The sequence below is a fragment of the Poecile atricapillus genome, chromosome 27, assembly GCF_030490865.1.
Source record: "Poecile atricapillus isolate bPoeAtr1 chromosome 27, bPoeAtr1.hap1, whole genome shotgun sequence".
NCBI lineage: Eukaryota > Metazoa > Chordata > Aves > Passeriformes > Paridae > Poecile > Poecile atricapillus.
Genome location: NC_081275.1, coordinates 2,488,711 through 2,589,882, shown reverse-complemented (window position 1 = coordinate 2,589,882; position 101,172 = coordinate 2,488,711). Strand labels below are relative to the sequence as shown.

At 60.6% G+C, this 101,172-nt stretch overlaps 9 protein-coding genes across 15 annotated transcripts; 3 read left to right on the top strand and 6 right to left on the bottom strand.

The window, feature by feature from the left end:
* The first annotated feature begins 1,634 nt into the window (after positions 1-1,634).
* Positions 1,635-6,007, top strand: LOC131588698 (collagen alpha-1(XVIII) chain-like). The gene is made up of 16 exons (XM_058857621.1): positions 1,635-1,865; positions 2,071-2,190; positions 2,267-2,320; positions 2,505-2,531; positions 2,802-2,903; positions 3,087-3,131; positions 3,301-3,381; positions 3,485-3,641; positions 3,803-3,921; positions 4,006-4,140; positions 4,269-4,331; positions 4,458-4,526; positions 4,711-4,782; positions 4,941-5,135; positions 5,335-5,447; positions 5,580-6,007. Exons 2-16 carry the CDS (start codon positions 2,101-2,103, stop codon positions 5,791-5,793), a joined length of 1,536 nt encoding a protein of 511 aa, XP_058713604.1. The 5' UTR covers positions 1,635-1,865; positions 2,071-2,100; the 3' UTR covers positions 5,794-6,007.
* Positions 6,008-6,761: 754 nt separating this feature from the next.
* Positions 6,762-24,861, top strand: TOP2A (DNA topoisomerase II alpha). The gene is made up of 35 exons (XM_058857686.1): positions 6,762-6,907; positions 7,258-7,401; positions 7,577-7,667; positions 8,087-8,150; positions 8,609-8,754; positions 9,371-9,468; positions 9,771-9,983; positions 10,190-10,363; positions 10,547-10,648; positions 11,097-11,234; positions 11,346-11,484; positions 11,766-11,923; positions 12,311-12,436; positions 12,879-12,989; positions 13,081-13,186; positions 13,569-13,678; positions 14,406-14,498; positions 14,966-15,080; positions 15,385-15,506; positions 16,066-16,214; positions 16,522-16,753; positions 16,881-17,015; positions 17,111-17,311; positions 17,867-18,062; positions 19,315-19,406; positions 19,588-19,731; positions 19,853-19,936; positions 20,039-20,236; positions 21,161-21,266; positions 21,546-21,686; positions 22,119-22,263; positions 22,396-22,457; positions 22,569-22,688; positions 23,669-23,862; positions 24,317-24,861. The coding sequence occupies exons 1-35, from the start codon at positions 6,875-6,877 to the stop codon at positions 24,443-24,445; spliced, it is 4,611 nt and encodes a 1,536-aa protein (XP_058713669.1). The 5' UTR covers positions 6,762-6,874; the 3' UTR covers positions 24,446-24,861.
* Positions 24,862-26,339: 1,478 nt separating this feature from the next.
* On the top strand, positions 26,340-28,154 carry GJD3 (gap junction protein delta 3). Its single transcript, XM_058857685.1, has 2 exons — positions 26,340-26,455; positions 26,761-28,154. Exon 2 carries the CDS (start codon positions 26,768-26,770, stop codon positions 27,485-27,487), a length of 720 nt encoding a protein of 239 aa, XP_058713668.1. The 5' UTR covers positions 26,340-26,455; positions 26,761-26,767; the 3' UTR covers positions 27,488-28,154.
* A 329-nt stretch (positions 28,155-28,483) lies between these two features.
* RARA (retinoic acid receptor alpha) lies at positions 28,484-49,115 on the bottom strand. 2 transcript variants are annotated; one of them, XM_058857680.1, is made up of 9 exons: positions 48,969-49,115; positions 41,941-42,236; positions 31,592-31,740; positions 31,346-31,487; positions 30,305-30,465; positions 30,042-30,218; positions 29,760-29,964; positions 29,434-29,592; positions 28,484-29,012 (listed from the first exon to the last, which is right to left on the bottom strand). In XM_058857680.1, exons 2-9 carry the CDS (start codon positions 42,116-42,118, stop codon positions 28,801-28,803), a joined length of 1,383 nt encoding a protein of 460 aa, XP_058713663.1. In that variant the 5' UTR covers positions 42,119-42,236; positions 48,969-49,115; the 3' UTR covers positions 28,484-28,800. The 2 variants fall into 2 exon arrangements, with proteins under 2 accessions (XP_058713663.1, XP_058713664.1); XM_058857681.1 differs by lacking the exons at positions 41,941-42,236; positions 48,969-49,115 and adding an exon at positions 36,519-36,770.
* A 3,231-nt stretch (positions 49,116-52,346) lies between these two features.
* On the bottom strand, positions 52,347-56,749 carry CDC6 (cell division cycle 6). 2 transcript variants are annotated; one of them, XM_058857677.1, is made up of 12 exons: positions 56,242-56,749; positions 55,811-56,047; positions 55,375-55,593; positions 54,896-55,095; positions 54,656-54,822; positions 54,414-54,520; positions 54,135-54,274; positions 53,956-54,056; positions 53,743-53,807; positions 53,420-53,619; positions 53,180-53,320; positions 52,347-53,072 (listed from the first exon to the last, which is right to left on the bottom strand). In XM_058857677.1, exons 1-12 carry the CDS (start codon positions 56,723-56,725, stop codon positions 52,983-52,985), a joined length of 2,151 nt encoding a protein of 716 aa, XP_058713660.1. In that variant the 5' UTR covers positions 56,726-56,749; the 3' UTR covers positions 52,347-52,982. The 2 variants fall into 2 exon arrangements, with proteins under 2 accessions (XP_058713660.1, XP_058713662.1); XM_058857679.1 differs by having other exon boundaries at positions 52,349-53,072; positions 54,656-54,819.
* A 121-nt stretch (positions 56,750-56,870) lies between these two features.
* On the bottom strand, positions 56,871-68,242 carry WIPF2 (WAS/WASL interacting protein family member 2). Of its 3 annotated transcripts, XM_058857684.1 has the most exons (9): positions 68,163-68,203; positions 62,625-62,672; positions 61,848-61,960; positions 61,551-61,683; positions 61,293-61,412; positions 60,242-60,892; positions 58,985-59,194; positions 58,780-58,881; positions 56,871-58,073 (listed from the first exon to the last, which is right to left on the bottom strand). In XM_058857684.1, exons 3-9 carry the CDS (start codon positions 61,908-61,910, stop codon positions 58,033-58,035), a joined length of 1,320 nt encoding a protein of 439 aa, XP_058713667.1. In that variant the 5' UTR covers positions 61,911-61,960; positions 62,625-62,672; positions 68,163-68,203; the 3' UTR covers positions 56,871-58,032. The 3 variants fall into 3 exon arrangements, with proteins under 3 accessions (XP_058713667.1, XP_058713666.1, XP_058713665.1); XM_058857683.1 differs by lacking the exon at positions 62,625-62,672 and having other exon boundaries at positions 68,163-68,242; XM_058857682.1 differs by having other exon boundaries at positions 61,848-66,448; positions 68,163-68,240.
* An 817-nt stretch (positions 68,243-69,059) lies between these two features.
* Positions 69,060-76,682, bottom strand: RAPGEFL1 (Rap guanine nucleotide exchange factor like 1). Its single transcript, XM_058858040.1, has 15 exons — positions 76,198-76,682; positions 74,248-74,326; positions 73,616-73,766; positions 73,447-73,544; positions 72,902-73,014; positions 72,554-72,721; positions 72,372-72,469; positions 72,122-72,244; positions 71,840-72,018; positions 71,668-71,758; positions 70,790-70,840; positions 70,465-70,552; positions 70,306-70,370; positions 69,974-70,028; positions 69,060-69,241 (listed from the first exon to the last, which is right to left on the bottom strand). Exons 1-15 carry the CDS (start codon positions 76,625-76,627, stop codon positions 69,117-69,119), a joined length of 1,914 nt encoding a protein of 637 aa, XP_058714023.1. The 5' UTR covers positions 76,628-76,682; the 3' UTR covers positions 69,060-69,116.
* Positions 76,683-80,747: 4,065 nt separating this feature from the next.
* Positions 80,748-92,334, bottom strand: CASC3 (CASC3 exon junction complex subunit). Of its 3 annotated transcripts, XM_058858010.1 has the most exons (14): positions 92,031-92,334; positions 90,070-90,097; positions 89,754-89,791; positions 88,239-88,397; positions 88,011-88,162; positions 87,444-87,620; positions 86,570-87,255; positions 85,009-85,073; positions 84,688-84,802; positions 84,032-84,130; positions 83,232-83,446; positions 82,003-82,125; positions 81,768-81,844; positions 80,748-81,172 (listed from the first exon to the last, which is right to left on the bottom strand). In XM_058858010.1, exons 1-13 carry the CDS (start codon positions 92,295-92,297, stop codon positions 81,809-81,811), a joined length of 2,160 nt encoding a protein of 719 aa, XP_058713993.1. In that variant the 5' UTR covers positions 92,298-92,334; the 3' UTR covers positions 80,748-81,172; positions 81,768-81,808. The 3 variants fall into 3 exon arrangements, with proteins under 3 accessions (XP_058713993.1, XP_058713992.1, XP_058713994.1); XM_058858009.1 differs by lacking the exon at positions 81,768-81,844; XM_058858011.1 differs by lacking the exon at positions 81,768-81,844 and having other exon boundaries at positions 83,232-83,386.
* A 139-nt stretch (positions 92,335-92,473) lies between these two features.
* MSL1 (MSL complex subunit 1) lies at positions 92,474-99,168 on the bottom strand. Its single transcript, XM_058858149.1, has 8 exons — positions 98,903-99,168; positions 96,110-96,333; positions 95,413-95,789; positions 94,689-94,753; positions 94,439-94,506; positions 94,085-94,209; positions 93,932-94,004; positions 92,474-93,815 (listed from the first exon to the last, which is right to left on the bottom strand). The coding sequence occupies exons 1-8, from the start codon at positions 99,044-99,046 to the stop codon at positions 93,725-93,727; spliced, it is 1,167 nt and encodes a 388-aa protein (XP_058714132.1). The 5' UTR covers positions 99,047-99,168; the 3' UTR covers positions 92,474-93,724.
* Between the last annotated feature and the right edge of the window lie 2,004 nt (positions 99,169-101,172).

Here is a 101,172-nt window from a genome sequence, read left to right as displayed (position 1 = left end):
CAGCGAAGGGGTCAGGCCATGCCCCGCCGCGCACACGAGGCCAGGTGCTTTTTCCCTGGGCAGTGGCCCCCCTCCGGCTCCTCCAGCCCTCCCGAAACTCGCCAGCTGCTTCCAGGCTCCTTGCTGTGTCCTTCCCCTTATCCGTGCCCTGCTTGCACACAGCAGCCCGGGCACCGCGCCCTGCTCCAATCTCGAGCGCGACTCTCAGCTCCCTCTTGCCCCTTGGAAAGAAGTCACGGCAGCTCCCAGGGTCCCTCACATGGGGCAGTCCCTCAGCAGCGCTGGGGTTGGACCCCCAGGCCGGGCTGAGGGCAGCCCCGACTGGGGAAGGGTCCCACCCGCCCCCCAGGATCCCCCCGAGCCCTGCACTGAGTATTCCCTGTCTGTCCCAGCAGCACCGACCCACGGCCGCCCCGGAGACCCTTGAGGGGAGCGCAGTGGAAGAGGAGTTCCTGCAGATCCAGGTGGTGGAGGGGTCCCGGTCCCCGGGGAGGTGTCGGGGACAGCCTGGGATGGACACCCGGGCAAGGGGTTCTGGAAGACACGGGCTGGCAGGCCGGGATGGGGATGGTGGAAGTGGAGAATGGGGATGATGATCAGGGATTTCGCACTCAGCCCGTCCTCTCCTCCACACAGACGACGGCGAAGGGGCTGCCCCGGCGGGTCCCGTCGGCTCCCGAGACGGACCCAGCCCTCCAGGTGAGAGATGGGCGCGGGGCTCTCGTGTAGAACCCGTCAGTCGGGGCTCCGGTCCCGCGACTCATCGCTCTCTCCCTCTCCAGGTGCACAACACCTCCGGCTGTGTCTGCCCCGTGCGCCCCGGCCCTCCCGGCCCTCCCGGCCCTCCCGGCCCAAAGGTGCGGTGGTCCTCCCCGGGGAGGGGCAGGGATGTGCGGGGACTCACAGGGACACACTGCGCCAAATCCTGCTCGTCCTTTGTCCGTGCAAAACCCTTTTTGCTCAGGATCTGGAATCTAACTTTGGGGTCTGGGTTGAGAATTGGCTCAGGTGGCCCCAGGGAGGGGGTCAGCAGGTGCCCGTGGTGGGCCCCAGTGGAGAAAAGTGCCGGAAGGTGGAGCCAGGCTTTGAATTTCCCCGACAGGGAGAGAAAGGTGACCGAGGATTCCCTGGAGAGAGAGGCAAGCCCGGATTCTTAGGGGAGAGAGGGAAGTCCGGCAGCCCAGGACAGCCAGGTCACCAGGGTCCCCGGGGCCCTCCGGGTCCTCCGGGACCTCCGGGACCACCGGGACCCCCGGGCACCTGGGGAGCCCGGGGCCCACCCGCGCCTGCTGCACTCCTGGAGAGATCAGAGAACGAGGTGAGCACCGGAGCAGGGAAAAGGGCAGGTGATGGCGGTGCTGGCCGCAGGGTCCGTCCCCGGCGGGACTGGCGGGGATGGGGAGGACTGGGACATGTGGCTGTGTGGGAGGGCAGGGGGAGCAGGGGATGGTACACGGCAGCTCATTGCTCCTTCTCCTCTCTCCCTGTAACCTGACAAGCAGCTGGGAGTCTCCAGCCCTGCGGGAAACCCAGGACCCCCAGGTCCCCCCGGGCTGCCCGGCATGCCCGGACCCCCCGGCTACCCAGGCCATGATGGCCCCCAGGGGGCCCCTGGGCGGGAGGGAAAGCCAGGACCCCCAGGCCCTCCAGGAGCCTTGGGGCCACCTGGTTTCCCTGGGGCTGAAGGACTTCCAGGGTCTCCAGGCTCAGCTGGACCAGAAGGACCCCCAGGGGCACCCGGACTCCCAGGGCCTCAGGGTCCCCCTGGGGTTCCTGGGCACGAAGGACCCCCTGGTCCCCCAGGATCTGCATCACTCCCTGGAAAACCAGGGCTCCGGGGGGAGCCAGGATTCCCAGGACCAAAGGTAAGGGGGTCCCAGCCCACCCTGTCCATGCCCTGGGGTGGGGTGGGCTACCTGAGCTCACCAGCCCCTTGCCCTGCCCTGGGGGAGCAGCCCCATTACCAAACCCTCAGAGGGCTCCAGAACTGCCCCAATCCTGCCACTGTGGGGGCTGGGGGAACACAGGGGCTCAACTCCACACTCACCACCCTGTGCCATCTGCCCTCAGGGTGACAAGGGCGAGTACGGGCTGCCAGGCATGCCAGGGAGCCCTGGCCGGACCGGAGAGCCGGGATCCCCAGGCATGCCCGGTCCCATGGGCCCACCAGGACCACCAGGGGACTACAGGGTGAGTAGGGGGTCCTGGGCTATGGGTCCTAGGGAGGGGGCACCCCAGTGTCACCCGACACATCCTCTCTTTGCAGTGCGACTCACGCCACGCTGGACACCGAGGATTGGCCGGGCTGCCGGGCCCCAAGGTGAGCCAGGCAGTGGCACCATGGGCAGGGGTCCTGGAGCAGGGGCACTGGCCATGGCACCCTGCCCAAACAGCTCCATGGCGGGTGGTACCCTGGTTGTGAGGCACAGCACTGCCTGGGGGGGTTGGGAGGCCTGGGGACCCCCAGAGCTGGGCACTGACAGGATCTCTCACTTCCCTTCCAGGGAGAAAAGGGTGACCCTGGAGAGCCGGTTTGTAGCCATGAGCAGCAGCGTGGGGGAAGCTGGCTGGGGGGGTCCCATCCCCACACCTGAGTGTGCACCCCTGAGCCCTCCATGCTGCCTTTGCTCCCCCTTCACCTCCCCCCAGGGCATGGGGCACAGGGTGGGGAATGAGGGACACCACGGCACGTGGAGAGGCACATGTGTACACATCTGTGCCACCCATAAACATCCCCAGCACACCCCAGCACCCAGACACAGCACAGGCTCTAATCCTACCTCTCTCTGTGGCTCACCCAGGGGTGCTGCTATGGGGATCACAGGTGCAAACCAGGCCACCTCCCCTTCCCCAGCACTGGCAGCCAGCCCGGCTCCTGGGGGTCCATCAACAGGTACCAGACGGTGAGTAGCCAGGGGAAGGGGTGCCTGGGGACCTCAGCCCTGCCTTGGGGACATGGTTCACCCCATCAGCAACACCACAGGACCCATAGTCCCCGATGGGATGGATGAAGGGGAAGGAGAGAATGGAGAATGGAGAGAGGGAGGATGGAGATCAGTCTCAGTCTTCTTCCTCTCCCTTTGCAGGATAGCAAAGAGGAACCAGAGATCTATGGAGCGATCATCCCCCATGTGAGAGTCCCTCCCTGGCCGGTGTCTGTGGTGCCCCAGCCAGGGACATTCAGCCCTGGGAGGGGATAGGAGTGGGAAGCATGGGAGACATCAGCTGGGTGTCATAGCTGCCCCCCTAAAAGGCAGCACCAAAATAGCCCAGTCCAATCTCCACACTGCTCTACTGCAGGGTCTTCAAGGTCCCCCCGGGAACCCCGGCCCTCCTGGGCCCCCCGGCCCCCCTGGCCCACCAGGTCTCCTCTACTTCAACGTAAGGCCCAGCACTGGTGTGCACACGCCAGTGCCAGAGCACACACACGTGTGAGCGTGCACAGCACCAGGGCCCCCCCAAACCTGCCTGTCTTTGGTTCCAGAGGGTGCACCCTGTGCATGCCCAGCCACCCTGCAAGCAGCCGGTAAGCCACGGCCTCACTGTCCCCAAGAGTGTCCCCGTCCCCCTCCCTGTGCCCAGCAGCAGACACAGGCTCCGCTTCCCCTCACAGGCATCTGCAGACCGCAGCTGGCCATCAGGTGAGGGCATTTCCCAGGTGTTTTGGGGGCTCCAGCCACCTTGGGGACACCTTTCCTGAAGTCTTGCCTCCCCTCCTTGGGCGCTGGGACCGTGGCAGCACGGGTCCCTGGCACCACTGCTGGCTCTCCCACCCACTCCCACTGCATCCCTGTGGGACCAGTTCCCATGGGAGCACCCAGGACCGATGCTGGGACACCTTGTGACCCCCCACCATCTCTGGGCTCTCCAGATGCTGGTGTCCCTCAGACAGAGCCATCGGACTCCCGTGCTGATCTCCGGGTGAGTCCAGGCTGTGGCCCCGGGCAAACCCCCCCAGCTGCCCCATACCACAGAGCAGGACCCTCACCCTCTGCACTCCCCCAGCGCCAGACGTGGGTTTTCAAGTCCAAGGAGCTGATGGTGAAGGCGAGCAGTGCTGTGCCCGAGGGGAGCCTGGTCTATGTGCGGGAAGGGAGCAACGCCTTCCTCCGGACCCCCACTGGCTGGAGCCGCCTCCTGGTACCGTGTGGGGTCCCTCACAGGGCTGGGGGGCCAGGATCCAGAGCTGGATTTGGCACTAGGACAGCAGATCCCCAGGAAGGAGAGGATTCTCCCTAACCTTTCCCTCTACTCATGTCATTGAGCAGCTGGAGGATCCAAAGTCCTTCTTGGCTGGTGATGACCCTTCTGCCTCCACCCCACAGTACCAGGTGAGGGGTGTAGGAACTGCAGGGTCCACTCATGTCCCTGTAAGAGGACAGAACCCTCCTCTGCATGATGGATGGGACAGACCACACAGGACTGTTCTCTCCCTCTTCTTCCACCTCTCCATCCAGGAGGCAAAGAGGGTGCAGCCAAGAGGCCCCAACACACTGTCACCAATGCAGTCTCCAACAGACTCACTGGTGAGCCCTGCTGAGGGTCTGGCCATGCTGGGAGGGATGTGCCATAGGAATGGGCTGGATGTCAGCAGGGCAGTGCCAGCTTGGCATGAGCAGAGCCTGGGGTCATGTTGGTCAGGGGTGGGTGCCCCCCACACATGGCACATGGATGGGTGTCCCCAGACTGACCTGAGCTGTGTTTTTGCAGATCCAGAAGGAGGAGGAGGAACAAGGGCTGCCCCAGATTCTGCCAACCACCATTGCCCCACGGATCCCATCTGTAAGGAATGCCTGGCCCCAGGGTGGGGATGAGTGGCCTGTCATGGCAAAGGGGGGAGAGGTGCCCAGGGGACCCCCAATCCTGGCCAGCACTGCCAGGGACTTGCACCCTCCTGGAAAGGGGGAGCAGAGAGCTCAATTCCTCCCTGCCATCCCCAGCTCCGCCTGGCTGCCCTCAACGTGCCCCTGCCCGGTGACATGAGCGGGATCCGGGGCGCTGACCTGCAGTGCTACCGGCAGTCACAGGAGGCCGGGCTCTACGGCACCTTCCGGGCCTTCCTGTCAGCCCCCAGCCAGCAGCTGGTGTCCATCGTCAAGCGGACAGACAGGACCCTCCCCATCATTAACTTGAAGGCAGGTACCCCGCCCCTGTCCCCAGGGTGGCACAGCCTCAGTGGGTGAGGGACCCCCACCCACACCTGCTCTGGGGCTGCTGCACCTGGGCCATGCTCAGGGCTTTTGGGGAGCTGACAGAACCCAGAGGATGTTATTGCCCTCACATGGTGGGGACAAGGGCATTCCCCTGGCTCAGCACCATGGCTCGTGCCCACAGGGGCAGCTGCTGGCCAAGTCCTGGGGCTCCCTCTTTGGGGGTCAGGCTGGTGCCACCCTGCAGGGTCCCATCTACTCCTTCAACGGGCGCGACATCCTGACAGATCCGCTCTGGTGAGTCTGGACACGGTCCTGAACGGCTGCTCCTGTGTGGGAGCTGGAGAGGGGGGTCTGTGCTGGGTCCCTCCCAGGAGCAAAGAGCAGCGGTGCCCCAGGGTGCCCCTCTCACCCTGTCCCCACCCACAGGCCCCGCCGGCTGGCCTGGCACGGCTCCACTCCACGGGGTGGCCATGCCCGCCGCTGGGATTGCCAGGGCTGGCGCAGCAGCTCTGGCACAGCCGAGGGCATGGCCACTGCTCTGGGCGAGGGCCGGCTGCTGGCTGGGCACCGGCACAACTGCTCCACACCGCTGGCCGTGCTCTGCGTCGAGGTGGCTTTTCCTTACCGGCACATGTGGTGACAACGGTGACACCCAACCATGTGCTCCAGGCATTCCTCCAGCCCTGTGTGGCTGCAGAATGTCCTTGGGAGCACCATGGGTGGTGTCTGAGCTGTGCTGGAGCACTGAGGGGACATCGGATCCACAGCCAGGCTGTGCCATCCCACGGATCCCTGTGCCATGGGGCAAAGCTAGGCTGTGCCTGCAGCCTCCCACCCCCACTGGAGCCAACAGTGTCACCACGCAGAAATAAAGATAAAAAAATGTTGTTTTTTATTACGCCATGCTTTGTTTTTGGGGGGACATGGCCAGATGCAGCAAAAGGCTGAGGGGATACACCTGGGAATGGGAAAAGGGAACAGGAACAGGGAATGGGCTCCTGTCCCCTTGGCATTTGCAATAACTGGGAGGGGAGACCCTGGCATCAGTCCCCATGTCTGTGTTTTGATCCCAGAAGTGTTCCAATATATCCCAGCGGGTTGCCAGGTCTTGCTGAGTGTATTCTTGTGGGCTCCCGAGGCCTTCCCAGTGTACCCCAGTGGGTGTCCAAGGTCTGGCCAGAGTATCCCAATGATTCCCAGTGTATCCCAGTGTGTGTCCAAGGTCTGTCCAGTGTCCCTGTGGGTCCCTGGGGGCTGCCCAGTGTGTAGCCGTACCCCAGTGGATCCACAGGGTCCGTGCAGTGTATTTCAGTGTGTGCCATGGGCTTTCCAGTATTTCCCAGTACATCCCAGTGCATCCCAGTGCATCCCAGTACATCCCAGTGCATCCCAGTACATCCCAGTGCATCCCAGTGCATCCCAGTGCATCCCGCCACCAAAGACAAACGGCGAGTCTCGGCGCCCTCCCTCCGCTCCTCTATTGGTCAATCCTGCTGCCCATCTCGCCGCTCTCCCTCTCGATTGGCCGGTTTGAACGCACGGTGCGGCCTCTGATTGGTCGGAGGGCAGGCCGAACGCTGGCCGTGTGCCCGCCCCAGCACTGCGATTGGCTGCGCGTTTCGGCGGGACGAGCGGAGGTTTGAAGGGGACGTTGCACCGCCATCACCGCCTCAGCCGCTATCGCCTCTATCACCGCCTCAGCCGCTATCGCCACCATCACCATGGAGCTCTCGCAGGCCCCGTCTCCTCTCCGGGTGCGTCCTGCGACCGCTGCCCCCGGCCCTGCGTGGCTTCGTGATCCCCCGCCACACCGTCCCCTCGGGGTCTCGGGCCCGCCTCAGCCTCCTCCGGACACCCGCAAGTTCTCCCCGGGCCCCCTCAGGGTCTCCCCGGGTCCTTCGCAGCCCTTCTTGGGCTTCCTTCAGGGTCTCCCCGCGCCCCTCTCTCGAGTCTTTCCCCAGCCCTTCCCTGTCCTCAGATTCCCCGCTTCTCTGCGATTCCGCTTCTCTTTGTCCTCCCAGCCCCGCTCCTATTCCGCTCCCCGGCCTGGCCCCCTCGTGTTCCCCTTGTTCACCCCCTCACCGCCGCTGCCTTCCCCCAACAGCCCGCGAACGAGAACATCCGTGTGAACAAGCCCGATGGCCCCAAGAAGCTGACGGTGGAGCACATCTACCAGAAGAAGACGCAGCTGGAGCACATCCTGCTCCGGCCAGACACCTACATCGGCTCTGTGGAGCTCGTCACCCAGGTAGGAGCAGGGGGGAGTGGAGCTGAGCCCCTCAGGGCAGGCTAGAAGTCATTAGCAGCTGTTTACAAAACATGAAACATCTGCTTATCAGTCACAAAACACTTGCTTTACAAACGAATGGCACAGAAGAGGAGCTGTACCTGGGCACTTACAAATTCTTTCTTTTTTATTCCAGCAAATGTGGGTTTATGATGAAGGTGTTGGCCTCAACTGCAGAGATGTGACCTTTGTGCCTGGCTTGTACAAAATCTTTGATGAGATTCTGGGTAAGCTGACAGATCCGTTGAGTCAGTGAGTGATAGGTTATTAACGGGGGTTGAATGGAAGAACTAAACATAAATGATCTAGAATTTATTAGCACTACTTAACAGCAAGCTATTCATGGGAAACAAACAAAAAGAAAAAATTCAAAAATCCAATTACAAACCTGATTTCATTCTGCCCAAAATTCTCCCTTTTACGTTAATGGTTGCACTGGAGGAATTCACAGGTCATTTCCAACCTTCGTAATTCCATGATAACTTGTTGTGCTCCTCTTTGAATTTGCAAAATATTTTCATGCTGAGATGATTATTAGTAACACTGTTGTGAGTTTTTGCTCTCATTCTACTGGAACACTTCACAGTTCATAGTTTTCCCTTGATTTGGAGCATAATAAAAAAACAATATTCTCTTTTCTTTCTAGTCAATGCTGCAGACAACAAGCAGAGGGATAAAAACATGTCGTGCATTAAAGTCACAATTGATGTGTAAGTTTGGTTTCACTGTGGTTTGTTGGCTTCAGCTGTTCTGCAAAGCTGAGGTGGCACTGCAGGGCTCTGCCGTGGGGCTGATCCAGGATAGCCCAAATTTAAGTCACCAGTTGTGAAAGCCTTTCTCTCTGCTTAGTCCCCTGATCTCTTACTGAGGGCTGACTGGGGAAGCGGCTGCTCTTTTGTTGATGTTGTTTTCCACCTCTTCCTCTCCCTTTTCATCCTGCTTGAGCAGAGGGTTGGAGGGTTTTGTCTGTGGGTCCATTTCAGAGCCGGCATGTGCAGATCTGGGCATTTCAGTGTTGCCTGTCCCCCCTCTGCTGGCAGCAGCTGCACTTGCTGAGCACAGATCTGTTCCTGGTTGAAATGGTGCCTTTCCCCAGAGCCTTTCAGTGACTCCTTTCACAGCTCAGCCATTTGCAGCTTTAAAAACAGACTTTTCTTTCCCTTCCCAGAGAGAATAACACAATCAGCGTGTGGAACAACGGGAAAGGTATCCCAGTTGTTGAACACAAAGTGGAGAAGGTCTATGTGCCTGCTCTGATCTTTGGACAGCTGCTGACATCCAGCAACTACGATGACAATGAGAAGAAAGTCACAGGTGGGGAAGGCTCAGATATGCACTAATATCTCTGAGCAGCTCTGAGTGTGTGATCTGAACTAGAAAGGGCAGGAAGGGGGTCCTTGATGCAGCGTGAAAACTGAAAGAGGGGAAATTTAGGTGAGATATAAGGAAGAAATTCCTCTCTTTGAGGGTGGTGAGGCCCTGGCACAGGTTATCCAGAAAAGCTGTGGCTGCCCCATCCCTGGGAGCGTCCAAGGCCAGGCTGGACAGGGCTTGAAGCAACCTGGGCGAATGAAAGGTGCCCTGCCTACAGCAGATAGTGGGATTGGATGGGCTTTAAGGTCCCTTCCAGCCCAAACCATTCTGTGATTCTATGAAAATTACATTCTGAATCTATCAGAGAAGTCTCTGTGCTCTGTTTAATTGCAGTAACAGTGCAAACGTGGAAACAGGGAAAATTGTCTTTGAGTATTCTCTTAAACCCTAATTAAATCAAAGTTTGTAGTTGCTTACTGAGCTTGTAGAATATTGTTGCTTGTTGGCAGTTGGCCTTGGATTGGGCTGACACTGACAAACTCCAGTTAGTCTTGGATTCTTTTAGATGGTTTTGGACAAAGATAATAACACAAGTCTGTGTTCCTTCTAATTCCAGGGGGGAGAAATGGTTATGGAGCCAAACTGTGCAACATATTCAGCACAAAATTTACTGTGGAAACTGGATGTCGTGAATACAAAAAGTTATTCAAGCAGGTAGGAGTGCTTTTCTTCCCAGGGAGTTTATACCTGAGGTTTTCAAATGAGACCCTCAGGTTTTGTTTCAAAACTCTATGCTTACCTTGCAGTCAGTTCATTGTGATTAGAGTAAATTTAACCCACAAAATGTAATTCAAAGGAATAATGAAATTAGCAGACAGCATCAGAATCTGTTTTTTAACCAGAATTTTTGTTTAATTTTTAGGCATCTAAAACATAAACCATCTTACTGCATTTAAAAACTAAAGTAGTTATTTGTGTGTGTTTGACTTGCAACTCACCAAAGCTCCTTTCCTCAGACCTGGACAGACAATATGGGAAAGGCTGGAGAAATGAAGCTGAAATACTTTGATGGAGATGATTACACCTGTGTTACTTTCCAACCTGATCTGTCCAAGTTCAAAATGACCATTCTGGATAAGGACATTGTAGCACTGATGTCTCGAAGAGCATATGATATTGCTGGGTCCACAAAGGATGTCAAGGTTTTCCTGAATGGACAGAGGCTTCCTGTAAGTGAGCATTGAAAAGAAACACAAATATCTACTTTTTTTTGTGCCGTTTAACCAGTGAGATCTGTTGAGGCCATTCCTGTCATCACAAACAGAACAAAGGAACATGTGCAGGAGGGATTTCTGCACCTGCTTTGCAGGAGGATGTGAATTAAGTATTTATAGGAGCTGTTATCAACCAGTTGTTTGCTCTCATCTGCGTGCAGGTGAAAGGATTCCGCAGCTATGTGGACCTCTATCTGAAGGATAAGGTCGATGAAACTGGGAATGCACTTAAAGTTATCCATGAAGAAGTCAATTCCCGATGGGAAGTGTGCTTAACTTTGAGTGAAAAAGGCTTCCAGCAAGTCAGCTTTGTTAACAGCATTGCCACCACAAAGGTAACTCCTTAGTGTGTTTAGTTGAGCTAGTGCCATATTCTTCAACATTAATACTCTTGGCTCTTTGTAAATGTACATATGTTAGTGAAAAATAATGTTGCAAAGAATGTGCTTAAAGTTTTACATGGATGTTTATAGTTTTGTGGGTTTTAGTGGCTTCAGTCCTTGTCCCATTCTCCTCAGGGTGGCAGACACGTCGATTATGTGGCTGACCAGCTCGTGACCAAACTCATTGATGTTGTGAAAAAGAAGAACAAAAATGGAGTTGGAGTGAAGCCTTTCCAGGTACAATGCCAGAATTTTCTGTGTGGGAAACACAACTTGAGCATTACTGCAAATTGTGACTTCAGCTTAATGCGTACTTGCATTAATTAATAACACATTTCCATTGTACAGATAATATATATAAGATTGCTAATTATAGAAGTCTCATATTCTCCAGTTTAAGCTAATTTACTTTTCTTTGCTTGAACAATGCGTTTTGTAGTCACTTTAAGTCAGTGTAGATACACTGAACCTCAGTATCTGTTAGATAACACCTACTGAGGTGGAGAGCTGCCAATTCCTTGACATCCCAAATCATCTAACACTGTTCATGAGTGTTCATTAGCTGTTCAAAATTAACTAAATAAATAACTATAGGAAAATTCCAAACACTACAGTGTTCCCTCACTGTGATTGACAAGTGAGCTGAGCCTGTGCAGTGTGTGATCCTTGTTTTATTTAACTACAGGTGAAGAATCACATGTGGATTTTTGTGAATGCCTTAATTGAAAACCCAACCTTTGACTCTCAGACTAAGGAGAACATGACTCTGCAGGCAAAGAACTTCGGCTCTACCTGTAAACTGAGTGAAAAATTCATTAAGGGTGTAAGTCCTGATGTACACAGACGGTCAAGATGTCTGTAAAAAATACATAACAAAAGTTTCTGTCATTGTTGAGACTTTTCCCAACGTTTTGGATTGGGTTTTGTGTTGCAGGCAGTTGGCTGTGGCATTGTTGAAAGTATCCTAAATTGGGTAAAATTTAAAGCCCAGAACCAACTGAATAAGAAATGTTCAGCTGTGAAACACTCCAAGATTAAGGGTGTTCCTAAACTGGATGATGCCAACGATGCTGGTAAGTCTTTGACATCCTTTTTAACCAATTCATTCAAAAACAGTTAAAACTTGTTTGTTAAACAAAAGATTTGTCTTCTAATGAAGAGTGAGAAGAGAAAACCTGTCATTATAGTTTTACTGCCATTTTACAGTCCCATTTACTATGATTATTCCCATTTACTGTGTGCAGTGCCAAAAAAACTGTGTTAAAAGATTATTTATACTTGCTCAGTTGTGAATGTGCAGCCTTGGATTTCATTTCTTGAGTTGAAAACCGACTCGATTTTCTTCTTTTTTTAGGCAGCAAGAATTCTCTAGATTGTACACTGATCCTGACTGAGGGAGACTCAGCCAAAACTCTAGCTGTCTCTGGTCTGGGAGTGGTTGGTAGAGACAAATATGGAGTATTTCCTCTTCGTGGGAAAATACTCAATGTCAGGGAAGCTTCTCATAAGCAGGTTGGTTGGAAAATGGTTACAGTTACGTGTTGGAAGGTGTGGTGTGATTTGTGCAATGAGTCAGTGCAGCTGCACCTGGAGCACTGGAACTCCAAGGAGCAGTGTCTTAAACACCTGAGTCTTCCCTCACCTTGAGCCTGCCTCACTGGTTAAGTAGGAATATTGATTAAGTCCTGCTCAGCGATTTGCCTGAGGGGATAATGTTTGTGTTGTGGATTGGAAAATGTTTGGAATTATCTAGAGTAGTTTAACCATTAGAAATTACAAGTTTCTAAACAGCAGCAGGACAGAGCTCAGCCAGTGATTCACTTATGGATAACTTTGTAATTTTTTGAGCTACATTTCGAATCTGAAAGACAAAGTTTTATTCTGTGTGATCTCTTTCAGATTATGGAAAATGCCGAAATCAACAATATCATCAAGATTGTGGGTTTGCAATATAAAAAGAACTATGAAGATCAAGAATCTTTAAAAAGTCTTCGCTATGGAAAGATTATGATCATGACAGATCAGGTTAGGTTCATTAAAATTGAAAGTTGGGAGAGGATAACAATTAGCACTTACATAAAGAGATAGGAAGAAAATATTTCTCTAACTGCTGCTATTGTTGTACCCAGTTCTCTGTGTTTCTTTTCCCCATTTTACATTTTTGTGGGTCATAATGTCTTTTCAGCCATAAAAAAAGTAAAATGGTGAGTTACCTCAAACACTAAAAACTGTCTTTCCAGTCTGCTGATTCAAAGTCTTGACCAGTCCTTGACACCTTTTTTCATCAAGAATCTACCTTTTCTATTTCTCTTAATTTTCAGCAATTAAGACATGGCCACCTTTTTAGAGGTGAAAGTTAATAGGGTCAGGTAGCTGGAATTACAGAGTCATTTACTATTAAGCCAACAGTTGTCATTCCCATCATTCCATGATAAAATATGGTTTGTTTTTTGCTTTTATAATTCAGGATCAGGATGGATCACACATCAAAGGTTTGCTGATTAACTTCATCCATCACAACTGGCCATCACTTCTAAGACACAATTTTTTGGAGGAATTCATTACTCCCATCATAAAGGTGAGGGCTGGGGGAGGATGAGGTGAATGACTGAGGATCCATTGTCAAAAAACGCCTTTCATTTCACAGTTAAAATGTTTGTCCATTGTAGGCCTCTAAAAACAAAGAAGAAATTGCATTCTACAGCATTCCTGAGTTTGAAGAATGGAAAACCAATACACAGAACTACAACTCATGGAAAATCAAGTACTACAAAGGTTTGTAAAAACTTAATATGGTGAAACTGATCCAAGTCAGAGCATTGATGATTTCAATGCAGTCAATCCTGCTTTGCAGAAAGGATTTGGACTGGGTGTCCTCTGAGTCTTTTCCCTCTCATGATATTGCAGTTAGATTTTAGATACCTAGAGGAATTACAGACAAAATCCAAAACTACTACATGCCACCACTCACTTAATTGTAATTATTATGACTTTTGTGATGCATCTCATTTTGAAGTAACTTAAGTTTTCAGGAAGTCATCTTCAGACTATATGTTCATATGACGCATCACAAAAACTAGGCATGGCAAAATATTTCTTTGAATTGGAACTTAATTTAGGCAAAAAGTCATTAGGATTAACTCTCCTGTCTCTGCAGGTTTGGGTACCAGCACGTCAAAGGAGGCCAAAGAATACTTTGCAGATATGGCAAGACACCGAATTGGCTTCAAATATTCTGGGCCTGAAGATGATGCTGCGATCACCCTGGTAACTAACACTTGATTTAATTGCTGACTTACTACCTTTGGTATTTCACCTTGTAGAGTGCTCTGTATTTTCTCTTAAAATGCTCTTTGAGGCCTTTTGGCTGGAGACAGTCTCTGTGTTACCAAGGCTACAGCTTTAGTTGAACCAGGAGCAGCGAATCTGCCCCTCAACCTCAGGGCAAGAGTACCCTTTTAATGATGGGCTTTAAATATAGCTCAGAACAAACTAATCACTGCAAACCAATTGACATTTTCAGACACAATAGTAAATATTCCTTGAATATTTTTCTGCGTATTCTGCTGCGGTTTTCTCCGAGTCGGATCTCCCCTTCCTCCCCCAGAGCAAATTGGATTAAAACAGTCCTCGTTTCTGTGAACTTCACCTTAGATGGTCTTTGATTCTTAAATATTCAGAGTTGTTAGGCAATGCCAAAAAAAAATTTTTTTTCCCAAAATATTAATTTTCCTTCAAATCTGCTTTACGCTTCTGCTATTATATTAAAATTCTATAAATTTAAACCTAACTACTCTGTCTTCTACAGAGTGGTGGAAATTATGCTCTTAATATGTTTAGCTACAGAAACCTTTTATTGCATTTCTTGGGCTCTTAAATCAGCCTGTTTAGCATGTTCTCTTGGGTAAGCTCTTCCTTTTTCTCAAGTGATCCAATAGTGCACAACCACAGAATGTTCTGGAACTGAGTTTACTTTTCATTTTGTAACATCCAGGCCTTTAGCAAGAAGAAGATAGAAGAGCGAAAGGAGTGGCTGACTAATTTCATGGAGCATAGAAGACAACGGAAGCTGCACGGTCTGCCAGAGGTAAAAGGTTTATGTTTATAAAGAAACTGGTTTCCAGTCTCTGCCTGGGGCTGTTCTCAGCTTCATCCCAGCACGCCAGAGCTGCACACAGCTCAGTCAGTGAGTCAGGTCCGGATTATGGGACGTTGAAAATGTGTCAGGATTTTGCAGAGCAGCTTCTCTCATCTTATCAGTGTAGCCTCATTGTCAATTATCCAACTGTCAATTTCATTTTTAACTCTCATCTTTCAAGTTACTGTTATCAATAGGAAAATGATAACTCAAGCAGAGGCAAATGAAGTCTTTATTTCCCCCAAAATGAGGGAAATTATACATCCTGGGAAGTGTTTCCCTTTGCCACGCAAAGAGTGTCAGCACTCGAGCTGTGTTTAGCTGGTCTTACAAGGAGTTCCTATTTCAGTGAAGCTAGCCAAGAAACTGATTAAGCCCAGTTAAAATTAAGGCAATCTTCTCTCTGTTTTTCTTAGGAATACCTGTATGGGAAAGACACCGATTACCTGACATACAATGACTTCATCAACAAGGAGTTAGTGCTGTTCTCAAACTCAGATAATGAGAGATCAATCCCATCATTGGTTGATGGTAAGTGATTTCTAAGTTGTGATTCTGCATGGTGTATCCTCAGAACTGAGGAAATGGGTGTTTGATGTCACATCAGAGCCAAGGAACCTGCTGAGGTTTCAGGGTCAGTATCCTGAAGTCTTCTTTTCTGCTGTCTAAGGTTTTTTCATCTTTGGATGAAATGTCTTGTCCATTTTGTAGTGTATTATTGCCAGTACCTACAGAATCCTTAGGTGTATAAGTAGTTCCTGTATCTCTAGAGAGCAGAAGCCAAGTCCATCACATCCCATGTTCTTACCACGAGGTCTTTTCTTTTTTCATACAGGTTTGAAGCCAGGTCAGAGGAAAGTTTTGTTCACCTGTTTCAAACGAAACGATAAGCGGGAGGTGAAGGTTGCTCAGCTGGCTGGTTCTGTCGCTGAGATGTCCTCATACCATCACGGTGAGGTAAGAACCTGCCTGGGTGTGCAAAATGCTTTAAAGGAAAGGCAAAAAGCCCTTCTGTTGGTGTGAGTTATGATGCCTCTAAAGCAGAATTACATTTGAGTGTGTACACCAAAGGGAAGTGGCTGTTTAGCTGTTTCCACAATTCTACAGTATTAATTTAATCTGACATTGGTCACTCTGCCTGTCTGGACTTCATGGGAGCATAGTTCATTCAAAAAGTGTAACGAGGAAACCCTACATAATTTGTGATGGAGTTAGGCAGGTGTTAATAACCTTTCTGCCTGGGTCAGGACAAGTTAACACCACCATAAGGTTCTCTGTGGAGACTGACAGAATCTTTCACTGGAGGTTTCACAGCAGGTAAAGAGCAATAGACAGAGACATGGGTCACTAGAACATTTCAGATAGTCTTGTGACACATTTACCTTGAGTTTCCTCCAGTGTTTCATCATTTGAGTTTATACTCTGTATCAATTAAGTTCTTGGTGTGAATGTTGCCTTACTTTGTCCATCCCCTGAACCATTCTGCCTGTTCAGCTTTGCACCTCCTTCATTGCAGGCTGCACTGATGATGACCATCATTAACTTGGCTCAGAACTTTGTGGGCAGCAACAACCTCAACTTGCTCCAGCCCATCGGTCAGTTTGGCACAAGGCTGCACGGAGGGAAAGACTCTGCCAGCCCTCGATACATCTTCACCATGCTCAGGTCAGCATTCCAGAGTTCTTACTGTCTTAAAGGCATCCATTTTACAGCAACTAGAAAGAAAAACAAATTGGATTTTTCTCTTTAAAATTTCAGGCTATACTTGCATGCTCAGAGTAGCAACAATTGAAGTGAGATTCAGGTGTTAGATTCCATTATGGAAACGTGACTTTCAGCACAGAGAATATGGAAATGGAAGCAGAACCAATGGAAGAAATTTGGGTGGGATAATAAAAATTGAGGTTTCTTTTTGCATGGCAGTCATGTTCTGTCACAAGAATTTGAGCTTAAATTTCCTTCTCCATTCCAGTCCCCTGGCACGCTTGGTGTTCCCACCGATGGATGACAACGTCCTGAGGTTCCTCTATGATGACAACCAGCGTGTGGAGCCAGAGTGGTACATGCCCATCATCCCAATGGTGCTGGTCAATGGGGCTGAAGGGATTGGTACTGGCTGGGCCTGTAAGATCCCCAACTTTGATATCAGGGAAGTTGTGAACAATATCCGCCGGCTGATGGATGGAGAAGAGCCACTGCCAATGGTAAATAATATAATTCAAAAACAAATGTCTTGGTTGTTAGTTTATTGAGCTCATATTGAGCATTTTATGGGTGTGCTTAAAAAAGAGGCATCCACACAAAGCTGAATTCAGTGTTTTTTCTCCTCAGCTTCCCAGTTACAAGAATTTCAAAGGCACCATAGATGAGCTGGGGCCTAATCAGTATGTGATAAGTGGTGAAGTGTCCATCCTTGATTCCACAACCATTGAGATCACAGAGCTGCCTGTCAGAACATGGACACAGGTAATAAACAGGGAATCTGCTCTGGGAATGTAGTTTGCTCTTTAAAGCAAAAAGCGTGTAGTGGGTTTTGGGTCTGACTTTGTTTCTTCCCTCAGACATATAAAGAGCAGGTGTTGGAGCCGATGTTGAATGGGACTGAGAAGACCCCCCCTCTAATCACAGACTACAAAGAATATCACACAGACACCACGGTGAGGTTCGTGGTGAAGATGACTGAAGATAAACTAGCAGAAGCCAAAGCTATGGGGCTGCATAAGGTCTTCAAACTCCAAACAAGTTTAACATGCAACTCCATGGTACGTGACAGATTTTGCTGAAGGAATTTCTTGGTTTAACTCAGACTCTGTGGACAGCTGCAGTCGTTGCGTGAAACAAAAATCCTCTTTGGCAGTAACCTATTCACTTTGATTTTTCTGCTGTTACTGGTTTTAAATCAGCTTTCAAAGGTCAAGAGCCTGGCTTAGGAGTGGGCCCGGAGTGGATGGTTTGCCTGAAGGAGGCAAAATGATCTGAAATCACAGTTTGCAGAGCTCTTTGAGCCAGCAGCAGGGGCACTGAACGTCTGGCTCCTGACAATGTGTGAAGCTTTGATGCAAGATGTTTGTCCTGCACAGAGCTCTAAGATTCAAGTAACCTTAACTTTACTGTGCCTATTCAGGAACACCGAAATTATAAAATCGTCTCTGCTGTTGTGCTCACAAACTGAAGTAGTTTCTAGAACAACACTGAGATTTGATAATTTGTTGGTTAATAGTTTGGTGGTACAATCACACCTGTGTTACAGGTAACTTTCAGTGGGTTTGGAATCAGTTTTATCATCATAACACCGGTGTTCTTTTATTTTCCTCCAGGTTCTTTTTGACCATGTTGGCTTTCTCAAGAAATACGACTCTCCCCAGGATATTCTTAAGGAGTTCTTTGAACTCCGGCTCCGATATTACAGTTTGAGGAAGGAATGGCTTATTGGGATGCTGGGTGCTGAGTCTGCAAAGCTGAGCAACCAGGCTCGCTTCATCCTGGAGAAAATAGATGGCAAAATTGTGATTGGTATGTTGTTCTTGGTGACTGGGATTGTAACTGGGAGAACTGGGTGATCTCTTGAGCTCTGTCAGCACCCCCTCAGCCCCAGGCTGGCTTTTACAAACCACACCAGGGCTTATCTCTGTTCCAGTGACATCTAAGAGGAAAATGCTTTGCAGAGTATCCTTGGTCTGTGTATTATACACATAATCATGACAGTGGGATACTTATGCAGCTTTCCTGCTCTGTGTTTGAGAATTTTTGAGAGAATCTTTTAATAGTTTAGCAATAATTCTCATTTATTTCTGACTTGGTAGGACTAAGACTTAATTAATTGTGGGTTTAGAAAGGGGCAGTGTTTGCTGTTAATGCATTCTTAAGAATCTGTATCTCTCTCCATTATCATTGTGAACCTCTGCAAAAATATTCCAAATCACGTTCTCAGTGGACTGGGGGTTCAAACTTCGATGATACTCAAGCAGCAGCATCTGAGAATCATGAGCTAGAAAAAGAAGCAGATCTTTGTTCCCAACATACACATTTTTCAATCAACTTTTCCCCCTCGGTGTAAAAGCTGGGCTGTGTTCCGCTGCCTTCACGGAGGATGCGGCCAGACAACGTGTCATAAGATGCTTTGTGGTTTGTGTCTGAAGGCAGCCCAGTAATCCCAGAAGCCCGAGTCTGTCTGCCTGAACTCAGGAAGAGAAATAATTCCCCTGAAATGCATTTTCTTGGGTTTTTGTAATAAGTAGTTCCAAGGCTGCCAGAGCTGGTTTCACTTGTATTTGTGTCTCATGGTTGATGGCTTCTGATACCTTAAAAAGGAGCAAATTCCAGCTGAAGCATTTCCGGTGGTTGAGCACTTAGAGCATAAATTTCCCAGATGATGTCTAATGAGGTGCAAGCTATACCAAGCTATGAAGGGTTTCTTTCTCCACCTGCCTGTCATGATGAAACCTGTTTTATACCATCATACCTTTTTTCCCCCAAGTTCAAAGACTACTTAAAGCAGGGGAAATGCATGTATGAAAACAAAGAAAAATATTAACATTGTTTTGGCTGGTACAGGAGCAATGCTTTCCCAACAAATCACTTGCTAAAATAGGAGCTTTTTAGGCTCTTCCCCGTGTCCCAGCTGTGATGTGGAAAGGCTGGTTTGGAGCTCTGTAGGATGCTGAGCAGCCACAACCACAGGATCCAAACTGTAACGCTCATCTGCTGCTCCTAACAGTGATTGGTAGTGGGCACTAAGTGACAATCCTGAACTGTCTTTTTGCAGAAAACAAACCCAAGAAAGAGCTGATTCAAGTTCTTATCCAGAGAGGGTACGAGTCTGATCCAGTGAAGGCTTGGAAGGAGGCTCAAAACAAGGTAATGCTTCAGTCATCCTCTGAATATGCCCAAACTGGCCCCAAGCTCTGAGGCTTCATAATCCTTAGAGAGGCCCAACTTGCTTTTCAATTAACAGGATTCAAAAGCTTCTGTGTTTGATCAGTAGCCCTACCCATGTGTGTCAGGGTTTTTGTTGACTATGTTTCAAATCCACATTTAGGATGAGGAGGAGGAAAACGAGGAAGAGAGTGACAAAGAATCAGCTGCAGCCTCTGGCCCAGACTTCAACTACCTGCTGAACATGCCCCTGTGGTATCTGACCAAGGAGAAGAAAGATGAGCTCTGCAAGCAGAGGGATAACAAAGTTTGTGCCTTCCTTTCCTTATAAAAGCATTAAATTTATATATATTATGTCTTATGTAGCTTATTTTTGGCTGGTGGGTTGAAATGTGTTACTAATGATTATCATCTGTGATTCCCTTTAGGAAAAGGAGCTGGAAAACCTTAAGCGCAAGAGTCCCTCTGACCTGTGGAAGGAAGACCTTGCTGCCTTCATTGAAGAACTCGATGTATGTCGATGCTCAGTGCAGACAATCAACTGCCCCTTCTTATCCACCAGCCCTTTATTGACTTTTATACCTTTTTGTGTTATTTTATGCTCCCCTCTGCAGGTAGTGGAGGCCAAGCAAGCACAGGATGAGAGTGAAGGGATTGTTGGCAAACCTTTGAAGGTGAAAGGAGGGAAAGCAAAGGTGAAGAAAGCCCAGCTGGCAGAAGTAATGCCATCCCCTCATGGCATCAGGGTTGTTCCTCAGATCACTGCTGAGATGAAGGCAGAGGCAGAGAAGAAAACTAAAAAGAAAGTAAAGGTAAAAAGGAATATTCCAAATACTCAATCTTCCTTTACATCCTCTTCAATACAGGCCTAAAGAAATGTGAGTCCTTGTTAGCTGGACTTGTCCTGTTGAAGCAATTGTTCAGGGAGAGGGACAGGACCTCAGGATTTGGGAAACACTGGGAATAGGGGGTGTCTCAGTCTGAAGGAGAACAGACTCACATATCAGGAGATGGCTTAGAGGGAAATTTTTGGCACATTGCAGTGCCAGGGGTGGGCTGGTAGCTCAGAAAAGGGGGCGGATGCAAGTAAGGTTGTTCCAGGTGTCTTGGGAATTTGATAAACCCTCTAGCAGGCAGGAAGCACAGCCAGCACATTCCCTTCTCCAGAACAGCCTTTACATTCCCAGCAAAGCTTTCACCCACTTAATGCCATCATTGTTCTCCATATCAAGGAGATAAAAAAGATTGAACTCTTTTTATAGAACTAGTTGAAATTGTGCCATTCAGCCATTTCCAACAGAGAGATATAACCCATCCCCTCACCTGTTTGACCCTGGAAGCCATACAGGTCACTTTTTTCCTCCACATGATTCCACCCAACAGTTTTTCCAAATAACTCTTGCTTTTGTTTTTATCCCACCCTGTCCAGCCCTGCATCCCCATCCCCCCCAGAGCCAACACACAGCAGCAGGACCAGAGTGCCCAGGAGTGGGGCCAGAGTTCCTGTTTTTGTTCATGTTGGATTTACCTTTTAAGTCACCTGATTTGTGGGGCAGATCCTGTCTAATTTACAGATCCTGTCTGTAATCAATTCTACACACAGTTTATTTCACAGACTCAGATTTCTTGTATCACTAATTTTTACACGGCTAAAATAAGCAGCTCGCTCCTCCATTACCCCGTGTGCCTCTTCTCTGTGAGCTGACTCACTGTTTGGTATCTGCTTGCATCTGCAGAGTGAAAAAACTGAATTTGATGAGAATCAGGATGAAAACACATCCGGAGAGAAGGAGTCTGCAGGCCTGAAGCAGAGATTATTGCAGAGGCTGAAGACTGAGCAAGGTAAATGCTATTCCCTCCAAGGAGAAGAGGGAAAGGGTTGTCAGTTTGGTTATCTGTTCTCTTCCTGAAGGTGGTGAGAAACACCTAGGATCAGTAGTTTTGGAAAAAAATAGGTGGGAAAGTGCTCCTGGATAACAGTCAAGCAGGATAAATTTCTAATTCTCTTTATTTAAGCCAGAATCCTCTGAATTCAGTGCATTTCTAAGCTGAGCTTGAACTGCTGAGCCTGAACTACACATGGAAGTTTGCTGGTTCATCCTGCCTACCAATATTTTTCAGGAGCTAAGAGACAGGCCACTCTGCCTTTCAAGCCATTAAAGAAAACCAAGAAACGAAACCCTTGGTCTGACTCAGGGTCTGATTCAGAGTCTGATTTTGAAGCACTACCTCAAAGAGAGCGAGTGGTTCGCCAGGCAGCAGGTGAGTGAGGACATGGATGCAGGAGAGGGGTGGTCCTCCTCGTGGAGGAGAAAATGGAACAGACTATTTAGGGACCTCCCAGAGCCTCAGATCACATTTAGAAATCTTCTTTATTTTACTGTCTGAAACTATTAAATATTTTCTACCATTTGTGCACATTTTCAAGGAAAAGCAGAAATGGGCAAGTAGAGAAATATGGCTATTGGGTTTAATTACACAACTGTCTTGGCAAATTAAATGTGTTGTGGGTGAGGTTGGAAGACTCCTAATGACAGAACACACTTTGTCATTTGGAGTCTTCTCCCTGGCAGTCTCAGCATCTGCTTGTTTTTATTCAGATATTTTTTAATAACTGTAGCTAAAATATTGAAAAAGATATGGAGCTACATATTGCCAAATGTGTAAAATAACACATCTGTGTCCTTCCATCAGCCAAAGTCAAGCCCATAGTCCTTTCGGATTCGAATCACTCCAGCTCAGATGAGGCGTTTGAATTCCAGGGTGACAGTGAAAGCAACTCTGAATCGGACACAAACTCTAAGAAAAAGGCTCCTCCCAAGCCCAGACCTGCTCCCAAGTGAGTATTTTTCCATAATCACTGGAAATTAGTAGTGCTTAATGCTACACAAAAATTAAAAGGAATTTTTTTCTAATGCCCTTCTTTAGTGCGTCATAAAACAAATTAAGAACTTGGAGTTTTGTTTTCCAGGGAAACCACTGAGAAAGCAGCAAAAGCTCCCAAGCAAAAGGCAGTGCCAAGCGCTGACCCTGGTGAGTGTGAGACCTCTAAACCATGTGGGTTGCTCTATAATCCTTCAGCAGTGCAGAGGGGATAGCTTGGCTGTTTCAGGCTGACCTTCTGCTCTCCTTATCCCATTCCAGTCCAAGATGTCCCTGAGGACAAGGTGAGCCAGGCTCCCGCAGCTCCGTCCGTGCCAGTGCCGAGCACCAAGGCCGTGCCTAAAAAACCTGCAGCAGCCAAGAAGGCTGGAGCCATCAAGGGTAAGGGCAGCTCAGCAACATCAGTTCTAGAGAACAATTATAATTCCTGTGGGAAACAATCCCAGTGATTTCGCGTGGCGTTCCAGGGCCTGGGCAACTGGAGTTTGCATTTCAGCAAAGATCTGAGGTTTGTGGCAGAGGTTCTCTGGTTGTCAGGTTTGAGGTCTGTTTCCAAACATATCATGTTCTAGTTCATGTTGGACATGCTTGGAGGGAGGGAATTTTAGTTTGGGAACAGGAAAAGTGAATGCTTCCTACGGTGCTATGTAATACTTGGCAGGGATAATCCGAGTGGAATTTGTGTCTTGCAGTCAATGTCCTACTTCATGTCTTTTTCGGAAGCAAGGCAAGCTTGGAGCAGGCAAGCTTTTGGGGGCAGTTTGATCTGTTCAGTGCTGGATCCATCTCATCCATCTCCAGCATCTGACTCGGGGTTTTTTAAACTCAGCTGCCAGACTTTGACACTGTTTTGTATATTCCAAATGGAATCAATTCAGTGTTGATCCCAGCAGGAAAATAGTGTTACTTCCACTCTTAAATTGAGAAAGCATGTTATCACTCAGAAATGGCCTGAAATGAGCAGAACTGGAAGTTGTGCCTCAAGATGTTCTTTTAAAAAGTGAATATATAGGTAAGAAGGAATGAGTGTTTGGGAAATTCCTTCCTCCCTGTGCAAGAGTTTGAAGGTCTGAGATGGGTTACAGAGCCTTGAGAGATCAGGAGTTTTTCAATCTGAAATAGTCTGTAAATTGCTTTGGGGACGCTTTAATTTGATCCTCTAAGTGTGGCAGAACTGAGCAGACAAACAACCTCATTCCTCACCATCTGTGGAAGAGGGATCTTTCTGGAAAACCCAGCTTCAAACAGAGACGACCTGTGCACTGACCCAACAGCGCAGAGCCTGTTTCTGTTGGAAGTAATTCCCAAACTGGGAGCGAGAGAGGAACGAAACAGGGGTTTAACACTGTGTTCTGTTCCAGACAACCAGCTCTCCATCAGGGATATCCTGGCCAAGAAAAAGGCTGCACCCAAACCCAAGCCAGCGATGAAGGAGGAACCCCTGTGTGCCGAGGGTGACAATGCCAAGGGGAGGAAGGTAACGAAGAGACAGCCAATTTCTTCGGATTCCGATTCGGATTTTGGCTCCAAGGCTGCCAAATCTGTTGCATCAAAGGTTTGTGCAATGCTATCAGTGCTGAGGGAACCTAGGAGTGTGGGGTCGGTTCTGCCAGCAGGAAAAGCTGGTGGAGGTCAAACCTCCACCTGGATGGGGAAGAGGGGGGTTATAGAATCATGGAATATTCTGAGCTAGAAGGGACCCATGGGGATCATACAACTCCCATCCCTGCACAGGACACCCCAGCAATCCCACTGTGTGCTGAGAGCATTATCCAAACACTCCTGGAGCTCTGTCAGCCGTGGGGCTGTGCCCATTGCCTGGGGAGTGTGTTCAGTGCCTGAGCACCCTCTGGGATAAGAACCTTTCCCTCATAAGGGTCAGACAGCCTGGATCCTTGGTCTGCTCCCACCACCTCACCCACTGGCCCCATGGCACAGGAGGTGTGTGGTGCTCCTTGTGTTCCCTGTCAGTGCTCAGATCCATGATTCCTTTCCTTCTTTCCCTCCAGAAATCCAAGCTACAGGACAGCTGTGACTCTGGTGATGCAAGTCCTGTAGCTCAGCCCCGTGCCAGGCCTGGCCGCCTTAAAAAACCTGTCCAGTACCTGGAGGAGTCCTCTGAGGATGATATATTCTGAGTTTATAGGAAAATTTTAAACTCCAGATCCACAATAAGCCTTCAGCTGCGCTCCAGAGCTCCCACCAAAGACCACCTGAGCCTAGGAAATCTTCACTAAACGTGAGCCACTCCAGAAATGTTCATTACAGGTGAACACAGCTCCGTTTTTCTTAGTTTTAAAGGAGTTAGATTTGTTTAAACCAGGAACATTCCCTTTTTGGTGAACACTGGAGCCACATGCCCAGTAAGTGCTGCCACACTTTCCTCTTCCCCATTGTTCAACACTTTGTGGTCATTTTAGTGTTAAAGTTGACTTTAGAACATGTCAAATCTTTTAAAATTTATATATCTCTCTTGAAATATCTTGCAGTACTAAAATTTTTAATTCCACCACTCAACACAGGAATCATTTTTCCAGCACTATTCCTTCACTATGTAAATATTCTTTGTGTTTTTTTTCTTGTTGTCCTGAGTTTGTTCATTTAAATATTTGTCTAATAAAAGTGGTTTTACTTATTTTCTTCACTGAATTTGTGTGTTTTTAGGGAAATAACAACTGCAGAGTTTGTGCTAAGCCCCCCCCTCTGTCACAGCAAAGGGTTTGGCACAAGCTCTGGAGGGTGCTGGGCTGGTTGGCCACTTCCCCACTGGCTGTGGCCACTGTGGCTCCAGCTGAATTCTTGTGAACACCCCTGTGGTCCCCGGCACGGGGGGAGCTGCTTGCCCAGAGCAGTTGTGCTTGCCCAGAGCAGTTGTGCTTGCCCAGAGCAGTTGTGCTTGCCCAGAGCAGTTGTGCTCAGCCCATCCCTGGAAGTGTCCAAGGCCAGGTTGGAACAACCTGGTCTAGTGGAAGGAGTCCCTGCCTATGGAAGGGGATGGACTGGGATGAGCTCTAAGCTCCCTTCCCATCCAAACCATTCCATGATTCCATGAAACCCCAGGGCCCCCCGTGCTATCGGTGCTTTGCTGGAAGCCAGTCAAGTGTGGAAAGCACTGTCAGATTTTCCACTGGCTCTGGAGAGCGTCTCCAGCGCGTCCCCTCCGAGGGCTGGGCTATTTACGGCTCCTCTTGCTGCAGAACACGACCCATGACAGAGCCACGGGTGGGTTGTGGGGCTGCTCTCAGAACTCTGGATCTCCCTAATGTGGATGGAGAGCTTTGGGAACACAGAGTGGAGCACGGAGTCCACACCAGGAGTTTCCCATCCCAAAACCTTGGATGGGGTGCTGGGGATGTTGTTGGATGGGCGCTGGGCTCTGGGGCATCAGGCACTGACCCACACTGGGCATTGCACATCCCCAAGGGCTGAGGATGGAATAAGGGTGACCTGTGTCATCCAGGGCTCTGCTCCCATTTCTGGAAAGGGGATTTGATTGCTGTCAGCACTGGCCAGGGGCTGGCAGGAGCCCTGGCTGTGCCACACAGGATTTTGTAGGGGTTGTTCTACACATGCCAGAGCTGGGGACAACCTGGGAAGATCCATGGGAGCCCCAACAGCCCTGGCACTGTGTCCTGGGACAGAGAGGGCTGGTGCCAGCCGTGAGCATCCCCCAGGCACTGCAGGGCTGGAGCTGTGGCAGCATGTGTCAGGGGGGCGATGCCCTCTCATGGGTCAGGGGGCCGATGCCCTCTCATGGGTCAGGGGGGCGATGCCAGCAGAGGGGGGGCGCTTTTGGGGGCCGAGTGCTGTGGCCCGGGGACCCTGAGCCCCAGTGGGTTTGGGAAGGACAAAGTTTGGGGGCATTTCTGCCCTGGGGGTGGGCACCACCCCTCTCCCAACCTATGCCCTGGGCAGCTGCTGGCCCTGGGCAGGGCAGCTTTTGTCCTTGAGCCCCACCGGCAGTGCTGAGCCCTTCCGTCCCTCCCTCCAGGCGCCCCTGCGGGTGCTCTGTCCCTTTAAAAGGACTCCAGGCGTGGCCGTGGGACCATTATCCCGTTCCAGCTGGACAAAGAGACTGGACAGTCCGGGACAGCCCTGGCCGGCCGGAGCCAGCAGCGCTGGCACACCGTGGACCGCAGCGTCCGCAGGTACGGGGCTGTTGTGGGGGCCGAGCTGCGGAGGGGGACAAGGGATGGGGAATCTGCTGCTCCTGCCCCTGTTGGTGTCCTTGTACCCATCCCTGGGGAAGCGAGTCCTGGGCACAGCGGGTGCCTGGGGACACTCGTGACGGGGCTGAGCTGGACTGGCAGTGCCTGGCCACCCTCCCGTGAGCGGGGACTCCGTGGTGCATTTGGGAACGGCGGGAGGATGGAGAGCTGGAGGGGCCGTGCTGCCACCGGGCTCCGACCTGGCGGGCACTGCGTCCCCCCCAGCGCTGACCCCGCTCCCGCAGCGCGGCCATGGGCGAGTGGGGCTTCCTGAGCTCGCTGCTGGACGCCGTGCAGGAGCACTCGCCCATGGTGGGCCGCTTCTGGCTGGTGGTGATGCTCCTCTTCCGCATCCTGGTCCTGGCCACCGTGGGCAGCGACGTCTTCGAGGACGAGCAGGAGGAGTTCGTGTGTAACACTCAGCAGCCGGGCTGCAAACCCGTGTGCTACGACGCCGCCTTCCCCATCTCCCACTATCGCTTCCTCGTCTTCCACGTCGTTGTGCTCTCGGCGCCCGCCGCCCTCTTCGTCATCTTCGCCGTGCACCAGGCGGCCAAGCCGGGGCGCGGGGGGGCTCCCGGCCAGCGCGCCCGCCGCCTCCAGCCCTTCTACGTGGGCAGCGTGGTGGCTCGGATCGCCGCCGAGCTGGGCTTCCTGCTGGGCCAGGCGCTGCTCTACGGCTTCAGGGTGCAGCCGCTCTTCGTGTGCCGCCGCCGGCCCTGCCCGCACCGCGTCGACTGCTTCGTCTCCCGCCCCACCGAGAAAACCGTCTTCATCCACTTCTACTTCGTGGTGGGGCTGGTGTCGGCGCTGCTCAGCCTGGCCGAGCTCGCCCATCTCCTGCGCAAGGGGCCCCCGGCCCGGCCCGGCTGCTGCCACCGGCGCCAGGAGCGGGGCCCGGCGCCGGGACAGCCGGCGGGGGCTGCGGACGGGCCCTGCGGTCCCCACCCGCGGGGAGACCTCACCGTGTGACCGGGCCCCGGCTGCGACGAGCTGAGCCCGGTCTCAGGCCGGCGGTGACTGCGGATCTCCCTGCCCCGGAGGGGTCTCGGTCCTGGCCGTGCCCGGGAATCCGGGCCGGGCCGGGCTGGGCCGTGCCCCGCTGCCCCCGGTTCCTGCTTGGGCGGCGGATGGGCCTCACCCGGCAGCTGCTGGAAAAAAAATACGGACAAAAAGAAAACAAACAGGTCCCATCCCTGCCCAGCGGCAGGAACACCCCTGACCCCCCCAGCGCAGCACGGGAGGGCCAGGACTGCCCCCAGACCTTGTGCTGGGAGTGCCACAAACGCATCAGGGCTGGCCCCTGGCTTGAAGGGACACGACTGTGGCCTCAGGAGTGGGAAGCTCAGAGCTTTAGGGTGCTGGGGGACCCCAAAGGGTTCTCACCCAGCCTTTGGGGATGACCAGACAAGGAGAGCAATAGGGGCGGGGGGGGATCCTGGGCTACCCTCCTGCAGCTCTACACCCCCCCTCAACCAGGACTTGGGGTGCCACAGCCCGACCATTCTCCTCCCCCCCCCTGCACCCCCTCCTCCCCTGATACCCTCACAAGAATAACGAGCCGGGCACTAGAATAAATAAACTTTATTCTGGAGCCAGCCCCCCCCGTCCCCCCTCCCCGTTCTCCCCGTGCCGGCAGGGCCGGGCCCCCCATCCCCGCGAGGCCGGGACTGGCACCACCCTGTGCCCCCCACAGTCCCCTCCCCGCCTGGGGGGCCGGGGCAGGGCCCGCCCGGTGCCCCCCGACTCTAAATCCACTAAAATCTCAACAACAACAACAAAAAAAAAATGAATTTAATAATAATAAACCGTGTGCCCCCTCCCTCCCCTGGCAGCGCCCGCCGTGCCCCCTCCACCTGCACAGGCCTAAAAACCCCTCCAAACTTTTACAAAGGTTTTAAAACGTATTTATAGATATTTATAGATATTTATATATATATACTTTGCTTTCTTTTCTCTTTTAAATGACTCTGCTTCCTCGGCGTGCGGGGCTGGCCGGACCCCCCCGCGGACGGCCGGGGCGGGGGGGTGGCTCGGTGGTCGCGATCCCGTGGGTGCTGGTGCTGGTGGGGCCGGGGCGTCCCCGGGGCCGCGGCCGAGGTCCCCGCGCCCCTGAAATGTGACTCAACCAAGGCGCTGGGCCCGGGGCTGGGGGGTCCCAGCGGGGGCCGCTCCGGCGGGGGCTGCCGAGGAGTCCGCCCCGGGGGGGCTGCAGCCGGGCCGGGCGCAGGGACTCCCCCCGTGCCGGCGTGCCGGGCTCTGTCCTGGTGCGCGCCGGGCGCGGGTCACGGCGAGTGCGTGGCCGGGCTGCTGCGGTTGGAGCTGGGCGAAAGGCTGGGGCTGCAGCTGCCCGGGGGGGGCCCCAGGCTGCCCCCGCGGGGGCCGCCCGCCTGCCCCCCCAGCGTGTCCATGCCCTCCGAGTTCTCCAGCATCTCCTGGATGAGCGGCGGCATCGAGCCCGGGATCTCCATCTTCAGCGTGATCACCCGCTCGGCACCTGCGGGAGGGGCAGGGTCAGCAGGGCGCTCCCAAAATGAAATGGGCACTCCCAAAATGGCACCCTGAAAGTGGCATCCCCCTAACAGCACCCAGAAAAACCCCAAAATGGCACACTAAAACTGGCACCCCCAAAACAGCACCCTGAAAGTGGCACCCCAAAAACAGTACCCCCAAAATGGCATCCAGAAAGTGATACCACCAGAACGGCACCCTGAAAACATCACCCTCAAATGAAAACCCCGGCTTTGTTTGTGCCTGGGTACTGAGGACAAGGGATGTGGTCACATCCCCAGAATCCCTGGAAGATGCAGTCCTGGGTGTGTCCTCTTCTTCGTCCCCTCTGGAGAATGCTGCATGACCTGGACCCCCTCAGGGTCCCCTGGATGCTCCCTCAAGACCCGAAGCCACAGGAGCCTCACCCTTGGCGCTGATGCTGCGCAGGTCTGTGATCTTCATGAGCATCTTGGGGAACATGTGGGGCTTGTTGGGCCTCCTCTTCCTCACGTAGATCTTCAGTGCCTCCAGCAGTGGCTCCTGCAGCTTGTCTACCTTGTCAGGCTGCTCCAGGTCCTGGCGGTCTGGGGAGGGGGCACACAGCGGTTGGGAGGGACAGCACATCCTGTGGGTTCCCAGCTCCCACCGCTTGGGCTTCATTTGGGGTCTCCTCACTCAGCCCTTGGGGGAGGACAGCCAGGCTGCAGTGGGGGCCCGCGGGCACTGGGCAGGTGCCCATCCCTGCACCCACCTCCACAGATGAGGCAGATGGCACTGAGCAGCCCCGTCTCGGCGTCGTCCATCTCCAGCGGCAGCAGCTGGTTGGCGAAGGCGAAGACCAGGTCGGTGAGGGGCCCGAACCCCGCGTTGTGCATCTGCGTGCGGTTCAGCGTCAGCCCGTCCGAGAAGGTCATGGTGTCCTGCTCCGGCGTGTAGCGCGTGCAGATCCGCAGGATCTGGGGGGGAAGAGGGCAGGGGGCTCAGCCTGCTGTCCCCTCCCCATCCCTGTCCCCATCCCTGTCCCCGTGCTCACCAGGATGTCGAGGCAGGCGGCTTTGAGGAGGGTGATCTGGTCGGCGATGGTGAGCGTGGTGAAGCCGGGGAGCTGCTTGGCGAACTCCACCGTCTTGATGATGCACTTGGTGGACAACTCGCTGAACTTGTCCCACAGGTCGATGTCCAGGGACACGCGCTGCTCCGAGCTGTTGTTCTGTGGTGGGAGGTGGGGGATGAGGGCACGGAGGGGGTGCCACCCTTCCCAGTCCCCCAGGAGCCCCGGGACCCCGTGACACCCACCGTAGTGTATTTGCCGAGCTGGCAGAGCGCGGGGAAGGTCTCCTGGTGGGCTTTGCGCACCTTCTCGATGAGCTCCTCCACCTCAGGTGTGATGATGTAGCTCTCCGAGCACTCCGGCTTGGGCACGTCCTTCTTCTTCTTGTTCCGGTCATTGCGGACGGCTGCAGGAATGGCAGGGTCAGTGTCACCTGTCCCCGGTGCCACCCAGCCCCTGCCCCGCCACGCTCTGCCCCTCAGGACAGGATGCCACCAGCAATGGGCTCAGCTGTAGTGATGAGCTCCCAGCAGAGCCATCAGCCCCACAGATTCCTTTAAACAGCCCCCAAGTCATTAGGAGCAATTAGGGGTGCAGTTCGACCCTGAAGCCTTGGGGGCCCCACACCCCTCGCCAAGGGGACGTTGCTCCGCAAAGCCAACGCATCAGAGAATGGGGACAGAGAATGGCAGCTGAGCCACTGTGCTGGGTGAGGGGCATGGGAGGGACCCTGGGGATGGCAGCTGGGAAGGGGGGAGCAGGTGAGAGGAGCCCCCAGCCCTGCAGGGATCAGCCTCTGTGGGCTGAGAGGGCCAGGACCCCTCTTAGGTGCAGGGTGAGTCCCTGGGATGCTGAATCCCCCTGGCAGTTCCTGGCCCCCCAGCCTCTGCCAGCTCCTCCCAGGGGTCCCAGGCCCCAGGGGCTGGCAGATGGGGCAGGACTCAGGGAGGCAGCTGCGCCTCAGCAGCCCTATCCCCCGGGCACCCACCGCAGGGGCACAGCCGGGCACCATGACAACTGCCAGCGGAGCAGGGAGGCCTCATCAGTGTCATTTATCTCTGACATTATCAATCACGTGTTGCCCGGGCAACTGCCAGGCTGTGACACAATTCCAGGGGGTCCCCATCCCCCCCGGCCTTGCTGGGCACACGGTGGGGGCTGCTGGGATGGCCCATCACACCCAGAGCCCCCCCTGACCAGGACACCAGGCAGGATGTTCCCATCCCACCCCGATCTTCATCGCTGTCCCCATCCCCATCCCTGTCCCCATTCCCATCCCCACTCACACTCCTTGGACATTCCGACTTCGAAGCACTTCTGGAGCCGGCAGTACTGGCACCGGTTGCGCGTCACCTTGTTGATGATGCAGTTCTTGTCCCGGTGGCACGTGTACACCATGTTCTTCTGGATGCTGCGGCGGAAGAAGCCCTGGGGACCCCGCACGCCCCGGTCAGCGCCTGGCAGGGGGACCCCGAGCACCCCAAGCACCGCGGGGAGCCGTGGCGGCAGTCAGGGCCGGTGGCAGCGCTCACCTTGCAGCCCTCGCAGGCGCTGACCCCATAGTGGTACCCCGAGGACTTGTCCTGGCACACGAAGCAGGGCTTGTAGATGCGGGGCAGGGGTGGGGGCGAGGGGGGGCTGGGCACGATCTCCTCGGAGCTGGTGCTCTGCGTCTCGACGGCTGTGGGGAAGGGGCAGCACTCAGGGCACGGAGCCCCCCGGGCAGGGACCCCCCCTATCCCGCACCCCACGGCTGCTCCCCAGCTCTGGGGGTCCCGGCAGCCCCAGCCCCGCGCTGCCCACCCCGGCCCTGGCGCCAGGTCGAGCGGGGCCAGCGGGGAGAGGACGCGTGCTGGGAAGATGCAACGTGACATTTCCAGGTCACAGAGACGATGTGGAATTCAGGCAGACAAAAAAAAAGGAAAAAAAAAGCAAAGAAAAGGGCCGGGATCCCAGGAGCCCCCAGCCCAGGCGGCACTGCCAGCGGATGGAGGCACAGAGGGTGCAGGGCCAGCTTGGGGGGCCAGTGCCACACACACATGTGGGGACATGTAGTGTGACACCTGTACATACAGGGTGACCCCACATGTACAGTGTAACCCCCATATATGCAGGGTGACCCCCACAGCCCGAGAGTCACCCTCCACCCCCAGCCAAAGCATGGCCCCCCCAGGACATCCCCAAGGGCAGCGCTGCCTTTGTCCCCCTAACAAGCAGATGCTGGCCCTGACAGCACAGGGGACACAGACAGTACCTCTGAACCCCAAAACCTTATGGAACATGCCTGCTCCCCTCCTGAACCCCAAAACCTCAAGGCATGTGCCTCTTGCAGCCCAGAAGCACCCCCGTCCCCCAGGACCCTGCGGGAGGGTGCCCCAAGTCCCCCAGGTCAAGCCTTGGCCCTGCCCTAGCACAGCCCGGGTGGGGAGCGGGGTGCTCAGTGCAGTTGGGGTGCACCCCTGGCACAGGGGGGGCTCAGCACAGTTGGCATGCAGGCCAGGGGGGTTCAGCACGCTCAGGGTGCACCCCTGGAGCTGGCGAGGGGCTCAGCACAGTCAGGGTGCACCCCCGGCGTGGGGAGCAGCCAGGCAGGGGTTAAGCGCTCCCCGGCTGCTCCGGGATGTTTGCGAATGTTTTTCTGCAGCGGAGCCAAGCGAACCAGTCAAACAGGATATTAAAGGCCAGGCCCGGCGGGGGAGCCCGGGCCCCCCCCCCGCCCCGACGGCCCCTGCACCCCAAAAAGGGCCCCACGGCCGCCGGATCCCCCCCGGGGCTGGGGAGGCGCGGGGAGCCCCGGCCGGGGACACCCAGCCCGGAGAAGGGGCTCCAGTGGAGCGGGGGGTTTTGGGGAGTGAGGGGTGGGGGTCCCCAGCCTGGCAGTGCCACGGGCCCCTCGCCAAAAGACACGGGATGGGGCCAGGGAGGGGACAACAGGACAAAGCCACCCCTGACACTGTCCCCAGGCGCCAACGGGGACGGGGAATGTGCGGGGTGAGACAGGAGCGTGCGGGGCAGGGCGAGGAGGAGGTGGGGTGGGATTTGAGGTCACGGAAATGAGTGTGCAAGGTGGGATACGAGTGTGTGGGGTGGGATGCGAGTGTGTGGGGCACAAGGGGAATGTGTGGGGTGGGATATGAGGGCACGGAGGCGATCGTGCAGGGTGGGATATGAGTGCGTGCGGCACCGGGGGAGTGTGCAAGGTAGGATATGAGCGTGCAAAGCGGGATACAAGCGTGTGTGGTGGGCTGGGAGGGTGCAGGGAGGGATGTGAGCGTGCAAGGTGGGACACAAGGCTGCGAGGTGGGATGTGGGTGTGCGGGGTGGGACACGAGGGTGTGGGTGGGACACGGGCGCGGGGGCGAGAGCCGGGCAGAGCTCCCGGGCTGAATAAATCACCGCTGCCACTCGAGGGAGCGGAGCCATTAAAGTGACGGAGAGAACGTCGTCTATAATTTATCGCCTCTTTTATATAATTTAAGAACTTCCTCGTGGAGAGCTGCACTCACAAAACGCGGATTTGACAAGATTTTGATGCGCTGGGTGCGGAGGGGGGAGGGGACCCGGCTCCCTCCGCGTCGCTGCGCTGGCAGAGCTGTGCCAGCACCCCGGGAATCCCCTGCCACCCCCGGCACCAGCCAGCGGACTGCGGTGCCACCGCGAAGGGGACACGGACACAGGCACAGCCGCCAGCCTGGCCAGCTCCTCAGGAGCGCCCCTGACCATCAGGGCCCTGCGGGGCACGGCGAGGGCGCAGAGCCCAGCGGCGCTGAGCAGGGCAGGATGGGTGCCAACCTCCCCCTCTGGAACAGGGCTGGGTGGCGGGGTGCAGCTGGGGACACGGTGGACCCCAATGCCCAGGCTTATCCCGTCCCCCAGCCCGCCCCCCGCAGCAGGGGGGACCCCGCTGTCCCCCCCGGCCGAGGCAGCGGAGCCCGGCTCCAGCTGCAGACCAGATGCTGCGGCTCCGCCAGATCCCGGGTGAACGCTGAACGCGCCGCCCCCGCCCGCGGCCCCGCCGGCTGCTTCCTGCCCGCGCCGGGGGACCCCGGGGCACCCCGACACCCGCACCCCCGCCCTGGCGTGGGAAAGCGCCTGCGGGGACACCCCGTGTGCCGCTGCCCGGGGGGGACACCGGCCTCCGCACCGCCACCACCCCGCCACGGCTCCGGGACAGAGCCCGGCCAGAGGAGCGGGGAGGACGAGGATGGGGGGGACTAGAGAGGAAAGCCCACCCGAGGCGCGCAGCGGGGGTCACCGGGGGTCCCCGCAGCCCGGTGCGGTGGCAGTGCCGTGCCAAGGGTCACAGCCCCCCAGAGGAGAGTGGAGGCCCACCCAGGGCTTCGCCGTGGATGAGAACCCCACGTGCCCCGAATTCCTGCGCCTCTGCAGAAGGGGGAGGGAGGGAAGAGGGTGCCGGGAACCCCGAGCCGTGGGGTGCCCGGTCCTGTTCAAGTGCCACCGGCCACGGGGCTCAGCCCACCGCGCACCGCCTGGTCCCCACGGAGCATCCTGCCCAGGACCCGGTGTCTGCCCCCTGCCAGCAGCAGGGCCTGGCGTCCCCAAAACCCCGACACACCCATCTGTGACCCGCAGCTTTCGCAAGGCCGTGTGAGGCCACCATGTGCCCGGCGGGGGGGTGCCATGCATAATCCAACCCCACATACCCCTCTCACACCCGCAAAGCACTCCAAAAACCCCCAACAGCACACGGCTCCACAGGGGCAGGGGGCTTCCAGTGCCTTGGTGGGCTCCTACAAGATCTTCCATCACCCTCGGGAACTGCCTCGTGCCTCCGTTTCCCCGTGGTGGTAGCCCCAGTCTTCTCTGGGGGTGTGGGTGGGCTCTCCGTGCCCCCCGAGCAGCTCTGGCTCCTGTGCCAGCGCAACACGCCCTGCCGGGTAGGGCAGTGCCGTGCCACGCTGGGCGAGCAGCCAGCACCGCGGGGCCAGCGGGCACAGCCGCAGCTGGCTCTGAGGAAACTGAGGCAAAGCACGGCTGCACCGACACCACTGAGCCCTGCCCGGGCTGGCACCCCCGGGCTGGGGAGACACGGCACCTCGTGTGACGTCGGGAGCAGGGCACAGAGCCAGGGAGTGCTGCCAGTGCCCGCCGCCCATGCACTCGCCAGGTCACGGTCACCGTGACCAGAGCCCCGAGGTGCCCTGGCCAGGACAGGGGACCCACACCCACCCAGCGGCCCACGGGGAGGGGGCTCCGGCCCCCGCAGGACGGGGAGGGGCACAGAGAGGGGACGATGGCCCCCCAGGTACCCTGCTCAGGACAGTCAGAGCCGGGGAGCCCTGCGCTAAGGGGTGGCACTGGAGCCCGGGACCCCCCTGCCCACCCTGCCCACCCTGCCCGAGCGAGGCCTCGGGGGCAGCCCCCACCCCTCACGGAGGCAGCGGGAGCCCCCTCATGTCCCCAGAGCAGACAAAGGCCCCTCGGCCGCGCTCGGTGCCAGCGCAAAGGTCGAGCGGCCCCGAGACAATGAGGGGAGTGAGACCGGGGGTCCACGGCCACAACATCCTCTGCACAGCGCTGCCCACGGGCACCCCGCCATGGGCCCCCGCCCTTATCGGGGTGAAAGTCCCACGGAGCCCGGCAGGACTTTCTCTGGGGCCGCTGTGGTGGCCCCTGGGTGCCAGGGCACCGGCTGCCAGCAGCGGGGGCACGGGACTCCTCCAGCCCCCCCCCAAACCTCACTCGCCCCCCACACGGTGGGCACAAGCCACAGCAAGGCTCCACATCCCCGTGAGGGAACAGCTCCCAGGCCGGCCGGCACCGAGAGCGCTGCCCGTGCCCCGCCGCTGCCCATCCCGGTACGGCGGTGCCCTCACGCCCTCCGTGCCCCCCCGGCACAGCGCATGGGCACGGGGGGGACACCGGGCCGTGACCCCTTCAGGGCAGGGTCCCGCCAGCGGGAACGGGACCGGCCCGGCCCCACATCCACACCCAGGACCCCGCAGCCCAGGGGGACCCCCTGATCTGCGGCAGGGTGGGGGCCCAGGCTGGGGCTCCCCCGCGCCTGGGCAGCGGCGGCGGCTCCGTCTGTAGTTAATTGGATTTTCCCGGAGCCTTTATCAGGAGAGAGCGAAATTCCCGGCGGAGCCGGCGCTGCCCGGACCCCGCTGCGGGAAGGGGGGTCGAGAGGCGACCCCCCTGTCCCCCTTCACCGAGCTCGGCCCCGAGGTCCCGACTGCCCCCGAAATAGGGCAGGGGGTGTTTAAAGAGCCGGCGGCTTCTGCGCATGGAGCGGGTGGGGAGGAGGCTGAGGGGGCTGAGCCCCGCACTCTTCCAGGACCAGCACCCAGCTCGGTCCCTCGCCCACGGCCGAGGCCCCCGCACCCCGCACCCATCCCCGCAGCCCCCCCCAGCACCCGCCCGGGTTTCGGGGCCCCTCTCCCCGGTCCGATGCGGCGGAGGGGGGCCGGGGTCCGCCCCCGGTGCGCAGGTACCTACAGCGGCCGGAGCTGCTCCACGGCGGGGGGCGGCGGGGGGGGCCGCCCCGGGGGCCCGGCACGTAGAAATCCATGCGGAGGAAGGGGCCGGGGGGCAGCCCCGCCACCGCCGCGCCCTCGTACATGGCCCCGGGGCGGCGGGGGCGGCTCCCCCGGCCGGGGCGGCCCCGGGCGGTCAGTGGCCCCCCCCGCGCCCCCGGGGCGCCCCGCGCCGCGCTGCCATCGCCCCGCGGAGCGGCCCCGCCGCTCGCTCCGCGCCCGAGCGGCGGGAGGAGGAGGAGGAGAAGAAGGAGGAGGAAGAGGAGGAGGAGGAGGAGGCGGGGGGAGGGGAGGAAGGCGCAGCCCCGCCGGCTCTGCGGCTTCGCCAGCCCCGGTCCCTCCCGGCACCCGCCGCCTCCCCGCGCTTAACCCGCTCCGCGCCGCGGGGCCGCCCGGAACCCGCACGCGGGGGGACACGGACACGGGGCACGGACACGCGGGGACGGGCACGGACACGCAAGGGAGAAATGGACACCTTGGGGGGGCACGGACACAGGACACGGACATGGGGTGGGAGACACACGGACACCGAGAGGGACACGGACATGCAGGGGGTAGCAGACGTGGTGGGGACACGGATACGCGGTGGAGAAATGGACACACGGAGAGGGCACGGACACGCGGGGGCAAAGGGACACGCAGGAGAATACGGACATGCAGAGGGACGCGGACACGCGGGGTCAGCGCCACGCGGGAGCGAAATGGGGAGGGGCTCAAGGCGGGGCTGCCCGGTGGAGATGACGGGGGACCCTGGGGGTCCCGGGGGGGTCCCGGGGGTTGCCCGGCGGCCACGGCTCATTTGCCTAATGGGATGCGGGTGAACTGCGGGTGAACCCGCGGGAAGGGCTCACCTCGGCCTGACCCTCGGCCACCCCCCGGGGGGGGGTGGCTGGGTCTGTGTACATGCATGTGCACCTGTGTTCATGCATGTTCCCAGTGCATGATGCGTGTCTGCATCCCCGCTGCAGCAGGGCCACACGCGCTCCCGCTACACAGACACACGGGGAGGTGTGTGTGCCTGCACAGGGCAGGCTGTGCGCACACACGCGTGTGCATTCGTCCTGCACGCACACGTGTGTGACACCGTGTCCCACCGAGCACGGCAGCAGCTGAGAACGGGAGCACACGCGTGTGTGCGCAGCGCACTGTGTCTGTGTGTGCATGCACACGCGTGTGCTGGCCTGTCACCCATGCAGGGCAGAGAACCGTGCGCCGCCAGTCCCCACCACACCACCCCTTCACGCGAGCTCCTGTTGAAGGTGACACCACAAACCCAGAGACCCCTGAGTGGTGACAGCGCTGCCAGCGCAGAGCGGGGACAGTCACACGCCAAGGACAGGCCCCGGGGGTGCCACTTCCCGCCGCAGCGATGTCCCTGCTGCACAGCGGGCACAGCACAGCATCCACACTGCCCCAGCCCCACGCTGCCAAGCCCCCGGAGGGAAAGGAGCCCCACTGACCCCCCAGCTGGGCCTTGCCACGGGCAGGAAGAGCACACACATGTGCACGGCTGGACACGGATGGGAGGGTGCGGGCACTGCCGCACACATCTGCGTGTGCGTGCGGCTGTGTTTGTGTGCGGCTCTGTGTGTATGCGTGCGGCTCTGTGTGTGCATGTGGCTCTGTGACTGTGTGTGTGCGTGTGACTGTCCTGTGTGTGTGTGTGGCTGTGCATGTGCGGCTGTGCACATGTGTGGCTGTACATGTGTAACTGTGCGTGTGCAGCTGCGCACATGTGGCTGTACATGCATGGCTGTGCACATGTGTGGCTGTCTCTGTGTGTGCAGCTGTGCACACGTGTGGCTGTACATGTGTAACTGTGTGTGCAGCTGCGCACATGTGGCTGCACATGCATGGCTGTGCACATGTGTGGTTGTCTCTCTGTGTGTGGCTCTGCGTGTGTGTGGCTGTACACGCGTGTGGCTGTCTCTGTGTGGCTGTCTGTGTGTGTGTGTGGCTGTCTCTGTGTGTGGCTGTACACACGTGTGTGGCGCTGTGTGTGTGTGTGGCTGTACATGTGTGGCTGTACATGCGTGTGGCTGTCTGTGTGTGTGTGGCTGTGTGTGTGTGGGGCTGTACACGCGTGTGGCTGTCTGTGTGTGTGTGACTTTGTGTGTGTGGCTCTGTGTGTGTGTGTGGCTGTCTCTGTGTGTGAGGCTGTACACGCGTGTGGCTGTCTGTGTGTGTGTGGCTGTCTGTGTGTGTGTGGCTGTACACGCGTGTGCGTGTCCGTGTGTTCGTGCGGGGCTGCGCAGAGCGGCAGCGCCTGTTTAAATAATAATGGCAAGTCGGGGCTTTGCTTAGCCAGCAGGTTTCGAACAAAAGCCCAGCGCTGCTCCAACTTCCTGCAGCGAACATGACAAATGTCTGCTCTGACTCATTTACCAGCGCTGGAAAGAATGTGGCTGCGATGGAGGGGACGGAGGGGACGGCGCAGGGGACGCGGACGGTGGCACCGCGCGGCCGGGCCGTGCCGGCGGCCGCCCCGACGGGCAGCGCTTCCCATCCCGCATCGTTTCCTGCACAGCTTCCCACATCCCTTCCCATCCCGCATCCCCTCCCGTCCCGCGTCGGCGGCAACAGGAAGAAACAGAGATTAAAAAAAAAAAAAACCAAAACCTTAATTCCAGAGCCAAGAGGAACTGGGCGAGGGGACACCCCACACGCAATCCCGCAGTGTGAGGGGGAGAGGGACACCCCGCCCTGAGCCACATCCCACCGGCAGCCTGGGGACACGAAAACACGGCCCTTCCACCAACATCCCCAGCCCCGCATCCTCCTGGCCCCACTCCCCGAGCGATGTCCGGGGGGACAGAGATGCCTCCAAGAGGCGGATGAAAACCCAACCCAACAGCCCTTGGGGAACTCATGGAGGACCCCCCGTGCCCGGAGGGGATGGCTTTGGGATCACAGGCTCACTGTCCCCACGGACAGGGATGCCCGGGGTCCCCAAACAAACCCCCCCAAGCCCAGCCCGGGGTGCTGGCCGCAGCCCTTCCCCCAGCGCCGCGCCGGCACCTCGGGGCCCCGCAGCTCCCCCGGGCCCCGCAGCCCCCCTCTCGCCCGCCCACTTCAAAAGACCCCATTTATCCCCTTCAGCCGCTTTTGAGCCCGGCGAATTCCCGGCTGGAGCAGGCGGCTCCCCCCGGCCCCTGACAGTGATAGAGAACCTCCGCCTAATGGGCTTTCCCAGGCTGGGGGCCCAGCGCCTCATCAATCTTCCCCGGGCAGGGATGGGGGGGCCGGGGGGTCCCCAGCACCGCACCCCGCGGGGCTCCCCCCGGCCACTGCCCTGAGCGGGGCCCCCCGGCCCCGCGGCCCCCCCACCCCCGGCCCCCGGCCTGCAAGGGAGCACGTTTTGCTCATTAATTTTTAAAAATTAATTAATTACGGGGCGCTGCGGGGGAGCGGCTGCGGCGCGAGGAAACCGGAGCCAGCGGGTAGGGTGACAGGCCAGCCCGGGCGCGGGGCCCCCTGTCCCGGCAGCCCGCAGCGGGGCCGGGGGGGCGCGGCTGCAGCGGGGGCTGGGCTGGGGTCCCGCAGCCAGGCCTGGGAATCAGGGCAAGGGAGGGTCTGGGGGGGCGGCTGCACAGGGAGCCCCTCACAGACCCCCGAGACACGCCACGGGGCCAGCACTGGGCACGGGGAGGGGACCTCTAGGGACAGCCAGGCGCCACGGAGCCCCCAGGGATGGGGATGAGGGCACAGGCACAAACCAGCAGCGCCACGCACACCCAGACGTGTGTACACACCTGGCACAGGGACACGGGCAACCCGCTCTGCGTGTGTCACCGACACACAGGCACAGCGGGCACTGACACACGCTCACACACGTGTGACACAGGCGTGCACGGCCTGTGCAGCCCCAGCTGTGCACACGCACACCGGAACCGTGCACGGTGCCGCGGACACGCAGCTCCGCGCAGGGCACACGCGTGTACATCCATCGCGGGGGCACACGCGTGCCCGCATGCAGCTCCCAGCACAGCAGATCCCCACCGCGGCACCCGCTGGGCTGCCCGTTCCAATCCCAAATCCTGGGAGGGGCATCTGCACCCCCGGTAGGGCCCAGCCGGATCGGCCCTGGGGCTGTGCAGCTGCAGCACATCTGGTGAGGGCCGGACACATGGTAAGGAGGGGGTGGCGGCACCGGCCCCCCCGCAGGCGGGACACAGACACCGGAACCTCCCTGCAGCAGGAGCGAGAGCAGCGGCACCACGGGACACCCCAATCCTACAGGACCTACCCAAAAAGAGCACCCACCAGGCTGTGTGGATGCCGGGGGGAGGCGGCAAGACCTGGTGCCCCCACCCCCTGTATCCTTCGGGCACCCAGCAGGGAAGGCAAAGGGGAAACTGAGGCATGATTCACCAGTCGGCCACCCACCCCAGGACACCCTCCAGTCATACCCGCGGCCTTGTCCTCAGTGTCAGGGAAGGGGGGGACACAGGCGGCCCCCCCAGCCTGTTCCCACACGCCCGGAATGGCCCCAGAGCCAGCGCGGGGGAGTGGCCCCACCCGCCGACACCCAGTCGCTGAACTGGTCCCACTGGGTCCCACCGCCGCCGGGGCGGCTCCGGCGGGGGACAGCACCCAGGGCCGGCCCTGCCCGGACCTGCACCGGCCCCGGGGCCAAGGACGGGCCGGGGGGGCCCCGCCACACCCCGACCCACGGGGTTCTCCCCGGCAGCGGGCGCCGCAGGGCATTCCTGTTGCACGGAACAGGCACGGGCACCCACCACCGTGAGGCCGGGGCGAGGTCCAGCAGCCACCCTACGGCATCCAAGACGGCATCCAGGGAAACTGAGGCACTCTGAGGGGTGCTGGTTTGGGGGGACCCCGGGTGGGAGCCCACCTCCAGTGGCTGCCAGCTGCTGTCATGGCAGGCGGTGATTACCGGGGCCGTGATGGACGACCCTGTCATGGGGAAATGGAATCGGGAGCAGCCGCGATGATGATTGTCTTCATTGCCTTCATCACCTCCCCCTCGGCAGCCCCGCCACTGGTGAACAAAGACATGGGGACACAGCACCCACCAAGCCCACTGGCACCCAGGCTGGTCACAGGGAGGGACAGGGACACCCTGGCCAGGGCCTGCAGGCCATTAATAACCAGCATATAAAACAGCCACTAACGAAGGCGGCCACAATTAATGACAACCTCACCAGGGCCACTGACCACTCCCTGCCTCAGTTTCCCCAGCAGCAGCACTCACAGGAACACATGGGGAAAAGCACCCGGCGCTTGCATCACGGAGCCCCCAAAATCAGCTCCCCACAGGTGTGGCTGGGAGCAGGGAGCCCCTCCCTCACCAGTGCCACCACCCCAGCACCCCACATACCCCCCCCCAGCACTGGGGGTCCCAACAGGGCCGTGGTACTCACTGGCAGGTGATGGGGTGCTGTATCCACTGACGGGGAGCTGGTGCTGGATGCCGGCCAGGGTGCTGGGCGGTGAGAGCCCCCCCAGCATGTGTGGGAAGAAGAAGGCGTAAGGGGGCACAGGGTAGCCATTGAGGTGCCCCCCGCCCGGTGTGGGGCAGGAGCTGCTGTTGCTGGCCATGGTGGGGTCTCCGGTGCGGGGGGCTCTCAGGTGTGGGGTCCTGGGGGCGAGCAGAGCATGGGGCCCGCGGGTGCCCTGCTGCCGGGCTGTCCTCACAGCTGGTGCTGGTCCTGTGGTGCTGCAGGGGAAGCAGAGAGGGGCATTAGCAGAGGGGCTGGGACCACTGACCCCCACCCCGTGTGGTCACCCACCAGCTGTGCCTCAGTTTCCCCAGCCACATCCCCTCCCGGCCCCAGGAGGGCGCAGCCGGCCGGGCCTGGGGCTCCGTGTGGGATTAACGCCGATCCCCCCGATTAACGACACCGGGACGGCGGCACCGGCAGGCGCAGCTCACTAATCCCAGCTTAGCTGAGTGGGGGGAACGGGGGGGGACGGTGTGGGGACGGCCTGGGGACACTGTGGCCCCACAGGGCACCCCCTCCAGCCAAAGGCCACACCATGACCCCAAACCTGCTCTGCCAGGCCAGACATGGGAGATGGGGCACACAGTGAGGTCTGGGGGCCACCCCTGCCCCAGCCTGGGGGGCTGTGGGGCAGCTGGGGACTGGGCAGGGGGGGGACATGGGCACACTGGGGTCCCCTGAGGACAGCGGCTCCGCTCCAGGCCGGCTCTGCCGTCACGGCCACGCGCCCACTCCGGCTGCGCGGATCCGAGGGGGCTCAGCCACCCGGCCTCAGAGGGAGGGGGCTCGGTCCCCACAGGACCAGCACCGGGGGGCTCAGCCGGCCGCAGGGCTGGGCCCTGCCCGTCGCGACGCAGCCCCCGCCCCGTGCCATGTGCCGTGTGCCATGTGCCGTGTGCCGTGTGCCATGTGCCGTGTGCCGGCAGCTCCCACGCCAGGCCGGTGGGCACGGACCCCTCGGCCCTGGCCAGTCGGGGGGTGGTGGGAAGGGGGGCGCGGGGCTTTCACAATCCCGGGCTGGCTGTTTATTTAAGTGCTGGCACAGGGCCCGGCGGGGGCTGTTTATTTGCCGAGAGTGCTGGCTCCTGGCCCCGCGGAGGCGGAAAAGGATCCAGAGGAACAAGGCTGGGCCGCCCGGCAAGGCGCTGGGGAGGGGCCGGGATGGGCATGGCCCTGCCCGCCCCCCCCAGAACCCAGCTGCTTGCACCCACTGGAGGCAGGACCCCCGTTCTCCCAACTCACACCAGCACCCACTGACCCAGTGATACACCCATGGGGAGACCTGTGGTGCTGTCACCCCTGGGGTGGGCACCCATCAGTGGCTGGGTGGGGGTCACATCCCCCCAGAACAGGGTGCCCCAGTGAGTGTGGGATTCCCACAGGCATTGCCAGGGCACGGTGCCGGACGCCAGCTCAGCATGGGAGCGGGGACAGCCCTTGCGTGGGGTGCACACATGGCGCTGCAGGAACCCTGGCTTGCGGTGTGGGGGACTGCCCATGGCCCCCCCGGCCAGGCCGTGGCCCCCGAGTTGTGCTGGCCGGGGGGAGCCGGGGGAGGGAGGCGCGGGAAGAACTGTTTATGTTTGCCGGTGCCAAGTGCTTGCCGGGCACCGCGCCAGCCGTGCCGGGGCCCAATTACTCAACCCACTAAGGCCCCCCCACACGCCGCCGGCCAGGGACCAAGCGAGGCCAACGCCGCCGGGCTGGTCACCGTGCACCCCAGTGACCCCCCTTTCCCAGTGCTCCACATGACCAGCAGTGGCCAGGAGGGTCTGGGGATCACGGCCAGCCTTGCCCCCCTTGTGGGTCCTGGTGGGCAGGAGGAGCTGCTGCCCAGAGGAGCTCCCCTGGGACCGTGTGCTGCCACAGCCCCCAGCACACAGCTGCTCCTCAACTGGGGGGTCGTGGGCATCCCAAAAGCGGGTCCTGGGTGTTCTGACCAAGCTGCGTTCCCAAAGCCCCCCCAGGTCAGTAGTGTGGGGCCAGGGGCCGTGCAGCCCCTCGGCAGGGCCCATGCTCACCCGCCCCAACGCCTTTTCCTCCAGTCCCTGCAGGAGCTGGACGAGGCCCGGAGCTTCCTGGAATCCAGCGCCTCGTTCCAGCCCCGGAAAACATTGCTGCAGGGCCCGGGCCAAATCCAGCCACGAGGAACCTCCCACCCAGGCCGGGGGTGGCCCCCGGGAGCGGATGGACAGACGCACGGACACGCAGATCAGACCATTCCCAGGGCCAGCAGCAGTGGGGCTGGTGGGGGACATAATCTGGGGGCCATGGCTGGGGGGGGACACAGCTGGGGTGGGACACGGCTGCCCAAGCCACCATCTCACTGTGACCCCAAAGAGAACACAAAGCCCTCTGCAAAAACGTGTGCACACCCAGACAGGCCAGGCAGCGCTGGCACAGTCCCCCAAGAGACCCCTTCCAAAAAGGCAGCCCCCCACTGTGACCCCCCAGGCTGGGTTCAGTGCCCACAGCCACGTCCAGCACAGCCAGTGCCAACCACAGAGCAACCGGGATCCCACCAGAACACCCACACCGCAACACCCCCTCCACAGCGACCACCCCAGCCAGCTACACCTTCAGCCCACCCTGATCTTCCCCGAAACCCCCCATGCAGGCACCCCCTGGCCCGTGTCACACCCCCAAACCCAGCTGTGCTTCCTGTCGGGGCGATGGCAGCACCAGCGTCCGGATGTGACACGTGGTGAGCGGGGGCACCGCCCTGGCACCCCCGGCAGCGGGGGACCAGTGGGCCCTGGGGTGCTTGGGGGTGCCTGGCAGGGCAGCGGGCAGTGACCCAGCCCTTCCTGTCACACCAGCGGGCACCGTGCTCCAGGCCACAGCTTCCCCTTGCCACTCTCGATTCCCAGGCTGACAGGTTTCAGTTCGGTCCCGGCCCAGTTGTCACAGCCCCTGTCACCCCAGACTCTCTCACCAAGCTCCCCTGCCACCCTAGACTCAGTCACCCCACTGATGTATCACCCCATTGACTAATGACCCCACTGACCTGCCACCCCTGGCCCCTGTCCCTGCTGCCATCCCGGGGCTCACCACCACAGCATCCTGCACTCCCCAAATCTGGCAGTGGCTGCTGTGTATGTCCCCCACTCCCACCAGAACAGGTAATGGGGACCCTCCCTGTGCCCCCACGGTGTGTGGGCAGAGCGGGGTTGCCGTGCTGGGGTACGGGGGCACAGGATGGCAGCCTCGGGGCAGGGCAGGAAGCGCCTGCGGAGCCACTGCGGTTGCAGCCTGCGGTTTCCTCGCTGGCAGCAGAGCCAGCCCGGGGTGGCCTCGCACGCGAGGCCAAGGGCCTGGCTGTCCCCCACTGCCCCCCGCCATCACCGGCCCCTCTGGGCCCCCCCGGGCAAGGCAGAGTTGTGCAGGGGCGGTGAGGTGCCCCCCTGACAGGGCTGCTGAGAGAGACCCTCTCCCCGTATCCCCAAAGCTCTCCACGGTGAGTCACCGTCACGTTTCTCACGTCCCCGGGCAGGCGTGAATCATGCCCAGCCTGCGGCACGGCCAGAGCCAGAGGCACACACTCGGCCAGGCAGCTAGTGCCGGAGTTGAGGCTGCTGGGAACAGGAATCTGAGGATGCTGAGGCCAATGCAGACCCCAGCACCTACATCCGACTCCCCAGGGCCAGCAGCCAACCCAGGGGCTTGCTCAGCCCCACCGCAGGTCCCGGGGCAGCGCTGGTGTTATCACATCCCTACACCAACTGCAAGATACACCGAGCCACCACTGCTCCCCCAGCACAGACACAGGGCCAGGGCCAGCACACGGGCCCACGGGGATGCCATCAGGGATGGTGTCCATGCTGGCCTCCCCAGCCCATGGGCACCCTAGGGAGTCACCAGGGTGGGGGTCCTCACCCCAGCACCCCACATGTCCCTGCCGCCAGGAGCCACAAACTGAAATTCCACCTGTTGCGGCTGGGCTGACTCCGGTTACGCCGGGAACGCGCCGCTCCGGTTACACCTCCCGCACCCACCACCAGACACGCCATTCTTTTGTGGGAACAGGTGCCCCAGCCCCCGCCACGGCCCCTGGGATGGCCACAGCTGTGCCACACCACCACCGGCACCGCTCCGGCCTGGCTGCACCGTGGGTGCCTCGAGGAACAGGCCAGTCCCAAAGGTCCAGTGGTGTCCTGGCCAACATGACCCACCAGCCCCTCACACTGCTGGGCTGCCCCCAGAGCACGCTGGGGACACATCCCCACACCCACCACTGCCTGCCCAGGTACAGCACAACCCCCAGCCTGTATCCCAACCCTCAGGACGAAAGCAGGAAACCGCAGACCCAGGGCAGGTCCTGGAGTGCCCCATCCCAGGGATCCCCGGGTGCCCCATCCCAGGGATCCCCGAGTGCCCCATCCCAGGGATCCCCGAGTGCCCCATCCCAGGGATCCCCGAGTGCCCCATCCCAGGGATCCCCGAGTGCCCCATCCCAGGGATCCCCGAGTGCCCCATCCCAGTTCCCCGGGGCTCCCGGGAAGCAGGGGGATGGTGCCCCGGCAGCCACTCGCGGCAGTCCCGGTTGTTTTTAGCCGAGGCTGCGGCGGCAGCCGGCGCCCTGGGAATGGCGTGCCGGGAACAGCGCGGCCCCAGACAGCCCTCGCTGGCTCGGCGACAGCCGGCAGACAAGTGCAGCTGGCACGGGGCCGCTCGGGACACAGCGCGGGGGGACCCGGCGGGCAGGCGGCTGTGCGACACCCCCGGACACCGGGATTTGGTGGCACCGTGCCCCCAAGCCTGGGCAGGCACCCAGGAGCAGAGACCCGATGCACCTGGGGGGGCCAAACCGCTCCACACCGCAGCCACCGCGACCCACCGCGTCGCGCCCAGGCTGGCTGCGGGCGGGCAGGCAGCCGTGTGCCACTGCCACGTCCCCTTGCCATGTCCCTTGTCACTGCCTGGCAGCCGGGGCTCAGTGGGGACAGCGGAGGCCACTGCGGGCGCACGCGGCCCCTCGCCGGGCCCTGCCACGAGCCACCCCCCGCTAAGCCGCCTCCAGCCGCAGGGAGATTAACCCATTTTCCGTAATCAGCACATGTGTCACCGCAGATATGATCGCACCCCCCGCACTCGCTGCGCCCCCCCTGGGGCTGCCGCTGCCAGGGGGCCCTGCGGCACCATGGCATGGGGCACCTTGGGGCTCCAGGCACGCTCTGCTGGGGACTCACGGTTCCCCCAGCCCTGACGTGCTGCAGCAGCGCCCCAAAAAGGGCTGGGGGGTCCCAGAGCTCAGCCACCCTCTTCATGCCAGCACTGGCACCAGCGCTGGACATCGCCAGGACGGTGGCTCAGGGCACGGTGGCTCAGGGAACAAGCGGCCAAATGTGGCACGTTGTCACACCAGAACCTCCTGGATATAAATAGATCCGGAGCGGCGGGATGGTGAATCCCAGCGCCGCAGGGCAGGCGGTGGCGGTGGCACGGCTGTCCCCAGGCTCCGTTGCCGCGACGCTGCTCCTGCCACAGGGACCGAGTGCGAGGACACAGAGGATGTATGAGGGAGGACAGCTGGGTGAAGCCAGGCGTCCCTGTGGGATGAAGCAGCCCCGGGCACCAGGCAGAGCCGGATAAGGCACAGGGCACTGCCCTGCTGCTGCCATCCCACTGTCGGTGGCCGTGTCACCGTGTCACCTGGAGGGGCTGCGAGCAATGGGCAAAGGGGCCAGACACCCATCGGGACACCCACGGGCATCCCTGGTGCGAACACCCATGGGAGCAGGCACATCCTCGAACCGCAGCAAGGTCACCCCCAAGGGCAGGGTGGGGGCCCACGGGTGACATATGGCCCGGGAGCAGTGTCCGCGGGGCCGCTAAGCCACCGAGCCGTCACCCGCTAATCCCGGCGCGAGGACGCGGCGGGTGCTGCACCCGGAGCCACCAGCCGGTGCCTGCCCGGCTCCCCGGAGCTGGGGGACCGGCTTGGGGAACCCCCGTGTCCCCCCCAGCCCCCGCCGCGCTGCGGGGCGGCCCCTGCCGCCAACGAGGTCAAAGGTCAGAGGCACAGATTTGGGGGACAGAGGCACAGATTTGGGGGACAGAGGCACAGATTTGTCTCCGCACCGGCCCGCCCCAGCCTGGGGCGCTGCTCCCCGCCCCCGGGGGGGGTCCCCTCTCTGTCGGGGTCGAGCACTCGGGGTACAGCACCCCCCATCCGCCCACCCCGCCCAGAGCCCGCGGGGGCTCCGCCGCCCCCGGCCCGGCCCCGGGCAGCTGCTGCGGGCGGGAGGCGGCGGCCGACGGTCCCTTCCCCGGCCCCGCCGCCCCCCGCCCGGCTCCCCCGGGCCCCCCCGCCCGCCGCCGCCCTGTCAGCCGCGCAGAGCGATGGCTTCCTCCGCCCGCCGGCCAGGAAACGGCGCAGACGCCGCTCCCGCCCCCCGGCCCCCGGCCCCCGCCGCCCCCCGCGCTCCCGGCCCCGCTGCCCCGCCGGGCCCCGGCCCCGCCGCACCCCGAAAAGGGGAAGCGGCCCCGGCTCCCACCCCCCCGAGGGAAGGTGGGGGGGAATGTGGCTGCGCGCACCGGCGGCCCAGGGGAGCCCGGTAATCCCGGGGAGATCTCCCCAGCACCGCGCTCTGTGGCGGTCGTCCGGTCCCCGCTGGGGTACAGAGGTTACCGGAGCCTCCCCGGAGCACGCCCCGGGGTGGGGGGGCAGCGCTGCTGCTCGGGAGCGCCCAGGCGGTCGGTACCGGGAGAGGGAACTCCGGCACCCCCAAGCCCAGTGCAGGAGGCAGAGGCCAAAGCCACGCTCTCGAACCCGCTGCGGCTCCGGTGCTTCCGGCAGCCGCAGCCCGGCGGAGTTCCTCCCCCGCTGCGGGAACCCCGGGATCACCCGTTACCGGAGGGGGATCCCCAGAGGCGCTACCGGAGCCGCATCAAAACCCTCCTTCCCAACCTCGCTCCCACGGGTAGATCCAGAGCCCCCTCATTACCTGCTCGCGGAGACTCCAACACCGAAATCCTTAAACCCGGGGAGTTCCCGGTGGAGGCTGCATGGCGACGGCACCGGGAAGAAGCGGGGGGAAGGGGGGGGTTCGCCCCGGCTTAGAGGGGTGAGGGAGGGGTGGGGTGGGGGCTCCCGGGGGGGTTCACCGAGCGGCGGCTGCGGCCATTGCGAGTCATGTGCTCGCGGGGAAACTTTACCCGGGGCTGGGCCGGGCGGGGCGGCGGCGGCAGCGGCGGCGGCGGCGGCGGAGGGCGGGGGGGGGAGCGGAGAGGCCACGCCCCTCCCGGTGACCACGCCCCCGCTCCGCCCCGCCGGCCAATGGGGCGCGGGCGGGGGCGGGGCGGGGGCGGGGCCGGCCCTGCTTTGTAACTCTTTGAAGTCTCCAGAAAGCGGAAGGGGAGAAAGTGGGTGCGCGCGCCGCGCCGTGCGTGGGGGGGGGGCTCTTAAAGGGGCCGCGCACTTCAACCTCCATGCCCCTCTTACCCTCCTTCCTCCCACACTCGCAGGAGGAGGCGCTCCAACCTCCCCCCCCCCCCCCCCCCCCCCCCAGCCCGCTTCCCTCTTCTCTGCCTCTGGGTACCCGGCCGCACCCCCCGGGTGGGGGATTTGGGCACCCACATGAGGGAAAACACATGGGGTGGGTGCTCCAGGGGTGTAGGGAAGAGATGGGAACACACTGGGGGGAAGAGGGGAGAAGGATCAGGAGTCCCTGAGCTGCCCCCAGGATCAGAGGGGAAGGGCTGGGGGCACCTATGGCACCCTGGGGGTACGAAATGCCTGTATCCAGGGGGATTCCTTGCTCTGTCCCTGGAGTGATGCTCATCCTAAGAAGAGGATGGCGATGTGGACACAGACACGGACACGGGCTACCCAGATGCTTTCTAGGAGGCCAGAAAGGGCACCCAAAGCCCTGCACCCACTCTCACAGCCCAGACCCCGCGGCACGAGGGCTGGGAGGGCGGTGGGGCAGGAGCTCACACATGTGAGGAGTGTAGGCAGCCTCAGCACATGCCCCGGGGGGAGTCACACCGCTCCCCCACCGCCCCGGACTCCTGGGTGCCTGTCAGGATCCCACGGTACCCACACAGGAGGGCGGTGCCCACCAGGCCATTCCCGTGCCTCAGTTTCCCCCGTGTGCTCGCCAGAACGAGGATGGACATCCCGGCTGGTCGTGGGCAGCCAGGCCGGGGCACCCGCAGCCCGGAGCAGCCGCTGGCCCCCTCCCCGCACACCGGGGCCCAGGCGCCGGCATGTGCTCAGCCCAGTGGAATGTGCCAAATCACTCCCAGATGTGCACGGCGGCCGGCCCGACCCCCCTCCGCTCCCACCGGGGCAGCCGCCGGGCACCGGGGACCCCCGAGCGCAGCCCCGCGGGACCGAGCCCATCAGCAGCCGGATCCTGCCCGGCCACGGGGCCCGGCCCCGTCCGTGCCGTGGCGTCGCGGCCCCGAGGCCCGGCAGTGCCCCGGCGGCGGGGCGGGCAGCGCAGCAGCGGGTGCCAGGGCGCGGCAGGAGGTGCCACCGGGACAGGGTGGCCGTGTCCCCATCCCACCGAGGCCCCACGCACCTCGGGCGCGGCGGGGTCGTGCGGGGTCCTGCCCCGCACCCCCGGCCCCGGTGCCAGGCGGGAGCAGCCGAGCGGAACGGGGCTGTCAGATGGAATCTGGGTGCCGGCGGTGACGGCGCGGCGGGAGGCGGCCGTGCCCGCCACGTGGCCGCTTATGTAAGGAGAGTGCAAGGGAGGACAGCGAGGCAGCCGGGGCACCGGGGACACCGCCGAGGGGACACCGAGCCCCCGCCGCGCTCTCGGGCGGGTGCGCGGCCGGACACGCGCGCGTGGGGCTGCCCAGGGCACAGCCGGGCACTGCCCGGTCCCTGGGCACGGCACGCGTGTGCGGGGACACGGGACACGGGCACACGTGTGCTGGAGCGGGGGGACAGGACCCCAGAGGCCCCCCCGGCCACCCCACATCACTGCTGGGTGTCCCGGGTGTCTCCTCGCCGCGCTGCTCGCACCGCAGCGCTGCCAGCCCGCGGTGACGAACGGCTCCGGCGGGAGCTCCGGCACCCACGCGCCTGGATCCAGCTGCGCCATCGATTTTTCATCCACTGCGGCAGAGCGGAGCTGGGGCTGGCACTGGCATGGCCAGGAGGGGCATGTCCCCTACACAGCCCCGCTGTCCCCATCCCCACGCAAACAGCCAGGACACCCCAGGGACGGTGGCGGGACTGGCATCGCTCCAGCCTCACCACAGGGTGCCCACCACGGCCAGTCTGGCCCAGATGTGGGGATGTCCCCGTGGCCTGCCTGCACCTGCCTGTGGCACCGTCACCATGGGGGGACACAGAGGAGCCGGGGATGGAGCAACCGTGGGGACAGAGGGAGAAGGATGCCTGCCTGCATCACCAGCACGTCACTGCGGACCCGCACGCTGCCAGCCGCTTCCTTCCTGACCCCGTCACTGTGTGCCAGGTCACCGTGTGCCGTGGGGCTGCGTCACTCCCTGGGGCTGGCACAGGCCAGGATGTGGCCACCGTGCTCCGTGGGGAGCTGGGGACCCCCAGGCAGCCCCTGCTCAGCCCAGCTCTGCCCACGGGCAGGACCGTGCCGGTACCCAGCCCCAGGTGAAAGGTGGCTGGGTCACGGTGCCCGCTGAGCCCCACGGTGCGGGGAGGGGCAGGGACAGGGTTCCCCAGGGTCCCTGACACGGTGAGGGCACCGGGACACAGCCCAGAGCGGGCACAGCCTGGGCTGACCCCGGCACCCGCCCGTGCAGCCGCACACGTCCGACACATGGCAGTGCCGGCTATAAATAGCGCCGGCAGCGAGGGCTGAGCCTGCTCGGGGCCCTCGGGGCTCCCAGATTCCCCCGAGCCCCCCCTGCCTCGGTTTCCCCACGGCCAACAGTGGCTGAAGTGTCCCCAAGGTGTCCCCTGGCCCTGCAACGGCGGAGTGAGGGCTCCCCAGTTCGTGGTGGCACCCAGGGGCCTCACCAGGCTCCCCTTTGTGTCCTCGTCCTGGGCACCCAGTGCAGATGTCCCCGTGTTCTGTGAGCTGCAGGGATGCCACAGAGCTGGGGGGCAGAGCCGAGGTGGAGCTGGGACAGAGCAGGGCCAACCCCTGAGGCCACAGGGAAACTGAGGCACACTGGGGACTCCGGTAACACATCCTCCCCCACCAGCACCCCATCCCTGGCCAGGAGCTGCTGAGGGGCAGCCAGGGGTCCTGGAGGGACAGGGTGGGATGGACAGGCTTGGGGCACAAGCAGAGTCTCATCCTTCCCCACTCCCCCCCACATTTGGAGCCCCCAACACCTCCCTGCAATGAGGAAGCTGCAAAATTAGGTCAAAGCGTCCATTATTTAGTAGAAACAGAGGAGCTGGGGCCAGGAGCTGAGGCTGGGGCTGGAGCCCAGTCCCCACAGCTGTGGGGCAGGCAGAGATTGGGGGAACAGGGATGAAACAGGGGGGACAGGAGCCAGAGCTGAACCTAAAAGACTTTATTTCATGGCAGGAGATAAAGGGAGCCCCGCTCTCCCTCCCCAGGAGTCCCTGCAACCCCTCTGCCCCCACCAGCACCAGGACCCAGAACAGGGCTGGCACTGGGAAGATTCTCCCTGGAGCCAGCGTGATCTGGAGGGTCTCAGAAGGCTCTGAAAGATTTGGGAGCAAACACGGTCCATGACTCATGAAAGGAACAACACCAGACCTTTGGATCACACACCAGGGTGGCAAGGGGAGCCAGGAGCACCCACCACTCACTGCAAAGGGGCTGGGGGAGATGCAGAAGGGTTGGGGGGTGTCCCAGCCTCCCATCTAAGCTCCTATAATGCAGAAATCACAATATAACATTAACAATATTATATTAAAAATCTCAATAAAAAGATCCCAGACTGACAGCAGAACTTGACAAATGTCCAAGACCTTGGGAGCCACTTCTCTGCTCTTGCCACAGCAGCAAAATCCCCCTTGGGGACATGGGGAGGGGGTTGCTGGGGGGTTAGTGCAGCCCCTGGGCCAGGATGCTGCCCACCAGCGCCGTGTCCTGCAGCCTGTGCTCCAGCGCTGCCTCCTCCAGCATCAGGGAAACCTGGGTGGGAGAACAGGGATGCTCAGCACTGTGCTGCCAGATCCTGCTCCAGTCCCACCACTGGATCGTGTCCCATCACCAGACCCTACCCCACCACCCCACGGTACCTTGGCCAGCCGGGCCTCCTTGGCCCTCTTGAGCTCGAGGACACCGCGGGACTCCAGGAGGGTGACAAGGGACAGACACTCGGCCTGGTCGACGGCGGGGAGCTGCTGCCGCCGGCACACCTGGCTGTAGGTGTCGTAGAGCTGGGGAGGGCAGGGGGGGTTACACCACACCCAAGAGACCCCCCAGGACACCCACACCCTGCCCAGGTCCAGCCCTGAGAGGGTCCCACCGCCACTCACCTTCCCCAGGGTCACCTCGCGGGCGTGCGAGTGCCGGGCAAGCAGGAGCAGGGAGCAGAGCAGCATCTTCTGCTGCAGAGGGAAGGTGTCCTGGGCCCCCTGGGACCCCTTTGCCAGCCGGTCCCCAAACACCTCTGAGAGCACCCGGGAGATGTGCAGGAGCCCCACGCGCTTGGGGACAGGAGACGTTGGGGAGTCACCTGTGGGACAGAGAGAGGATCCCAGGGTGATGAGTAAAAGGAGGTGGTACTGGAGAGGGGAGCTCCACAAAGGGAGCCCAGAGGAGCCCCCCCAGGGTTTTGGCTCTGGCAGCAGTGACTCACCCCTGGGCAGTGGCTTCAGCAGGGTCTGGCCTCGCACCTCCAGCTCCACCACCTCCACGGCACGCCTGGGGAGGGACAGCCCTGAGCGCCAGGCAGAGCGGGCACCCCTGCCATGGGCACCCCTGGCACGAGCACCCTGGTGCAGGGAAGCCATGGAGACTCACAGGGACCACGCTGGCCCTGGCACAAGCAGGTTTTGGGGCACACACTGACCTACAGACATCCAGGGCCTTGCGAGCATCACCGGAGACTGCAGAGACCTTGCGGGCACAGAACTGGAGAGCAGCAGAGTCCAGGACGGGGTCGCCTGCCACCTGTGAGGCACCAGGGCCATCAGTGCTGCCACCTGTGTGGACCCCATGTCCCTCCCTCTGTCCCCTCTGCGTCCCCACCTGCCCCAGCCGCTCCTGCAGGATGCGGGTGAGCTGCTCCTTGGTGTAGGGTGGGAAGTGCAGCAGCTGGGGGCTGCCGGCTGGGTGGGCTCCCAGCCTGGCCAGGCTCCGGTCTGTCAGGTCCAGGGCATTGGCCAACCCTGCAGGACAAGGGGAAGAGGAGGATGAGGGCTGTTCTCCAAGGAGGGAGCAGGAGGGGGCTGCAAAAGGAAGTCCCCGTCAACCGCCCCAGAAGAGGGAGGGTGCCCAGGGCGGCAGTGCTACACACTGCACACTCACCCACAAGGACAAGCCTGGAGCCAGGCAGCTGGGGCCACTCAAAGAGGGTGTAGAGCACGTCCTGGCCTTTGCTCTCCAACTGGTCCAGCTCATCCAGCACCAGGAGGCTGTGGGAGAGCCCAGATCAACCCCTGCTCTGTCCCCCCACAGCACTCAGAGCAGGGAGAGCAAAGCTGCTGCCAGCCTGCCTCTCCTGGCAACCAGGGGGATCCCACTCCACCCACCAGACACAGGGAACTCACACCATGGGGCCCTTGGCTGTCAGATGTTTCTCCAGGCTCCGGATACGCTCCCGGCCAGTGGCCACGGGCAGCCCCAGGTGCTGGGCCAGGGCAGGGAAGACGCTCTGGGGGCTGCCCAGTGCCATGCAGTTCAGCACCACAGTCCTGCTCCTGGCCAGCTCATCCTGCTGGGAATGGGAATGTTAGACTGGCCCCCATCCCACTGCCCCCCAGCCCCCCAGTCATGGCCACGGAACACACCTTGCAGTCGAGCAGAACACGGCTCAGACAGGCTGTTTTCCCAGTCCCAGGGGCTCCAGACACGTAGAGGCTGCCAGGACGGCGCCCCAGGACGTGTTCCCGCAGGAACTGCCGGAGGATCCCTGTCTCCCGCTCCCTGCCCTGGAGCTGGTCAGGCACGGCTGCATGCAGCACCTGCTTGGCCTGCTGGTAACAGGTACCTGCATGGGGAGCAAGAGGACTCAGGGAGGGATGTGGCACTGCTGGGACCCCATCCCAACTGATCATCATCCCCATCCATGTCCCCATCCCCATCCCTGCCTTCATATCTATCCCTAGCTGCACATACCCATCCCTATCCTGGGCTCTATCCCCCACCTCATCCCACCCCATCCTTTGCTCCACACTCAACTCTACCCCTATCCATATTCCCAATCCCTCTTCCACCTCTGCATCCCCATCCCATCCATAACCCCACACCCAGCCCTGCCCACACTCACCTTCCTGCCTGAAGAGCCGGGTGCGTGGCTGCTGCCCGCTGAGCCCCGAGCTCCGAGGGGTCTCTGGCCCCCTGCTCCGTGGGGATGGCCCCGGGCTCTTGGGCTGCTCGGGGGAGGCCGAGGGGTCCCCAAAGAGCAGGCGACGGCCCTGGTTCTCTTTGCTGCGCTTGGCCGGGGAGCCAGGCAGGGCATGGAGGACATTGCACAGGTTGTCATCACCTGCAGGGGCAAAAGGCTAATGGTGACACGGTGCCACTCTCCCTGGGGGACTTTGTGCTTCAGCACCCCCAAAAACCCCCGGGAATAGCCCTTCCCGAAATGGGGGCGAAGCTGCAAACGCAGCTGGACCAGAGCCGGATGGGGCTGGGTCCATCTGTCTGCCCCAGCCCCCGGGGTGAGAAGAGGGATCTCGGGGGGTCCTGGCGAAGGCACTCACCCAGGCGTTTGCGGGGGCTCAGGGGTTGCACTTTGGGGCTCAGGGGCTGCGCTGTGGCCCGGCCTGAGCGTGTGTCCGGGGTGGCCTTTCCGGAGTCTGTGGAACGCGGAGAAGGGCGCAGAGCAGGGGCGTCGGGGTCTCTCTTGGCCGAAGGGGTAGCGAGGCGGCGGGCGCTCCTCGTGCGGGGGAAGCCGATGGTGGGCTGGCTCTGCGGGCTGCTGCTGGCCATGGCGGGGGCTACGGGTGGAGGAGGAGAGCGGTCAGAGGGCGGGACCCCGGTCAGGTGAGAAAGACCGCCAGCCCCGCGGGTCCCGGTCACCCCCTGCCCCCCCAAGTCCCAGTCCCCACTGCGCTGTCCCCCATCTCTGGCCCCCATGTGCCACCAAGCCCCCTCAGGTCCCCTCCGGGTCCCCCCCGCTGCCGCCACCAACCTTCTCGCGCCAAATAAGCCCCAGCTCCGCACTTCCCGCCACCAGGCTGAGCTGGCCCCGCCCCCTTCACCCCATTGGCTGCGCCGCTGCCGCCGCCGCCAATCACCGCGGCCCGAGGAAGGGCCGCAACAGAACGGCCAATCAGCGAATGCACCCGAGGCACAGCGGAAAGTGCCGAGCGCGGCCCGCGGGGCATGATGGGAGCTGTAGTCTGCATGCGGGTACTCTGAGCTCCCGGTACCCCCAGTGTTCCCACAGCCCGCACCCCCCCAGCCCAGCCTTCCCCGTACTCCCAGTGCCACCAGTTCGTCCTATACTGCCTTTCTACTGCCATCCAGTCTTGTCTCTCCACGCTCCCAGTACTCCCCATGGTTCCTCCCAGTATTCCCCACCACGCTTCCCCCCATGCTCCCAATGCCCACACTGGCCAATCGCCCCTCCCCCAGCTCCCAGTACCCACTGTCCTCCTTCCCAGTGATCCCATCAGTAACCCTGATCCTGCCTTCCTCCCGCCTTTGTGCTCCCACTACCCTCCACCCTGTGTGCCGAAGTGCCCTGCCCCAGCCCTTGGGCCATTACCCCCATGAAAGAAAAGGGGTTCCTGAGGACCTCCCCCTTAGACAGTGTCCTTGACATTATGTATCACTTTATTACTTTTATTTAAATGTAATTTCCAGCTCCTCCAAATTCCTCTGTTCCCTTTTAAAAGGGCCCCTCACTCTTGGAGGGGCAGAACCGTGTTGAACCTATATTTAACCCAGAGGGCAGCGCTGGGGGGGCTCATTCTCCAGAGAAACCCCCCACTCACCCCTCACCCACCTCGCTCCAGCCTCAACAGGGGAAGGTCCATCCTAGAAAAAAATCCCCTGAATGAGCCCCAAAGCCGTCTGCAGGGGTGGCCCCCCTGCACCCCGTGCCCTTCCTGCTATGGTACAAAGAGATCAGTAACTACGTTAGTGTGACCCCCGCCACGGGAACACGGACAGTCCTGCCGGGACCACCCGTCGGACAGGGAGTGTAAGGCAAAACATCACCGGCCCCCAGGGCCCCCCCACGTACCCCCTGATGCGCCAGACCCAGCACGAATGGCCCCCCCATGTAATTAGTGTTTTCTTGTTAAAATGCTCAAGTTTGGGGGAGTCAGCAGTGAGAGCCAGGAGAACCCCAGGGGGGAGTGCCAGGGGAGCAGTGGTTTTGAGGGGGGCACATGGGGGTGCCACCCCTGTGGGGTCAGACAAAGGGGGTCGGGGTGTCCCTGCATGGTCCCAGTCATGTTCCCCCCCCATCTCCACTGGCTCCTGTGCAAAAAAGCAATGGGTTGTGCCAGGACAACAAGGTTCCACCAGGATAACAAGGCTTTCCCAGGATAATGAGGTGCTGCTGGCCTGTCCCTGCTTCTCCTCGCTCTGGGGGTCTCACAGCATGTCCATTCCCTGCCTGACCCCAGCCTCTCTCCATGAGCCCCCCTGGTCCCAACAGCTGGCACATGGCTCAGCCTCAAGTCCCGTGCCCGGCTCCCAGGCAGATCCCGACCCAGGATCCATGAGGAGGAATGAGGGATGGACTCATCCAGGCTTGCCACGAGGTCACTGAGTCCTGGGGGATGCATAGATGAGGTGGGGCTGGCGGAGCACGCTGGACTGGGGGGATCCACTTGTCCTGGGAAAACCGGAGAGGCTGGGAGTGTGTCATGCAGGATCCGTGGGGCTGGGAGCTGGGGGGGGTCCGGCTGAGGAAGGGGAAGGTGGTCCATGTCTCTGCTCTGGAACAATCCACCTGCACAGCCCGGTTTCACCTGGGGATGGGGGGCAGAGGGGGAGCTCCACGCGTAGCTGGAAGACAAGGAAGCCTGTTGGAAGCGGGAGCTCCGCAGAGCCGGATCCAGCACGTCTGCTTTCCCTCCTCCACACCCCCGCGCCAGCTGCCGGCCCCCCCCGACCTCCCCGCGGAGATCTGGAGCCTGGGATTTGCGCCTGGCAGCAGCCGCTGCAGCCGCACCGAGCTCGGGGCTTTTCAAACCCGCATTAAACATTCATGGCTCTAAAAATAAACGAGCATCCCATTCTCCCCGGAGTCTCCGCCGGGATCCGCAGCGCTGACGCGCAGCACCAAGGGCACTTTGAGCTCTGCCGGGTCCAAGCGCCGGTGCTTGGGGCCTATGCTGGGATATATGCAGGGTCTGCATCCCCCCAGCCCCCTGCCCAGGCTCTGCTGGGGTCCTTTGAGATCCCCTCTGGTACCAAAGGTGCTCAGCAAAGGCAGGAATGAGCCCTGTGGCATTTCCCAGCCGGCAAACCAGGAGCAGGTGGGAGAAGACATCCGCACAGCCCAAATTTCTGTCCCCCTCCACAGCACAGAGAGCTGCCTTCAGGGCTTGGTACTCCTGGGAATGGGGCTCAGAACCCCCAGAACACGGGCAGGACCCAGGGCACGGCCACTGCACCACCCACCCTGTGCAGGGACAAACAGGACAGTGCCAGCCCCAAGGGCACAGGAGGGGAGAGGGAATTTGGGACACCCCTTCCTCCTTCGCCTCACCTCTGTTTGTTTTGCTGGGGTAGATTCTCTGGAAGTATTTATATTCCTCTGGGGCTGGGAAGTCTTCAACGGGATGAAAGGAATATTTGGATTCAAAGTCATCTGTGAAGAAATGGGAAAAGGGGCAGGTGAGGGAGGAGGCTCTGGGGGAGCCAGGCCAAAGCCACAGGGCTCTGAGGGGGATCAGTGCGGGGGTCCCACTCACCCAGGAATGCTCTGACGGTGGAGATGGAGTCCCGGTGCCCGTTCCGCACGGGCGGCGGTGGCGGCGGAGGCCCGGCCGGGGTCCGGGTGGGTGGTGGTGGGGGCTTCCCCCGGCTGGGGGGCTCGGCAGGGCCGTGCAGTCTGTAGGGGGGTGGGGGCGGGGGGGCGTCGCGCCCTCCGTTCCGCAGCATCGGCGGGGGGGGCGGTGGAGCTGCAGGGACAGAGGTGTCAGCAGTGTGACATCCCCGGGGCAAACCCAGGGACATCCCCCAGCTGCTGCGCCAGACCACGGCCCAGGGATGCTCCTACGCTTGCCTGGAGATTTCCTGCTTGCTCCTGACATCTGCATTCCTCATCCCTCCACCAGCTGCAGTGCAGGGACCAGCCAGCCCCGCTGCCCACCCCCAGCTCACCGCCTGCCCCGGGGGCTGCTCCAGCCCTGCATGCTCCCAGCCCACACTGGGCACAGGTCCCTCCACACCAGAGGGGATTCCAGGAGCAGCTATGATCCCGCACGTCCCTGAGTCTGAGGGCAGTGGCTCCATGTGGAGCCAAGATGCTGCCTGCCAGGACTGGAAGCCACATCCGCAGTGTCACCAAGGCAGTGACAGGACCCACAGCCCCTCTGACCCACCTCTCACTCCTGCCCAGCCTCCCGCAGAGGCTCCGTGGCAGTTCGTGCTCCTCATTAGCCTAATTACACCCGGGCTGACAGCACAGAATCCCAGCTGTAGCTCTGAGGAGGGATTCTGGCAGGGCCAGAAGGACGGAGCGGCTTGGCAGGGGCCCAGGCAGGAGCTGCGGTCTGGACGGGGAGCCCAGGAGTGCACGGGGGGGCACCGGGGCGCAGCCAACACCAGTCCCAGCCACGGGGACACGCTCCCGAGGGCTGCACACCCAGGGAAAAGCTTCTCCCTGCTCTGCCATAGCTTTTTGCTCCCTCCCAGTTACATTTAGGAAATTCAGGGGAGCTGTGCTCTGCCACGTTCTCATCTCCTACCCCAGGAGAGTACAGGCAGTTGCCCAGCCATAATCCACTTTCAGCACCAGGCTTGGAAGGAGCTGGATGGTCATGGAACATGACCAAGGACATGTGTTAAACATGGCACTGCAACCCCTGCCCCAGCTCGGTTCCTACACCACACAGGTGTAGTGCAGAAGACTCTCTGTGCCCCAAAGCCAACTCATGCCCATCACCTCCCACCAAATCCTGATCACCCCAGCTGCCCCCAGGCACCGCGGGGCGAGTGGCTCTTACCTGCTCCACGGCTTGGGGGGTCTCTGGCCGGCGGTGGGGGGCGGCTGCTCTGCAGGGACGGGGAGGCAGCAGTGGGTGGTGGCGGTGCCAGACCCCGCAGTGGGCCCGGTGCCTTCCTGTGCAAGGAGTTGTGTCTCTGCGGCAGCTCCGGAGCCGACTCGCTGCCGGGGCTGGAAGGGCCGTTGGGGACACCGGGGGGCTGCCGGTAAGGGGGAGGTGGTGGCGCGAGAGACTGGCCCTGAGCGCCCGACCGGAGACTGACTGGGGAAGGAGGGGGTTTGATGGGCGGTGGGGCAGGGGGTCCGTCCCTGCTGCCAGGCAGGCGCTGTCCCGGGGTGGGCGGCAGCGGCTTCTCCCGGTTGTAGGGTGAGGCCTTGGCGTGCGCTGGAGGGGGGGCCGGGGGGGCGGCGGCACGGCGTCCTGGCGGTGGGGGTGGCGGGGCCGAGGAGCTGTGCTTCATGCCGGTGCTGCCGGTGCTGCCGGGCCGGGACAGGTCAGGCAGGGAGGGCCTCTGCGTGCGCGGCAGTTCCGGTGGGGACCCCCGGCTGCTGTCAGCATCGTCCTGAGGGCGGCTGTTGCTGGCCGGCACGGGGGGCCTGGGAGCAGCTGCTCGGGAGCCAGGGACTTGCAGTGTTTGTTTAGTGGAGCTGTCTGTGGTGAAGGAGAGCACAGTGAGGGGTTGGGCACGACACGGGAGCAGTGCCCTGTCCCTGCACAGAGCCATGGCAGAGGAAGGCCAGGCCACAGCGACGGCTGTCTGGCACAGGCAGGGAGCTGGCACCAAGCACAGCCACACACGGCTCCTCCCTCACCCCTCTACTCTGTGGCCACCACAGAGAACACGGAGTTCAGGAATACACAAAACTCCTGCATCCTCCAAGAGGTCTGCGTGTGGGACTGAAGCTCAGGGAGGGCACAGCTGGGATGTGATTTGGGGTCCCACCTCTGAGCAGCTGAAATCCCCAGGGATACGCAGTGAGATCCTCAACCCCTTCCTGCTCAGGACCCTCCCCAGGGACCCCCACACAGACCGCAGGCCTGTGGCCATTACCTGAGCTGTCCTTGGCTCCCACAGGTCTGAGCTTGGGAACGCCGCCTTGGAAGAGGCCGCCCTTGGGCTGGATGGCGGCTGAGCCGGAGCTGTAGCTGCTGCCACCGCTGCCCTTGGGCTCTGAAAGGAGGGAGGCAAAGAGGTTAAGCCTGGAATTATCCGCTCCTCCAATGAGGAGCTGCTGGGAACCAGATGGGCAAGCGCCCTGCAGGGCACGGCAGCGCCCAGCATGGGGCCGGGAGCCTCCCGGGGACTCACTTTCCAGGATGGGTGCACTCCGGTCATTGATTTGGGTCACTTTCCTGAGCTTGGTCCCTTTACAGATGTCCTGCAGGAGGGCTCCACGGCCCCGCTGCTCCTCTCGGCTCAGCTTCGGCGGTTCCGTGTTCGCCTGGAGAGGAGCAGCAGCTCAGCACCTCCCTGGGACCCGCCGGCACAGGAACAGCCCAGCTCCACATTCCCACCTCCCGGAGCACCCCACCGGGGCGCAATTCCTCTGGCAAGTGGTCCCATGTGGGGACAGGCCACCTCCCTGCCCAGCGAGGTGACCCCTACCTGGCTGAGGGTGGGGGGCGGCGGGGGGCCGGGGGGCGGCGGCGGGGGAGGAGGGATCGGCATCCTGGCGGCTCCGGCTGCTCAGTGCTGGGGGCAGGCCTGGGCACTCATGCCTGCGGGAAGGGAGGAAGCGGTCAGGGAACGCGGGGAAAGCAAAGCTGGCAGTGAAACACAGCCCCGGGGAGTTGTGCTGGTGCCCTGTGCCCGGAGCTGGTGCAGAGCAGCAGCTGGAGCTGCTCTCATAGGCCGTCCCAACACCCTGGAGCAGCAGGTGACACAGGTGGGAGCCAGCATGTCCCCACTCCGAATCCCCAGGGCCCCCACAGCCCCTGGAGTCAAAACCCAGGACATGTCTCACACAACCACCTCGCTCGGCAGACAAAACGCGGCCAAGCTGATCCTGCACCATCCATCCAGCTCCTCCAGCTGCAGCCGGAGGCTGCTCACTTGGGAGTGTGACAGTAGCCCGCCAGCACTGGCACGTGGCCCCATGGCCTCTCCAGCCATGGCCAGGACAAATCTGCCAGATGGCTCCGGCCCCACAACAGCCAGAGCAGCACGGGACTGTCCTGTGGCTCCCATCCCTGAATTTCCCGACCTCTTTTCTCCTACATCAATAACCCCCAGCACTGAAGGCTCTCTGTGCCCCACAACTCCAAAGCCCCCTCAAAGCTGTCCAAGTAATCAGGGAAACCAACTTTCCCAGCACGGATCTGGCCACACTCCAACTCAACTCATCAGAAGCCCAGAACGAACCTGTCTGGCACCAGGGCTCACCTGGAACAGCTCCCGGGGCTCCGCAGGGCCCGGCAGCTCCGCTCGGCACTGGAGACAGAACACAGAGGGAGTGGGGACAGGAAGAGGAGCCTGAATCACTGGGAGGTCACAGGCCCTCGTGCTGCTGACAGCAGGGCTCAGGTAGGGCCTCCCATAGCACCGGCTCAGGGAATAGGAATGTGGTGACTGGAGGCCTTGCTCACCACATGGAGTTCCAGGCACTCGGGATAGACCCTGAGGCAGGGGACAAATGTCCCTCTCTGGGCCACGGATGTCCTTCCCACAGGAAAACCTATTCCACAGTCACTAACGGGAACCACAACACCAACAGGAGGAAAGGACAGGGCAGTTTCACACCTGAATTTCACACACTTCCAATTTCCGGGCCCTGACCTCCAGGGCAGGTGACAGAGGGCATGGGAACAGCCCCCACCGCAGGGAAAGTTCCTTTATGACTCAGGTTTGTACCAGGTATGAACAACCAGATCCCTTCTCACACTCATCTCCTGCTAGATAAACTACAATTCCTAATCCCACAGGATACAGGTCCATCCTCTGTCAGACATTCCCAAGGTGCGAGAATGGGAAGCAGGGAGCAGCAGCATGGCTGCCACAGCAGCGGCTCCCCTGCCCTCAGGCAAACCACTGGCTCTGGGTTCAGGGAAATAAATAAATACCTAAACTGCCTTTTAATTAAAATCAGCTCTTCTACCCTGTGAGAACTCCTCAGCTACAGCTTCATCAGGAAGACATTCCTCCCTCTATCTTACAGCATTTTCCAAGTCACCAGAGACTCCCAGTTCCCCAGTGCCCTCCCATAACAAATGTGGAGCTCCTTCGCCCCAGCCCGAGCTCAAGGCCTCGCATCCAAGAGCCGACATCCATCGATCCCTCCGGACACTCCAGTCGGGAACAACGCCCAGCAAACCCATCCGGCCTGTGCCTTTCCCACTGGAGCAGGATCACAGACGGCTCTGAACGTGCTCGTCTGGGACGTGTTGGAACAGGAACACTTTTCCCTGTGCTCCTTCCCACCTGCAGTGGGATCACAGGGCCAGGGTGGCACGAGTGGCTCCGGGCAGAGACCCAGCCGTGCTGGATCAGCTGCCGGAGGGAATTAGCAGGGATCCAGCTGAGGAACGCGCCAGGTAATGATACTCTTGACTTGGGCTCGTGTGTCACAGCCCTGAGCCAGCACAGGAGTGATGCCAGGGCCACCACCTCTGCTCCCGACCCACGGGAACGTCACACATTGTGTCCCCGCTCTGCTCCTGCGCCAGCTGGTTACTCCCAGGGTGACACTTCCCTCGGTGGCCCCTGTGACAGGAACACATCTCACAGACAGACAAACAGGGGTTTGTCAGCTGGCACAAACCATCCAGTGCCACCCGTGCCAGGCCAGCACTGCTGGGGTCTCTGAGTGTGACCTGCTGACACCCTGTGACAGGCTCCAGACAATCCACAGGGACCTGTAGGACAAGGAGGCTGTTTCTACAAACAGATCACGAGTCACTATCTCCCCTCTAAGGTGCCCTTACAGCAAAACCTGCGCTCAGATCCAGGCTCTGACCTAGAAGAGCGAGAGGAAGGGAGAGAAGAGTTTAAGCTAAAGCAGCTTGAGGATAAACTGGAGCTGAATTCCCAAGAAACAGGTCATTCCATTTCAGCGCACGGCCCCGTTTGGGCTGGGGATTAACAGCAAAGGTCACATTGAAAAACCAAAATCGAGAGGCCCCAAACTCAGCACATGGCTGGGAAAAGCTAAGAGCTCCGTGTGGGAACGGTGCCTTTGAAATACAGCCTGGATCTTTCATGTGCAAGAAGACAGACCCAGCTGATACAGATTAGGGAGACAGGAGCTAAATCCTCCAGGAAAAGAAAAAAAGGGGGGGGGGAATCTCCTCCCAGCACCCCTTCATGCCTGGCAGAAGCTATCCCTGAGAACAACGCTCCGACTTCTCCACACTCCTTCTCCTTTGTTCTTCTTTACCAGGACCCTTCCACCAAGACACATCAGAGCCTCTGAGGGCTCCATATGCCATGGTGGCAGCTCCCTGTGCTCGCAGGGAAAGCGGCTCGGAAGAGCTGAATCCAGAGACACCAGCGGATAAAAGCTGGGCTGAGGCAGGAGGGGCAGGTTTACACAGTGCCTTTGCTTTTCCAATCCAAACCAAACCTCAGGAAAGCTCTGAGCAAAGCATGAGGAAAACAAGGTGTGAAAAGCTGTCCCTTGGGAGGAGGGAGAGATCAGGAGATCGAGGTCACCCTGTGGAAAGCTGCTTCAGAGCTGCTGCTCCACAGGCTGGAGGACACCATGGCCACAGACCCCTCTGCAGTGTTTCGGATCAGCACTTCCCTGCCAACCCTGGGATCAAAACATTACTAAATCCCAAGAACTTGACATTCAGCTGCCCCTTGTCCCTTAAAAGCAGCAGGATTGAGCAGATCTGGCCCAGCCACAGAGACACACCACATTTTCCAGGCATTTTTCAAGTCCCTGTTTGCTGTGGAGGGAATTGAAACGCTCTCCCCAGCAGCAGCCCCCATCCCACTCATCCCAGGGGGATTGCTGCTGGAGCAGGACAGGCAGCAGCAGTGACCTTCAGCCGCCTATTTCCTCGCTTTTCAGGGGGATTTGGGCTCCGGGCGGATTTGTATTTCACATTTGCAAGCCCGAGCTGCAGCGCCTCATCCTCAGGGAGGCTTTGAACTGCAGATCAAGAGGAATTTCCACCCTCTGATGTCGGTGCAGAAATGCGGCCGCACCGGTTTGGGAACGACTTCCAAGGCTGGACCTCTCCAACACCCGCCCCCGCGCCTTTATCTTCCCTCTCTTCCCATCCAAACCCGCAGTTCCTCGTTACCCCCTCCCAAATTCCAACCCTGTCCTCCGCAGCCTGACATTCCTGCCCGCTCCCGAGGAGCTGAGGATGCTACATAAATAATTTATCCTGAGCGACAGCCATCGCAGGATTTAAGGTCATTCAGGCTTTTAAAATCCTATCAGCATGCTTCCCGAGCCGAGCTGCCAGCTCCATTTGGAGCATCCCGGGGAGCCGGTGCATCCCTGCGTGCAGACAGACAGACACGCTCCGGCCCCGCGGGATCCAGACGCTCCCTGTGAATTATTAACGATCCGCGGGCTCTGACGAGGCGTTTTTAACAAAAACTCCAGAGTTTCTAACTCCTCAGGGACGAGCTCCACAGCCTCAGTTTCCCCATTCACTCACAGCTTCTACAACCTCAGTTTCCCTATCTATCCACAGCTTCCACATCCTCAGTTTTCCTCTCCAGAGTTTCCTCAGCCTCAATTTCCCTGTCCACAGTTTCCCCACCCTGGCTTTCCCCAACCACAGAACCCCCAGCTCAGTCTGTCCCTTGCTCCCATCTCATCTCAGGTCACTCAGCAGAGGAAACCTTTAATCAGGAGCAAGGAACCCTGTCCCGAAATTCCGCTGCAGCAAAAGGAAAAGCAGGAAAAGCCCGTCCTGCCAGGCCCGCAGCCTTCCCTGCCCGCCCCCTTTGCCGAAGAGGCAAAAGGAAGCCGGGAAGGGAGAGGTGGCACACGAGGGGCTGGGCAGGAACCGAGGGGCTGGGCAGGAACTGTTGAATTATTCCAGCGGGAGGAAGCGGCGGGAGACGAGAGGACTTCCCGGTTCCTTTGAGCCGGAGCTGGGAATTCCGGGTGCAGCGATCCTGACAGCAAACCCAACAGAGTGGACACGTACTCCCGGTGCACCGGCCTCCCCATCCATGCTGCCTTCGGCACGGTGGTCAGGAAGGCTGCTGGACCAGGAGCAGGGAGTCCTGGATGTTGTGTTTTCCTGGAGCAGAAGGGACAACTCAACTCCAGCGTTGTCCAGAAAAGCTGTGGCTGCCTCATCCCTAGAATTGTTCCAGCTTGGACGGGGCTTGGAACAACCCCTTCCACTGGAAGATGGGATTTAAGGCCATTTCCAACTCATGTCATTCCAGGATTACATGGAACTCTGTGTCCATGGTCATCCCTAAGCCACCACAGGCTCCAAAAGGTCTGCCCCCCCTTCTCCTGCACCCCAAATAGGGTCCCTCCTCTCCCAACAGGCCCCAGTGCATCCCCAGCCCTTACTGGTTCTGGGCACCCACAGGGTGGGGGTCCAGGGGGGTCCTGGGAGTCAGTGTGAGGGTCCCAGGGGTCACAGAGCGGGTCCAGGGGGATGCTGGCAAGGGTGGAGGGGTCCCAAGGGTCATGGCAGGGGTCCCAGACAGACACAAGGGTCACACTGGGGGTCCCTGGCCCCTGGTCCTGCCCAACAGCCCCAGACAGGTCTTGGGGAGGGGATGCTGAGGTGACTCAGGAGTCAGGGAGGAGGGGTCAATGGGGGTCTCAGAGCTCATGAGGGAGTCCCAGGGGACACTCTGGGGTCAGTCTCCATGCTGGGGGTCCCTATGGTGGGATCCCAGGCACCTGGCCCCACCGTTTCTGGGCACCCCCAGGCTGGGGGTCAGGGGGCTCCTGGGGAGGGGTGGAAGAGTCCAGGGTATCAACATGGGGGTCTCAGAGGGGTGCCAGGAGTCACTGGGGGAGTCCCATGCCCCCAGCCCTGTCAGCTCTGGAGACCCTTAGGTTGGGGGTCCTGGGGAGGGGTCCCTGAAGTCACCCAGGGGTCAGGGTGAAGGGGTCAGTGTAGGGATCTCAGGGCAGTCCTAGAGGACACCCTGGGGTCAGGGTGAAGGGGTCAGTGTAGGGATCTCAGGGCAGTCCTAGAGGACACCCTGGGGTCAGGGTGGAGGTCCCAGACCCCTGGCTCCGCTGGTTCCAGCCAACCCAAAGACAGGAGTCCAAGGAGGGATAGAGAAGCCCAGAAGGTCAGTGTGGGAATCCCAGGGGGTCCCAGGCCATGGTCCTGCCAGTTCCAGGCACACCGGGATGGGGGAACAAGGAGGGTCCTGGGGAGGGATCCCACACATAATCAAAGGGTCAGGCTGGACAGGGAAGGTCAAGGACAGTACGGGGGTCTCAGTGGGGGTCCATGGGGGTGCTGGGGACGGCTCTCAGAGGAGAACTAGAGGTCAGAGTGGGGGTCCCGATGGTGGTGGGGTCACAGGCCCCCAGACCCGCCTGTTCTGAGCACACCCAAGCTGGGGGTGCAGGGTAGTTCTGGGGAAGGGTCCCTGAGGTGCCCCAGGGGTCAGGGGGCTGGGAGATCTCACAGGGGTCCCAGGGGTCAGGGTGGGAGGGTCCAGGGGGTCCATGGGGGGGCTGCAGCCCCCCCCGGCCTCGCCGGTTCCTGGCACTCCACAGCGGGGCCCGTGGACCCCTCAGACGGCCCCAGGGACCCCTCAGACGGCGCCGAGGACCCTCAGCCGGCCCCGGGCAGCCCCCAGATCCGCGCAGGCCTCAGCGCAACCCCCGCCCCGCCGGTCCCAGGCTCCGCACAGGCGCCACACGCCCACCCCAAGCCACCACACCCCACTCAGGGGTCCCGCGGCCGCAGTCCCGGCCCCGCGAGCCCCAGCCCGGCCCCGCCGATCCCCCCCCGGCCCTCCCCCGCTCACCCGCGGCTCCTCCCGCCGCTCCCGGCCCCGGCCCCAGCCCCGCCGAACGAAATGGCGGTCGTGGCCCTTCTGCGCCTGCGCGACCGAACCGGATGTGGGCGGGGCACGGCGGGGCGGCAGCGCCATGATGAGGAGGTCGGATGGCCGTGAGAGAAGGGCCCATCATCGCCATCTTGGGAAGGTCACGCTGGCTCTGTCGGCGCCCAGCGCCACGGCGCCCCGGTGATGGAAGGCAGAGCAGCACCAGCGAGAAGAAATCCCTCACTCTGTGCCGAAACGCTGCTGAAGGCCCGTGATGCCCGTCTACGCCGCCTGTCCCACCCCTTCCGCCATATTGAGAAGGTCCACAGCAATCGCCATGGTGAGATGGTTGACTGAGACCTTTTGTGGTCGCCATGCTTGGAAGGTCGAATATTGGCTTCCTGCTTCCGCCATCTTGGGAAGGTCGGTTCCATCCTGTCCGTAGCGGGGCCGTGACGTCACCGACAGCGAGTGTGACGTCACTCCCGCCATGACCTCGCTCCCTAGCATGACATCAGAGCCGGGTGCCGGGACAGACTTTTATTGGGGCTCCCCGCCCCACCCCCAGCTTCATTGATTATTTTAATTTTCTTAATTTTTTTTTTCCTTTTTTCCTCCTTTTTCTTAAAAAATAAATGTACAATTCCGGACAGCGGCGGTAGAAAATATACACGTCTGGGGGGGCGGGCCACACATACAAAAATAGAGGGGACAGGGGGGACATGGCCCCCCCCAGGGGCCCCTGTGCCCCAGCCAGGGGAGGGGGCGGGGGGAGAGGGGGATGCGCCAGGGGGGTCCCCAAACCCACACCCCCCCCACCGAGGGTGGGGGCAGCACCCAAGGGCCGGGGCTGGGCAAAGTGCGTCAGTGCTGGGGGGCTCCGGGCCCCCCGGGGGGGTCCCGGGGTTTGGGGGTCCCGGGGTGGGCCCCCCCTCACTGGCTGCCAGGCTCCAGCTTGTAGGAGAGCTCGAAGAGCAGGTTCTGGTTGTCGATGACGCGAAGCTGCCGCACGTAAGCCTTGGTCTGCAGCTGGGCCGGCGACGCCTCCAGCTCCAGGCCTGGAACAGCCCGGAACAGAGCGGGGAAACGGGGATGGAGGGATGGGAAAACGCAGGGTGGGAACGGAGAGGATGGAAGATATGGGAATGGGGATGTGGGAGTGATGATGGAGGGATGCAGGGATGGATGGAGAGGGATGGAAGTACGCAGGGATGGCGAGGCAGCAGTGGGAAGGCAGGGGATGTGGGGATGGAGATGAGGGGATGGAGATGAGGGGATGGAGGGGATGTGGGGATGGAGGGGATGTGGGGATGGATGGGATGTGGGGATGCAGGGGATGTGGGGATGCAGGGGATGTGGGGATGGAGATGAGGGGATGGAGGGGATGTGGGGATGGAGGGGATGTGGGGATGCAGGGGATGTGGGGATGCAGGGGATGCGGGAAGGAAATGGGCATTGAAGAATGGAAGAGGTGCAGGGGATGCAGATGAAGGGATGGGGATGCAGGGACAGAGATGGGGATAAAATGGAAATGTGGGAACGGGGATGGGGACAGGGATGAAGGGATAGGGATTCAGGCATGCAGGAATGGGGATTCAGGAACAGGGATTCAGGAATCGGGGATGCAGAGTGAAGGGATGGATGAGGATGCAGGGATTTAGGGATGGAGGGGCATTGGCAAAGAGGTGTGAGGATGCTCTGGCCACATCCCCACCCCTCAGGGCCAGCCCTGCAGGTTCAGGGCTGTGTGGGGTCCCCCAGCAGTGCCCCCTCCCCGTCCCCCCACTCACAGAGGGGGCGGCTCCGGTACTTGCGCACGGTTCTCACTTTCTCAGCGATGCAGTGCTGGGGCACAGAGAGACCCCAGAGTCAGCCCCAGCCCCCCCTGACCCCTCCAGGAGCCTCCTGCACAACCCCCACCCTCGGGGACCCCCCCCCCCCACCCTCGGGGACCCTCCCTGGATCCTGTTTTGCACCCAGGACACCCTGAACCCTCCCACCCCCCCAGAGAGGGGAGCCCCAAACCCTCGGGGGAGGAGGTCACGTCCAGCCCCTCAGGGGGTCCCCTCTCCCCTGCCCCCATCCTGGGGGTCCCTCTGCCCCATCCCCCCCCAGAACCCACCAGTTTCTCCACATTGACCAGCCCGTCCAGGAGGGTCTTGCTGCCTTCATGCAGGAAGGTGAGATCTGGGGCAGAGAGGGGGTGATGGGGGGGGGGGGTCCCATGGGGTGTCAGAGGGACCCCAACCCACCAAGGGGAAGCCCCTGAGACCCCCCTCACCTTTGAGGATGAGTGGCACGAAGGGGATGAGTGGGGGCTTCATCTTGGCCAGCACCTCCCGGTAGGTCTTGTGGTTCCTGCAGGGGTCCTGGGGGGGAATTGGGGGGTCAGGCTTTGAGGGGAGCCCCCAGGGGCACCCTGGACCCCCCCCCCACCCTGGTGGCCCTGGGTGTGGGGCTGGTGGCCTGTGGGAGAGGGGCAAGGACACCCCAGGCTACCCTGGGACACCTCGGGAACGTCCCCTGCTCACCAGCACCCCAAACTCCCCCAGGGGAGGCCTGGGGACCCCCCAAGACCCAGAGCAGCCCCCACACCCCTCACCCACCGTCAGGTTCTCAAACTTCCGAAACAGATTCTTGAATTTCCCTGGAAGCTTCTGGAAGACAAAAACGGGGAGAGGATAGGTAGCATCCAACAGGGTCAGGGAGCACCAAAGAGGAGGGCAGGAGCATCCAGGAGGTTCTGGGAGAGCCCAGGAGGTTCTGGGAGAGCCCAGGAAAGGGTCAGGGAACATCTGAGGGTGTCCAGAAAGGCCCAGGAAGGTCTGGAAGCATCCAGGGGTAGTCTGGGAGCATCCAGAGGATTCCTGGAAGCACTGAGGTGGGGGTGAGAGCCCCTGGAGGGTTCCAAGAGTGCTCAAAGTGGGGTCAGGAAGAACCCAGGAGAGTTCTGGGAGCAGCCAGGTGTGGGCACGAGCATCCCAAGGGTCCTAGATGCGCTTGGGCAGTGTCAGGGAGCACCCAGGGGTGGACTGAGAACATCCAGAGAATCCTGGGAGCACTGGAGAGTGGGGTGGGAGTGCTCAGGGGCAGTTCAGGAGCACCCAGAGAAGTTCTGGGAGTACTGAAGGGGAAGGGAGTTCCTGGGGGGGTTCCAAGAACACACAAGAGGCATCTGAAACAACCCAAGAAAGATCTAGGAGCAGCCAGGTGTGGGCACGAGCACCCCGAGGGTCCTGGGAGCACCCAGGGGCTGTCAGGGAGCAGCCAGGGGTGGTCTGGGAGCATCCAGGGGTGGTCTGGGAGCATCCAGAGAGTCCTGGGGAGCACTGGAGGGGGGGGTGGGAGCTCCCAGAGGGAACAGGTAGCACCCAGGAGCAGACTGGGATCACACAGGAAAGGGTCAGGGAGCACCTGGGGGCGTTCAGAAAGGCACAGGAAGATCTGGGAGCACCGTGGGGGTCAGGGGCACCCCAGCCCTCACCTCCCAGGTGAGGCGCAGGCGGCTGATGGCGGCATTGTTGAGGCCGATGACGATGGCGTAGAAGGAGAGCATGTCCTGGTTCTGCTTACAGCTGGTGGGGGACAGCGTGAGGGGCGGGCTGGGGCACCGCAGGGACCCCTCCCCGCAGCCCCCCGTGGTCCCCCCCACTCACATAGCAGCGATCTTGATGAGCTTCTTGAGCAGGTGGGCTCGCTTGCCCAGCCCCTCGCAGAGCAGCAGCTCCGTGCCCACCCAGTGCTGCACCTCACTGCAGCGCTGCAGCAGCAGCTCCAGGTTCGCCGTCTCCCGCCGGCCCCGCTCCCCGTGGAACACGTAATCCACGAATTCCAGCTGTGGGGGGGACACACACATTCCATCAGAGCCCCCCTCCCGCTTTCCACAGCGCGGCGAATCCCGCGACCCCCCCACCAGCACCCCCGGGTCCCCCCCAAACCTCGTGGATGCAGCGGAAGAGCTCCCAGTGGAAGGCTGTGAGGTGGTTGGCGACATCCTCGGGCTCGGCGCGGTGGATCTCGGTGTCCCCCGGGACCACCTGGATCTCCTCGGGCAGCGGCACCTGCGAGGGGACACGGACGGGGCGCTCAGGGGGTGCCACCCCCTCCCCGGTCCCCCCGGTTCTGCAGGGGGTGATGGCGGTGCCAGGGCCGGGGTCCCTGCCGGGGTGTCCCCACCACGGGGCTCACCAGGGAGTCGAAAGTGTCCCTGGTGCAGGCGAAGAGGTGGCTGTTGATGCCCAGGGTGGTGAACACGCACTCCTCGCTGGGCTGCAGCACCGCTTTCTCTGCCGGGGGGCACAGGGTGGGGTCAGCACCGGCCGGACCCCCCCCAGACCCCGCTCGCAGCCTCCCCCAGGCCCCCCGGGCACCTCCGGACGAGGCCATGGTGACGAGGATGAGGGCGTCCCCGCGGGCGCTCTGCTCCTCCGAGTACTGGAGCTTCTCGGTGACCGAGGCCAGGATGTCCTGCACCGAGGCCGAGAGGCGGCTGCGGATGGTGACGTACGAGTGGTCGGGCATGTACACGCGGCAGAAAACTGGGGAGAGGGCGGGGGGTCAGCGCCGGGCACCCCCACACCACCCCGGGCACTGCCCACCGGGGAAACTGAGGCACGGAGCGGGCCCTGAGCAGACCCGCAGAGGGCACGGCCCCGTTCAGCGGCCGGTGGGTCACGGAGGGGACCCCAAACTCCCTCAGCTCCCCCCCAGTCACTCACTCTCGTCAGAACCCCGAAATGCCACCCGGGTCTGCAGGCAGGAGTCGATGCGTCGGAAATGCCGGAACAGAGGCTTCACCTGCTTGTTCGGCGGGGGGGTCTCGTCGGCCACCCTGGGATGGGGGGGCACAGGACAAGGCTCAGGCAGAGCCCCGGACCCCCGGGACTGCACCCCGAGACCCGCGGGGTGCCCCGGCAGCCCCCACCCACGGCAGGTTGGGCACAGGGGGGGCAGCGGGGCACGCTGAGGGTGCAGTGGGGAGGGGTCCGAGGCTGAGCGTGGCCTCATGCTCCCCCCCCAGAGCGGGGCACAGTGCTGGATTGTGGAGGAAGACACCAGGGTGGGCTGCTACCACAACTCCTTGTCCTTCTTGGGGACTCCCTGACCCACAGGGACCCCCAGGACCCTCTGCCCTCCCCAGGGACCTCCTGGCCCAGAGGGAATCTCAGGGCTCCCTGCCCTCCCTGGGGACCCCTGACCGACGGTGACCCCTGCTCGCCCCCGGCTGCCAGGTACCCCCAGGACCCCCTGAGCCTCTTCTCACTTGAGCTCCACGGTCTCCACGAGCTGGTGCAGCTTGATGATCTCGTCCTCCAGCTCGTGGTAGAGGGACGTGTCCTTCATGATGAGCAGGTAAAGCTCCTGTGGGGCGAGAGGGCTCAGGGCCAGGACTGCAGGAGACTCAGGGGGGGACAGGGGAAGGGGACACCCACCTTGATGACCTTCCCGGCGCTCTCCTCCTCCTGCAGGAGCCCCTTGTAGGTCTCGAGGAAGTGCAGCAGCACGGCCAGCACCGCCCGCTTGCGCCGCAGCCCGGACCCCTCCTCCCAGTGCGCCGGGGGACTGCCCGCAGCCAGCACAAAGGTGGCACTGTCAAGGAGGTGCCACGGCAAGGAGGGACCCTCGGCCACCCCCTCCAGCACCCACTGCACCGAGGGACCTCATTGAGGGTCGTTCTGACCTCCCTGGTAGCACCACACTGCCCACCTCGCACCCAAACCCGTAGCCCACCCTCATTGCACCCCAACCCCGTCCTTGCTGCTCTTGTGAGCCCCCCCAGAGCACCCCGCTGCCCTCCCCGTGTTCCACTTCTCTTTGCAACCTCATGCCCACCCTTGTGTCACCCTTATGGCCACCCTTGTGCCACCTTCACGGCACCCTGATGACGATGCTGGTGCCTCCTGGTTTCACCCTCATGCCAACTCTTGTGCCACCACCATGTCCCCTTCATGGCCCCCTTATGCCCACCCTCACTGCACCCCAATTCCCTCCTCATGGCCAGCCTCAGACCCCTCCTCACCCACCCTGGTGCCCACCCTCGTGGCCCCCGGGCCCCCCAGGATATTGCTGGTGCAGCTGCTGCAGGAAGCGCTCGGTGGGCAGGAACAGCGAGTGGGTGAGCACGATGTCATCCAGCAGCGACTCTGGGGGGACAGGGGGACAGGCGTGGGCACCCCCCCATAGAGCCCCCCGACACCTCCGGGGGGTGGATGGGTGAGGGGAGCGATGGTAATTCGCAGGGTGACACCGGGAGAGGCTGAGCCCCACGCGAACCCTCCCGCCCCGCGCCAGCGCTGACTCAGGGCCCGCTCCCAGCCCCGGGGCAACCGGGCCCGGCCGAGCCGGTGTGGGGGCAGAGGCGCCGGCAGGGCGGGACCGGGGCCGCGACGCCCCGGCACACCCGGGAGCCCTGTGAGAGCTCGGCCGCGGGCACAGCAGGATACTGAGAAGGGAAACTGAGGCAGGCAGCTTGGGGCACAGCGGGCGGGTGCCACAGCCGGGCTCTCAGGGTGGCACCACCCTGTGAAGGTGTTGTGGCAAGGCCAGGTGAGCCGAGGGCCCGGTACAGACATCAGTCACCGGCACGACCTTTGGACAAGGCACCGCTCCCTCGCCCGGCACCAGCGCAACCCTCGGCCCCGAGCGGGTCCCCAGCCGGGGCTGCCCGAGGGACTGTGCCCAGGTGCCCGGGGATCCTGCGGTGGGATCTCAGAGCCCTTCCAAGGCCCGAGGACCTGACCCACGGAGGGGCCATGCAGAGCATCCACCCAGGCAGTCCCCAGTCGCCCCCCAGACCGTTAACCCGGTCATGGATCAGTGGCAGGGCAGGGCAGAGGGTCCCCTGGCACTCCCGCGCCAGGCACAGCACCCACGGGGCCTCAGCTGCTGCCGAAAGCAGGACACGGGACAGGCAGTCTGGGGCACAGGGACAGGCAGGGGCACCAGCGGCACGGGGGGTGCAGGTACACGGCTCCCACCTCTCCCAACCCCGAGTGCAGCCCCCTGCCAGTTTCTGTCTGTGGGGCAGGAGTTGAACACTCCCCCCATCCCTTCAGGTTGCAGCCCCCTCCAGTCCTGCCTCAGTTTCCCCATCCCTCTGCGGCACTCACACTGTACACCAGAGCCACAGGGAGGTTTCCCCGTGTCGGAACCCCCGTGCTGGCTCCTGCCCCCTTGCTCCCTGCCAACCCGGGCACCACCAGGCCTGGCAGCGTGTTTGTGCAGGGAGGACCTGGCGTTGCCAGTCCCAGCTCGCCCCTACCCGAGGGCTCCTCTTGTCGGTGGTTGCACCCAATCCCGGCCTTGGCATCACTGGAGCTGGGGGCTGGCAGTGGCCTGGGGTCCCCGACGGCCCCTGGTCCCAGCAGCCAAGTGGGATTGGCCGGGACAGGGATCGCCGAGGTGTGGGAAGGCTCCCACCCACCTGCATCCAGCCTGGCTCCCACCCAGCTCTGGCACCGAAAAAAACCCCAACACACGGGCACGGGGAGCCACGGTGGGACAGCAGCCACTGTGCCAGTGGAAAGGGGCGTCCAACCAGCCCCCCCTCCACTGCAGCTCCAGTCGGGGCTAATTTTAGCACCAGGAGGATGTTAAGGACCATCCAACCAGGAGGTGGATGCTGCAGTGACTGCCGGTGCCTGGCCAACACCGGCCCCCACCGAGCTGGCGCTGCCATTGAGCCCATAACCCCATGCCAGCCCTTCTGCGGCGCTGTCTTGCCCGGGGAACCCCTGCCCACCCCGCTGCCACGGACACCCTGCCCCGGCGGGGACCCAGCCTTGACCTTGTCACCCCAACCGGGCACCGCTGTGCCCTGCGCAGGGCTACCCGCCTCACCGGGCACCGGGGTCCCGCACCCCGCTGTCCCCCGCCCCGGCATCCACCACCGCATCTCCCCCGCAAGCAGCGGCCGCCCCCGGTCTCTCCCCGCACCGCCGCATCGCCCGCGACCCACGCGCTCCCCGCCGCGGGCATCCCCGCAGCCCGTCCCGGCGGTCCCGGAGCCCCGTACCTGCCCCGCAGCCCCTCCCGTGTGCAGCCGCCGGCAGCCGGTCGAGGAGCGCGGCCAGGAGCCGCTCGGGGGGCGCGGGCGCGGCGGGGGCGCAGCCGCAGCCGCAGCAGCACCGGGCGGCGGGCGGCGGCTCCGGGCTCGGCGGCTCCCGGTCCCGATCCCGGTCCCGGTGGCGGTCGCAGCCCGGTGACGGGTCCTCAGGGGAGCGGAGCGGCGCCTCGGGCGGCCGTAGCTCCAGCCAGCGGCCCTCGCCCCCCGGTACCGGCCCCGCGGGCCCCGCCGGCTCCTCGGGGGAAGCGGGCGGGCGCGACAGGCTCTGCCGCCGCGGCGCCGGCACCGACCCCGGCCCCGGTACCTGCCCCGGGGGGGCGGCGGGGCGGACGGGCAGGTGCGAGCCCGGCTTCTTCAGCAACTTCTCCAGCGGCTTCATGGCCGCCCGGGCGCGGCGGCGGCGGCGGCTCAGGGGCCCATCGGCGGCGGTGGCGGCTCCGTTCGGCTCCGCTCGGGCTCGGGCCGCGGCGCCGTTCCCCGCCCGCCCCGCACCGGTTGCGCGTTGCGCCCGCCCCACACCGGCCCCGCCGCCAGCACCGCCCCGCCCCGTTACGGCCCCGCCGCCGCCGACCCCGGCACCTGCCCGCCCCTTTCCCCGCACCGCCGCCGCCCCCGGGCCCGCCAACGGCACCTGCCCGCCCCCTCCCCGCACCACCGCACTCGGTACCGAACCCGCCCCGGGGCTGTGGTGACACCGGCTCGCAGCAGGACGCGGTCACCCCCCGCTTCCCCGCGCAGGTGATGCATTACACACCCCCGCATCCATCTCCCCGCATTCCCCTGTCGCATCCCCGGGGTACCACCACGGCCCCCCCCTCCACCGTACAGCACGGGGGGACACAGCCAGAGCCTATCACCCCCCGGTCACACACCGCGACCAGGGGACACAGCCCCGCAGCCCCCCGCCACGTGCTGCCTCACACCCCCGGCACACCCCCGGCACACCCCCGTGCTCGGTCCCCCCCTGCACACCCGCACAGTTCCCCCCTGCCAGCCCAGGGGCACACGGCACCGCCCTTCCCCAGTGCTGCCCCTCCCCAGTGTCCCCTGCACGGGGGGCACATCCCCAGCTGTGGGGTGACCCGGACCCCCAGCCCAGCTCTCTGCACCCGCCGCAGCGTGAGAAAAGGCCGGGGGTGGGTGCGAGACCCCCCACCCTGGCACCCCTGGGGCTGAGTCCCCCCGCGGGCAGGGTGGGCAGGTCGGGGTGGCTGCCAGACCCCATCCTCCGCCGCCTGCCAGGCTGGAACGGGCCCCGGCGTGCCGGGGCAGGTTCCGGGGAAGGTTCCGGGGCAGGGCAGGGCGAGATGTGGCGCTTGCCTAGGGCTGATCCTCCTGCTCCGCTCCCGCGGGGTGCAGAGCGCCCATCCTGCCCATGCCCGCTGCCCCCAGTCCCACCTTGCACCCTTTGGACAGGCCAGTGGGTGCAAGTGCCCTTCTCCCTGGCCCACCCCCTGCAAAAACACGGCCCTGTGGTGGGATGGTGGCAGCGGCTGGGAGGACACAGCAAGTGACCCCATGGCCTCTGCTGGGCCCCACTGCCCAGGGGTTTGGGTAGAGATGGAGGAACGAGGGTCCCGGCAGCTCCCGCTTTGTTCCCGCTTCGCCTCCACCCGGCAGTTGCCTGGCAACTCCATCCGTGCGGCTGCCTGAGAGCGGCAAAACACGTCCCCACATCCCCATCCCCAGCTGCATGAGGTCCTGCCGGGATGGCACAGCACGGCAAGGCCCGGCACGTCCCTCCTCTATTCCTCCAGCCTCCACATCCCCCACACCCCATCCAATACCCCCAAAAAATCCCACTCTGTTGAGCTCCTCCATCCCCTTTCCCCACAGTATCCAGACAAGGGTTCTCGGACCCGGGTGCAAGTGGTGCTGCTGGGAAAGTTCAGCCACGCAGAGAGGGGCTTCTCCTGACAGGAGGAAGGGAAACTGAGGCACGGAGACACCCTGAGACCCCACTCACTGGTGGCAACGGGGATGCGCTGACCCACACGAGCAAGAGGGACCTGGAGCACTGTGCCATGCTGAGGGCAATGCTCCCCTTGGGAAAGGTGTCCCAGATCTGGCCTGCCTCATCCCCTCTCCCCATGTCAGCAGGGACGGGGGCACTGCTGGCGCAGAGCGAACTATTGGCTTAATTAATTTGCTGTTATTTCTCCTAATGAGCTGGGATCTGGAGCGGGCGCTTCCCTCGGTTGGCAGCCAGCGCATTCCCCCGCCCCGGCAGTGAGCCGGGGGTGCGAAGCCTCCAGGCACTGCTCAAAACAGACCGTGTGTAGGAGGGAAAAATTACACCCCGGGAAAAATCCCTCCCCAAGCCAGCTCCTTAACCCACTTCCCAGCTGCAGCGCTGGGAGAAGGGAGTCAGGCATTTGGGGGAGAACTGCCATGAGATTGGGGCAGCTCCTCCATGAGGATCCCGTGAAGGGCTAAGTCAAATCCAGGACCATGCTCAGACCTGGTCCTGCTGCCAGGGAGGGAAACTGAGGCAGTGGCACTGGGGAGGGATGAGGCAGCACAGCAATATGGGCAGGAAGGTGATACCTCCTGGTGCTGCTGCTGCTGGTGTTGGAATTGCTCTGGGACCCCCACCCTACTGCCAGAAGTGAGGGCAGGAATTGGAGAGTCCTGAAGGGAAGGGAGGAGAAGGAGGTGGGATGCAGAGGGGGGAGTTGGGGATCCCTGTGCCCCTCAAAACCACCCTTCCACCATGGCACTGGCAGGGCCCACCAGCATCCTTCCCCTGCCCAGCCTGGCTGCAGGAGGGCAGAGGTCACTGTGCTGCTCCATCCACAGGATCAGGGTGTAGCAGGAGTGGGGTACGTGCCCCCCACCCCTATTTGGCGTGGGCAGGTGAGCAGGGGGCTGGCAGGAGGCTGCGGCTGCCGAGGCGGAGGCAGCGCAAATGTGCGGGTGGCAGCTCCCGTGCCACCAACACAACATCTGGTCCTTCCCTGTGAGCCAGTGAGGCTGGGGGAGAGCTGGGGGCTCACATCAGCCCCCAGAGAGACAAGGGGGCTCCCTCCAGTCCCGCTACCAGGGCAGAGCTGGACTGGGGATGAGTGGCAGCTGCTTCCTGGGATGTGGGGGCGAGAGTGGCTGGCACCCGGCACAGCAGAGCTGTAATTTCAGTCCCACCGTGAGCTCCTGAGAAGGGCAGAGCTGTACCCAGGAAGAACAGCCTGGCTCCTGGGAGGGAGCAGTTCCTGGGAGACAGCAGAGGCAGCACTGGTCCTGCCAGGGAAACTCAGATGGACACTGTACCTGTGGGTCTCAGCCCCAGGAAGGACACACAAGAGCTGTCTGCTTCCTACAACACTGTTAGGGATGTGCATCCCACAGGATAGGAATCCAAATAAAACCAAAACCCCAGCATGGGGGTGTAAGGTTCAGGATTTTGGTTGTGTGACCAATGCGTCAATGACACACGGTGACATCTAAAACGTGAGGGGATTCTGCTTTGGGAATGTGGCTTCAGTGGCTGAAACAAGACGCAAAAGGTCAGAGTCACAAACACCAAAGAAAGAAGGAATTTCTGCTGGAGAGCCAGGCAAGGATGAGGGATCCACATTGAGAACAAGCAGGTGGGTGCCAGTCCCCCATCCTGGCCACAGATGGGGACGGGGTGGCCGAGCCACCTCTTGCTCGGTGACGTCCCCCTCACCCAGTGCCTGCGCCGGCAGCTGGCGCGTCCCCACGGCGTCCCGGCACGTGCTCAGGAGAGCAGCAGGAATCTGCAGGAATGGGCAGGAATCAGCAGCCGGCCCTGCCAAGTTTCCTAATGTAATTTGCAAACGGCTGCGAGGACGTGGCCAAACCGGAGCCGGAGCAGGGCCGGAGCTGCGGGGCTGGCGGGATGCGGGATGCAGAGCGGCAGCACTGCGGCACAGGAGAGCCAGCCAGGATCAGCGTGGCACAGCCACGGTGACAGTCACCCCAAAAGGGACACAAGGCTGCCACGGGGAACTGAGACAGGAGCTGGCACAGGGCTGAGGTGCTCCCTTTATGGGGCCGGAGCCCAGCCCGGTGCGTTGGGGCGGGTTCCAACACCCTCCGCAGCCCCAGCAGCAACACCCAAGTGCTGGGAGCAAACCTGGCCCTGCCGAGCTGGTTTGGGTGCTGGCTGGGCTGCTCGGGCAGCGTCAGGGTACTGGGTGCCCACAAACCTCCCCCTCTCTCTGTGGATTTGGCAGAGGGAGGGTGGAAATGTCCCCTTGTGCTGCTGGAGGGGGCAGGGATGGGGGTCACCCTGTGGATTCCCACCTGAGAGCTCACACACGCCAGTTGCCAACAATTTGTTGGGAAAAGAATCAGGAGGAGCTCCTAAGTGGTTCCTGGCCAGGCAGTGCATTCCTGACAGCTTCCCACAGCTCCATTGCCCTTCCCCTGCTCCAAAAGTGGCAGAAATCAACTTGCTAATTGAAAAGAAGAATGAACTGGGGTGGGGGAGATGTCATTGCTGCTTACCCAAACAAATAAAAACAAAATACCCAAAAGAAACAAATCAGCTTTACTGAACGAGCTGCTTCATTCCTTAAATAAAAACAGAGACCACAACCAAGCCAGCAGAGTTTGACATCCCAGGAGGGAGTGGGGAACGTTTAGTAACGGGGAGAAGTTGGGAGAACGTGTGGCCAAGGACCGACTCAGGGGTTGGTTCTTTGGCGGCCCCAGCGCGGGGGAGAAGGGGGGTGGGCAGCAGCGAGATGGATTTTGGGAAGGCACCGCTCGGGCCATGGGGGAAGTGCCTGGTCCTGGGCACAGTGCAGGTGTCTCATCCCGCTGCCTCACCTCCGCGCAGGGAAGGAGCCATTCCAAGGAGCAGCTTCCTCCTCGCCGAGGGGCCGAGTCTGGTGCTGGGATTCCTGTGGCCGTGTCCCTACGTGTTGCTCCTCTCCTTTGATTTTTCACCTTTGCTGTCCTGGGAGGGGGGGAAGAGGGAAGAGCAGCAGAGGTTTAGGGCCCCCCAAACCCCTGCATGGGGGGGACACTGCTATGGCTGCGTCTTGCCAGCAAACCCCTGTGGGTGGCAAGCCCCCCACCCACCTCTCTGTGCCAGCCTCTCCTCATGGTTCCAGATTTTTCCATCATGAGGCCTTTCCAGGGCCCCTCCACCAGACAATTTGCTTCTCAGCCCTCCCCATGTACAGGAACCCACCGGCACATGCCTGCCCGGGTCTGGGCTTGCTTGGCTCCCATACGTGAAGAAGGTATGGAAAGGGAAACCAAAAACACACATGGCATTCCAGCACGCTCACACATGCACAGCTCACAGCACTGGAGCAAGGAGACCATTCCCAGCACAGGGAAGCACTCGCATCCTGAAAAACCTTTAACTCTACTGAGTTAAAGTACTGTACTGAGTACTTTAACTCTGCTGAGTTCTCAACCTTCATCCTTCCAGAGAACTCCCTGCCTCCTAGCTCCTCCAGCCAGGGCTGGATTTTTCCCTCTCAAAATCGTCCTGTATTCTACCCTGAGCAAATAAAATAAAAAAGAATCAACTTCAGACTTACTTTTTACGTGGTTTTAGTTTTAAAGATTTAAGTAACTCAAATTAACTGGAGCCCTGCTTACCACCTGCAACGAGAAGCTGAGGTTTGGGACAGGTCAGAGATGAGACAGTTTAAGACTTCCCCTTACAAAAGAACGATGTTATTTTTTTTTTGGGATGGGAGGGGGGAACTGCAGCCTCACACACAGACCAGTGACAGCACACACACACAAGGACCAACGGTGAGGGGATGGTACCTCTGGAGGGGGTGGCTTGATGGTCACAGGCTGGGACGTCCGGCGGGGCGGGGAGGGCTTGGGCTGCACCTGCTGCTGGACAGTGTTGTAGTAGGTGACCCCCCCATACACCTGGGACTGCGCCTGCAGGAGCAGCAGGGTCAGAGCTCCGGGCTGGGGGGCCCTGGCAGCCCCTCCTAGCACCCACTGGGGTTGGACAGCTGCCCCCAGCCAGAGCTAAGAGGGGCTGTGTGCCCCCCAGAGATCAGCTCCCGAGGCCCCACCAGTGTCCCCCCACTCTGGCAGGAACAGGACACAGCCTGTGCAGATGGGATTCCCTCACCCCGCAGCCCATGCAATGCCTGAACTTCCCAACGGCAGCTTTTCCACCTGGACACAGCTCCCCTGCACATCCAGCCCTGCAGCCTGGGGGAAAACTGCCCTCAAAGCAGGGTGAGGTCACGGCAGGATCAGCTGGAGCAGTGGGAAGGGCAGGGATGGCTGGGAGCTCAGGGAACATGCAGCTCTCCAGCCTTCCACGGAGTGTCAGCCCTGCTCCAGCCACGGCGCCAGGATCTGGTCTGCTCTGGTCTCATCTGCCTTCTCAAGGATCTGGTCTGATCAGCCTCCTCAGGGATTACATCTGCCCCTTCACAGGGGTCAGATCTGGTCTGATCCTCAGAGACATCCAATCCAGTCTGCCTCCTCAGGGATGTGATCTGCCTCCTCTCAGGAATCTGGTCTGCTCTGATCCACGTCCCTACAGGATCTGGTCTGATCTGCCTCCTCTGGGATGTGATCTGATCTGCCTCCTCAGAGACCCAATCCAATCTGCCTCCTGGCTGCCTGGCAGTGACCTTAGATACGGAGTTGGGCCATGGAGCAAGAAAATCCATCCCCAGGCTGCTCACACCAGCCAGTTCCCAGCCTCCATCTCAAAGAGAGCTGACTTCCAAAGCCATTCCCAAGGTATCCTTGGCTCAGCAGGGCTCTGGAGGGGCTGTTCCATAAGGGAACACCTCAATTCCAGACCCCCCAGGACAGGACTTCACCCACTGCCTGCCATGCTCAGGGAGCTGCACAGCAGCCGTGAGAACAATCCTTTGTGGGATGACAGCTGCCTTTCCCCATGGAGCAGCACAGCTGATCCACATCCCCTCCCAGGAACACCTCGCAGAACACACCCCACACTCCACAGCACCCCATCATCTGCTCCTGCCTGGGAAGGAGCCGCGGCGCATCCGGCTTACCTGCGTGTTGGAATAGAGATGAGGAGGGGGCGGAGGGGGCAGAGCTCCAGGGGGGTAGGGGTAGCCAGGATTCCCGAAATTCATCACTCCAGGGGCGGAGAAGTAAGTCGGAGTGAGCAGCTGCTGCGGCGGGGGCTGGCCCGGGGGCATGGACACTGGTGGGGGGTAGAGGCCGGGGTTTGCCATGGCAGGGGGCGTCTGGTGGGCGTGTAAACCTGGAGGTGACGCGAAGCACACGGGGACGTCACCCAAAAAGCCAGAGCATCCCTGGGCAGCAGCAGGAAGGAGCACGCTCTGCTCCAAGGCCTCCCTGCAGCCCCACGCTGGGGAGGGACACAGAGCAGCAAAGCACAGCTCCCTCCCCAGCTCTGGATTCACCAGAACCAGGCATGGCCCCATTGCAACTCCACTGCAGGAAACAATTTGTGTGGGCAAGCAGAGAACATGTTCGACAGCTCCCAGTTCTGCTTTTTCCTGAGCTACAGGGCCAGGGAGTGAGGAACCAGCCCAGTGCCCACAGAAGGGAGTGGCCCAGCCTGGTGAGGCCCCTCAGGGACCTGCAAATATCCAGCTGGGAGGTGCCAAAGATTCAGTTCCCCTCATCCTGCATTGTCTGCAAGCTCCAGAAACAGCTATTTTTGTTTTCCTTAAAACTGATACTGGTTCAGCCTCACTGCAGGAGGGAACAGGTCTCTTCCATGTTGCAGAAATTAAGGAAAATGGATTCCCCCGTGATAGAGGCTGTGAATGAGCAGAGCTCTTTCTTCCCCAGGTCCAGGAGTGTCCCACTGGCTCCTCACCTGGATGAGGGAGGTGCATCTCCGGCTGCACAATCATGCCTTGGGGCGGCAGCGGGGCTGGGTTCTCACCGTGGGTGTAGATTGGTCCCTGGAATTGTACTGCAACAACACATGACAGGCTGTGAGGAAAAGCTCCATGGAATTTCATTCCCCTGCAGCCTGGCACACACAGCCCAGCCCGCCCCGAGGGCTCCCACAGCACACAGAGGCTCCCGGGCTCACAGATGCCACATGCTCCCTAAAGAAAAGCCTTCTACTCTCTTCAGAAACTAGAAAAATACTCAGGGAATTTATTCTCTAACACTTTAAATGCTGGAGGGAATTCCTAATCCATCCCCAATCCTGTTCTCCCCATGCTCAAACGTCAAAGACCTGACTTAAAGTTCAATTTAAATCCCAGTCCTTGGGAAGAATTGGGGTGTCCTAAGAGCCCTGGCACAGAGAGGGGATAACACTGAGGATAATTCCATGGGTTTAAACACAACCAAGCAGGCTCCCAGCTGCCTTATAGGCACTGTGTGAGGGGACACTGGGCCACTACAACAAACAAAAGAGGAGACAAAGTCCCAACCCTGACAGGAGTGGGGGGGATCCCTGCTCCAGCTGCTCAGCTCTGAGCACACATGGAGCCACAGGAGCAGGAAGGAAACACTCACGTGGGTCGTAGTAGTGCCCTTCCACGATGCTGATGTGCATGGGGGGCGCAGGCTCAGGCACGGGGGGTCTCTGCCGCTGCGATGAGTAGCGCTTCACACGCCCCCCCGGCACTGCCTGCGAGAATCCAGGGGTCAGGGGGACTGTGGAGCACCCACCCAACACTCCTGACCCACCCAAACCTCCCCTGGGTCACCCCCAAACACCCCCACAAGGGAAAGGCTGAGACATCAACAGCCTGTAATTACCACAACCCCAAGACAATTAGAGCCCGTCTCCCGCGCGCCGCGCAGCCGGAGTCACGCTCCGGGATCACGCGTTACCATCTCCTCCATCCGGTTAAACTGCGGCGGTGGCCCAGTTCCCACGTGCATATGGTTGGGAATACCTGAGGAAGGAACAGACTGCTTATTACTGTGGTTTGTGCTGGTTCCCAGGCCGGAGCCGTCTCGCCCCGGGGGTGTGGCTGTGGCTCAGCTCTCGCTCCCATGACACAGAACATTTGGACTTCATCACCCGGGTGATTTTAAATATTTTCGGGACAAATTAGAGGCTGTTTTGTCACTGCACGCTCACCCACGGTGCTCAGAAATGCCTAAATCCTGCTTCAAAACTAAACCCCCAGCTTGAAGCTCAGGTCCTGCTCTGAGCTCTGTGTCTGCTGAGACACAGATCTCTTCCAGGTGGATCAAGGGTCCATGTGGGATCAGCAGCTGCAGTTTAAACCTTCTGCAAGATGTAAACACTTTTATCACAGGCTTTGGATTCAAATTTTGGATGAATCTTTGGATTCAAACAGCAAACTGAATCCATGTGAATTCACAGCGAAGTGAATTTTAAACCATGGCTCAAAACCACAGTGCCAAGGTGATCACAGGTGATTCCAGGGAGTTAAAATGGATAAAACAAACACTGGAAGTGCCCATGGATCACCGACAGCACCAGTACAGGCAGAGGGATACAGAATTAACTGATGTGAGCCAAATGCTTCCCAGAATAACTCCTCCCTCCTCAAAAAAGGGACAAAAAAGGGACAGCAGTCATCATCCTTCTCACAGCAGAACATGATCAGGTACCTGCAGCCAGGAGCTGGCCCGTAGACATTTGGGAAGATGCTTCATTTTTGTGCATTAAAAAAACCCCAAACCAGACAATCTCAGCCCTTTTGAACTCTCATCCCACTGTGACGTTTCCAGCCTGTCCAGGGGTCTGTTCTCACAGACTTCACAGTCCCACCAGTACCAAATGACTTCTGGTTCCATGACCTCAACCTCCCAGATGCTTATGAAAGCAGCAAGTCGCTTCCTTCTCCTTGCTCCAGTTTTACTCCCCTCGGGAAGCATTCTAACACTTCCCAGAACAGACTCTAATTCTGCAAAGGCATAATTATACCTGGATGACCTCTCTGTGGATGTGCAACTGGAACTGTCCTCAGCTGGCACCAGAGTAACTCTGTCCCATGTCCCTCCCTCCACCCAGGCACAAAGGGATTTGCCAATCCCAGCCAGGCCTCGGCTATTGGCAACCAAATCCCAGTGCCAGGAAATGAGCTGACAAATGGAAAAGTTCCTTCCTGCTCTGAGAGGACACTACAAAGCCCAGTTATTGATCCTTATCTCATGCACTCCTGAGCAGCAGAGGTCAGTCTTGCTGTGATTCACATCAGAGAGAAAGGATCTCCCCTTCCGTCCTTCCCAACCCTCATTCTATTCACCTACACTGAAATGTTTAACTTTTTAATTTCCCTTTTTCTCTGCTGTTGTATCCATTTTCTCAGCAGGAACCATCATTCTGCACCTACCCTGGGACAGGGCTTGGACAGAGACAGCTCAGCTCCGACCAACAGACCAACTGGGCTGCTGGAAAACCACAAGGGACACTTACTCCTCATCTCCCGAGGCGGGACGAACTGGGACTGCCCCGGGCTCCAGTTCTGCTCTGTCAGGTTCATCTGGGTCATCTCCTGCTCAAGTCCATCCACGCTGGATTCCACTGATGACTCCCAGTTGCTCTTGGCTGGCGGGGGGGAGGTCTCGGCCGGCGTGGGTTTCGGAATGGCGGGAGCCAGCCCCTCGGAAGCAGGCACCTCCTCCGCCAGCTTCCCCGCCTCCCCAGCCTTGACTCTGGTCCTTCTTGCCCGGGAATAGGATTTCTTCTCGACTGGTCTGTCTGGTGGCGGCTGTGCAGCGTCAGCAGCCGTGGCTTGGTTTTCCAGAGCCCCCTCCTCCTTCCCAGGGCTGCCGTGGACATGTGCCATCTCCAACTCGGGGGACGTGTCCCTTGACGGGCTCTGCTCTGAACGTTTCCCGCGGTAGCCGCTCTCCTGCTTGGCTTGTTCCCCATTCCGGTGCGGGATGGTCGCCTCCGAAGCCCGGTAGCCTGGACGGGTCTCCTTGTAGCCCCCCATCCTGGGATAGTTTCTGGCAGGGGGCATCCTTCCAGTGCTGGCAGAGCTGCGGTTGTTGAAGGACCGTGGAGGAGCCGAGGGGCTCTTAGCACCCTGGTGCCTCGGGGGCTTGGGGGGCCTCTCGTTGGACCAGTTGGGGTCTCGCTGAGGGGGACTGCCAAACCTGAGGGAGAAAAATAGAACAATTCACTAGAAACAAACCCCTTGGTGGGAGGAATCACTGTGTCAGGAAACACCTCCCCAGCATGCACATCTAGAAATCCCAGGAACACATGACATGTGACAGAGCTTTCCTTCTTCAGAGCTCCAGACCTGGGACAATCCAGGCCCTGGTGTGACTCTGGGGCTCACCGTGGTTTGCGCGTCCTGCGGGGTTTGATCTCGTCGGGGTTGTGGGCTGAGCGGATGTCATATCCGTACAGCGCGATCAGCTCCTGCCTGGTCTTGGGAGCCTGCTCATCCTCACGGAACTTGTCGTGTTCCCAGCGCCCCTCGTCCTTCCACAGCTTCCGCTGACGACCCTTTGGCCTGGAAAAGGGACACAGGGAGAAGCACGGAGCTGTAAGGCCAAGATTTGGCAGTTTTGAGCAGTTCCACAAACAGAGCCTGAGCGTTTCTGGGGCAGGGAATGCACAGGACACAGCATCCCTCCATCCTCCTGCTCAGGAGCTGCTGGTGACCCACTGCTATTTGGGAAAAGCAGCTCAAAGAGTCACTGCTGCTTGGCGTGAGGCTTTTTTTTTGTGCATTTTTTGCATCTCTCCTTCAAAACAAAGAGATGAAGTGTCCTGACAGGATACAGAGCGGGTAATGGAAGCACAGACCTTCCCAGAGCATCCCACTGAAGCAAGGAGCCCTGCTGCCAGAGGCTGGCCTGGAAGCTGCCCCTCCCAGAGCCCCAGGGGGACACTCACATACCTGACCTCCTCCTCCTGCGTCTGCCCTCGGAGGTCGTGCTCAAAGAAGAGCCCCTTGCGCGGGATGTACGCCGGGTTCTTCCGATCCTCATCGTCGTCCAGGTGCTTGGGAACCTTCTTCCCAACTTTCTTCTCCACAGGCTCCGTGCTCTCCTGTCAGAACCAGGGAGCTCTCACCACTGCAGCAGTCCTGCTGCCAGCCCCCAGCCCGGAGCCGTGGGACACCCACCTGCCCGTCCCCGCTCTGCCGCTCGCCCGTCACCGCTCCCTTGGGATCCGCCTTCTCATTCCCCTTCTCCCCTCTGGCTGCCGACTCGCAGGAATCGTTGCTGTCCTGCTTCAGCTCCACCTTGGAGCTTTCTTCCTCGCTGTAATCCTCTTCCTCTGCCTGGGAGACACCCAGTGACTCAAATGTGCTCCATTAGGAACAGATCTGCCAGTAATCTCCCCAAATCTGGAGTCAGATCCAGCAACAGATCACCCAGAAATTCTCTCATTCTGGAGTTAGATCCCTGTTCCAGCTGTTAGACGTGACTCTTCCAAAGCAGACAATTAGCTCCTAGAATTCTTCCTATCCCCATATTTTTACAGGAAAAGGAAAGGTTAAACCCAACCTCTCCCAAGAGAGGGAGGATTCAACAGGCTTTCTGGAATGGAACTGGGATCAGCTGCCCCACAAAGATGCGGCATCCGACCACCCCAAAAAGGCTCCTGCACACTGGGAAGATTGGTGATCTCAGGTCCTTCCTTCCAATCTGAGGGCCTGGATCCAGCCAGGGCCACGTTTCCAAATTCCCTGGAGTTCCTCAGCTGACTCACTCTGCTCAGGAGCATGACCTGGTTTCACCCCCAGGAGCCTCCGGAGGCTGGAGCTGAACTAAAAATAGCTCGGGGTGATTAACCAAACCCTGCTCCATTTTCCTCTTTCAACACAGCCTTTGCACATCGGCTGCTCCCGGTGTTTACGCCGGGGAAGCCCAGGCTGGGCATTATTTTTAGGTACAGGAACAGAGTCATCCTGGCACGGCAATGATGCAACAACCCTGCTGCCACCGGGAGCCTCCACGTGGGATTCCAGGCTTGAAGAGCTCTGGGAGCTGCCTCATCACCCCTGCAGCCTGCAGAGTTCCTTCCTTGTTAATAACATAGATTAATTCCCAAATAAACAGCTTGGATTTCCTCTGCCTAGTGGTTTGGATGTTCTCTAGCCACTGTTTCCCTCAAGATTCCCAAAAGAGAGATGGATTTTCCTCAGAAAGCCTTCACTATATTCCTTAGAGACCAGAACTTCTCTAAACTCCCTGTACATCTCAAACTTTATAGAGTTCTGAACTGAAAATCCATGGGAACCTGCAGCCCCCAGGCATGGGTGGGATGGGATTCCCTCAGCACCTCCCAGCTCCCAAAGTGCATCCCCCCTCTGGCTGCTCCCTCAGAACAGAGGGAAGCCCCTGGGATGCTCCCAACCACCACTTTGCTTTTTAATTCCAGCTAATTAAAACCCAACAAGCATCCCACACTCCTCCCACACCCTTCCTGGCCACAGCAAATCCAGTTCCCAGTGTGAGGAGCCAGAAGGGTTTTCCCTCGCCCTACACTGGTCCCAGTGCCAGGGGCTGGGACTGGGGGAGGCCATTTCCTCAGGAGACAGAGGGGTCAGTGGAAGAGATCCAAGGACACAAACTGGGCTGGTGCTGAAATTCCGTGAGAATCAATGGCTCAGCAGGACAGAGATCACCCTTACCTCCGAGTCCTCGGCGCTTTCATAGTCGGAGAGCACGGCTGTGGGGAGGGAAAGGAGGTGGGGTCAGGGCAGGGCTGGACAAGGCTCCTCTGCCATGGGACCAAACCCCTTCCAAAGGGAATCTGGATGCCAGCACCACCCTGGATCAATGCCACAGCCAGCTCAGGAGGGAGCAGGATAGTTTGGGACATGTTTGCCTGCTGTCACAAGTGAGTATTTGGCATGGCAACAATGACAGGATTGTTGGAAAAGCCGTTTTGTCTGGTTTTTACTTTTTTTTGCACAAAAACAACCCTGCCCAAGAGCCATCACTCACCATCTCCTTCGATGCCATCCTCACTTTCCTGCAGAGAGAGAAAAGAAAGGGGTGTTAGAGGAGGGGAGGGCAGCAGCCAGGTCCCAGCAACACGGAATCATGGATTTATAAAACCATAGAATAATGGAATTGTTTAGATTGGAGAAGATCTTTAAGATCAAGTCCAACCTTCAACCAGCACCAGCCCCATGTCACCACTAAACCATGTCCCCAAAAGCCACATCCACGTTTTTTTTACACTTCAGGGATGGGGATTCCACCACTCCGTGGGCAGCCTGTGCCAGTACCTGACCAAACCTTCCATGAAAAAAATTTCCCTCAAAACATATTTTCTTAGTATCCACTATCCTAATACCTTTTCCTAATAGCTGCTCTTCTGTCCTAATGTCCATTTTTCCTAATCCCCAGCATCCCATGATCCCAGACACGGGGACAGCAAGGTCTGGCCCTGACCCTATTGCATCCACCCTTGGAAATTCTGCTGCAGTGAACAAGAAGTAACAAATTCCAGGCTCCCAGAGCCTTTCTCCAAGAACCTTCTAGAGCAGCCACAGTGGGGGAATATCGAGAGCAAATCACAGCCTGTGAGTGCTGGGGGTCTCCAGGGAACAGAGTGACAGTGACAGGGAGCCAGGACCCTTCCCTCACCAGCTGAGAGCCAGGGAAAGAGCAAAAACAGGGAATAACAAAGAGAGGCTGAGGAGGACCCAGCTCAGGGAAGGGGCTGGATGAGGTGAACAGCTCAAAGCAGGAACAGTGCTCAGTAAAACTGCTGCCCAGGGAAGCTGTGCCTGCCCCATCCTTGGAAGTGTCCAAGGCCAGGTTGGGCAGGGCTTGGATTAAACTGGGATAGTGGAAAGTATCCCTGTCCATTGTAGAAGGTAGAACTGGATGAGTTTTTTTAGTTTTTTAAGGTTCCTTTCAAACCAAAACAGTCTGTAATTCCAGCATAAAAACAAAGATCAACCCAACAGTACAGGAAAAACAACCCTAGAGCACAAACAACCTGACCAAGGCAACAAGATAAACCCAAAACCACCAGAGAAAAACACACAGGGAGTCAGGGGGAGCTGGAAATAACCAGCCCTGGAACCCAAAACAGGAAAGAGCCGGAAATAACCACCATTAGAACCCAAACCAGAAGGGAACTGCAGCTGGATGTGAACTGCAAGAACAGGACTGCACAGCGGGTGGAGACAGCAGCACCCACCCTCCACCTGCCCTTGTTGCAGGGACAGGATCTCAGACTGGGGAGATCAAGCTATAGGGCACAGGGAGCCAAAGCAAAGCCCCTTGCCTGGTGCTGGGGGGCTGCAGTGCCCACCCCACCTGAAGCTGCCCCAGCCCAGCTCTCCCACACACACTGGGGGAGGGCTCATGGTAATTCCCCCAATTCCCCCGACTGGCGCTCCCTCAGCTCTCCACCCTGTCCCCAGTGTCCCCACGGGTGTAATATCAGCCCCCCGGCTTCCCCCGGACACCAGAGCCCCTCAGCCCTGCCACTCCTCCCCCAGGCCCTCCTTAGACACCAGAACCCCCTCTCTCAATCCCCCCATCTTCCCCCCGGGACCCCAGACACCAGAACATCCCTCAGACCCCTCCCTCCTTTCCCCAGGGTCCCCCGCGATGTCCCCAGACATCAGAACATCCCTCAGCCCCCTCCCTCCTTTCCCCAGGGTCCCCCCCGATGTCCTCAGACACCAGAACATCCCTCAGCCCCCTCCCTCCTTTCCCCAGGGTCCCCAGGGTCCCTCGCGATGTCCCCAGACACCTGAACATCCCTCAGCCCCCTCCCTCCTTTCCCCAGGGTCCCCACTCTCCCCCGCGATGTCCCCAGACACCAGAACATCCCTCAGACCCCTCCCCAGGGCCCTCAGTGTCCCCAAGCTCCCCGACCTCCCCCCGGCCACACTCAGACCCCGGAGGCCCCCGTTCCGGAGATCCCCCAGCCCCTCACTCACACACTCCGACTCGGCCGCGCTCTTCCCCCCCGCCCCACCGGCGCTCTCGGCCCCGCGGCCCCGCGGCCCAGCGCCGAGAGCCCCAGCGGCGCCGCGCGGCGGGCGGTGCGGCAGGCGGGGCGAGCCGGAGCGGGAGCGGGATCCGGAGCCCGAGCGGGAGCGGGCGGAGCGGGGGGAACCGGGAGCGGAGGCGGCGCTGTCGGAGGCCGCCGAACCCTCGCTGTCCTCGCTGTCCTGCGAGGCGCGCTGCCGCCGCCGGTCCGCCATCTTGGCCGCGGGGCACCACGGGAGCGGCGCGCGCGGCGCCCCCCCCGCCGGTACCGCGCTGCCCCCGCCCGCCAGGGGGCGCGCGCCGCGCCCGCCGCTGACGTCACCGCTCCGCGGAAATGACGTCACACCCGAAGGCGGGTAAATGGGGGGGGGGGGAAACACCAGCACCCAGCAGCCTTTTCCTTGTTTATTGTAAAAAACAAAACGAAACAAAAAACCAACAACGAAAAGCAATAAAAAATAATAAAATAAAACCAGCGATCGGGCGTGTCCGCGCGTGACCCCACCCGCTCTCCCGTAACGTGTTTAGAACTCGGTGGTTTTAGAACTTTATCGATTTTTTAACAATTTCCGGGTTTTTTAAGGGTTTTTTTTTAAAGTTTTTTTTTTTTTTTCTAAGTCTTTTTTTTTTTTTGTAAACGAGTTTTCAGGCGTTCAATAAGCTCGGGGTTAATTATAGAGAGGGGGATAAGACTGGGGGGGGCACAGGCTCAGTGCAGGGGGAGGAAAAAGGGGGGGAAAAGGAGGGAAAAATGTGGAAAAAAAGGGGGGAAGGGTGAGGAAAAGTGGGGGAAGATAGGGAGAGAAAACAGAGAAAAAAGAGGAAAAAGGAAAAGGGGACACATGGAGCCCCTCCCCACCCATCCAGCACCAAGAGGGTCCAGCAGCACCCAGGAGCATTGGACAGGCAATAATCGCCCCCCCTCACAGCAAACCCCTCGCCCGCCTCAAAACATTTAAATTACATTTAAAAAAAACATTAAAACCCCCCAAATTGTGCGCACAGGGTTTCTATTTCACAAAAAAAAAAAAAAAAAAAAAAAATTTTTGCTTTTTAACTCTCCCCTCTGCCCCCGCCAACCCACTCTAGAGAGGAAAACCCCCAAAAGAGGGGGGAAACCTCCAAAAAGAGAATCCCAGGCGCTTCCCAGTTCCCAAGCCCCAGCTGGCTCCAACAATCCGCTGTTTATCCTGCTTTCTAACTAAACACAACATGAAGGCAGCAGCGGGTGAGTCCTGGGGGCCGTGGCACCCCCAGACACGGGATCTGGTGCTGGTGATCCCCGTGCTCGCAGCGGGCACGGTGAGAGCCCCAGATCCCAAGGCCACAGGCTGCAGAGCGCAGGGGCGGCACACGGGGGACTCGAGGATGGGGCTGGGATCTGCCCGCTGCCCCACGGACGGGAGCTGCCGGCCGGTGGCACTGGGGAGCCGGTGCCAGCGCGGGGGATGAGTCCAGGAAACGTTCCAAAACCCAAACGAACAAAACTGGGATCACAGAACGGAACCATCTGTCAGCACGGAGCAGGCAGCAGCTGGTGGTGACCCGCTGATGGCAGAGCTTCTGGTGCCACAGAGGTGCTCAGAGCCCCCCCGAGGACACAAGGAGCTCCTGGAGGTGTTTGGAGCTCCCGGCACCTCCCTTATTTCCGACAGGTCCGGTGCGGCGTCTGCTTCTTCTGCACCTCCAGCCGGCAGCGGCTGCGCTCGTCCAGCCAGGGCAGCTCGAAGTTCCTGTGGGCACAGCTGGTGTCACTGCAGCACCGTGCAGACCCAAAATGGGCAGGGTGCCCTCCCAGGAGTGACACCGGCGCTCCCCAGCCCCGTCCCCTCCTGCTCCCAGAACTCACTGTGGGGTCAGTTTGGGCAAAGGCCGGCCAAAGGCGACAACGGGCAGGTAAGGGGTGATGAGCAAACTTTCCACTGTGGAGAGACACCAGAACGTGTGAGACCCTCCCCTGTGTCTGCAGCCCCACACCCAACACCCGCTTCCCAAGCCTCACCATCATCTGGCTCAGGGAAAAATGAGGTAACTTCAGGTTCCGACTCCTGAATCCCTTTCCTTTTGTACATTCGGAGCTGCAGCCGCTGTAGGATTCTCTGTTCCCTGATCCGTTGGATGTCCCACCTGGAAAACAGGATGGCTGGGAAAGTGAGGAGCCACGGGTAGTGCCAGACTCCCCCAAGGTGATCACGGGGCTGCAGTGGCTGCGGTGATGTGAAAGCATCCCTCCTCCTGCAGCATTCCTGGTGCCATCCCAGCTGCACCCTGCCCTGTCCCCTGCTCCAGGTGACACCCCAGGACCCTCCCCTGAGAGACAGGGACTCCAGACCCCCATTGCTCCCTTTGCTCCCACCTTTTCCTTCGTTTCTCATCCAGCTCCAGCTTTGCGTGCCGTTTGGAAAAGACGCTGTCGTCCAGGTTCTGCAACAACACCGGACGGGGATCAGTGCATCATCCCGGGGCCAGACCTGCCACCTCAGCCCCCCACCAAGCACAGCCAGGGCTGATGCTGGATCAGGGGATGAGATGCCACCAGCTTTAGGAGTGTGGGAGAGCCTGGAAAGCCCCTGTGGCACTGCAATGAGCTCCAATGGCTCACGTACCTCCAGGAGGTCCGAGGGGTTGGGGTCTCTCAGGGGCTCCACGACATAGTTCCTCCAAGACGGAACTGCAGGACAACAAGGAGGGTGTTATCCCACACCAAAATCCCCACGGCCCCTGCTGCATCCCACCACCTCCCTGCTCCCTTCCTGCCCATCCTTTCCCTTAGAGCAGAGCTTGGGATGCCCCAAACGCCCATCCTGAGCCAGCAGTGTGAGCTGTCAGGGACAGCAGAGCTCATCTCCACCCCACTGGCCCAGCACACCAGCAAAGCTGAGCCACTCCCCGGGATGTGCTGGGCTCTGTCCGAGCCGGAGCGCTGAGCCACCCGGCACAGCCCAGCTCCCATCCACACCAACCTGGCTGGGCTCAAGGCAGGACAAGCAGCAGATTTGGGGACAGCAGATGACCCCAGTGCTGTGTCACCACGGCATGAGCCAGAGACACGTTTCCCACCCACCCACAGGAAGTTGCTTCACCACTTGCTCCAACAGACACCAGCCAGGAGCCCTTCCCAGAGCGGGGTGAGCCCAGGATGAGACTGGGGAGAGCCCAGAGCCAGCACCCACCGCAGTGGAAGGAGCCAGCAGCGTGACACCTTCCCCAGCACCACGGGCACTCCCTTTGGGAATCTAAGAACCTTTTCCCAGATTCAGAATGAGGGCGCCGAGCCCTGTTCAGCGCTCTCAGCCCCAGCAGCTTCTCCCTCGTTCTCTCCATCCTTACTTGCTACGGTCTCCTCCTTTTTCGGAGAAGGTTCCCGCAGCGGCGACGGGGGTGGCTGGTGCCAGCGGCACAAGTACATTTCGGTGGTGGAGAGATAGGGCAGGTCGTCGGCCTCGCTGACAAAGCCTTTCTCCTTGGGGTGGGTGCCAGGGCCCTTCGGCGGGGCTGACGCTCTGAGTGGGGTCTCCAGGAGCGACCGGGGTTTTTCCGGAGTCTCTTGGCTCCGCAGTTCTCGTTTACAAACAGTTTCAGCCAAGGAGCCACCCGATTCCTCCTTCCCTGGGGAGTGCTTTGGAGTTTTACTCTTCACTTTAGAGAACTCTGACACTAGTTTTTTAACAGGCGTCTTCCTCTCCGTGCTCCCAAACGCTGGCTTCCTGCAGGAGGAAGAGGAGTTGAGCCAGGCACTGCACCAGGGCCACTTGGGGGGGAATCCTGGCACCCCCAAACCAGGGCTGCTGCACCAGGGCCAGACTTAAGCAGTTTACAGAGGGGCTTCCCCAGCATTTTGGGACCCTGCACTCCACACACAGGCTTTCTTGAGGTTCTCCTGGACACAGGGACGTGCTCCTGGTGCTGGGTGGCCTCTCCAAACACCTCAAAGGCTGCTGGGTAGTACCAGCCCCACAAACAGAGGGTGAAGCCGTAGGAAGCATTCCCCCTTCTCCCCACACAGCCCGCCCCATGCACTCTGTACCTTTTATGCCCCTTCCCATTCCTGCCGTAGGGGAAGTGCTTGGGCTGCAGGGTCGGGGGAGGCTCCAGTAAGTCCTGGGGACACTCCAGAGGCAGCTTCTCACACGCCTCCGCCTCCGGCTTCTCATCCACCTCAAAGCCCTGGAAGATGCGGTGCTTCTCCCGCTCGCTGTCCTTCTTCACCAGCTGCACCCGCCTTTCCATGCGCTCGATCCGCGCCAGGAGCTGCAAGGCAGGTGAGGGAGGGCTCACCTCAGGGTGGGGTCACCCCCGTGGGCACCCCGGGGAAGCTGCCATTGGGTGTCCAGTGGCACAAAATGGCACAAAATGGCCACTCTCTGGGTCCTCCTGCTCCAGCACAGCCCATGCCTGTGTCCAGCTGCAAACCCCAGTCTGAGAGGGCATTTCATCAAACCAAAAAACCCACAAATAATTTGGGTTGGAAGGCACCTTAAAGCCCATCCAGTCCCATCCCCTACCACAGGCAGGGACATCTTCCACTATCCCAGGTTGTTCCAAACCATGTCCAACCTGGCCTGGAATACTTCCAGAGATGGGGCAGCAGAAACCAGAGAATTTGAGGGTGCCACCCTCTGTGTATTCTCCCCAAGGATGCAGGATGGAGGAGGGGGGTTTGCAATTAGCTGTGGGCTTAAAGAGCACATCTTTAAAAAGTCCCATCACAGACTTGCCGCAGTGGCTCCTCCATGTTGGGGGACGCGGCACTGCCTGCGGTGACATCACATGGGGTGTCCCCGTCCTTCCTGCCACAACCAGGGCCACCACTGCTGACACCGCCATTCATGGCGCGTGGCCACAGGGCCATGGGGCTGGCAGGGGGTGACCCACGGCTGTGGGGGGGGGAACATGCAGCATCCATGGGGTGACACAACACACATGGGGGGACAACACAGGTAGGGCAGTGTGGGCGTGTGGGGCCATACAAGCAGGTTTCCCATGGCGGGAGCACACATGTCATCTCCGGGATGACACACACATGACACCAATGGGGTGAGTGGGGGAGCACAACTCAGCTATGGGGACCCCACAGCATCCCCCTCCCCACAAGGCTGGCAGCCTCTCGTGGCTGTGAGGGGCCCCCAAATCCCCAGGGTGGGGTCGCAGCCTCTCCTCGGCGGGCTGGCCCGAGCGGCGGAGCGATGTCCCTTGCGGCCATGTCCCGCCCGGTGCCCGCGGTGACGCGGCCCCTTTAAGGCCCCCCCCCCGAGCCGTCTCCAGGGTGACGGGCGGCGGCCCGTTAACCCCCGCCCCGCCCCCGCCCTTTGTGCCCCCGCGGCTTTGTCTGGGGGGGCTGCGACCCCCGAGGGGGAACCCGCGACCCCCGAGGGGGAACCGGACCTGGGGGAGGCAGAGACCTCCCGGGGGGGGGGGAAATGGGCCCTCACCCCTCGGGGGAGTGGGCAGAATTGCCCCTTGGCGAGTGTTTAACCCCTTGGGGAGGGGGGCATTAACCCCCTGGAGGGTTATGTACCCCCCGGGTACCTTGGAGATGCCCCCACTGAGGGTATTAATTCCCAAAGAGGGGGGGATTAACCCCTGGAGTGCCACGGAGGGGGGAGGACAGTAACCCCCAAGGGGCAGGCATTAACCCCTGGGGTGCCAGCGGGGGTCGTTAACCCCGAAAGGGGGGCACGTTACCGCCCACGGGGCCTCCCCGATGGGGGGAGAACAGAAAGTGCCGATGTGGGGCATTAACAGCCATGGGGGGGGTGGGGGTGCATTAACCCCTGCGGTGCCACGGGGGGAGCAGGTTAACTGCCATGAGGGCCATGTAACCCCCGAGGGGTGCACTGAGCCCCAGGGTGACACGGCTCAACCCCTATGGGGGGGCATTAACCACCCCCTCCCCAAAAAAAAGAGGGGCATTTACCCTCCAGGGGAGCAGAATTAAACCTCAAAATGGGGGCATTAAACCCCATGGGGTGCAAAATTAACACCCAAAGAGGGGTGGACATGAACCCTCAAGGGGATGGAATTAACCCCCAAAGGGAGAGGGGGTGCAATAACCCCAAAGAGGGGCACAAAATTAATCATCAAAGGCGGGAGGTATTAATTAACCCTCAAGGAGATGGTGGAATTAATACCCAAAGAAAGGGGGACCGAATTAACCCAAATAAAAGAGATTAAATCAACCCCCAAAAAGGGGGGGTATTACCCCAAAGATGGAGGTATTAACCCCAACAAGGATGATAAGTTTACCATGGAAGGGACAGGATTAACCCCCAAAGAGAAGTGAAATCAACCCCCAAATAGGGGAGTATTAACCCCAAAAAAGGGGGGCAGCATTAACCCCTTGGGTGTCACGGGGAGTGGGAACTTTCCTGCTGATGGGCAGAATTCCACCACAAACCCAGGGACCCCGGGGTGGTGTTGGGGAGCCATTAACCCTAGGCGTAGGGGGCATCACTCTGCGGGGGGAGTGTTAAAACTAGGGGGGCTTAAATCTAGTGGGGGTCACCCCACGGGAGGGTCACCCCACAGGAGGGTGTTAAACCTATGGGTGGTTAACTCTAGGGTGGGGGTCACCCCATGGCGGGGGAGGGGGTTAAACGTGAGGGAGGTTAAACCTAAGTAAGGGGAGTTAACCCTGAAGGTGAGTTAACCCTGAGGGGGGGGTCACCCAGGGAGAGCGGGTTAAACCTGGGGGGGGTTAAACCCTAGGAGGGGTTAACCTTGGCGGGAGTTAACCCCTTCCGTGCCGCATTCCCGCCCTCTTCCCCGGTCCCCCCCCCCCCCCCCCCGTGCCTTCCCCCCCCCACTTCCCCCGCCGTACCGTGTCGCGCTCGGCCCGGAGCTCCTCGATCTGCCGCTCCTTGGCCTGCAGCTGCTGCTGCTGCTGCTCGATCAGGTCCAGCTGGAGCAGCAGGATCTGCCGCAGGCAGGCGGCCTGCCCGGGCGACCCTCCGCCGGCGCCCATCGCTGCGCGGGCCGCGGGCCGCCGCTTCCCCGGCTCCGCGGGCCCCGCTCCCGGCCCCGGCCCCGCTCCCGGCCCCGCCGCCGCCGCCTCCCCGGGCAGCCCGCCCGCATCCCCCGCCGCGGCCCTGCCCCCGCCGGCCGCCGGCCCCGCCGCGGCCCCGCTCCGCTCCCGCTCCGCCACTCCGCAGCCGCGGCCCGTGTGTGCCCCCAGCGGCGGCGGGGCCCGGGGCCGCCGGGCCGGCGGAGCGGGGCCTTCCTCCCCCTCCTCCCCCTCCTCCTCCTCCTCCTCCCCGCCCGCCCCCTCGGGCCGCCGCCGCCCGCCCCCCCGGAACGCCGTGGACCGCATGGCCGGGCCCCGTTACCGCCCGCCGGCACCGCGGGGCGGCGGCGCGGGGGGCGCCGGGGGCATCGGCGCGGAGCGGCCCCCGCCCCGCGGATAACCCGCGCGGGGATGAGCCGCGAGGGGGGGCGGCGGGGCGGGGGTCGGTACCGGGCACGGGACCCCGGGTACCGGCGAACGGGGCTCGGCGCGCATGCGCCGGCGGCGGTGGGGGCGGTGGGATCCCCGGGAGTGAGGAGCGGGGCCGGTCCCCGCCCGGGGGACCCTCGGGACGGTGCCCACCCGAGCCGCTGCCCCCGGGCCGGGGGGGGGGGTGGTCGCGACACGCGGACGCGCGTGGGGTGGGGGTCCCGCGCCGCAGTACCGGGGGCGGCCGCTCGGGGGCTCCCGAGCGTGGCGGTACCGGCTCTCCGCGCCCGCCCCCCGCGCCCGCGCCCGCCCCACGGGAGGGGGGGTCTCGGGTCACGGGCCGGTCCCGTGCCGGGAGGGGACACGGCGGGGCCAGGGGACCTCCGGATTGTGTGCAGGGACAACACAAAGGGTCCCACCGCTACCAGCCCCCCACGCGGGGAGGGCCGAGAGGGGGTGGCGGTGCTGTGATTCTCGGGGTCTGCGCCTCCCCATAGGCGCACACCCCCCTCCACCACGGGGGCTGAACCCCCTGACGGGGACGGACCCCCCCCCCCCCCCGCCCCGTGCACACGCGGAGCTCTGCAGTTCCTGCTGGACGTGTACAAGAACGCGCAGACACACACAAATCCGGACCACCCCCTCTGCAGAGGCTGCAGCCCCAGCACACTCGTACGTACACGGACATGCACACGCGTGTCCCCTTGCAGGGAGCGACTGCAGCCCCCACTGCAGCACAGGCGCAGCCCGCAGACACTGCAGCCCGTGCCCATGCACGACTGCAGTCCCAGAACACACGTGTGTACATGGATGCACGCTCATGGACATGGATGCACACGCACAGTCCCGACTGCAGCCTCAGAGCACACGCATGGACGCGTACGGGCATGCACGGACATGTATGTACACGTATTCACACACACACAGGATCATTTCCCCCTCTCCCGGCTGAAACTCCACCCCCCGCAGCACACGGGGCCGTGTCACCGGGGACACACAGGGGACACGCGTGGCACGTGCTGGCGACGCACAGGGGACACGTGGGGGATCTGCCTCTCTGCAGAGCTGCGTTCAGGGACACACAAACACACGCGGGGGGAGATTCCCCCTTCACCCAGCCCTCTGCGAGCATCAGGGTGCCCTGGTCCCGGTGCCCGGGTCACGCTGGCGGTGCCACCCCCGCGGTGTGGCACTGGGGAAGCCTCTCCGAGGTTCCTGCTGTGCGATGGGTCACATCGAGCCCTGCCAGCAGCTGTGCCCATCAGCGTGTGCACATGTAAGGCTGTTCAGACATGCGGGGGGCTGTGGTTGTCCCCCCATGTGATTGTAAACATCCACACATGGCTGTGGTCACACACAGGTGTGCCTGTGCTCGCACACACACGCGTGTCTGTGTTTATACACGCGTGTAGCCACTGTCATACACACACGGAGCCGTGGTTGTACACACGTGTGGCCATGTTCACACACATGTATGGCTGTTCTCATATTCATACTCACATGTATGGCTGTTCTCATATTCATACACACATGTATGGCTGTTCTCTTACTCATACGCACATGTATGGCTGTTCTTATATTCATACACACATGTATGGCTGTTCTCATATTCATACACACATGTATGGCTGTTCTCATATTCATATTCACACACATGT

What these genes read in the sequence shown, in the direction of transcription:
- CASC3 (XM_058858009.1), bottom strand. Translation starts at nt 92,297, where the DNA reads ATGGCGGACCGGCGGCGGCAGCGCGCCTCGCAGGACAGCGAGGACAGC. An exon ending in GGCAGAGCGGGGACGGGCAG is followed by an intron (nt 88,163 to 88,238) that starts GTGGGTGTCCCA and finishes TGGTTCTGACAG; the next exon opens with GAGAGCACGGAGCCTGTGGA. An exon ending in CGCAGGACGCGCAAACCACG is followed by an intron (nt 87,256 to 87,443) that starts GTGAGCCCCAGA and finishes TTTCTCCCTCAG; the next exon opens with GTTTGGCAGTCCCCCTCAGC.
- RAPGEFL1 (XM_058858040.1), bottom strand. Translation starts at nt 76,627, where the DNA reads ATGAAGCCGCTGGAGAAGTTGCTGAAGAAGCCGGGCTCGCACCTGCCC. An exon ending in GGGACACTTTCGACTCCCTG is followed by an intron (nt 72,245 to 72,371) that starts GTGAGCCCCGTG and finishes GTCCCCTCGCAG; the next exon opens with GTGCCGCTGCCCGAGGAGAT. An exon ending in GTACCGGAGCCGCCCCCTCT is followed by an intron (nt 69,242 to 69,973) that starts GTGAGTGGGGGG and finishes GGGCTGTTCCAG; the next exon opens with GCCTGGAGCTGGAGGCGTCG.
- RARA (XM_058857680.1), bottom strand. Translation starts at nt 42,118, where the DNA reads ATGGCCAGCAACAGCAGCTCCTGCCCCACACCGGGCGGGGGGCACCTC. An exon ending in GCGCCTGCGAGGGCTGCAAG is followed by an intron (nt 31,488 to 31,591) that starts GTGAGCGCTGCC and finishes CGGGGTCCCCAG; the next exon opens with GGCTTCTTCCGCCGCAGCAT. An exon ending in CATCTGCCTCATCTGTGGAG is followed by an intron (nt 29,593 to 29,759) that starts GTGGGTGCAGGG and finishes CCCCCTCCCCAG; the next exon opens with ACCGCCAGGACCTGGAGCAG.
- LOC131588698 (XM_058857621.1), top strand. Translation starts at nt 2,101, where the DNA reads ATGCCAGGGAGCCCTGGCCGGACCGGAGAGCCGGGATCCCCAGGCATG. An exon ending in CAGGTCTCCTCTACTTCAAC is followed by an intron (nt 3,382 to 3,484) that starts GTAAGGCCCAGC and finishes CTTTGGTTCCAG; the next exon opens with AGGGTGCACCCTGTGCATGC. An exon ending in CTGGCTGGAGCCGCCTCCTG is followed by an intron (nt 4,141 to 4,268) that starts GTACCGTGTGGG and finishes GTCATTGAGCAG; the next exon opens with CTGGAGGATCCAAAGTCCTT.
- TOP2A (XM_058857686.1), top strand. Translation starts at nt 6,875, where the DNA reads ATGGAGCTCTCGCAGGCCCCGTCTCCTCTCCGG. An exon ending in GAGGCTGAAGACTGAGCAAG is followed by an intron (nt 21,267 to 21,545) that starts GTAAATGCTATT and finishes AATATTTTTCAG; the next exon opens with GAGCTAAGAGACAGGCCACT. An exon ending in AGTGGTTCGCCAGGCAGCAG is followed by an intron (nt 21,687 to 22,118) that starts GTGAGTGAGGAC and finishes TCCTTCCATCAG; the next exon opens with CCAAAGTCAAGCCCATAGTC.
- WIPF2 (XM_058857683.1), bottom strand. Translation starts at nt 61,910, where the DNA reads ATGCCGATCCCTCCTCCCCCGCCGCCGCCCCCCGGCCCCCCGCCGCCC. An exon ending in CCCCCCAAGCCGTGGAGCAG is followed by an intron (nt 59,195 to 60,241) that starts GTAAGAGCCACT and finishes CTGTCCCTGCAG; the next exon opens with CTCCACCGCCCCCCCCGCCG. An exon ending in CCCCAGCAAAACAAACAGAG is followed by an intron (nt 58,074 to 58,779) that starts GTGAGGCGAAGG and finishes CTTGTCTTCCAG; the next exon opens with CTACGCGTGGAGCTCCCCCT.
- MSL1 (XM_058858149.1), bottom strand. Translation starts at nt 99,046, where the DNA reads ATGGGCGCCGGCGGAGGGTCGCCCGGGCAGGCCGCCTGCCTGCGGCAG. An exon ending in AAAGGAGGAGACCGTAGCAA is followed by an intron (nt 94,754 to 95,412) that starts GTAAGGATGGAG and finishes GTTGTCCTGCAG; the next exon opens with TTCCGTCTTGGAGGAACTAT. An exon ending in TTGCCCAAACTGACCCCACA is followed by an intron (nt 93,816 to 93,931) that starts GTGAGTTCTGGG and finishes CTGTGCCCACAG; the next exon opens with GAACTTCGAGCTGCCCTGGC.
- GJD3 (XM_058857685.1), top strand. Translation starts at nt 26,768, where the DNA reads ATGGGCGAGTGGGGCTTCCTGAGCTCGCTGCTGGACGCCGTGCAGGAG.
- CDC6 (XM_058857677.1), bottom strand. Translation starts at nt 56,725, where the DNA reads ATGGGATCACTGGGAAGGAGGACAGTGGGTACTGGGAGCTGGGGGAGG. An exon ending in GAGCCCCCGCAAACGCCTGG is followed by an intron (nt 55,594 to 55,810) that starts GTGAGTGCCTTC and finishes TTGCCCCTGCAG; the next exon opens with GTGATGACAACCTGTGCAAT. An exon ending in TGCAGGAGCGGCTGGGGCAG is followed by an intron (nt 54,057 to 54,134) that starts GTGGGGACGCAG and finishes GGTGCCTCACAG; the next exon opens with GTGGCAGGCGACCCCGTCCT.